Source organism: Choloepus didactylus, chromosome 17 (assembly GCF_015220235.1).
Source record: "Choloepus didactylus isolate mChoDid1 chromosome 17, mChoDid1.pri, whole genome shotgun sequence".
In the NCBI taxonomy this organism is placed as follows: Eukaryota; Metazoa; Chordata; class Mammalia; order Pilosa; family Megalonychidae; genus Choloepus; species Choloepus didactylus.
In genome coordinates, this window is record NC_051323.1 from 26,592,974 (window position 1) to 26,736,441 (window position 143,468).

Consider the following 143,468-nt stretch of genomic DNA (forward strand, 5'->3'; position numbering starts at 1 on the left):
TATTGAAATATATTTGGTGATTTATTGATATTTATTGAAGATCTATTATGAGCTAAGCCCTGGAGACACAAAAAAGGCGTAAATCCTCAAGAAGAATACATCCTGGTCGAAAGTGTAAGCACTTCCAGTAGGTAACCAGAAGTACTCATGCCAACAGGGCTGAGGCTCTCAAGTCATGTACGACTGGAAACTCACAGGAGACAGGGACCATTTCCCACTGGGGTGAAGTCAGGAGAGAATTCATGGAAAGAGAGGGGCAGGATTTGGAGAGGTGGAAGAAGGAGGTATAGGTCATGGCTAGATGCTGGGGAGGGTGGAAAAGTGTACATTCTTAAGACCTCCTCCATGGCAGGCACTTTCACAGGTGTGGCTTTAGTTAATCATCTCAAAAAAAGTGTAGGGCAATGATGACAATGAGGTCCCTGCCTTCAAGGGTATAAAGATTACACTTACAACAATTAGAAAACACACACTGGGTTGCTCTGCTGTGCCCTGGGCCTTGGGGGGCCTGATCTAGAAGCCCAGGGGACTGCGGGGCCGGACAAGGGATGCGATGGAGCCAGAGCCAGAGCTGTTGCTGCAGGAGGCTAGCGGGAGCTGGGCCAGAGGATGCAGGGTGTTGCAGGAGGCACAGAGGCAGATTGAAGAGAGTGCATCACAGCCAAGAGATGTCCTCAAACAGCATTTTAATGATTTAAAGGCAACTCTTGGGAAACTCCTGGGTGAGTGATTGATTGGTGACCGTTTTGCAAGAAGTAGACACCATTGAGCAGGATACCATTATGCAACCAGATGACTGCCAGAAGCTCAGAGCATGGAGTTAACATTACCAAAGACTTAGGCTGACAAGGTGAGATCATCATTCTTGGTGGCATATGAGAATAGAATGAGAAACTGTAGCATTTTACCAAAAAGGCTTCTCACATTCAGTTGGACAGCTTACCAGAAGTGCCTTTACTGGTTGGTTGATGTGCCTTGATAATTGGTTCAGTTGGATGACTCAATTCTTAACATAAAGATCACATTTTAAATCGTGGAAGAGTAGCATCTCACCCACCAGAACAGATAGAAGAACTAATAGAGAAACCTGGAGGCATCACAGTAGGATGGTATAAGGTTGGTGTAAGGTTGATGATGACTTTTCAACCCAAGATTACAGGTTCCAGTTCCATAAAAGTACGTTCAATCATTTTGAGGACATATATGTAGGCTCTGAAACTGAATTCATAGTATTGCACACAGACCCCAATGTTGACTCTCAGTTCAGAGTCTGTGCCCAAGGAGATGGCTGACAGGAGCGGAGTTCTTGGAGTGTCCCCCAGATAGGTCAATCCACACTGATACCTCATGGACAGCTGGCTTCAAGGGATAAAGTCTGAGCAGTCAAAGAAACATAGCTGAATCATCAGTGTTCTCTGTTCCAGTGCTCCTACTTATTTTTCTGGGCTGATATGAACATTCAAACTTGAAACAGCACGACAACCAGACAGAAGAGACAGTAGAGGAGTGTGTGCAGAAAACCATAACAGATATGACTCTTTGCAGTGAGATCAAGCAGTGTGCATTAGTTCCAATGGTGCAGTTTTGTAAAAGGAAAAAGAAATGACTCATCAGGTGCCTGCAGATACTTCTGAGTCCACTGTCACATTTGATGTTGAAGCTATGACTCTAGGAACCACCAATGAAGGCAGAAACTTCAAGCTTTGAGTAACTATTAGCTTGAATAATAAAGAAGTGGTTTTGTTGGTTACCTGATCAATCATGTGGTTCTCTTTGGTTGATCATTTTTCTATCCTGGATGGAAAGTGTTAATGTTTTAGATTTTTGTATGATAGGCTTTTTTTTTTTTAATGTAATTTTATTGAAATATATCACATACCATACAATCATTTGAAGTGTACAGTTCACAGTTTAATCATATAGTTGTGCATTCAACACCACAATCAATTTTTGAACATTTCCATTACTCCAAAAAATAAAAATGAAAATAAGAATAAAATAAAAGAGGACACTCAAAACCTCCTATACTCCCCTCCCCCCTCGTTTCCATTTTTTAAAAATTTTTAGATTGAAATATATTCATATACCATGCAATCATCCAAGGTGTAAAACAGTTGTTCACAGTGTCATCATATAGCTGTGCATCCATCACCACAGTCAATTTTTGAACATTACATTACTCCAAAAAATAAAAATGAGAATAAAAATAAAAGTAAAAAGAATACTCAAGAGGTTGCATACTCCCCACCTCCATATTACTCATTTACTTTTTTTTTTTTAAGTAAAAAAGAATACTGGGTGCTTTTTTTTTTTTTTTTTGCCTCTGTTTTTCTACTCATCCATCCATACACTGGATAAATGGATGACTGGCTTTTAACATTCCTGTTCTTAGCCCAGTTTAGTTGTAATTGATAAAAAAAAAAAAAAATAGTTGGATTCATCTCCCAGGCAATCAGAAATGAAAAATGTTTACCAAATTCATTTTGGAATATTTTAGCAATAAGATACTTGAATTTTATACACAAAACCATAATGCAACCTAGAACCCATGAATCTTGAAGACGATTGTATAAAAATGTAGCTTATCAGGGGTGACAATGTAATTGGGAAAGCCATATGGACCACACTCCCCTTTGTCCAGTGTATGGATGAATGAGTAGAAAAATGGGGGCAAAAAAAAAAAAAAGGCACCCAGTGTTCTTTTTTACTTTAATTGTTCTTTTTCATTTTATTTTTTTTAATTATTTTTGTGTGTGTGGTAATGAAAATGTTCAAAAATTAATTTTGGTGATGAATGCACAGCTATATAATGGTACTGTGAACAACTGAATGTACGCTTTGTATGACTGCCTGTATGTGAATGTATCTCAATAAAAGTGAATTAAAAAAAAAAGACCTTTCCAACAACAACAAAAAAAACAAAACCATAATGCAGCCAATTTTATTTTTAGCATACTGTCAATTGAAATAACACATCATAATAAAAATCAAATTGTTTGAAAATTGGTTACTAAAATAGAAAAAGTTAATATATTATTTTATTAGATCTCCATCTTTTAAGGATCCAAGGCCATGTAAAACTAGAATAAAACAACAGAAATAGATCAGACAAAAGCCAGAGTTCTGTAATATACATTTACTCATGTGCTCTCCACATGAAAATGTTGAATATTCTCTCCATGTCAGGTATTTTGTAAGCAGTGTTGACTTTAATCTTATATTCATTAATCTTTAAGTCCCCAAAGCATTATAATGTTTGCATTTTTAAAAATCCTGAGCAATTTCTACAGTAGTCAAAGTATTTTCTTTTGTTCTCCTTGCAATTCGATTCAAGATAGGCTAGTGGATTTTTACATGGTAAAACTACTTAAGGAAGGAGCATACACAACAGTGTTAGCCATTTCACAGGTATATAATATGTGCACGTGCATAACCAGCCTCAGTAATACGCATACCATTTGTAGCATATGATCTGCAGTTTAATGTCAATTTGATAAATGGTCTTTTAGTGGATCAAACAATAGCATACTTTTCCTATTTTTTGAAGGCTTAAATTTGTCTAAAATATTTATTTGACGAACTTAGCATGTAAAAATGATGGTCTTAACTTGCTGTACCAGCCTACAGATTTTTTTTTTTTTTTTTGAGACTGGAAATTATTTTATTATATATAATTTTTTTCAGATTTTTTAAATGTGAATTTTTGTGTAATTTTTACCAGTAGAAAAGTGTTTAGAAAAGCAAGTTTGATATTTTTGTAAGATAATTTATTTGGTGATTCAAATTCCCTGTTAGACAATCATGATAACGTTTTCCCCTTGCCTTTTAAGTAGTCTTTCACTTTGGTTAGTGATTGCTAAGAAGATGTGCTAGAATATAGATGCCTTGTCCATCTGTCTGAAATTAAAAAAAACTGAAAGTTAAAAAAATAAATTAGAAAACAATAGCTGTTAGGTAAGAAAATACTGGACTAAATGTAATCAAGCATGGCTCAGCTCTTCCTTGCTAGTGGATTTCCCGGTGAAATTAGGCTCTAATAACTGAGACCAAAAGCCCTCCTGATTGTGATAGGTGAGAGCTGGGTAAGATCAAGCTATTGGAGGTATGCTCTGGAATGGGTCCAGGTTCTCTAGCTGAGCCCTTTGTTACTGCAATCCCAGGGGAACCCAGGGTAGCTGAAACAGTTCTGAGACCTATTTAGGGAATTTTCAGTCTGTTTTTATTTAACACAGCTGTGACCCACTCTGCCTCCCCGCCAGGGGGTGAGGAGGTGGGGTGCTCAGCAGCATCCTGACCTCATAGGAATATTTCAAACTGGGAACAAATCCATGGGAGGCAGTCAGGGAAGTAGGCATTCAGATATAAGTTCTTTTCAGAGGATGGAGTCATGGATTTTGGTATCTATGGCAGGAATACCTTTTAGGCAATTCCTTCCTTAGCCCTTTTTCTTCCTGCTGACCATGCATGGATGGATAGGAGTTCCTTACCTGTCAGGCTTCAATGCATTGTTTTACTTTCCAGGAAGACGGACTTGGCTTTATTTTTGGTTGATGAAGAAGCAAACAGATTTTTGTAATCCTGGAGCTTACTAATATGGCAGTTCTCTCTTGGGGACCCAATCCATGAACATATGGGATTATCTATTAGATAGAAAGCACTGTGCTAAGTGCTAAGTTGGGAAGGGACACAGTTTAATAAAACATGGTTGTTACCTTCAAGTAGCTTGTAGCTTAGCTGGAAACATAAAACACATACATATAAAATTATAATTAATAGTATGCAAAGCTGTCCAATAGAACTTTCTGGGATGATGGAAAGGTTCTCTATGTTATGCCAGCAAATATGGCACCACTAGGCACACGCAGCTGTTGAGCACTTGGAATGTAGATAGTGAAACTAACCAAACTGAATTCTAAATTTAAATTTATTTAAATTTAAATAGCCATATGTGGCTCATGGCTACCAAATTAGTTCAATCTGAGGTATTACATGAGCACTAAAAATAAGACCTGGTGTAGATCTCTTATTAGATCTTAGAGACCTTATAGAAAGAAGAAGATTGCCTTCTTCAGGTTGATGTGGTCAGGGAAGTTTTCCAACAAATGGTGTGATTTGAGTTGGACCTTTAGGAATATGTAGGATTCTGACAGGAGAATAAGTAGAAGATAGTACTAATTTTTGGGAAGTCTTGCTTAAGGTGGAGAAGGGGACTCAATGGGAGGGATGTAGTATTGCAAGAGCCTGCACCGTCCATACTATCTTGTTTCAGAAGGAGTAGACCAAGGTAAAAGGGTGGTAGCTTTGTCTCTACAGTATCTTTTGCCCCTAAGGCAATAAGGGATCTTCTTTAGGTTAGAGGTTGGGGGAAGGACAAGTAGGAGTGGAGAATTAGCTTCACTTGTGCTGAAAGTACATAAATGTATGGGGTAAGGTTAGGTACGGGGAGGAGACTGGAGGAAGGAAGGGAGTGGTGGTGACTAGGATGTTCCAGAGTTCTGGAAACATTTTCCAACTTCACAATTTCCCCTGAAAGTGTTCACCACTTCTGCATACTATCCATGGATTAATGTGGTATTTTATAGTCACTGAAATAATGGGATGTTTTCTCGCACAATCATTGGACATCTTAAATCCAGTGTTCCATCTTCTATTTTTAGTGCCAGTCAGAAGGGGAACAATTTCTGGTAGTTCTAGTACTTCCAACACCCTGGTAACTCTTAACTCTGACCTCAGACCATCTGCACTGCCTCTCTTCTTCATCCTCCATTCCACTCTGATACGGAACAAAAGCAGTGGGTTCTCTGCATAACAGCCAGTCAGTGACACTGGGGTTTCAAAGAGAGAAAGAGTTTAATGCCCCCAAATCCGTCTCCCAAGTATAAGGTGTTCCAGGGTTTTTATAGATTCAAATAAGGGGGTTGGGGGAGAATATGGAGATCCAACCCTTACAATAGAAAGTACAAACAGCGTTGAGACTAGCTATAATAACCATTACAATAGAAAGTAGAAACAAGGGTGAGACTAGTTGAGTTTCAGTAACTTCAGTATTAACTTCTGCTTATTCTACACTATAGGAAGAAAAACATCTATATAATGATTCAGTAATAACTGTTAGGCAGTACTCCACCACCACCCTTAGAAATTCTGCAAGTCTGCGGTGAGCTACCACCCCCAGCCCTTAAGAATTCTGCAAGTTTGCCATAACGTTTAAAATTTTAGACTTTCCGGCTCCCAAGTCCCCGCTCTCAACCCAGCCAGTGGAAACCAGCCAGCTACCCTCCTTCCCCAAAGTAGCCACTGAGAAACTGCCAACCTAGACCTGCCAGCTCCCCGTCCCTGGACAAGACTTCCCGCCAACCATCCTATATAAGCCCTAGGGCTCCCCTCATTCAGAGCTGTCGCCATCTAAGGCTTCATCCCGCCTGTGCACCCTGCGCACAATAAAGCTCCTTTGATTGAGTTTTGGTCTCTTCTCTTCCCAATAACCATTTGTTAATTCTTAATTTCTCGGTTACGCTCCCCTGTTGTCTTCCCAGGCTGGTAGGTAAACCGGACATCTCTGGGTCATTGTTAGCGCTTCCCTCCTCCTCCTCCCCCACACCTTCGGGTTCCACTTGCTCCTCGCTGGAATCTCCCTTTCTTTCCTTTCTTGATACAATTGCCCTCTTTCCTAAATGAATATAATTACCTTTTAACTAATCTCCCTACTTCCAGCCCTCACATAGCTCCAGAATGCTCTTTCTAAAACAATGAGCTGATCACCTCACTTTTCTTCTGGAAACTTTTCTTAGCTCTCCCACTACTTATTGAATCAAATCTAAACTCCTTAGCGAGGCATTTGGGACTCCCATGATTTCACCTCAACCTAAATGTCCCCCACCTTATCTCCCACGGAACCTGTGATCACTATTCCTTTAACAGGTATATTTTCACATTTCCATGGTTTTACTTACACTCTCGTCACTCTGGGATAAATGGCCCCTATTACCCCATTTCTGCCAATGATCAAAATTTTATTCTTTTTCAAGGTCTAATTCAAATACCGCCTCCTTCATGAAGTGTCCCCAATTTTTGGAGTTGGAACTGTTTCCCTCCTCTGCATATCTACCGCTGTGGGAGCCCTGGCCAGGGCCTTCCCCAGGTGCCTTGAAGACTGCACACAGCAGCTTGTTTGACCTAGGACAGTTAAGGTTCGACCTACTCTCCTTGTAAAATCAGGCCTCAGGGGCGCTAAATGTAATGTATAGCTTGCCCCTCTCCTGAAACTACCTCTTCCCTGAAACTCCCTGTGATACTATTATCTACAAGATAATCTATAATCCTCCCCTCTTCCCTGTTGACAATAATCAATCCCTCCCTATATGTCACAAGACCCCTGCTCCTCTCATACCCATTTGAATGTCTTTGTCCTAACAATTATAAACCACTCCCTGGCACCCCCTGCTTTTGCAGAGTATCTTCATGCTGAGCTCTGAACCCACCCCCATTCCCAGCAGCTGACTTCCCACCCTGTAGGTAAGCCCCCAAAATAAAAGCTCACATCTTAGAACATGTCTGGTGCTTTCTTTAGTCCTTCAGCTGCAAAAGCCCTCTTGGGCCATGACAACCGCATAACATTTTTTGAATGTCAGGTTCAACACTGAGGTATTATTATTGTTATTATTATTTTTGAGGTACTATTATATGCAGCTAAATTCACCCTTTTTAGGTGTATGATTCTACGAGTTTTGCATATACAGTTGAACAACTAACCATTGTCAAAATCAAGATATAGAATATTTCCATGAAACCAGAAAGTTGCCTGTGTCCCTTTGTAAACAATTCCCTCCTCCATTTCTAGTTTTTGGCAATTACTGAACTGATTCTGTCCCTATTCACATCATATCTTTTTTTTTTTTTTTTTTTAAATTCAGTTTTATTGAAATACATTCACACACCGTACAATCATCCATGATATACAATCCACTGTCCACAGTATGATAACATAGTTATGCGTTCATCACCACAGTCTATCTCTGAACATTTTCCTTACATCAGAAAGAACCAGAACAAGAATAAAAAATAAAAGTGAAAAAAGAACACCCAAATCATCCCCCCATCCCACCCCATTTGTCCTTTAGTTTTTATCCCCATTTTTCTACTCATCCATACACTAGATAAAGGGGGTGTGATCCACAAGGTCTTCACAATCACACTGTCACCCCTTGTAATCTACATTATTATATAATTGTCTTCAGGAGTCCAGACTGCTGGGTTGGAGTTTGGTAGTTTCAGGTATTTACTTCTAGCTATTTCAATACATTAAAGCCTAAGAGGTGTTATCTATACAGTGCACAAGAATGTCCACCAGAGTGACCTCTCGACTCCATTTGGAATCTCTCAGCCACTGAAACCATTTCGTCTCATTTTGCATCCCCCTTTTGGTCAAGAAGATACTCTCAGTCCCACGATGCCGGGTCCACATTCATCCCCGGGAGTCATACTCTGCGTTGCCAGGGAGATTTACAACCCTGGGAATTGGGTCCCACGTAGGGGGGAGGGTAGCGAGTTCACCTGTCGAGATGGCTCAGTTAGAGAGAGAGAGGGCCACATCTGAGCAACAAAGAGGTACTCGGGGAGACTCTTAGGCACCATTACATACAACTTTAGACTTTCCTTTGTGGTAATGAGCTTCATAAGGGCAAGTCCCATGATTGAGGGCTCAACACATCAAACTGCCAGTCCCAATGTTTGTGACAACATACACTAGGGGATCAGCATCTTAAAGTTTAGAGATATCACATCATATCTTTTTAATCTATTTTTGTGTTTTCCCCTCTAGGCTTTGTTTGGCTTGTGTACACATCTCTCTACCCCTAGATTGTAAACTCCTTGAAGACAGAGGGCTGTAATCATTCATCTCTGATTCTTCATCATTCCAAGTACATGTTCCAAACACATTTATTTCGTGTCAGGTAATAAATATTTGATGAAAGAAAGAGAAAAAAAGAAAGAGAAGAAAAGGAAAAGGAAGGAAAGAAGAAAGAAAGGGAGAGGAAGAGAGCAAGAAAACAGCCCTAGGAGAGTTCTTTTAGACAATAGAGCAGCCAACAGGGCTCAATGCTAGTTTAATGAATTACTCTGAGTTTTCATCTGAATGATAAAAGAAGCTCTCCTAAACACATAAGCATGAAATGTATTAACAGCAAAGCTTTTTTTTTTTTTTTAATCTTCATTTTATTGAGATATATTCACATACCACGCAGTCATACAAAACAAATCGTACTTTCAATTGTTTACAGTACCATTACATAGTGGTACATTCATCACCCAAATCAATCCCTGACACCTTCATTAGCACACACACAAAAATAGCAAGAATAATAATTAGAGTGAAAAAGAGCAATTGAAGTAAAAAAGAACACTGGGTACCTTTGTCTGTTTCCTTCCCCTATTTTTCTACTCATGCATCCATAAACTAGACAAAGTGGAGTGTGGTCCTTATGGCTTTCCCAATCCCATTGTCACCCCTCATAAGCTACATTTTTATACAACTGTCTTCGAGATTCATGGGTTCTGCGTTGTAGTTTGATAGTTTCAGGTATCCACCACCAGCCACCCCAATTCTTTGGAACCTAAAAAGGGTTGTCTAAAGTGTGCGTAAGAGTGCCCACCAGAGTGACCTCTCGGCTCCTTTTGGAATCTCTCTGCCACTGAAGCTTATTTCATTTCCTTTCACATCCCCCTTTTGGTCAAGAAGATGTTCTCCGTCCCACGATGCCGGGTCTACATTCCTCCCCGGGAGTCATATTCCACGTTGCCAGGGAGATTCACTCCCCTGGGTGTCTGATCCCACGTAGGGGGGAGGGCAGTGATTTCATCTTTCAAGTTGGCTTAGCCAGAGAGAGAGGGCCACATCTGAGCAACAAAGAGGCATTCGGGAGGAGGCTCTTAGGCACAACCATAGGGAGGCCTAGCCTCTCCTTAACAGCAAAGCTTTTAAGCATAAGAATTTAGACACTTTAAGATTGGGAAGGAAATAACATAAAATGACCTGCAAGTTGCAGTGGGGGATAGGAAACACCCATCTATCACTCACAGGCTGCCTCTGATCTTGAGCATTAGACCATCACAACAAAGATAAGAGGCTTTTGTCCTTGGTATACAGCAGGCACACCTAAAACTTTCAGGGAAGTTAAGGAAAGGAGAAAGGTAATTAACATTCACTGAGTGTTCCCAAAGTCATTGAGCTATATGCTTTATATTCTGTATTTATTTACCCTCTTAGGTTAAAGCTATTCAGAGGTAATTCTTTTTGGAAAAGAAAATAGGGCAATTAAAGGAAGTTTGGGGGTATACCTTCAAAGAGAGAGACAGATTAGGAATTGTATTTTTGTCTCAGGCTGCATCCTTAAGTGATTTTCTGATTTTTTTATTCTATGAAATCTCCACAAATAGGAAGGATCATGGGCTGTTAAAAGTCCAGGGTAATGAACATGTTTTGGTATCTATCACTGACCCTGATAGGGTTCTTTTCCTGGGGAGGGGGTGTCTATGTTAATTTTAGAAGTCAACATTTTGTGAAGGAACTCTTGTGTACTGGTTGATGAGGTTGCCAACTAAGATGCATGGTGGAATTTGGAGTAAAAGGGTGTAGTTAGTAAATGGGTAGACATTAGAATTACCTTCTTTCCACATATTTAAAGTGATTTTGCAATCAGCCTCGGGAGATATTTCTCTCCATTCTTAGACCTAGTTGGAAGATAAACTTTGGACAACGTATTATACTATGCCCTTTGTAATTAAAGAACCCAAGATAATGCGTTAAAGTTTAGTGGAGATTTAAATTCCTGAGCTGATTAAAGAAAGCTGACCATAAAATTGTAAAAAATGTGTTAATATTACTCCTGGAGTTTCTAGGCATTATATAGTGACGAATTGCATGTTTCTAACACATTACTTTCCAATCTTGCAGAACGGCTCAGGGGTAAGTAACGACTAAAATTAAGAGTGGGGCCAGAGCAGTTAAGATCTTGTATTTTAGACTAAGGACTCTGGGCTGGGCCCCGTCCAAGCAATGAGGAGCCAGAGAAGGTTGTGGTATCTTGAAAGAAGTGCTGTTTCAGGAATATAAATCTGGCTGTGTGGGCAGGACGGACCGGGGAAGAGAGGAGTTAGGAGGCAGACAGTTCACTTGGAGGCTAGGGCTCAAGGCTGAGATGGTAAGAGCTGGAACAGGAATGGAAAGAAGTCAAGAAGTAAATTGGTAGTGCGTGCGGCCAACACTGGAGGAAGACCGGACCCAGGTGAGGTTGGGTGAGTGAGAAGAGAAGTGAAAGAACGGCTTCATGTTTTCCAGAGATCTGGTCCTCGGCAGAGGCCCCTTTACTTCCCTTCTGCCCTCAGGGCGGAGAAGCTCAAGTCTCACGCTGGTCAGGCCAGCAAAAGCCGCTCGGGAATCGGGATCTGCCAGGCGGGTGCTCCAGCCCGGCGTCCCTCCCCGCCTGTGCAGTCAGGCTGTCCCCCCGGGTTCTGACCCCTCCCTCCTTCTCTCTCGAGCGCTTGGTGTCCCCCCACCCCCATTCTCCATCGCCGGCCCGCACCGCTCTCTGCCCCTCTCCTCCCTCTCCCCTCCTCCTCACCGTGGGGCGCTGACTCGCCCGGCTGCCACGTCTCACTGATGACATCACCAGGGCCCCTCGTCCTTAGCCAATCCGCTAGGGGGAGTCCGAGCGAAGTCCTAGCCAGCGAGTCACCGTGGAGGGGGACAGGGAGGGGCGAAAGGGTGGAGAGGGAGACAGTGGGGAATGGGGCGGGAGACAACCCCTCAAGTACGCATGCACCAAGTTCGCAGGGCTTGGTGGGAAACGGAGTCCTGATGGCCGCGCTGCACAGTCGGCCCTCAGCGCCTACAGTCGCGGCTCGGGACTCTCTTTCCCGGCATGCCTGGCGGTGCGGCCGCCCTCTGGGCTGTATAAAGGCTCCTCCGTGGAAGGCTTTCCTATTTCCTGGTTCGCCGGCGGCCATTTTGGGTGGAAGCGATTGCTGAGTGGCGGCGTCTGCTGATTGTGTTCTAAGGGGACGGAGTCGGGGAAGACGTTTGCTCTCCCGGAACAGCCTATTTCAGTCCTTTCCTTCGATAACCCGTGGCGCGGAGAGTCAGGGCGGCGGCTGCGGCAGCAAGGGCGGCGGTGGCGGCGGCAGCAGCTGCAGTGACATGTCCAGCATGAATCCCGAATAGTGAGTTCAGGAGAGCACCGGTTGGCTGGGTCCTTGGGCCAGCTTGGGGAAGCTCAGAGGGGGCGAGGAGGGCTGGAAAGGGTGTGGAGGCATACGCCAGGGTGAGGTGAGGGTGATGGGCCGGGAGAGGTCTGCGGCCAGGAGTCCGGCTCCATTGTTTGACGACTAAGGGTCGGCCGGGGGGAGGGGGCGGGCCGGAGGGGTGAGCCTCTGGGGCGAGCCGCCGGGGCCTGGGTAGGCTCAAGATGCAGAACCGGAGTGCGGGGCCGGTGCAGAGGAAGGAAACCCGTGAGTTTTGAGGGCGGCTAGGGCGTTTGTAATTCGGGAGGTAGGGGAGTGGAAAGGGGCAGCTTTTCTTGGAAGCAGTGACTTTTTTAAGGAGGACTTGTTTTTAAGGGGAGGGGGTAGGGTGGGAGAGCTCTCTTAGAGGTCACTGTCAAGACCCAGCGCCCGCACTCTGCGGAGCTGTCAGTATCGCCAGGGTGGAAACCAGCTTTACTTGTAAATCCTGAGCTTGTTGGCGCTCTCTTCTTCCACCCTCCCCGCCAGGTTGCAGGTAATATGGATGTTTCTCAGGACTGCGTGGGATTGAGGAAAATGAGTAGATGGGGAGAAGTGGGTTAAAATTTGAATTCTGTTTCCTGGAAGAAGAGTTCAAGAACTCGCCGGGCCCATCGGCTTCCTAAAAAACCTGGGCATTTGTGAGATGATTTTTAGAGGACACTTAAGTCATTTTGTCTTCTATAGGTCAAAATACACACACACACACACACACACACACACACACGTAAACCACACACACACACACACACACGTAAACCACACACACACACACACACACACACACACACGTAAACCAAAAAGGAACCAAGATATGTTTTCCTGAAGTTACCAATTTAAAGGAAGCCTTTGCTGTCAAGTTGAAAGAGGAACGAATGGTACCTATAATAGATCTGTGGGTTTTGTATTACCTACTTGAATGCTGTAGATAGGGAATGAGGTTCCATGACGTGTCATGAAAAGTTAATGCATTTCTTTTTCTTGCTTACTCAAAAAGTCACCACAGCAGATGTGACACACCTGACACCTTTCCTGGGAACTGGTGTTCAGTTTCCTTGGGAAGACTTTCTTGAGCTCTCCTCAATGGCCCTTTAAAAAAATTCTGGGTGTGTGTGTGTGTGTGTGTGTAAATGAATAATTGGAGAAGATTTAATTGGTATTCCTCTCCAGTATCAAAAGTTTTTAGGGAGAAGAGAAATTTATTTGTCCAAAAAGTTGAGTCTGTCTGCTGCTTTGGTCAATTCCTGCAAAACATTTCCCCCTAAAACATCCACCCATCAGTTTAGCTGTCATGTGTGTGTCACATGGCTCTTGCAAAATGCATTCTGACTTCAGGTTTTGTAATACTGTGGTTTGTTACTGAAACCACCCCTTTTGTACTAAAAAGCATAGTATTTTATTAGAGTTTTAATACTTTTAAGAAGTTGCGGATAGTGTTCTTAGAGCAATGTTTGCTATGTTGGCAGTTTTTTCTTTATTTCTTTATCAAGTGCTCCAAGGACAAAGTCGGTTTTGCATAGTTGGACAAAGTTGGTTTTGCCTAGTCGTACAGAGTTGAACTTGAGGTTCCTAATCCTGGCAACAGTAGAGAACTTGGCTTTCCCACCTCATGGATGTTTGAAAACCTCTGCTGTTCAGAGTTTCTTATGTTTGCTAAATATATTTAGTGCTGTGAAAAGATCTTCTTGAACATTAGTTGAACAGAACCTTGACAAGCTGTTTAACCTCTTAATCGGTTTCTTTTGGTAAAATAGGATAATAGGAATTATTCCAATTTGGATAGTTGTGAGGTTCAATGTATGTAAAAGAATTTGAAAAACTGTAAGAACACCCTTTAGGTGGTGTACATCATTATCATTCTAGTAGTGTTTGGATTTAGGAATATAATCTTTTCCATCAAGTAGCTTATAATGGAATGTAGCAAATAGATTGCATATTTATGTCAAATATCAGTAGATATTACAAGCTCCAGATGTGTGGCATGGATTGGATTAAAAATATTTCAGAGGAGGGTGGAGGGAGGGTCATGGTTGGCTGATTTGGTTGAGGAAGACTGTAGAAAGGGACCTGTAAGGAAATTAGAAGCAGTTAGATTAGGTGAAAGCAGAAATGAGTGTGGAGAATTTTTCAAGGGGGAGAAGGAAGAATAGCTAATAAATGACAAGGAAAATATTTCTTAAATAAATATTGTCAAACCATCCTTTCTTTTGAGGACGCTAGATTAATGAACTCAACAGAATCAAACCAAAAATAAATCCTATTTCTACTTTTTCTCGTATGAAGTTTGTTGCCATAGTAAAAGTAATTAGAGAAAATTTGGAAAATAGAGAAAAGGAAAGAAATTATTAAAAGTTTTATCATCAAAATGCAAGTCCATTCTTTAATACCTTGTTATAAACTTTAAAATCTTAGGCTTTCTCTTAAACTTTTAATGAGTGAATATCCTTCTTGATTCCAAAATGTTGTCTTAATAGCTAACTGTATGCCAGGTACTACCAGAGTGAAAGAACAGTATTGTTAGCTAATGTTTAGAAGTACAGCCCAAGTGTTCCTTAATCTGTTTTGGTTTATCATCTATTAATTTATCTTCTTTTAGAAACTTGTAAAATCTGCTCCGTGGGTGAAGCTGAATTTGGTAAAGAAGATGGGCTTTTGACAAAAAAAAAAGTTTTTTTTTTTTCTTTTTCTTCAGAAAAAAGAGGGTTTTAGATTTTTGTTGGCATAAGATTGCCTGTTGGTAGCTTTATTAACTGAATGCTTTTACTTTATGATCTTTAAGTTGTAAGCTTTTGGGGGTGAGGAGAAGAAATGTATCAGTGATTACCTTTTAAGCTGCACCTTTGACTGCTTTCCATATTATTTGGTGATTTGGGAATGATGACAACCCAGGCTATCTTGACAATCGAAAAAAGGGTATTGACTGACTCATTTGAATTTTGACTACAAATAAAAACGAAAAGCAATGGGGAGTGTCATTTGAATGGTAGAAAAATCAAAGGGAAAGGATAAGAGCTTAATTTTTTTTTTCTGGAGATCTGAAGATTTTGATTTTCTGAGGGAGGTGGTGAAAGCACGCATTTGTTAAGAAATACTTAACATTATTCTTACACCAGAAACATTTTTCTTAGTCTACTAGCTTCTCAGCCCGTTATAGTATTTTTATTTTTTTTTTTAATTTCAAAAAAATCATTGTGGCTTCTTCATCTTTGAGGAATGTGTTAAGAATAAAGCCTGTGTACTTATCATGAATGTATCAGTTAACTACAGTAGGAAGAACTACTTGAATGAACTACGTAGTTCTTTAATGAAGACAAATTTTTAAATAATTTCCTTGCTTATGGCTTTTTTTTTCTTTAAAAGTACCATGACTCCAGAGTTTCAAGATTTAATCATTAAAATTTTGCTCTCCTCTTAGGTAGACTTAATCTATCTTTTAACTTAAACATTTGGAAATTAAAGTAGGATAACCTGGTGTGTTAACCATCTGATAAAATATAATTTCATTAATAAGTACAGTATATTACACCTGACTTTCATATAATTTTTATTAGAAAAGAAGCAGAAACCAATTGAAAGTTAAGTTGCCTTTTGTTAGTTGTCTTGATGTCTTTTTGGTGATGGTGGTGGTAATTCAAAAAAATTCAGAAAATTTCAAAGAAGAAAAATAACCAGTATTCTCACTATCTAGAATGTGACTTTTAATGTCTCTAGGGAATCAATGTCTGTACATCTTTGGATAATTTATGTTTCTAGGAGTGGTATAAAATCCCCACAAAAAGTCTCTTAACCGTGTTGTGTGAATGGGATGATATAAAGATAAGAACTGTGATTTTGCGTTTTAAAATTTCACTTTTTCATCATAACTAAATTAAAATGAGGGATGTTGACAGTTTCTTACCTATTCCAGCAAATTTTTAAAAAGTTATTTATTTATTTTGGTATAATGTCTTAAGGAAGGGCTTCAAAATCAAATGTTCTCTTGCCAGCTTGTAGTTGGCTTTTAAAGAGAAGTTTGCTGAGTAATTTTATTTTTTTGGATATTAAATCTTTATTCTGGAAGCAGTTTTTGTAATTTACCTTGGCACTAACATCTTATTTTCTTTACAGCCTATTAGCAGTCCTTTGATTGTGTTGTCTCCTTGGTAGCTTTTGACTGTACATATATATAGTGGTTTTACTTTTAGTAAAGAGTAGTTTCCTTTTGCAATGTTATCTACTCTTCTTGTCTCTCCTAACATAATAAGATGTTTAGGATTAAGTGACATGCTTTTTAAGGTTTTGAGGTTTTTAAAGATTTGCTAAATAACTGGCCTTGAGTGTTTTAAGATGAAAAACTGAAAGTGGGTGTAGGGGTGCCAGTGCATGAGATATATTAGATGTGTGGTTTATCAGCTTTTTACCACTCTTTGTCAAAAGTACATTTTGGAGTTTTAGTAAGAGATTTAGGCAAAATGCCCAGGTTTTTTTTCCTTCCAAGGAGAGGGAAGCAGTCAGGCTATTCCACTGTTTTCCTGTAAAAGGGCTGAGATTGCTGCTCTGATGTCTGGAATAGAACCTAGGTAAGAAAAACTAGATCTTGGTTTTTCTTTGGAACCACCCTGTGAGTGTTTTGAGTTTATAAAAGGGTAATGGTGGCATGGTATTTGGGGGGAAAAAAAACAATTCGGAGGAGCCTGAGAAAAAGCATTTTTGGATTGACTTAATAAACTTGAAGAAATAGGTAAGAAGGGGGAAGTAGGGAATGAAGTTTTCCTTGGAACTTCTGTGACTGATTGTCTCAGTTGGCCAGAACACCTTGCCTTATTCAGTCCCAAATTGTATTAGATTCTGGTGAGTGCTCTGTTCCATTCTTGTAGCATCCTAGTTCTGACAAGTAGTGTTGCATGTACATGCTTTTCCTCACAAGGGGGTCCACTCTTAATCTGTGCACCAGCCACTTGGCTAGGATCTTTACATAGGGTATTTTAAAGCAGGCTGCTTGTATAACAATAGTAATTAAACAGAAATGTTCTTTGTCCTTTTCACTCTGCTTATGTAGAATATTTTCCATTAACTTGAATTAGGACAGTTATTCTTAACCCACTTAGGGTCATGTATCCCTGGGAACATTTGATGAAACCTATGGACCTGCTCCTTATGTGCATACAATAATATTTTTCATAAAGTTGCACATGGTTGATACCCCCGGAGTCTGTGAAACTAAAGTTAAGAGTACTTGAGTGAGGTGACTGAAAACAGAAAAGAGAATGTTTACTACCACTCTTTCAAAACTTGGAAACCTGAGGTTGACATAATTTAACTGGCATTCTGCACTAATTTGAGTTTTAAAATGTGGGATTTGTTTGGGCATGCTTTTATTTTGATGACCTAGTCAGTGCTTTTCTTTCTTTTTTTTTTTTGTAGCTTACCTTTCTATGTCTCGTTAAGTTACTAAGGTATGAAACATTTCCAGATTCTTGAAACAGAGGCACTTTAAATTCACCAAACAGCATTCACGTGAAGAATAATAGAAAATCTCTGTAGTAACTTGACTACCTTAAAATTCACATGGACGTTAGGATAAATGACAAGCCTACTGTAATATAGTCACACTTAAATGTGAATAAGGTGGGACTTACAAAACTAGTTGAACAACTAAATTTATAAAAAGAACACTTTAAGCAACATTATGAAATATATAGTGTGGAAAATTATATGATACTTTATTTGTCGACTGGTGGCTAGCACCTGTCCTCATGAAAAATGGTTGGGTTCATCACTTACTAAAGCTAATGAGGCCTGAATTCCAAAGTAGGTTGTTTTTTCATCTTGTTCTTTTGAGCTGAGCTGATTCTCTACTAACACAAGTGTTCTAAATTAACTTAAGCAGTGACTCACATTTTGCTTTATTCTTGGTCAGATCCTATGTGCTAATTTGTAGATGGTTTGATTCATTCCCGATAGGTTTTGTATATAGGACTTAACACATATTTACTGACATTTTAATTTATCTGGGTATGTAAAATATAGCATTAAGGGAATGTGATATAATGAAAAGAACATAGCATTTGGAGTCAGAAAACCTAGTTCAAGTTCAGATTGCCACTACCTCGTCCAAGTTATTTATGCCCTTTGAGCTTATTTAATCTATAAAATGTGATTCATACCACCCAAGTTGTGAGTCTCAAGATTAAACTGTACAGTGCTATGCAGATGTTAATTGACCTGAGTATTGTAAGGGATGTTAGAATATGTGTAAATGGCAAGTGGTTTCAATTTTAGAGGTTTTCTCACACATTTAATCATCACACATTTATCTCTTCTTTCTCTAACTTAAAATTTTTTTCAATACAGATTTTTTGTTTTTGATACTCCAGTGGCTGTTGGTTGTGGTACTAATGTAAGCCAGGCAACTTTTCTTGGGACAAGGTTATAAAATATATAACCTGTATTTATAAAACATGGACTCTGCTCCCAGGTACTTACCAATTGGTTAAGAAGATGACTCATGATCAAACAAGTATAATCAGTATTAACAGCATTAGTGTGATACCTTTAAAGAATAGGATGATGGTGTAACAGATAGTGCAAAAGATTTGGAGAAGGAGCCTATGGTTTCTCTTATTAACAGAAAGTTTTAGTTGTGTTTTATTTAGATGGAGAGGAACAGAGCACTCTCCAGAACTCTGTGCTTGTTTTGGGGTGGGGTCAACAACTAATAGTTTGAGCCTCTGATCACCAGCCAGGAATTTTATGTATGCACATCATCTCCCTTAATCCTTTCCTTACAATAATTCTGTGAAGAAACAGTTTCCTAATTTTATAGACTAAGGAAACAGGCAGAGAAGAGTTAAATAGCTTGCCTAAGGGCAGTCAGAGTAAGTGGCAGAACTGGACTTTTAAGGGTCAGTGATTTCACAGTCTAATCATGCTGTTCCCACTTACTAGGTATGGCAAACTTCTAGGAGTTTTAAATTTAATGCAGTTAATTAGGCCACTTAGATTTTTGTGGTTGGTTTCTTTAAAAGTTCATGGTTGGAAAGGTTTTCTTTAAAATGTTGAGAACAGTTTTTGAGGTACATATTACATGTGGGCCTTTGACTTTCTCTTACATTTTGTTTGGGGATATTGTTTAAAGTTTTTCTAGGGTTGGAGTTAATTGTACCCATCATTAGTTTTTCTACTTCATTACTATTCTGGCATATACATAATATTAGTAGTGTCTCAGAAGTCATGGATAGCTTTCTATGAATAAAGCAGATGACTACCTTTCTTTTTCAGTAGAGGGCACACTTGCTGCAGTGTTACTTTGGTCATATTTTGCTAGGCTTTAGAAGTGATGGCTGGTGTGGTCATAGTAGTTAAAATGATTAGCTGGTAATTTTAAACTTTCACTTTAGGATATACTGGTACACTCCTGTGGTCCTCTGTCACCCATTATCTGAACAAAAGCTTTGGATAAATAGCTCCAAAGAAGGAAAAAAATAATAATTTTTACTTAATATGCTCCAGTAATAGGCCAGATGCTGAGCTAGCTGTTTTAGAGACATTATTTCTAATCCTGACAAGCGTAAGAGGTTGGTAGTAGGTAATAATAGAATCTTTTTACCGATGAGGAAATTGAGGTTCATGATGGTAAGTGAGTAACTTGCTCTGAGATCTTATAGCTGATGTGCCATGGGGCCTGCATTCAAATCAAGTCTTAGTAGCTCCAAAACCCATGCAGGCTTTGAGAGCTAAGGAGGTAGAGGACATTTACAACCCCTCGGCATATTTTTCAGCATATATTTGTTGCATATAGGTGTAAGGCATTCTATTCTTTTGCCATCTTGTGTCACTTCCTACAGCACTACCAAAGTTTCCCTCATTTTCAGAATTCTGGCTTTAAATTTGTCAAACACTGTTCTAAACAAAGCTAAAATGGAATGTGGAATGTGAATCTTTTCTCTATATAGCAAAGAAAAATGTAATTTTAGTGGACCAATATGGTCACAGGTTTTTAGTGTGTTTTTTTTTTTTTTTTTTAATCTCTTATGTCCCAGGATTCTTTAAGAACAAAGTTATGAGTGTTGGGGTTAAAATCAGAAGCACCATTGAACTTCACCTTCCTTCCAGCCAGTTTCCCCCAAAACTCCTTGTTTCCAGTGTCTTCCTTAGTTAATCCCAAAAGCAGTGGTTCAAACCCCAGGGTACCATTTCCCGAGCTTCTCTCTTTTCCTCTGCCTCTTGATTCTGGGAACATCAGGTACCTCAGTTTGAATGTGTGGGAGAACCCAGACTGGCCACCTGGACAGAGAGGAAGGTTTCACCCTCAGGGAAAGGGATGGAAGAGTACAGAGTACTGAAATGAGGACCCCGACATCCCTGGTGCCAGAGGAAAGGACACTAGGTACCCTGGGAAGAGAGATCCAGCATCCTCAAGTTTCTTGTTGTGAATAGTCGTTGCTTGATTGCTTGCCCTTCTGGCGTCAGTTACAGAACCACACTTGGACCATGTCCTTCTCCAGCCCAAGCTGCTGGGTAACATGGCTGATCTGCAGTTTGGGTTTTGGGCACTGCAGAAACATGTTCTCCAGGTTGCCTCTTGGTTTTCGATGCTGATCTTTTTCTCTTTCTGGCCTGCTGCTGAATGGTCACCATTTTGCATATCTCCTGAAGATTTTCATTGTCCTCAGCTTCATCAGGGGCTGCAGCTTATACATGTTCTTGAAACTCAGTTGCAGAACCTCAAGATGGCTTATGGTCATTTTGCTGAATACCTTCCCAAAGAGAACTCCCATGGGAGCCCCACATGGTGTACCCTAGGGTGATCCTCTTCTGCTTCAGGAGCTTGGCAGATTGCTCGAGTTCTTTCTGTAGATATTTGATGTCCTGGGACTCCTGGGACTTTGTTTCACCTTCTTGTCCAGCTTCACAGCTCCAGTGGGGCAGCGCAGGGCTCAGGGGAGGCCCCCTCGGAGTTGCTCTCAACTCTAGCCCCTGCCTTACCCTTGGGCTGAGGGGTCACCAGGCAGCCTTGGAGCACCAGTGCCATTCCACCCTGAGGCCCCCAGAACACTATCCCTCCACAGAACTCATACAGGGAAGGACATGGGAAATCTCCCATACCTCAGCCCCCAGCCTGATACCTGGCCCACCAGGGGGGCCTTGGAAGCTCAGCCAGGCTCAAGGGTCAACCTAGCCCGGCTCAGGCCTTCCTGGCCCTTTGCCTCCACTACTGGCGGAGGCGAGAAGATGAAGTCCAAAGCCAGGTGTCCTGCTATGGGGAAGGAAGGTGCCCCAAGCTGGGGGCCTGGTGGGATTCAGGCTCTCTGAAGGACTGCTTGGCACCTCTTTGCAGCCCAAATTTTGATTAATGATTTTAATAGCCAGAAGGCTATTCGAATAGTGTGTAGTTTAATATCTTGGTAATTTTCTGAGGTGTATTTGGCCACTATTGTTATATCATAATCATGATTTTGTTTTGATTTAACATAATGAGCTTAATTTTAAGGTGTTCTCAAGTATGCCATTTTATAAGAAGGTAAAATAACATTCCTGTCATACAAGTGAATTCATTCTAGATGAGAAAGAGAGAATTTAGTTTACCTTGAGCTTTTAAAATAGTAGACTTTTTTCTAAGATACTTAACAGCTGACATTAAGAAACTTGTATTTTGGGGGTACTGTTAGGATACAAGCAATCATAGGCTATATTCCTCCACTGTTTAACTTTTCTTTTCTTCCTTGGTATATGTTTCCAAAGGCAGAATGTTGAAAGTTGTATTAATGTCAGCCAACTTTCTCTTACAAACTATTCATTGGCATGTGAACCGTATCTGATAATTCAAGTTTTATTTCATAAAAGATGAAAAATGCTTATTCTCATTTAATACAGAAAAAACTGACTTAATATTCTTGTGGCTATGTTGGGAATGTGCCAATATTATCTGCTTACTGCCTTGACCTACTATATCTACTTATAAATCGTTTGTGTTAGGGCAGGTGTGCTGAACAAATTAAATTAATAAGGGTGTTAAGTCTTTGAATAAACCTTCTGTTTAAAATTTTTTCTCCCCTCAAGTAACTTTTTTTTTGATTATAAAAGTAACTCAGATTTACTGCAGACTCTTTAAAAAGTATAAGGAAGAAAATACCTATCATTTGTAATCCTGTAATTTAGAAGTATCTGTCCCGTTCCCCCCCAGGTTTAAAAAAAAAAAAAATGGGATTATACTAGACAAAGTATTCTGTAATCTTTGCACATAACAGTCTTTTCTCCTGAGGTTGCAGAATTCCCAGTAGCATTTGAGGTTTGGAAAATCTGATTCATCCCCTACTTCATATTTTATGCAGTTTGTATGAAAGGGAAAGCATTTTAGCTAAATACAGTCATGAACCTAAAATCTGTTTTAGTGATTTTTTACAGAATATCTCACAATAGTGACTTTTTTAGGGATAGAAAGGTATGTAAATAAAGCTCTGAACTTGGCTTGTAGGATGTATAGTTCATTTTTCCCTCATCTGTTAAGAAAAACACCATTCTAACACCTTAGCAAGAACCACATAACCAAATAGCCATTGTAGATCTTTCAACTTCACAAAAATTTGGTGAAATAAAGCTCATCGTCATTGAACTCGATTGCTTTTGTTTTACTGTCAAAATCTCCAGTATTGCCAATGTAGACAATGAGTTGATATACAGGATAAAATGATGGCAAAAATAATTTTTCACTTGTTACTGTCTTTCACACCTCACCATCCAGTTGTTAAAACCTACTGTTAATTTCCCTAAATCTATCCTTTCCCTCCAGCTTTAATCTAGGTCATTCTTCCTTAATTGGCACAGTTTTCTCACTGAATTATCTCCTCTTTATATTGAAATATAATGCCAGCTCATGTTCAAAAGATTTCAGAGATAAGAATACTTGTGCTTCAAAGCAACTTTTGCTTAACTTTTTACCAATTCCAGCATGATTTATGATTTATTGATTTAATATGAAAAACTGTAAAATATGTCTATGTTAAACTTGATGTATAAAAAATATCAAGATTTAGCTTTTTGAAGAAGTTGTTTGTCATATTTAGCTAATTTCCTCATGGTACGGTTTATTTTAACTTTATTTTCTGATAATTTTAGATTTACAGAAGGGTTGTAAAATACTACAGGGAGTTCCTATATATCCTTCACCAAGCTTCCCCTAATGTTAACATCTTACATATCACCGTACATTTATCAAAACTAAGAAATTAACACTGGCCCAACACTGTTAACTAAACTACAAACTATTCTGATTTTTCCAATGGATAAGTGCCCATTTTCTGTTTTAGAATACCATGTTCTGTATAGTCATGGTGTTGTATTATTCCTCTCCAAGCTGTGACATTTTCTTAGTCTTGTTTTTCATGAGCTTGACAATTTTGAAGAGCTCTGGTCAGGTGTTTTATAGAGTGTCCTTCAGTTTGAGTTTGTCTGATGTTTCCTCATGATTAGACTGGGGTTATAAGGATTTTGGGAAAGATACCACAGAGGTGACGTGTCCTACTCATCATATCAGAGTACATGATACCATAATGCCTTATTACTGGTGATTTTTACCTTGGTTTAGGTGGCACTTGCCAAGTCTCTTTACTGTGAAGTTACTGTATTTCCCTTTCCCTACTCAAAAGTCAGTCACTGAGATGCAGCCCACACTCAAAGGGAGGGAGGAGCGTCAAAGAATTTGTGTGCAGATGTTAAAACCATCACAGTAATAAATAAATACTTTGGGGGAGATACTTTGAGGCCATGCAAATATCCCATTTCTCCTTAAAGTTTCACCCAATGATTTACATTTATTGGTGGATCTTGCCTGCAACAATTATTCCTACTGGTGATTGTCTGTTTTCCTTATTTCTTCTACATTTATTATTTGGAATTCTGCAAGGAAGATTTGTCTCTTGTCTCATGTTTGTTTATTTAATCATTTATATCAGTATGGACTCATGAATATTTATTTTATTTTTTTGGGTATAATCCAGTGCATGTTGTTTATTTTGTGGCTAAAATTGTTTTGGCCTTGGCCACTTAAGGAACTTTTCAGATCGCCACCTGTGTCTTTTTAGCATACCATGCCTCCATATGTTTGTATTGCCCATAATATTAGTCAAAAGTGGTATTCATGCCAGTAAATTTCAGGTTGCCTGTAGGTACTTCCAGTAGTAATGGTAAACCCATTAAGTCCTAAAAATTACTTCTGATTTCTGATAACTCTCCTTGCCCCTCCCCCCATAGATTTCCTTTGGCTATATCTCACAATGAGTGAGGCCTGATTAAAAATGCAAAATTAAAATGGCCTTTGATCTCTTAGCACATGCTTTGTAAAAGGTACAATGCTAGATGCCAGATAAACAGATAAATAAGATTAGTTTTATCTTCAGACCCACACAGAATGTCAAACGTAAGAGTGGGAAAAGATAGACTCCAAACTCCTAAGGAGTAGAAAGCATCTAGTGTCATAGTATATTGGAAGTAGACAAAACTAGGGAAGTTCTGAATTGGTAACAATGGATGGGACATGTTAGAATAATCTAATTTAAGAGGGTAGTGATCATGATTGTAAATCTTTATAGATTTCTAAACTAGCATAATCCAGTTGTTCGCTTAAGTCAAATTATATTGTAGGTTGAGAACTCAGTGATCCAAAGAGAGTTACTAATTTGGGGGAATAAAGGATAAATAGATATAAAGTCTTATCATTTAAAAAAATTTTTTTGTAGAATATAACATATATACATAAAAGTGATAACTTTCCAAGTGCAATTTAACAAGTAGTGGGAGAGCAAATTTCAAAGAATGTTATGAGTTACATTTCCAGTCTTAGTTATTACCTTATTGTGAAATAATAACATATATGCCAAAAGGTAATATCCTTCAAAGTATGCTTTAACAATTAGTTATATAGGAAATTTCCAAAAATGTTATGAGTTGCAGTACCATAGTTTGTTATTTCCTTATTGTGAAATATATATACAAAATGGTGATAACTTTCAAATTACAATTTACCAAGTAGCTATAGAACAAATTTCAAAGGATGCTTTGGGTTACTGTTCCACCATTTCAATTCTTTCCTTCTAGCTAAGACTTCTTAAAGTCTTATCATTTGCTAACATTTTTTGGTGTTTCTCCCTTTGCTTATTCTTGGCTCTTTGTACCAAAATTCTGCTCTTGTGCTTTCTAATTCTAGGTTTGCATATTTTCTGTCTTATTTTAGGTTTGCATATTTTACTGTGCTCTGTTTTGTAAATTGTAATTGTAGAAAAATGCTTAAATGGTTTCATATCTCTGAGTATAAATGTAACATTTAGTATATTAACAGTTTAGAAATAAGCTACTCTGGTAGTAGGTAATTTAAAATGTCACAATGCAAGTAACATGCTATTGATTACACTATCCGGCTGTGTGTATTTGATAAGGGGAGTAAGTTTGTAGGGTTTGCCTTTGTCATTCTCCTCCATTTTACGTGTTGTCACGTTAGTAAAGCTGATGGCAAATCTGTGAAAGAACAAAGTAGTCTTTTTTTTTTTTTAATTCACATACCATACAGTCATCCATGGTATACAATCAACTGTTCACAGTATCACCATATAGTTGTGCATTCATCACCCCAGTCTATTTTTGAGCATTTTCCTTATACTAGAAAGAATAAAAATAAGAATAAAAAAATAAAAGCAAAAAAGAACACCCAAATCATCCCCCATCCCACCCTATTTTTCATTTAGTTTTTGTCCCCATCTTTTTTTTTATTTTTATTTTCTAATAAGACTAAATTCAATACCCTAGTAAAAACTTTGATTATAGGTATCCAACAGTATAAAAACTAAAAAACAGATTTGTAGATTTCTAATGTGTTAATACAAAGTGCATGACTACATACCTACAGTGTATCCTACAGGCAAAGAATGGTGGAAGGGTGAAAAGACTGTGGTTGAGGTCTAGTGATAAATAAATAAATACAGAAGTAGAGATGATCCATATTGTAGTATATTCTACCACCAGTACTGCAGTCAAGATGTACAAAAAATAAATAAAATTAAAAAAAACATTTCAAATATAACTCAGGAGGAAGATCGTAATGGCTGGGACTCTTGTAATACACCTCAAAGGCTGTGGGAGAGGCGACCCAACTCACTGTGTAGTTTGTGCATTTGGTGGCACGCAGCATGTAGGTTTTTCCAGAAGGAAGAAATACAGAATCTTAAGTTTAGAGTAAGAACTACAAAACTATAGGATGCCTATGAACAGTGGCTCACTCCTTGTTATTCATACTATCCAATTTTTAAAATCCAGTTTTAAAAATAAGCACTGAGTCATGTTATAAGAAGATAGGCAAAAATGTACCTCCTCTCATGAAAAGTGATATTTTTTTCCTGAAATTTTAGAAATGAGGCAATGAGAGTACTTCCTTTTGGACTCAAGTAAGAGGCTTTTGACAGAGATTTTAGAATTGAAGAGCTCCGTGTTCAGGATTTATTTATCATCTAACATGTCAATGTTCAGAAAGCCTGACTAAAAGAAGCCAAATCAAAACCAACCCACTCAGCATTAACACACACCTCTTTTCTTCCAGTAGAATTTTACTTTAAACATTGAAAAGAAAAAAAAAATTTAGTAGGTTAAAACAAGTCCAACAACCACTCTTTACAGATAAAACCTTCACAAAGGTCAACTGAGGTAATCCAGAGCTAAAACTGAATTGTGCAGATTTTTGATGAAGTCACCAAACAGTTCTATAACACAAACAAAAGTAAATTATATACACACTAGGCATGCTGTCTAAGAAATGTGCCCCAAGAAGCATTAACCTTTGTTTTATGCCATCTTGAAGATTTGCACACTTTATTTTTCAGACATTTTTAATAGTGTACGTTCTCTACCATGTGATACTGCTTTGGTACTGTTCATGTAAGATCGCTTATCCTGAAGCCTTGCCATTTCCGCAAGAGGATCTTTGATTTAGAAGTTTCATATAAATGAAAATCTTTATCAAATATTAATGTAAGGGGAGGTGACACAGAATGCAACATATACAGTCAAGTTACTTCTCTGTATATTTAGTAATTACTTTTTCCTTCAGGGTATTTCACCAGAAAGCTTAGTCTTTTCTGCTTAATATTTCATTAGTACAGGATTGAATCATCAGAACCTTGGCAAGACTTTAATATTTCAAAATTATAAATAGATACGTCTAGGAGCAAGTCTATATATTGAATTATGACAAATTTACTGTCATGAGGGAAAACAAGTGTAGCCAGCCATCTTAAAAAATGCCCCAACTGCTACTTCTCAGTATAGAAAATAATAAAACTGCATATGGTTTATCTCTTGTCCCCGGAAATTCCCCTAATTTCATTCATGAGAAGGGGATTTTTAAAAAAGACTTAAAGAGCACTTTACGGCCCCATTCAGCTTTCCTATGAAATACTCAGCATCTTAAATACTATATATACTTCTTTTTTTCTTTGAAGAATTTGTGAAACTGGGGAGGGGATAACCCATTCAAAACCATTCTAAAAATTGTCTTTTGGCAGAATAGCAAGTATCCAAATTAAGAATAGGAGGGTCACTTTGTTGTTCTGTTGTCTTTCCAAAAAAAATTTTTTTTGTTCCCCTTCTCCATAAACCTCAGTCACCACTCCTGAGTGGAGATGGGTAGAGGCTCTGGCCCCTGCACCTCTGGCTTCTCAGCAGTTGTTTTCTTATTGCTGCAGCAAGGCTTAAATAGATGTGTGTCAATGAGGACTTTACACAGATGGCCTTTACAGATAATCCCACAACATAATTTTCTGTCTTTTCCAGTATGTGAGATCTAAAAAGGAAAAGACTGGTGTTCTTTTAGAGTCAGAAGCGATCTCAGTGTCTGAGCCATCATCTGAGTGGTTACTATAACAAGGAGATGGGGCTGGGGAGGCCCTTGAGGTGGTACTGTGAGCATCAGAATCGTGATGTTTACTGATCTGGTTGCCTTTTTTTTTTTTTTTTTTTTTTTAAATAATCATTCAACATTTATTTAGCTCCTAGAATGAACTAGGGACACAAACATACAAGAAAATCATTCTGAAGAAACTCTCAGTCTTGAGAAAATAAAATGAATAAAGTTTAAATATTAAAATACGTGTTTTAAAAGAACATGGAATGTTATGCAATTGGAGAAGAGGGTACCTTAACACTATCTTTTTTTTTTTTTTTTTTTTTTTTTTTTTTTTTTTTTTTTTTTTTTTGCAACATTTCAGTGAACTTGTTCCTACTACATCCATCAGAAATTAACAGACCATAGTCATTTCTGGGCATCCCCAGAACGTTAAATAGCTTATCTGTTCTTCTTGGATTATTGTTCCCCCTTCCTTAATTGCTCTCTACTGCTAGTTCCCCTACATTCTACATTATAAACCATTTGTTTTACATTTTTCAAAGTTCACATTACTGGTAGCATATAATATTTCTCTTTTTGTGCCTGGCTTATTTCGCTCAGCATTATGTCTTCAAGGTTCATCCATGTCATATGTTTCACCAGATCGTTCCTTCTTACTGCCGCGTAGTATTCCATCGTGTGTATATACCACATTTTATTTATCCACTCATCTGTTGAAGGACATTTGGGTTGTTTCCATCTCTTGGCAATTGTGAATAATGCTGCTATGAACATTGGCGTGCAGATATCTGTTCGTGTCACTGCTTTCCGATCTTCCGGGTATATACCGAGAAGTGCAATCGCTGGATCGAATGGTAGCTCTATATCTAGTTTTCTAAGGAACTGCCAGACTGACTTCCAGAGTGGCTGAACCATTATACAGTCCCACCAACAATGAATAAGAGTTCCAATTTCTCCACATCCCCTCCAGCATTTGTAGTTTCCTGTTTGTTTAATGGCAGCCATTCTAACCGGTGTTAGATGGTATCTCATTGTGGTCTTAATTTGCATCTCTCTAATAGCTAGTGAAGCTGAACATTTTTTCATGTGTTTCTTGGCCATTTGTATTTCCTCTTCAGAGAACTGTCTTTTCATATCTTTTGCCCATTTTATAATTGGGCTGTCTGTACTATTGTCATTGAGTTGTAGGATTTCTTTGTATATGGAAGATATCAGTCTTTTGTCAGATACATGGTTTCCAAAAATTTTTTCCCATTGAGTTGGCTGCCTCTTTACCTTTTTGAGAAATTCCTTTGAGGTGCAGAAACTTCTAAGCTTGAGGAGTTCCCATTTATCTATTTTCTCTTTTGTTGCTTGTGCTTTTGGTGTAAAGTCTAGGAAGTGGCCGCCTAATACAAGGTCTTGAAGATGTTTTCCTACATTATCTTCTAGGAGTTTTATGGTACTTTCTTTTATATTGAGATCTTTGGTCCATTTTGAGTTAATTTTTGTGTAGGGGGTGAGGTAGGGGTCCTCTTTCATTCTTTTGGATATGGATATCCAACTCTCCCAGCCCCATTTGTTGAAAAGACCATTATGACTCAGTTCAGTGACTTTGGGGGCCTTATCAAAGATCAGTCGGCCATAGATCTGAGGGTCTATCTCCGAATTCTCAATTCGATTCCATTGATCTATATGTCTATCTTTGTGCCAGTACCATGCTGTTTTGGCAACTGTGGCTTTGTAATAAGCTTCAAAGTCAGGGAGTGTAAGTCCTCCCACTTCGTTTTTCTTTTTTAGAGTGTCTTTAGCAATTCGAGGCATCTTCCCTTTCCAAATAAATTTGATAACTAGCTTTTCCAAGTCTGCAAAGTAGGTTGTTGGAATTTTGATTGGGATTGCATTGAATCTGTAGATGAGTTTGGGTAGAATTGACATCTTAATGACATTTAGCCTTCCTATCCATGAACATGGAATATTTTTCCATCTTTTAAGGTCCCCTTCTATTTCTTTTAGTAGAGTTACGTAGTTTTCTTTGTATAGGTCTTTTACATCTTTGGTTAAGTTTATTCCTAGGTACTTGATTTTTTTAGTTGCTATTGAAAATGGTATCTTTTTCTTGAGTGTCTCTTCAGTTTGTTCATTTCTAGCATATAGAAACATTACTGACTTACGTGCATTAATCTTGTATCCCGCTACTTTGCTAAATTTGTTTATTCGCTCTAGTAGCTGTATCGTCGATTTCTCAGGGTTTTCTAGATATAAGATCATATCATCTGCAAACAATGACAGTTTTACTTCTTCTTTTCCAATTTGGATGCCTTTTATTTCTTTGTCTTGCCCGATTGCCCTTGCTAGCACTTCCAGCACAATGTTGAATAACAGTGGTGATAGCGGGCATCCTTGTCTTGTTCCTGATCTTAGAGGGAAGGCTTTCAGTCTCTCTCCATTGAGTACTATGCTGGCTGTGGGTTTTTCATATATGCTCTTTATCATGTTGAGGAAGTTTCCTTCAATTCCTACCTTTTGAAGTGTTTTTATCAAAAACGGATGTTGGATTTTGTCAAATGCTTTTTCAGCATCTATTGAGATGATCAATTGATTTTTCCCTTTTGACTTAATGTGTTGTAATACATTGATTGATTTTCTTATGTTGAACCATCCTGCATGCCTGGAATAAACCCCACTTGGTCATGGTGTATGATTTTTTTAATGTGTCTTTGGATTCGATTTGCAAGTATTTTGTTGAGGATTTTTGCATCTATATTCATTAGGGAGATTGGCCGGTAGTTTTCCTTTTTTGTAGCATCTTTGCCTGGTTTTGGTATTAGATTGATGTTAGCTTCATAAAATGAGTTAGGTAGTGTTCCATTTTCTTCAATGTTTTGAAAGAGTTTGAGTAAGATTGGTGTCAGTTCTTTCTGGAAAGTTTGGTAGAATTCCCCTGTGAAGCCATCTGGCCCTGGGCATTTATTTGTGGGAAGATTTTTGATGACTGATTGGATCTCTTTGCTTGTGATGGGTTGGTTGAGGTCTTCTATTTCTTCTCTGGTCAGTCTAGGTTGTTCATATGTTTCCAGGAAATTGTCCATTTCCTCTACATTATCCAGTTTGTTGCCATACAGTTGTTCATAGTATCCTCTTATAATTTTTTTAATTTCTTCAGGATCTGCAGTTATGTCACCTTTTTCATTCATTATTTTGTTTATATGGGTCTTCTCTCTTTTTGATTTTGTCAGTCTAGCTAGGGGCTTGTCAATCTTGTTGATCTTCTCAAAGAACCAACTTTTGGTGATATTTATCCTCTCTATTGTTTTTTTGTTCTCTATGTCATTTATTTCTGCTTTAATCCTTGTTATTTCTTTTCTTGTACTTGGTTTAGGATTGGTTTGCTGTTCATTTTCTAGCTTCTTCAGTTGATCCATTAGTTCTTTGATTTTGGCTCTTTCTTCCTTTTTAATATATGCGTTTAGTGCTATAAATTTCCCCCTCAGCACTGCTTTTGCTGCATCCCATAGGTTTTGGTATGTTGTGTTCTCATTTGCATTCGTCTCTATATATTTAGCAATTTCTCTTGCTATTTCTTCTTTAACCCACTGATTGTTTAGGAGTGTGTTGTTTAACCTCCAGGTATTTGTGAATTTTCTAAGTCTCTGATGGTTATTGACTTCTAATTGTATTCCATTGTGGTCAGAGAATGTGCTTTGAATAATTTCAATCTTTTTAAATTTATTGAGGCTTGTTTTATGTCCCAGCATATGATCTATTCTGGAGAAAGTTCCATGAGCACTAGAAAAGTATGTGTATCCTGGTGATTTGGGATGTAATGTCCTGTATATGTCTGTTAAATCTAATTCATTTATCAGATTGTTTAGGTTTTCAGTTTCCTTATTGGTCTTCTGTCTGGTTGATTTATCTATAGGAGAGAGTGATGTGTTGAAGTCTCCCACAATTATTGTGGAAACATCAATTGCTTCCTTTAGTTTTGCCAGTGTTTCTCTCATGTATTTTGTGGCACCTTGGTTGGGTGCATAGACATTTACGATTGTTATTTCTTCTTGCTGAATTGCCCCTTTTATTAGTACGTAGTGGCCTTCTTTGTCTCTCAAAACATCCCTGCATTTGAAGTCTATTTTATCTGAGATTAATATTGCTACACCTGCTTTCTTTTGGCTGTAGCTTGCATGATATATTTTTTTCCATCCTTTCACTTTCAGTTTCTTTGTGTCCCTGTGTCTAAGATGAGTCTCTTGTATGCAACATATTGATGGTTCATTTTTTTTGATCCATTCTGAGAATCTATATCTTTTAATTGGGGAGTTTAATCCATTTACATTCAACGTTATAACCGTGAAGGCATTTCTTGAATCAGCCATCTTATCCTTTGGTTTATGTTTGTCATATTTTTCCCCTCTGTCTATTAATATTCTTTATTGTACCCATACCGAATCTCTTTAGTACTGAACCTTTCTCCAAGTCTCTCTGTCCTGTCTTTGTTTCTCTGTCTGTAGGGCTCCCTTGAGTATCTCCAGTAGGGCAGGTCTCTTGTTAGCAAATTCTCTCAGCATTTGTTTGTCTGTGAGAAATTTAAGCTCTCCCTCAAATTTGAAGGACAGCTTTGCTGGATAAAGTATTCTTGGCTGGAAATTTTTCTCACTCAGAATTATAAATATATCGTGCCACTGCCTTCTTGCCTCCATGGTGGCTGCTGAGTAGTCACTACTTAGTCTTATGCTGTTTCCTTTGTATGTGGTGAATTGCTTTTCTCTTGCTGCTTTCAGAACTTGCTCCTTCTCTTCTGTGTTTGATAGTGTGATCAGTATATGTCTCGGAGTGGGTTTATTTGGATTTATTCTATTTGGAGTTCGCTGAGCATTTATGATTTGTGTATTTATGTTGTTTAGAAGATTTGGGAAGTTTTCCCCAACAATTTCTTTGAATACTCTTCCTAGACCTTTACCCTTTTCTTCCCCTTCTGGGACACCAATGAGTCTTATATTTGGACGTTTCATATTATCTATCATATCCCTGAGGTCCATTTCGATTTTTTCAATTTTTTTCCCCATTCTTTCTTTTATGCTTTCATTTTCCATTCTGTCATCTTCCAGGTCACTGATTCGTTGTTCAACTTCCTCTAGTCTTGTACTATGAGTGTCCAGAATCTTTTTAATTTGGTCAACAGTTTCTTTAATTTCCATAAGATCATCCATTTTTTTTATTTAGTCTTGCAATGTCTTCTTTATGCTCTTCTAGAGTCTTCTTGATTTCCTTTATCTCCCGTACTATGGTCTCATTGTTCACCTTTAGTTCTTTGAGTAGCTGCTCTAGGTGCTGTGTCTCTTCTGGTCTTTTGATTTGGGTGCTTGGGCTTGGGTTATCCATATCGTCTGGTTTTTTCATATGCTTTATAATTTTCTGTTGTTTTTGGCCTCTTGGCATTTGCTGAACTTGATAGGGTTCTTTTAGGATTTGTAGACCAATTGAAGTCCTTATCTCTAATTTATCAGATCTACAGCTTCGTGGAGTACACTTTATCTAACTAACCAGCAGGTGGCGTCCACTAGCCACCTGTTCTCCACAAGCCAGTTCTCCCCTGCTTAGCATTTTTGGTGAGTGGGGGAGTGAGTCTTGTGGGGTCCAGTTGGTGTACCAAGCTTGCGTGTGTAGTTGGTGTTGCCTGCCCTGTATATGGGGCGTGTTTCTGGGCAGTCAGGGAGGGGGGGGGTGGCTCTAACAATCAAATCTCCCTGGTGATCCTAGAGTTTTAAGGCTGCTGCAATAGTCTAATCCTTGAGTTCAGTCCTGCCACAGTTTGTCTCTGCCACTGACCCACAAGTCCTTGGTATTGGCGTATGGCTCCTGAGACTTGCAAGTGGGCCCCTCTTCCAGGCCGTGCACCCTGGGTCCTCTGTTGAGGGATGACTGTGGTATGTCACAGGTGAGTGCCGTCCCCCCAGGGCAGTTCTGGGCTGCTGGGCTGTGTAGGGAGGCTCCCAGTCTGCTGAAATGATGGCTGAATGGGGCTTTGTTAATTCACACTGCTCTACCTTCCCAACTCTGAGACAATCAGCTGAGGTTGCAGGGAAGGCTAATGTCCACGCCCAGTTTTGTGGTGTGTGCCTGTTATTTGAGGCACTTCCGTCACACTGGGTTGTCTGGGGCAGTTCTGGGCTATGGGGCTGGCGATGGGCAGGAGTGTTTCCTGTCCACCAGGATGATGGCTGTGACCGGACACCCCCTTTTCTTGGAAAGTTGTGGTGTTTAGTGAATTTTCTCAGCCACTGGATTATTGCGTTTTGTCTCAGAGCTCTCCTAGTTCTGCTCTTGACTTGACCTGCCCAAATAGCAAGTCTTTGAAGCTCTCTGTATTGGGCTTCTTAGAGTAATTGTTTTAGAAAAAGAAAAAAGGATTAAAAGAAAACAAAACAAAACAAAACAACAACAACAACAAAAAAGCGGGCCCTCCTCAGAGATCTAATGGGTTATTGAAATGCTAAGAGACAAAGCAACCAGGGCCATTACGGAAAGGTCCACAGGGCAGAGAGATCAGCTTTTCTTCGGGATTTGCATATGCGCCTCAGGGCCTGAGCTCCGCCCTTCCCCTTTCTGTGTTCACCAGAACTCCAAAAATCCTCCGCTTTTATTTTGGAGTTTTTCGTGTTGTTTTTTTTCTATGTCTGTCTCCTCTCTGCTGGGCTGGCTGCTCTCAGATTCTCTGGTGTCTGGTCTCAGTCTATCTATGGTTGGAGTTTGAATCAGTAGAATGAGTTTCCGATAAGGGCTGCCACTGCAGTTCTCCCTTCTCCTTCCTGGAGCTGACAGCCCCTCCTCCCCCGGGACTGAGCCTGGCAGGGAGGGGCGCGGGTCCCCTGGCTGCAAAAACTTACAGATTTCGCTGATCTCAGCAGTTCGACGTTTTCATGAGTGTTGTATGAAGTATGCCCAAAGTCAGATTGCTCTGTGGTGTCCAGTCCACGCAGTTCCTGGCTTTCTACCTACTTTCCTGGAGGAGTAACTAAAACATACAGCTCACCAGTCTGCCATCTTGCCTAGCCTCTCTTTTGTAGTAATGAGCTTCATAAGGGCAAGCCCCAAGATAGAGGACTCAGCACACCAAACTGTCAGTCCTTAATGTTTGAGAGAACATAAGCAATAACCCGGGTGAGGAAATCCAACACTTCTGCTTTTTCCCCAGCTCCTAAGGGGGGCCCTGCATATATATTTTTATTCTCTGTGTTGGGAAGTTTTTGATGACTGATTGCTTAACTTGTGATTGGTTTGTTAAAGTCTTCTGTTTTCTTCTTGAGTCAATGTAGGTTGTTCATGTGTTTCTAAGAAATTGTCCATTTCATCTAAGTTGTCTATAGTTTATTGGCAAACAGTTGTTCATAATATCCTCTTATGACCTTTTTTATTTCTTCAGGGTCCATGGTAATGCCCCCCCCCATTTCTGATTTTATTTGCATCTTTCTTTTTGTCTTTATGTATCTAGCTAAGGGTTTGTCAATTTTGTTGATCTTCTTAAGGAACCAACTTTTGATTTTATCGATTTTCTCTTTTTTTTTTTTAATTTTACTTTGAAATAAATTTAAACTTACAGGAACAGTCGCAAAAACAATACAAACCCCCATGCACAGAACTCCAGCATACCCTGACCTCCCTCTCCCAATACCCCAATCCACCAACTTTAACATCCTGTCACACCATTTCTTTCTTTCCCTCCCTCCCTCCCTCCCTCCCTATCATCCATCATCTATTATTCTGTCTTCTGAACATATGAGAGCAAGCTGCACACATCCTTGAACAAACAATAATTCACATATACATTTCCTATGTACAAGAACATTCTTTCGCAATCCCATTAAGTGCAGCTAAGAAGTTCAAGAAATTCAACATTGATACAAAGCTTACATTTTGTATTTCCTTTTTTTCTTTCTTTTGTCCCAACTGTGTCCCTTTGTGCCTCCTCTCCTCCATCCTCAGATCCCATCCAGGATCATCCTTGGCATTTAATTGTCATTATGTATTTAGACTGCCCTTTTTTTTTTTTCCTCCAATTGTGGAAACATATACAGCCTAAATCTTCTCATTCCAACCTCTCCCTAGCATTCCCTTAGTGGGATTAATCATATTTAGAATGTTGTAATGCTATCACCTTCCCACCATCCATTACTAGAAATTTCCCTTCACCCCAAACAGAAACCCTACACTCATTTCTTAACTCTGCATTGCCCCTTCCCCCACTTCTCGTAACCCATACTCTACTTTTCATCTCTATGGTCGTATTCTCTGATACTTTCTTTGTGTTTACCGTGGGGCTTAAATTTAACCCTCTTAAATGTATAACAATCTTGTTTTTCTTTGATACCAACTTTACTTCAATAGGACACGTAGACTATGTTCCTATACTCCTCCCTTCCCCCACCTTTATGTAGTTCTTGTCAAAAATTATGTATTTTACATTGAGTCCAAAACCACTGATTTATCATTACAGTTTGTGTATTTTAGATCCTGTATGAATTAAATAGTGGAGTTAAAATAAAAAATACAGTAGTATTGGTATTTATATTTACCATGTGATCTTTACTGGAAATCTTTGTTTCTTTATGTGGTTTCAGTCAATTGTTTATTGTCCCTTCCTTTCAGCCTGCTCAATTCCCTTTAGCATTTCTAATAGGACTGATCTACTGGTGATGAAGTCCCTCAGCTTTTGATTATCCAGGAATGTTTTCATCTCCCCCTCATTTTTAACCTCCCGTTGTTTGTGAATTTTCTAAGTCTCTGATGGTTATTGACTGCTATTTGTATTCCATTGTGGTCAGAGAATGTGCTTTGAATATATTCAATTGTTTTTGTTTTTTTTTTAATTTATTGAGGCTTGTTTTATGTCCCAGCATATGGTCTATTCTGGAGAACGATCTGTGGTCACTATAGAAGAATGTGTGTCCTGGTGATTTGGGATGTAATGTTCTGTATATGTCTGTTAAATTTCTCTGTCTCTCTCTCCTTTCTTTGTTTCTCTGTCAGTAGGGCTCTCTTTAGTATCTGAAGTAGGGCAGGTCTTTTATTAGCAAAATCTCACAGCATTTGTTTGTGAAAAATTTAAGCTCTCCCTCAAATTTGAAAGAGTTTTGCTGGATAAAGTATTCTTGGTTGGAAATTTTTCTCTCAGAATTTTAAATATGTCACGCCACTGCCTTCTCGCTTCCATGGTGGCCACTGAGTAGTCACTACTTAGTCTTCTGTTGTTTCCTTTGTATGTGGTGAATTGCTTTTCTCTTGCTGTTTTCAGAACTTGCTCCTTCTCCTCAGTATTTGGTCAGTCTGATCAGAATATGTCTTGGAGTGGGTTTATTTGGATTTATTCTATTTGGAGTTGGCTGGGCATTTATGCTTTGTGTATTTATATTGTGTAGAAGGTTTGGGAAGCTTTCCCCAACAATTTCTTTGAATACTCTTTCTAGACCTTTACCCTTCTCTTCCCCTTCTGGGACACCAGTGAGTCTTAAATTTGGACATTTTATTTTATCTATCATATCCCTGACATCCTTTTCGATTTTTTTCCCCATTTTTTCTTTTGTTCTTTTATTTTCCATTCTGTGGTCCTCGAGGACGCTGAGTCATTGTTCAGCTTCCTTTAATCTTGTATGATGAGTATCCAGAGTCTTTTTAATTTGGCCAACAGTTTCTTTTATTTCCGTAAGATCTTCTATTTTTTTAATTTACCCTTACAGTTTCTTCTTTATGCTATTTTAGGGTCTTCTTTATGTCCTACATATCCTGTGCCATGCTCTTCTTCATGTCCTCTATGTCCTGTGCCATGCTCTCGTTGTTTGACTTTAGTTCTTTGATTAATTGCGCCAAGTACTGTGTCTCTTCTGATCTTTTGATTTGGGTGTTTGGGTTTGGGTTCTCCGTATCATCTGGTTTTATCATGTGCTTTAAGATTTTCTGTTGTTTTTGGCCTCTTGGCATTTGCTTTACTTGGTAGGGTTTTTTCTGTATATAAAAAGTGCCAATCTCTAATTTGTCAGATCTATAGCTTGATGGTGTACACTTTCTCTAACTAGCCAGCAGATGGCATCCACAAGTCACCTATTCCCCTCAGGTCAGTTCTCCCCAACTTTGTCTTTGTGGTGTGTGGGGATCTGATTCTTGTGGGGTTCAATTGGTGCACTAAGTTTGGGTGTGTTGTTGGTGCTGTCTGCCCTGAATGTGGGGCCTGTGTCTGGGTGGTTAGGGAGGCAGGCCAGCTTTAATAATCAAACCTTCCAGGTGTTCCCGGCTGGAGATTTAAGGCTGTTGCAAGAGTCTAAGCCTTCATTTCAGTCTTGCCACAGATTGTCTCTGCCGCTGACCCACAAGTCCTTGGTATTGGCGTAGGGTCCCTGGTATTTCCGAGTGGGTCCCCCTTCCCAGTTGTGCTCTTCCAGGACCTCTGCTGAGGGAAGGCTGTGCCACGTCACAAGTGTGTGCCGGCCCTCCAGGGAAGCCCTCGGCCACCTGGCCGTGCAGGGGTGTTCCCAGCCTGCTGTAAAGATGGTTGAACGGGGTGTGTTAATTTCCTCCTTTTCGCACAGCTCTGCCTTCCCCGCTCTGGGACAGTTAGCTGTGGGTGTACTAAAGGCCACTGTCCACGGCTGATATTGTGGCGTGTGCCCGGTGCTGCGGGAAGTACTCCCCGTCGCATTGGGACCCGTGGCGTGGCTCTGGGCTGCAGCCCCGGCCCCGGGCAGGAGCATTCCCAGCCCACTGAGAGATAGCTGCAAGGGGCGTGGTTTCTTTCTCTTTTTGGCTCCCCTCTTCCCCCTGGCTCCAAGACAATCAGCAGCGGGCTATCCTCCACCCCAGACACCAAGACATTGGCACAGCATCCTGCCGTGCTTCACTGCGCGGTTCTCACCGTTGTAACTGCAGCCTCTCCCAGGATTGTTTTTTTTTCCTTTTTTTTTTTTTTTTAAAAGAACTAGTCCGTCTCCAAACGCCAACCCACAGTTTTCCCATACCGCAGCATGGCTGCTGGACTTTTAGCCAGCTCACTCAGTTGTTTCAGAATGCAGACTCCCGGTTTCACTAAAAGCACAGTCCCTGTGGATTTAGCAGACCATGTCCGGCTGGTGCATCACTGCAACTGGTGTTCTGGGTCACTTTCTGGCTTTTATCTAGTATTTTTTGCGGAGTTGTTTTTTTGCCCTGTTTCACCTAGCTGCCATCTTAGGTTCTCCTCTCTCTGTTGTTTTTTGGCTCTCCATTTCATTTATTTCTGCTCCAATCTTTATTATTTCTTTTGCTTGCTTTGGGGTTAGTTTGCTGCTCTTTCTCTCATTTATCCAGGTGTTCAGTTAGGTCTTTGATTTTAGTTCTTTCCTCCTTTTTAATGTAGGTGTTTAGGACTATAAATTTCCTTATCAGTACTGCCTTCGCTGCATCCCATAAGTTTTGATGCATTGTGTTCTCATTTTCATTGTCTTGAGGTATTTGCTGATTTCTTGGGCACTTTTCTCTTTGACCCAATGATTGTTTAAGGGTATATTGTTTAACCTCCATATATTTGCATAATTTTGTAATTTTGTGTGATTTTCCAGTTCTCAAGCCGTTATTGATTTCCAGCTTCATTTCATTATGATCAAAGAAAGTGCTTTGTATAATTTCAGTCATTTTAAATTTATTAAGACCTGTTTTGTGCCCTAGCGTGTGACCTATCCTGAAGAATGTTCCATGAGCATTTGAGAAGAATGTATATCCTGCTCTTTTGGGGTGCAGTATTCTAGATATGTCTGCTAAGTCGAATTCATTTAACATATTATTTAGTTCTCTGTTTCCTTATTGATCCTCTGTTTAGATGTTCTGTCTATTGGAGAGAGCGGTGTGTCAGAGTCTCCCCCTATTATTGCTCCCTTCAGTTTTGCCAGTGTTTGCCTTACATACTTTGGGGCACCTTGACGAAACTGTGAGCCATTTGTATACTTTGGATGGATTGTATGGTGTGTGACTAAATCTCAATAAAATAGCATTAAAGGGAAAAAAAAGTGACTATGTTAGTACCAACGCTGTGATTATTCTTTCTAACTGAAATGTAAATTCTTAGTGTGTTCTGCTTGCTAATGTTCATTGTTTAGCATTCTTAAGAACTTATTTGGACTGATTAAGGAGGAAGCAACCAATAAATACTAAAGTCAGTCAGCCATGTGTTTCTGCCTAATAGAAATTTTTTGGTATGAGGTAGTAATCATCCTATGCTTTGAGTCCCCATTCCTTGTTTAAAAGCTTTTTATTTCCTTTTGTGACCTTTGTTTATTTATATTTTTTTAAATGCAATTTTATTGAGATATATTCACATAACATACAATCGACTTTTATTTTTTACTGCTGACTAGGGCATTTTGGATTTTTTTTATTCTTTCCCTCAGATATAATTAGGGACAATGTATATACTGTGGTAACTTGGTAAAACCAGATATGTTTTAAGTAACCTAGGTAACAGTTGAATATTCACAAAGATAATCCATTTTAAAGTTTTACATCTTGCTTACATATAGATAATGATAATTATAATCTAAATTTAAATTGCCGGTGACACTTGGGTTTTACATTAAACAGGTAGCATTATTTGAAACTAAATTACAAGAAACAAAATCCAAAATTTTGTATGTCTTCTAAAAAAATAAATCTGTACATACTGGATTTTTTGTGCTTTAGAAATTGCTTAAAAACTCAGATAGAACTGGTCAGAGTCGGGAAGGATGACTGATTTATGAAGGATTCCTTTGGAGACAAGCTGTTGTCTTCAGGTATATGAAGGAATCCCTGTAGATGGTTTTTTAGTTAGTCCTGACAATGGTGGATGTACATAAACACAGCTCAGCTTCCAGTGTTCTCTGAAGAGTGCTTAATACAAGCTTAGATTGTTGGTAAAGCTCTATACTTACATAAATTGCCTTTGATTTTATGACATTTTTAGTTTAAAATATTTGTAATACTAGACTTTTAGAAGTGAAGTGATCCCCCTCCCCTTTTTTTTGAGGGGGGAATTCTGGGTGGATGCTGGGAAAGGATCACAAAAAGCCCCTTCCTTGGAGTATTGCTATGAAATAATAATTTGATCTTGGAATTTGGAGAAGAGATTTGTGTTTATTGGCAAAGACACTGTACTCAGATACTGCAGAGAAGAAGGATTTATGTAGCATGTGTCTTGGGCTTTCCAAGAATGCATATCAGTTATGTTCCCTTTCATTCTTTCCTTGGTAACGGAAGTTCACTGATCTCAGGGATCATGGATGGCAATGCCATTACTTTGTGTAATTCTGCCATGTTCAGTGATCCATCAAAAGGACTTCTGCTGACGGTTGCAGTTTTGGCTTCTGTTACACCATGCTTGAACTTTTCAGGAGCTGTAGTCTTCCACAAGTGAGCTGCTAGTCCCGGCTATATTTTTCTTGTTGTAGAACTTACAATGAAGTATACTTTTCATTAATGTAATTTCCTTTTTTTTTGTCTTTTTGCAGTGATTATTTATTCAAGTTACTTCTGATTGGCGACTCTGGGGTTGGAAAGTCTTGCCTCCTGCTTAGGTTTGCAGTAAGTTGAAATTGAAATGCCTCTAAAGAAATTCATGATGTATATGTTTTCTAGGTAGATTAAAGATTAAACGGTTTTATTCAGAATAAATCTTGCAGATGCTATATATTTAAAGTCTTTAAGTATACATCCACAGTGATATATTGGAGTCTTAAATAGAAAAAATGCTTAAAAGAAATCACACTTTTCAGTGTTAAGAAATTCAGTAAAGTGTAGTTACAAAGTCAAAGTGTCTAATACTTGGTAGTGGTCAAAGAGTGGTTCATTCCAACATAGTAGCAAGGTAAAGGGAAGATAGTTGGCCTGTGTTGAAAGTGACTTGATGAAAATGAATCTTCAAATAAAATTTCAGTAGAATAAAAAGAAAAAGCACGGCCTGGTATAAACTCTGTTGGATAGTGGCATAGTTTTTTATAAGCTCAAACTGAGAAACAGGTACATGGCATTCGACTGAATGAATGCAATCCATAATCTATTCATAGCTTCTCAGCTGCCTTCAAGTTTAACATTTTTCTTGTCACTGTCTAGATCAGTGGGTTTCAGAGTATGGACCAAAGACCCCTGAAAGTTCCTGAGTTCCTTTCAGGGGGTCTGTAAGGTCAAAACTTACCCTAATAACACTAATATTAGTATTTACTAAGCAAATATGTATTTAGTAATAATATTAAGACAAAAGACGTTTGCCTTTTTGATCATGTTGACATTTTCTCTGATGGTGCAAAAGTGTAAGGGTGGGTAAAACTGCTGCTGGCACGCTTAAGCACACATCATGGCAGTGCTAAGCCCCAAATTGTACTGATAGTCATTGTATTCTTCAGTACCATGCACTCACTGGGGAAAAAATATTTTCACTTAAGAATGTCCTTGATGAAACAGTAAAACTTACTAATGTTATTCAGTTTTTTATCATTGAATATTCTTTTTTTAAAAATATTCTATGTGAGGAAATGGGAAATACACATGGGAAGTGCTTTATTACATTCACTGCTTACTGGCACATGCTGATTGTCTCGAGGAAAAGAAAAGCACTTGTGCAGTTTGAGTAGCCAGCTGAACTAGCAGTTTTTTTCATGGAACACCTTTGTTTACTTGAAAGAACAACTGACAGACATGCTTTGCAGATTTGGTTATTTGGCATACATTTTCTCAGATGAACTGATGAGACTGTCACTTCAAGGAAGAAAGCTTGACAGCATTTTTTGTCTGTAATAGGTGATTTTCAAGTAAAAATTGGAATTTTCTAAAACCTATAACTCACCACTGTGAGCTTGACAGTTTGCCAAATACATTTGCGACTTTTGTGATGAATGAGTGGTGATAGTAATAAATACAATTTTTAAGATATGATAAAATGACGTGTCAGCTTTTGGGATGTTTGCTTTCTATTCAGAATGCAAGATTTTAATATAATGGATTATCTTAACCATTTTGAATACTTCAGGAAAAAAATATATATAAATAATAAAATCATTTTACTTTGATGTTATATCAGAGATCTTAAAATAACAAGTTTTGATGAGATGCGTAATTGAGTGGCATGTGTCAGCAATTGTAAAGTCTTTAAATTCTGAGGTCATGCATAGACTGAAAGTTCTACTTTAGCAGCATTGATTGGGGTTGAAGAAGTCATATTCTAAAGGTATCAATAATTGTTATTGTCAGCCGATTGTTAAAATCAGTCTGTTACCATATGGTGATTAAGTTATATGAGACACAGTTATTTTTAAGTGAAATGGTATTTGCATGGACTCATGCTCTTGTGTTCTTAGCTATGAGTTAGTTATACAAAGTGATTCAGAATATTTTTTGTGAAGCTGATATTTGAGTCATATGTAGAGTTTTAGGTTTTGAAATCTTACAGAATCCCAGATACATGTTTTAAATTGTGTAAGTGACTTCATACTAATATTATTCATGCTAATATTATTTGATTATGAACTTTAACAAAGAATATGTTTGTTAACTTTGGTGATAGCTTTTTGTCCATGTTTTTCTCCCAGCTATCTACATGTGGTGGAGTATTAGGCTGAAGTTGTGAAATTGCTTGCTTTTTTTAAATGATCAAAATCAGGACTTTTTTCTATGCAATTTTACTGCAGTATATTCACACACATACAGTCTGTCCAAAGTATGCAATCCATGGCTCACAGTATCATCACGTAGCTGTGCATTCATCACTACAATCAGTTTGAGAACGTTTTCATTCTCCAGAAGTAAAAATAAAAATTAAAAATAGAAAAGAAACCCCAAAAGATCCCATACTCCTTATCCCCCCCGTTGACCCCTAGTATTGAGGTGGTACATTTGTTACTGTTGATGAAAGCATATTAAGATAGTACTGTTAACTATAGTCCATAGTTTGCAATAGGTACATTCCCCCCCTCCCCCCATGTAACACTCTATTATTATCTTCTTGTAAAACTGTCTTATATTTGTTCTGGTTCATCATGGAAGTTGAAATTGCTTGTTTTTTTGTTTTTTGTTTTTTTTTTAAATTCAGTTTTATTGAAATATATTCACATACCATACAGTCATCCATGGTGTACAATCAGCTGTTCACAGTGCCATCATATAGTCATGCATTTGTCACCCAATCTATTTTTTAACATTTCCCTTACATCAGAAAGAATCAGAATAAGAATGAAAAATAAAAGTAAAAGAGAACACCCAAACCATCCCCCCCATCCCACCCTATTTTTCATTCATTTTTTGTCCCCATTTTTCTACTCATCCATCCATACACTGGATAAAGGGAATGTGATCCACAAGGTTTTCACAATCACACTGTCACCCCTTGTAAGCTACATTGTTATACAGTCGTCTTCAAGAGTCAAGGTAACTGGGTTGCAGTTTGATAGTTCCAGGTATTTACTTCTAGCTATTCCAATATAGTAAACCTAAGAGGTGCTATCTGTATAGTGCATAAGAATGTCCACCAGAATGACCTCTCGACTCCAATTGAAATCTCTCAGCCACTGAAGCTTTATTTCGTTTCATTTTGCATCCCCCTTTTGGTCAAGAAGATATTCTCAATCCCATGATGCCAGATCCAGATTCATCCCCAGGAGTCATATCCTGCTTTGCCAGGGAGATTTACACCCCTGGGAGTCAGGTCCCAAGTAGGGGGGAGGGCAGTGAGTTCCCCTGCTGAAGTGGCTTAGTTAGAGAGAGAGAGAGAGAGGGCCACATCTGAGCAACAGAGAGGTACTCGGGGAGACTCTTAGGCACAAATATAGGCACATTTGGCCTCTTCTTTGCAGTAACAAGCTTCATAAGGGCAAGTCCCAAGATATAGGGCTTGGCACATCAAACCACCAGTCCTCAGTTTGTGAGAACATCAGCGACAATCCAGGTGAGGAAGTCCACCTCTTCCGCATTTTCCCCCAGTTCCTCAGGAGGGTCCTGCAAATATGTTTTTATTTTCTGCCCAGATTACTTTGGGATGTGTCACTGTTTCACTCTAACCTATACAACAGACCTACCCTAGCTCACTTCCTATTCAAAGTTCCATGTAATTGTGGTGTTTGAACAAACTGACTGTAGAGTTATACTGTTTAGAAAAATATAGATCCTGCACCAAATAGACATCTCTTCCCTTGGTCTCACATGGAAGTTGAAGTTTTAAAACACAGTTGGTTTCAACCTATACCCTTTGGCCTGGTTTGCCCTAGTCTTACCCATATCTGCTTCATTCACATCACTAATTGAAGTCTGGGCTCTTTTTCAGTTCCCCCGCCACCCCAAACAGTTGCTGTATTTGCTAATACTGACATTCATACCTGCCGAGCTCTAGCTCTGACTTTCAGGTGTCACAGAGATACCCAAAGTTCCAGAGACCAATCAGGTTATACACTAAGGAATCAGCATCTCAAAGTTTGGAGATAGCCATTACAATTCAGCAATAGATTTGACTGCTGTAAGAGCTTACAATCTAGGGACCGTTACAATAATCATTTCCCTGTTAGACTGTGCTCTAAGATTCAATTCTGAGTTTACACATTGTAATTAGTCCATATTGGTGAGGCATTATAGTGTTTGCCTTTATTTCTGATGTACTTCACTCAAAATGCTGTGTACAGGATCCATTCAGCTCATTGCGTGTCTCACAGCTTTACTCCTTCTTGTAGTTGCTCAGTATTCCATTGTATCCATACACCACAGTTCACCATTCTGTTCCTCAAATGTATGTGCCCTTAGGCCATCTCCATCCATTGCAAATCATGAATACTGCCTCCATGAACAGTAGTGTGCAAATGTCCATTCATTTCTCTGCTCTCAGGTCTTCCAATTACATACCCCATAATGAGGCTGCAGGACCTTATGGTCCCACATACTTAGCTTTTTGTGGAACCAACACACTGACCTCCAGAAAGGCTACACTATTCTGCCTGTTCATCAACAGTAGATAGGTACATCCCTCTCTAAAGATGTACTGTGGGCTGTTGTCTGATAATTGTTCTCAACAGCTTCAGTTCTGCCCCTGCTGGGGGCTATTGTAATGCAAAAAGATAAGGAGTCAGGGAGGAGGGAGAAGGGACAAAAGGTGGGGGGGGGGGAGAAAAAAGGCTTTTTTGAAGCCTGGGAATGGGTGCCTGCTTTTATGTACCCCACCCTTCTCAGAGCCCAGCCCTTCTTTAACATCCCCAGCTCCAAAAATGTAATTGCTTACTTTTGAAGTTAGTCCAAGTAAAGTTTAAGGGAGTAGTTAGAAGTAAACAGGCTATGGAAGTTTTTATTATTATTATTATTTAAAGTAATATAGACTTGAGTGGATAGAATTTCAGAAAAAAGTTAAGTTAGAAATCACACATATTCAGTAAATATTTGAGGGAAAAGTAAGAGAGCATTCTCTCCATGACTCTATACCAAAATGATTTTCATTATATTAAAAATGAAAGCATAGAAGTGCTAGGAAAAAACGTGATTCTTTAATGTTGGTATATGAAAGTGCCTTCTAAAATAAAGTCAAGAATTGTTAAATTTGATTACATTCAGATTAATTTGTCAAACATAAAAACGTTACAAAACAGCATTAGCAAATATATATATGTGTGTGTGTATGGGAAAGGGTTGATATTCTTAAGTAAGTTGATATTCTTATGTAAAGTACACTTACACATCAGTTAGGAAAGAAAGTCCTAATGGAGATACGGGCAAAAACACGAGCAGACAGTTCGCAAAGGAAATGAAAATTGCCAGAAAACATGAAAGAATGTTCAGTTTTATTGTAGTTAAAGGACTTTAAAATTAGATATCACTCATCAGGTGGCAGAGATTAAAGTTAAGAAGAAATCCTAGTGTTAAATCAGCAATTCTAGGTAGATGGGAAGACTCTGGCATGTCTTGATGATTGTGGCTATAGCCTGAGGCGTTTGTGCGTCAAAAAAAATCTCTGAGATGCCCATTATTCTAAGTCAGAGGTCTTCAGAACTGTCTACACAGTAGAATTACCTGGGAATCTTTAAAAAAAAATGCTGATGCCTGGACTGATAGAGACAATTTGGCAAGAGCTATAATAAAAGTATAATAAACTTTGGGAACACAGAGGAATGAATCTTTTAACTATTATACAAGGAGTTGAAGTAGTTTGAAAAATTAGTATTGCCTGAGCTCCAAGTTGAAGAATGAATAAGAAATTGCCATGCTGACCCAGGGACCAGGGAGTAGAGAATGTGCAAGAAGAGGTACTGAGAGTTTTTGTCATAATGAGTAGTGTATGCAATGGCTCAGAGGTGTGGGAGAGTAAGGGTCATTTAGGGATCTATAAGAAATTAGTATTTCCAACTAGGCACTTAGCATTTTAAAAGTGATAAATAAAAGTTTATTACATTCTTTTTCTTCTCTGTCCACATTCTATAGTACCTGATACTAGGAACTGAGTTTTAAAATAAATAAATAACTTAAACAAGTGAATAATAACAGTGAAGGAAGCATTTTGTCAAATTGCATTCAAAGTCTTAAAAGTATATTGTTTTTAAAATGTATGTATATGCAGAGAAAGGAAGATTTTACTCCAGAATATTTAGTGTCCTCTAGGTGGTTGAAACAGCATGTGACTTTTTTCTATGTTCATGTGCTTTTTTTTATGGTTCTCAAATTTTCTTCATTGAGCAAGTGGTTAAAAAAAAAAAGTCAGTAAAATTTGTGGTTATAATATCATTGGAATTAAGTCATGCAAACATTCAAAATTGAGCCATTTATGATTTTTACATTGTTACATTCCAGCTAAAACACTGTGGGGAAGTCAGTATTCCTGATGACACAGAAGAAAATTTCATGTTTTAACCTTAGGAAAATTAAAAGCATTGTTCCACAGTTCCTTTTCTCTTTCTCAAGATAAGATTTTGTTTTTTGCAACCCAGTATTTACTCCATGTTTATTTTTCAGCTAGGTTGGGTTTAGGGGACAGAAAAGGAAAGGGCAAAAGTTCGTTAGAGTGAAGATGGCATTCTAGTCTTCCTTAGCTTCAAAGTTGTAGTAGAAAGGAGTCTTATTGTGTTCCATAGAATACTTTGATATAGGTTTGGTGATCATAAATTTGAGAAATGCTGTATCTTGTATTGTCTGGGGAGTCATAGTATTCTTTCCTTGATAAACACTGTAGGAATTAAATAATTTTAACTTAATCAAATATATTTGACTCAGAGGATGCTTTATTTAATATTTAAAATATCATCCCAAAATAATAATAATTCAAAAGGAAAATTTTTTTTTAAACAAAGCCATCTACCCCTGATAATTACTGTCAGATTATCTGGCTTTCCTTGCCATTAATTGTTTCTAGGCTTTAGCAATAGCAAATTACCAAAATTCTTTAATGTAATGTTGACATTTTACTTTGGTGTATTCATCATCCATTTTTGACCCTGTAGATTGCTTCAGAGTTTCAGTATAGCTCTTTTCTCTCTACAGGTAGATTCACTAGTTCTTCTTCCGGAACCTTATCTAAGTAATTATTTTCTATCTCCTGGGTAATTGGTTTAGAAGTGTTAATGAAAATTAATTATCAGGAAGACTGAGCTTAATTTTTTTTAAATGTAGATAATACTGTAATTTAAAGGATCAAATATTTTTATGATATACTATAAATATTCAGTTAAAATGACTTTCAACAGGTTCTTTTTTTATTATTAAATTCAGTTTTATTGAAATACATTCACGCACCATACAATCATCCATGATATACAATCCACTGTCCACAGTATGATAACATAGTTATGCGTTCATCACCACAATCTATCTCTGAACATTTTCCTTACATCAGAAAGAACCAGAACAAGAATAAAAAATAAAAGTAAAAAAAAAACTCCCAAATCATCCCCCCATCCCACTCCATTTGTCCTTTAGTTTTTATCCCCATTCCTCCACTCATCCATACACTAGATAAAGGGGGTGTGATCCACAAGGTCTTCACAATCACACTGTCACCGCTTGTAATCTACATTATTATATAATTGCCTTCAGGAGTCCAGACTGCTGGGTTGGAGTTTGGTAGTTTCAGGTATTTACTTCTAGCTATTCCAATACATTAAAGCCTAAGAGGTGTTATCTATATAGTGCATAAGAATGTCCACCAGAGTGATCTCTCGACTCCATTTGAAATCTCTCAGCCACTGAAACCATTTCGTCTCATTTTGCATCCCCCTTTTGGTCAAGAAGATACTCTCAGTCCCACGATGCCGGGTCCACATTCATCCCCGGGAGTCATATTCTGCATTGCCAGGGAGATTTACACCCCTAGGAGTCGGGTCCCATGTAGCGGGGAGGGCAGCGAGTTCACCTGTCGAGATGGCTCAGTTAGAGAGAGAGAGGGCCACATCTGAGCAACGAAGAGGTACTCAAGGGGAGACTCTTAGGCACCATTACATGCAAGTTTAGCCTCTCCTTTGCAGCAACGAGCTTCCTAAGGGCAAGTCCCATGATTGAGGGCTCAGCACATCAAACCGCCAGTCCCAGTGTTTGTGACATCAACACCAGTCCAGGTGAGGATGTCCAACACATCCCCACCTTCCCCCAGATCCTCGGGGCTGGGGAGGGGGAGGCTGTAAATATGTTTTTTATTATCTGCCCAAATTACTCTAGGATGTGTCACTATTTCACTCCAGCCTATACTGACATACCGTATCTCACTTCCTATTCAAAGTTCCATGCAATTGTGGTGTTTGAACAAATCGACTGTAGAGTTGTACTGTTTAGAAAATTTAGATCCTGTACCAAATAAATATCTATTCCCTTGGTCTTATATGAAAGTTGAAGTTTTAAAACACAGTCCGTTTCAACCTTTATCCTTTGGCTTGGCTTGCCCTGGTCTTAACCAGACCTGCTTCATTCATATCACTAATTGAAGTCTGGGCTCTTTTTCAGCTTTTTTTTTTTTTTTTTTTTTGACAGTGGCTGTGTGCACTAATACTGACATTCATATCTGCCGAGCTGTAGCTCTGAGTTTCAGGTGTCTCAGAGATATGCATTGTTCCAGAGACCAATCAGGTTATACACTAGGGGATCAGTATCTCAAAGTTTAGAGATAGGCCTTACAATTCAAGGATAGAGTTAACTGCTGTAAGATCTTACAATCTAGGGACTATTACAATTATTGTGTCCACGTTAGGCTATGTTCTAAGATTCAATTCTGAGTTTACACATTGTAGTTAGTCCATACTGGTGCATCATCCCTCTCACCATGTTTTCTCCAACACTTTTACTCCTATATATATATTTTCCTACAATTTTATAGAGTTATGTTCACATACCATACATTTATCCACAGTGTACAATCAGTTGTTCATGGTATCATCATAAAGTTGTACATTTATCACCACAATCAGCACTTGAACATACTGATTACTACAAGAAATTTTTTTTTTTTTCTTTTAGCAATAAGAAAAAACAAAAAGAAAAATAACATGTCATACAATACAATATACTACTAAGGACAGCAAATATCTTGAAATACTAATATATTTAACTGATTATATGTAAATCGTATACTATCATACTATTTTATCATAGAGATAAATAGTAGTAGATACTAAAGGTTAGTAAAAACGAAGAGAGAAAATTGAAAATTCAAATTCTTACATTTTTCCCTTGTAAGTACTGTTCCGTAACTTTTTTTGAGTTTGAAAACTGCCTCCTTAGCAGGGAGTGTAGTGTGCACAGGTGACTGCAGTCTCAAGGCCTTTTACTATCATACCATTGGATATCTAAAGCGTTGTCATAATATTTTGTCATAGCAGATTGAAGTAGTTTCTGTGGTCAGGATTTCTACTGAAATGGTTATAGGCCAGGTCACCAAGGCTAAATCTAAGCTTGTTTTTCTTGAGGTTGACATGTCTACCTACCTCTAGCTCCCTCTTTCTTATCATATTTTATAGTTTATTTTATAGTTTATTCTTTATAATTTTTTTGTGTTTGTTTTAATCCCATGTGTGTATCAGATTTCGCATTATCAAGACTGCTTATCAAGACTGCTACATTGGCTTCATCTGAGCCTTTTATTCCATCTCTTTGCTGGAGCATTGTAATGCAAGTCCCAAACATGTCATTTTCCACCTATATATTTCATTATGCATTTCTAAAAACAGTGTGGACATTTTCTTACAAAACTGTCAACCTACAAAATAAGTAAATTTCCCTGATTGTCTCAGAAGTGTCGTATTACAGTTGGTTTGAATCAGGATCCAGATATAGTCCACAAATTCCATTTGGTGGTTTTATTTAGTCTCTTAATCTAGAGCTTTTCTACTTCCCCCTTTTTATTTATGTGTTTTTCATGTCATTTATTTTTTTGCATATGCTGGGTCAGTTGTCCTGTAGATTGTCTGGCATTCCAGATTTGTCACTTTGCTTGCTTGTGGTGTCCTTAGACTTATTCCTTTATCCCATGTTTCTGTAACTGGAAGTAAGTTCTAGAGCTGTACTATCCATTTGGTAGCCACTAGCACCCACGTGGTTATTTAAATTTTAATTAATTAAAAATTGAATAAAATTACCTGTTCTTGTTAGCCACATTTCAAGTGATCAGTCAGTGGCGATAGTTGCCCAGCTTTGTGGATATATTAAAGACCACAGTGTTTTACACTTTATAATGGTGAATTTTATCTTATGGAATTATATTTCAACTAAAAATCATAAGTACTCAATAAAGCTGACTTCTTAAAAAAAAATCCCCAAGAACAAGAATGACATTGCTTTTTTGTGGTGAATAAATTGGGTGAGGGTGGGGAACAACAGTTTCTCTAATTAGCAGTTGGAAAAATGAATCATAACTATTTGAAAATATAAAACCTTTTCCTAAATGAGGTATGTAAAGAATTTACCAAGATATATTTGGAAAAAATAAAGAAGTTATTGAAAAAAGTCTTAAAAGAAGAAAAACCTGTTGTATTTCTGTAGTCTGTGTTTTGTAATCAGAACCCAGTGAATAGTGGAACAATGGCTGTTGTCAAAATGTTATGCTTTGAGCTTATAAATTTTGTAGATAAAAGTAAACATTTTCTTATTTACTATATTAACATGAATTTTAATCATTGATTTTTTTCTTCCTGTCAGGATGATACATACACAGAAAGCTACATCAGCACAATTGGTGTGGATTTCAAAATAAGAACTATAGAGTTAGATGGGAAAACAATCAAGCTTCAAATAGTAAGTGATTTTGGGGCTAGAAAATTTTTTGGAAATTAATTTGGTGTATTTGGAATGCAGTATTTGTATTTTTTAATGTTAAAATTGAATATAAAGTATCCAGTCATCTTATATCTCTGATTAAGTGGTAGAGTAAGAATTGTTTAAATTAAAAATTAATTTCTCTAAGTTTACTTTCCTCATTTAATTCAGAAAACAGAAATATGTGTAAGTTTTAAGTCAGACTTGGTTCTACACTGGAATTTTGGTCTAACATTGAAAGTGTTATTGGGCATTTTCTACGTGTCTTTTACTGTGTTCAGTATTGTGGAACATTAAAAGAAAAGGAGAGCTCCATATGTGACTTAATTGAAGAGAAAGTATTTACTTAGGTCTGTTGTACCTAAGTAAATAGTACACATAATAATGTACCAGCTCTGTAGAAACAAGAGTTTTATTGTTGAAAAGGAACTTAGCTTTTCTAACATATTCATTTTACTCCTCAGAAAATGGATGCTGAGTGATTTAATGACTTGCATAGAGTTAAGTAGCAGAGCCAAGTGACCCATAGCTCTTTGTCTACAGTATTTTGTGTCCCTATAATATAAGCCTCTAATCCACCCTTACATTCCCAGCTCCCAGTTAAAAATAGGTAATTGTAGCCATTCAAGAATGTCTCTTTAATATGGATCTGGATACTACCAGACTGGCCACGTTAATGGCCTTTAAAAAATAGGTATCTTGAGTTATCTTTTAGATTAGGTTATTAATAGTATAAAGTAACATAGAAAACCTGTTCTTTTCATGGAACGGGAAGAGTCTTGGATTTGGAGTCAGGAAATTTGGATTTGTTGTCCTAGTTCTGTGTTTACTAGTCAGAGAATCATAGGTTTAACTTTGAGTGTCTCGGTATCTTACCTTTAAAGCAGGTGTAATGATACCTGATTTACTAATTCATAAGGTAGTTCTGAGAATCAAATTTAGTAGCTCTAAATATGTGTACAATAATGTATGCAAAAGCCCATCGTAAACTGTTGGGCCGTATCCAAACATTACTAAATGATATAACATGCCCAGATGAATCACTGTTTGATAGGTTGCTATATTTTTAGTTGCTCTGTTTCTTTATGTGACTGAGGATGAAAAGAAGGTACATGACAAAGGAACATGGATTTTGATAGATGTGAACCCTTGATACTCCAAATTAGGACTTGCCAAGGATACAGTTATCAGAAATAGCTTGAAATAACTTTGAACCAGTGAATAGATTACTTTCTATGTTAATTTTTTACACAAGTGTCAACCTTATATTTGGCACCACAAAGAATACTTTAAAAAGATGTATCCAAACCTTTTATTTAAGTACTGATGTGAATTGACTGTTACGTGTAATCACTGGTCTTCATACAGTTTGGGTGTATATTTGTGAAGCATTCATATTTTGTAATATGTTACTTTCCTGTGACTGGATTTTATAGTTTTCCCTGTTCTGTTTTCATCTTTAATAGGAATTTCCTTTCCATACCTGGTGCCTCTTTTTGAATATTTTTGGGAAGCTTGCCATTTTTCAAAGTAGCTAGTTCCATTTATAAATGACTTTTGATTGTTCTTTATATTAATCTGAAGCCAGTTTCCTTTAATTTTTCTTTATTTCCTCTGCCTTTTGTAGCTGCCTGAATTATATTAATTCCTCTTCTTCTGCAGCCTATACTTACCAGAACCTTTCGTCTTCCTCTAAAGTCAGTCGTTCCTTTCTGGGAGCATGTTTTCAGAACCTTTTGCAATTTGGGTTACCCTTTTCCATTTTATGTGTCTTTTATTAAAGTGTGGTTCCTAAAATTGAATATGCGATAACAGGTATAGTCCGACAACATGAATGATATGAAATGATAAATCCTTTCTTGGATTCTCAATTTCTTTTTTTACCTTTGGACCTCAAGGGCTCATGCCCCTGGTCTCATCATTGATCCATTCATGGACATAAAAAAGCCTTAATTTGCATTTGCTGTTTCAGTAACCATATTATTTGCTTAGCGTGGTCTTAAGATTTGACTTCTGTGGGTCCCCCCCCCCCAAGTAAAAAAATTAGGGGTCTTATATTTCTGTCACTTATGTGTTTAAAATCTAAATGCAAGCCTTTACTTTCATCCCTTTACATTTCATCTTGCTTGACTTGAATTACCCTTCCATGTTTTCTAGGACTTTCAAAGTTTTGATTCTGTTGATCCATGTTTTTAATTACCTTTCCTTTCAGCTTTGCCTGTTTGTAAGTGTGATTTCTGGGTCTTTATCAAGGTTAGTGGTTACAAACATTCAGCAAGATAGGACAAATGTGGAGTCCAGTCACATACCATAGAAGACCTCTTTCTGTGATTGTTAGTTCATTCATGAAGATTTATGGGAATGCCTGCATTTCACCTGGCACTCAGATAGACTCAGGGTTACAAGGATAAAGTAAAAGGAGAATCCATTTCCTATAGAGACAAACATGGAAAAATCAATTACCCTGTAATTATGATGGGTAATGAGCATTATTTACAAAGGGGAATCCAGTTACAAAAGAAGGTACAGTTAGTACTATTGATACATAGAATCAGTAGTTTTCTGAGTGGCAAGGGGACATCAGAAATTTTGTTCGTTGGTTGCCTTTGCTTAGCTGTAATTCCTTGTTAACTTTTATTTTAAAAACATTTCTTTTGCTATCCTTGTGAAAAAGGGGTTGCTGGGCCAGGGAGGGATATTATATTGAGCAGCTTCTACTGTCAGGTACATTTTACATACATTAGTTCATTTTAAGTCTTTTTAGTGATTGTATGAGGTAGGTGGTATCTGGAATTTACTGATGAAGGAACAGTTAGGTGATGCTTAACCAGGAACCTGTATTTATAGTTTCTGAAGTCAGGCTGACTTGACCCCAAAGTTCACACTTCTCCCAAGATGATATCCTGAAAGATTCAAGGCTCCTTACTAATACAGTAGATCTAGATATTCTTCTGAGCTCTCAGGCTTTTGCACATAAAGGCCAATGATACTTGTGATGACTTGAACATTTTACCTTTTTAGCCTCATTTTTCTTTTTCCTGGAGTGTATTAAATTACCAGCATTTTGATATTTTACTCCTAAATACATGCATCTCTATTTTACTATGTAATTGCTATTATCACATCTAATAACACAATTGCCTTACTATCATCTAATGTCAATCTATATTCACATCTACCCCAAATTGTAAGTTGTTTTTAACAGATCCATGTTGAATGTTAGAAAAGGAAGTGGTTTCAATTCAGCACTCCTGAACCATTTGTTTTTTTTTTCCTTGTTCTTTTTAAATGCAATTTTATTGATATATGCACATGCCATAACAATCATCCAAAGTGTAAATCAGTTGTTCACAGTATCATCATATAGTTGTGCATTCATCGCCACAATTTTTGAACATTTTCATTATACAAAAAAATAAAAATGAAAAAATAAAAAGTAATAAACACCCAGAACATCTCATCCCCCCATTATTCATTTACTTTCTTTTTTAACTTTTTATTTTGAAATAATTTCAAGCTTACAAGATAGTTGCAAAAATAACTTAAAAAAACCCAGAGAGAATTCCATCTTACCCCCACGCAGATACCCAGATCCACTAACTTTTACCATTTTGCCACATTTGCCATATCATTCTACCATCCTATCTCTCAGTCATCCTATCGACTGTATATTTATTTCTCTGTTTCATAAACCTTTGGGAGTAGTAAGTCCATTCATTACCTTTTGAATCCTAAGAGCTAGCATTTATTGAGAAATTACTCTGCGCCAGACACTGATCTGAATACTTTATCTGTTTCTAAAACGAGGTAATCCTAGGAGATAGGTGTTATTTTTATTATTCCCAAGTTAACAGATACAAAAACTGATGTAGAGAGTCAATAAAATGCTCATGCCCCATAACAAACTCATAAGCAGCAGAGCCAGAGCACAAAGCCAAGTCTCTTTTTTGTATTCAATTTTATTAAGATGCATTCACATACCATACAATCATCCAAAGTGTATGATCAGTTGTTCACACTACCATTATATAGTTGTGCATTCATTACCAGAATCAATTTTTGAACGTTTTCTTTACCACAAAAAAAAAAGAAAGAATATTAAAGTACAAAAGAATACCCAAGACATCCCATCTCCTTCACCCCTCCCTATTATTCATTTATTTTTTGTCCCGATTTTTCTACTCATCTGTCCATATACTGAATAAAGGGAGTGTAAGCCACAAGGTTTTCACAATCACACGGTTACACAGTATAAGCTGTATAGTTATACAATTGTTTTCAAGAATCAAGGCTACTGGATTGGCAATTCAGCATTTTCAGGTATTTCCTTCTAACTACTGAAATACACTAAGAACTACAAAGGGATAGCTATATAATGCGTAAGAATAACCTCCAAAATGACCTCTTGACTCCATTTGAAATCTCTCAGCCACTGAAACTTTGTTTCATTTCTCTTCCCCCTTTTGGTCAAGAAGGCTTTCTCAATCCTACAATGCTGGGTCCAGACTCATCCCCGGGAGTCATGTCCCATGGAAGGTGGAGGTAGTGAGTTACAGGCCAAGTTGGCTTAGAGTCCACATCTGAGCAACAAAAGAGGTTCTCTGGGGGTTACTCTTAGGCACAATTATAAGTAGGCTTAGCCTCTCCTTTGTACTAACAGGCAAGCCCCATGATCATGGGCTCAGCCTCCTAAGTTGGTATTCCCCAATGCTTGCAAGAATATAAGGAATTCCCCAAGTGGGTAAATTTAATATTTCTACATATTCCCCCAGTCTCTCAACGGGGGGCTTTTCAAGTACTTTTTTAATTCTCTGCCTCACTTACTCTGGGATGTATCAGGGTTTCACACTAACATGTACAAACCAACCAGATCTCACTCCCTATTCAAGGTTCTATGTCATTAGGTTGTTTAAATAAGCTGGACAGACAGGTTAAGTTAGTGTGCTACAGAAAATATAGATTCTGCACCAAATAAACATCTCTTCCTTTGGTCTCACACAGAAGTTGAAGTTTTAAAACACTGTCAGTATCATCCTTTACCCTTTAGTCTGATTTACCTTAGTCCTAACCAAGTCCATTTTGGTTCATTTCTCTAATTGAAGTCTGATTGCTTTTTCTGAACCATTTAAAAAAATATTTTGCCATTTAAGAATTTAGTGGAATTCAATATCAAGTTTACAGTCAGACTCCAAAACATCACAATTTCGCGCCCCCCAAGCTGTTGCAACTTACTCTCTACTTGTCTAGGCTTCATATTTTATGATAACCATTTAAGCAAGTATTCAGTTATTTTCCTGCCTTTTACCACTATTTTTTTTTTCAGTATCTGTGAATAGGATAAGTAGCTATTATAATTAAACATTTTTTAAAAAGAGGCCATTGTCTAAGAACAATTTAAACAAAATTCTCATTCCCCCTTAAAACCAGTGCTTTTTAAATCTAAAATTTGAGTTTGCCACTTGGTATTTTTTAACATTTTTAACATTTGAGCGTAAACGTTGTGAATTGTGATAAATTGCTATTAAAATGAGTTGCATAAGCATATCTGGAATCCTCTTGCTTTCCTTGTTTTCTTTAGGGTTAAGGTAATGTCTGCGTGGGGTGGTTACAGTGCAGATTTGATGAGAATGTTCTCATATTAATTGAGGTGGTGAATGCACAACTCTGTGATTATACTGAGAACCACTGATTGTACATGTTGGGTGGATTGTATGGTGTGAATAAAATTAAAAAAAGAAAAAAGTGCTAATTTTGACTGGTAGCATTCATTTCTCTTCCCCCTTTTGGTCAAGAAGGCTTTCTCAATCCCACATTACCGAGGAGATTTACACTCCTGGGAGTCATGTCCCACGTAGGGAGGAGCGCAGCGAGTTTACCTGCAGAGTTGCCCTACTCTATTTTAATGGAATTGTTTAGATTTCTTGATACATTTGTCTTTTTGTTTTTTGTTTTTTTTAATTATAGTGGGACACAGCAGGCCAAGAAAGATTTCGAACAATCACCTCCAGTTATTACAGAGGAGCCCACGGCATCATAGTTGTGTATGATGTGACAGATCAGGTGAGTTCCAAGAGGAAATTGTATTACAATGACAAGCAGAAACTTACTGCTTGACAAAGAGTAGGTTATTCATATAGCAGAAAACTTTGTCCACCCCCAAATATAAATGAATCAAATAAAAAAAAATTTTTTGAAGCAGTCATCTTATTTTTTTAAAAACAGGTACATTATTCCACACCCTCCCCATCATTTGTTACAAATAATGGATTGATTAATCAGAATTTCCATATTATTTTCCTTTGGTACATAGACAGTTTAGTAATGGCTAATTCATGATGATGAAAGCTTTTGGTCTTAATTTGAAAGGTTTATTTATTCTAATGTCGAAGCTCTTAAAATCCCAAGTCAGTTTTCCTTGTCTAGTGTTAGTTTAGTGATCTTACTGTTAGGCTTTTCTTCAGAGCGCTAGGTGAAAACAAATGCCTATTGATACTCTGGTAGGAATTTTTTTTTGTAGGAAATGACTTTGATTATTTATGCAAGAGTTTGTATGCATTTGGGGTTTGTTTGGTTTATACTGCTGTGTTATTGGTGTCGAGAATTAAAAGGAATTTGTCTAGCTGTTACACTTGTTAAAATTTCTAAAAGTGAGATTAGGGGACTCTGGAGGATGTGGTTCAGCAATAAAGGATTTAATTTGAGTAGGGTGAGCCAAAGGAGGATTTTAAGGAGAGTATATATCTGTATCTATATCTGTATCTATATCTATATATATGAAGGTTAGCTGTTTGGAGAAGGCTGGGGAGCTTTATAGAAAACTGCAGTCTAAGACCATACTGTGCTTTTGATCAGAAAGTTAGCAAATTTCAGGGTCCGTTATTTTTTTCCTTTAGCAAATGTTAAATCGTACCTTGACAATGAAATCATAGCTAGTCAGGAGATAACTAGAAACACAGACACTTAGATTCATTACCATTAGAAGTACTGGGTGAAGTGTATCAGGGCAGGGGAAGGGATGCTAATATGAAAAAAAAATCAATTCATATTACCATTTAAATACTTGAAAAGTGAAATATTTCATCCCTTAAACATAACTACTGTGGAGAAGAAAACTAGCATCTTTATTTTGGACCCATTTATTTAATACCATCTTTTGACATCTCTAGCAATACCACGTACTTAGTAAGCTATCTTATTCATAAACCAAAATGTTATCAAATTTTAAAAACTAGGTTTTATATTGAATTTCAGTTGCACAATTCAGAACAATTGGATTTGCCTGAGTAGTAGTTGCATGTTGAGCTGTATTTCCCATTTTTTTCTTTTTTGTCTGTTAGGTCAGGAAAGATGCTTCTATGTGTCACTTGCTTCATTAGAACAGTTGTGTCCAGAACTGTATCATCTTACTGCAAAACGTCTGTCTTTTTTAGGAGTCCTTCAATAATGTTAAACAGTGGCTGCAGGAAATAGACCGTTATGCCAGTGAAAACGTCAACAAGTTGTTGGTAGGGAACAAATGTGATTTGACCACAAAGAAAGTAGTAGACTACACAACAGCAAAGGTATGATTAAAGTGTGATTTTCAAACCAGATTTGAAGATGTCGAATTGAGTATGGGCACGGTGTCATATAATAGCCATGACCATCTGAACATGAAAATTTGGATCCGGTTAACTTAATCTTTCCTCACTCCCCATTTCAGATGGTAGAAATGCAATAAGTGAAAAGGATTTTTCAATGTTGACTGTGCCTTATTATTCTCTTAGGAATTTGCTGATTCCCTTGGAATTCCATTTTTGGAAACCAGTGCTAAGAATGCAACAAATGTAGAACAGTCTTTCATGACGATGGCAGCTGAGATTAAAAAGCGAATGGGCCCTGGAGCAACAGCTGGTGGTGCAGAGAAGTCCAATGTTAAAATTCAGAGCACTCCAGTCAAGCAGTCAGGTGGAGGTTGCTGCTAAAATTTGCCTCCGTCCATTTCTCACAGCAATGAATTTGCAATCTGAACCCAAGTGAAAAAACAAAATTGCCTGAATTGTACTGTATGTAGCTGCACTACAACAGATTCTTACCGTCTCCACAAAGGTCAGAGATTGTAAATGGTCAATACTGACTTTTTTTTTATTCCCTTGACTCAAGACAGCTAACTTCATTTTCAGAACTGTTTTAAACCTTTGTGTGCTGGTTTATAAAATAATGTGTGTAATCCTTGTTGCTTTCCTGATACCAGACTGTTCCCCGTGGTTGGTTAGAATATATTTTGTTCTGATGTTTATATTGGCATGTTTAGCTGTCAGGTTTAGTCTTCTGAAGATGAAGTTCAGCCATTTTGTATCAAACAGCACAACTAGTGTCTGTCACTTTCCATGCATAAAGTTTAGTGAGATGTTATATGTAAGATCTGATTTGCTAGTTCTTCCTTGTAGAGTTATAAATGGAAAGAGTACACTATCTGATTAATAGTTTCTTCATACTCTGCATATAATTTGTGGCTGCAGAATATTGTAATTTGTTGCACACTATGTAACAAAACAACTGAAGATATGTTTAATAAATATTGTACTTATTGGAAGTAATACCAAACTGTATGGTGATAAGTATTGTTTTAATTCTTATGGTTAAAGGGAATTATCTATAGCCCTGCATTATACTCAGAACAGCCACTTGTGTATGCAGCCAGGGCATTGTAGACCTATCTTAGAAGAACATCTTATATGCTTCCCAGATAATAGACTTGATAAATGAGCTAAGGAAGCTTCTGTGCTGTGTAGGGATTCAACCAATCTTTCTTAGTGGTTCAGGGAGATGAAATTGTATGGAAACAAATACATTTACAGTGTATGCTGTCTAAGAGCCTGTTATCTCTGATTCTTCTCTGAAACCATTTGAAATGAAATGGCTCATTTTTCAACATTTCATTAATCCATCTGTGGTAGAGGTGAAAAGCAGCACACCATTCCTAACTGGTGAACACTTGTGCTAATATTGTTTCTTCCACGCTGAGTCAGATGTCAGCTATTCCATCCTCCACAGCTGTATAGTTTATGTTGGAGGAGAATTAAAACATTGAAGTAGCAAGCAGGAAATTCATTATCTGATTGCCCTAACTTTAGAAATTATATTCCTAAAAATTAAAACATGAATGCTGGGTGGGAATAATATTTTAAAAAATATATTTATTTCGGTGAAATTTTGCAGATGTAAAAATTTTGTCAAACAGGACCTTGAAGATATGTGGGTTGGTTTTTATTATGGAAAACAAAAATCTTTTGCTAACACTGGCATTTTAAGGTGAATAGAAGTCAAAGATTTTTTTCCGTGGGGTTTAAATAGCAGCCAAAACAATCTTCACACAGGGGATTGGGATGTGGCTGTTGGCAACACATTTTATGGTGGGGTCATTAATTCTATGATAAAATTAAAGCTTAAAAACAAGTCAAAAATTACAGGTTTCTTTATTTTTCACTAAACAGGCAATTGAAATACATGGTACAAAAATAAGTCATAAGATTATTGTAAATGAAATGAACAGAATAAATACTCAATTTAATTTTCCATCTATGATACTTTCACAATAAAATCATAGTTTACTTTGTATTATAGATGTGCTTGTTGGATCTATTCATCATATAAGGCAACTGACAAATTCCTGAAGGTACCAATGCTTATTTGGGTGAATATCTTTTAATGCTTCAAAAAATGTTTTTTAGAGTTCAGAAATTTTCTAAAAGAAGTTGAATGCCACAAAGCAAATGTTAGATGTGATGCTGTGCATTTCAGTTTTATATACAGAAGTTATTCAAACCTTCAGCTTATTCTTGGTGAACATTACATGAAATGTTACATAAATTTAAAGGCTAAGCATATTTACATAACTCTTAGTTTGTAAAATTCTAGTATTCTTCCCCTATGGCAGTCCATATTGGGACTTGAGCACAAGATGTGTCAACATCTTCACTATTTGCTTTTATGTATATGCTGGTAAATGCACTTTTGAAAAAAAAGATTCCCATTTCTACCCCCATTTTCAAGTATAAACATTTCAAGCTACTATGCGCTTTAACAGTCTGTTAATGTAATAATGAACTATTGGTTTTCATGTTTCAAATGCAAGTGGCTGCCATGAATTAGCTTACATAGTATTATTTATATAGCATAAAGTGTTATAAACTTAAGCAGTTGCAAACTCTGATAGCCATTCCAGTCTAAGCAGTAATTTCCTGTTCTGACCTTATACTGAAATTTCCCCCAGCACAAGTTACCATTCCAGCATATTTTACATTAACTCCTCTCTGTGTTCCTTCAAAACAGCCCAGTATTGACCTTCTGTCCCATGTACAGATAAGCTTGGCCATGGAGCTGCTACAAGAACCTGGTCTCCAAATTGCCAGTCCAGCTCTTAGAACTGCCACTTCCTGTGGACTTAAGTTCTATTAAATGTAAGGACTACTAAGAACTTTTACTACCAGGTAAATTTGGGATTTCATAACCTTTCAGTAAGCCATTGTTGTCCTGCCAGGCTTTTGCGGCAACATGATGCCCTGGCCAGCTACGCTACATGAAGCCAGCCCTGCAGTGTCTGCTCTTGGGAATGCTGTTGGCAGTATTTTACTAAGCTATAACAATTTCATCTTGCATTTTAAGGGCGGGAGTTCCTGAAGTTTTTAAAGTACTGCTAAAGATACAGTGGTGGTGATAGTCTTCACAGCCAGGTCCAGAGAGTTGGCACCTTATAGTCATACCTTATTTCAAAGGGGATGCACAAAATAATCTTAGGTAAGGTAGCACTTGCTCAGGAATCAGAGCACACCAAAATAAAATACTCTGAAAATTCCTGTCCAAGTTGATTTCAGTTTGACCAGTGTGTTTCTATATATAGGTTGTCATCTTGAATTTATATGTAACAAAGACTTTTTTTATGCCTATCAAATACAATAGCAAATAAATGGGTTTAACCCCCCAGAGCTATTCTGTAACATACTCAATGGAAAGACATGTTCCTGATTTAAAGCCATGTTAAAGAGAAAGCAAAAATAAATCAATTTAAGAACAGAGGCCATTAGACATTTCTGCCTTTTTAAACCAATCCTAGGTTTTTCAGAATATTTTACATAATTGATAATTATTTTCTAGGAAGGTGTGTTTAATCCACTTATGTATGGAACCAAGATTAATAAGGAGATTACAGAATCATAACAGTTTAATTCTGCTCATGCCCTTACACATACAGTGGTAAGCAATACCAAATTGGCAGAAGGCACTTAGAATACTGGATTTTACATGGCTGCTACTGAATTTTATATAGACATCTTCCCTTCTTAGCTAATGTTTAAATATTAGGATTTTATGGCTCATTTTCAATGACTATAAAGCACATAAAGTGACTATGAAGTAGAAAAGTTGTCACGTTTGAAAATAGGACTGTCATTCATATGGAGGTGGCTGTGGATAGTGTTTAGATTGTGTGTCTGTTCCCAAACCTGTAACCCTAACATTATTGTAAAGAAAGTAATTTTAAATCAAGAGATTTTGTCCTAAGGAGATATTAGCAGTCTGCTTATGAGAATAATTGCTCCAAACTCACCCTCTTTGGATTTAGGATGATTTGCTCATTTCTTTATAAACATAAAAGCTTCCTTTCTCAAGCATTCTACTCAAACGATAATTTGGAAGGGGTGGGCAAAAAGATCTTTTAAGTGTGAACAACTTTCCTTAAGACTTAGCCCACTGTGATACTAAATATTTAAGAAAAAAATGTGTTTTCTCTTTCCATTCGTGACCTTAAGAGAGCTATTTTTTTAAAAGTGCTTTTTCTTGCAGAATCTGTGGTTAGCAGCAGTAACTGATCATTTTGCTTTAAAAAGGTATAGGATTGATGCTTGAAATGGTTCTTCCTTTTTTTCTTTTCCTGCCAAGGAATTACATGTCCGCTCCCAAGCAACAAAGAATTCTCTTCTTGTCCTTCAATATTGACAGCCTTAGTTTCCGTAGCTGCCCAGGCTGTTTGAACCTACCCATTCCCTGACCAGCTGTCACCTTCCAAGGTGGGGGAGTAGGGATGGAGACATAAGTCCCTTAAGCTTGATAACGAGCTTCACAGCTCTGCTTAAGCTCTGTGATGGTTCTGTAAATCCCTGACATATTTTATTTTAATATATAGTTATGGAAAAAAAATACAAAGTTAGGCCAGGAAGGTGGAATCATAAACCTTGAACAGTGACAAAAGGTGTCATAATAACCCAAAGAAATTTGTAGAGGTTCTATTCATTTTTTACCCCTTTTCTTTTGCAGGCTGAAAGTTTTAAGCCTCTCTGGTCCAAAATTTTCAGAGGGATTCACCAACATGAGCGTCATTTTTTGAAAAGATCCAGGTTCCTGGGTGATCATTGACTTTTTTCAGTCTCTTTTGCCCTCATGTAGGTACCTGAAAGAGGAAGAAAAAAAAAAAAAAAACATTTGCTGCAAAGGAAGAAACGATAGCAGCAGCCATCTGTGTTCATTTTAGAACTAAGATGACTATTACTCAAACTGCTTTGAATCAATACAGGGACTCCCTACTCTTGACTGGATTTTATCCTTGACCTTCTTTTGTCTACAGTGAATTCGCAGCTGGAATATCGTCTGCGTGTTAAGTACTACAAATGTATAAGTTGCACTAATTGGTTTTCATTTTCTACTTTTCCAAGGCAACCTGGAAGGGAACGATATGGGGGAAATTTTCAGAAAAGCTTTGTGGGAGAGTTATCAGTAATTCTGGGTTTCTGTGAGTACTTGGCACTTGCTGTCAGGGTTGCTTGGAGGTGGGGTACCAAATAAATAGGATGAGATCATCTGCAGAATAGGGGCAGTCTAATTCAACCCCATACTGGAGAAGCACATGTGCAGAAATTAAAAGTAGCTACAGATATGTTTTGCTGCTGTTGTCCTTGGGTGGTGAGACGTGGTGGTGAAGAGAATGCCAAAAAAGTGGGAACACGGAGCACCCTAGTCCTCATCAAGCAGGGGTGAAACTGAGCAATGTAAAGCACTACAGTGAGCTGAAGGCTTGTCATGATAGGAAGACCCATAACCTTCTTCCTGGCAATAATGGCAACTCCTTTTTCTGTATGGGCATACCTCGCTTTATTGTGCTTCACAGAAACATTTTTTTTCCCTTCAAACTGAAGGTTTGTGGCAACCCCGCATCAAGCATGTGTATTGGTGCCATTTTTCCAACAGCATGTGCTCACTTCTTATCTCTGTGTCACATTTTAAGGTATGTACATTGTTTTTTTCAGATGTAATGTTATTGCCAACTTCATAGACTACAATATAGCATGAATATAACTTTTATATGCACTGGAAAACCAAAAACTTCGTGTGACTCACGTGTACTATGAGCTGTCTTCTCCTTGACTCATCTATTTCAAATAGCTATTAGCTGACTATTGGAGCAGAAGCTCTGGACCCTAATCAGCAGTAGGGTTTGGAGGGCAGATTTCCTTCTCTGGGTTGCTCTACTTACCAGATTAAAGCCCTTCACCTTTTAGTGCTCCTTTGCTGTCACTGGCTCATTGTCAAGGAGGATGGTACAGCCAGCCAGCATGTCCAGAGAGGCTAAGACAGAATCATACAGGCGATCTGCATGGCTCTCCAGCTCACCAGACTGCTTCGCAATTCTCCCAAGGACATCCTTTAAAACTGACACAAGTGTGGTTCAAAGCAATTAGGCGGTATTTTCAAAAGTACATACAAGAAATGTCTCTTTTTACACAAAATAGGAACATAGCAGTTGCTTCATAATGTCCACTTTAAAACAGTGACTTTCTAAGGACTTATGTCACATTGCAGGATTAAAGCTGAGAAAAGAATTCACCTGCTTCACCTTGGAAATTACACAGTACAAGGAACTGGCACGCAGACATGGTTCTCTGGTAACTGGTATTATCTGACTTTGGAGATAAAACAGTGCACACCAAGATCCTGTCAGGCTGAAGGCTTAAATGAAACAAAACAATAGGCCGAGATTGGCCCAGTTACCTCCCGTTGGCTGGGAGTTGTAATTTAGCATGTGCGGTCTGGTCATGTATTTGGGATGCCTGTGAGTCTTTTTTTTTTGTGGGTCCCAAATGAACAAACTTAAGAAAATTCTACCTAAGTAGGCTGAGACAAGGTTGTAGTGAAGCCAAGATTCACACCTACAGCTTTCAGTTAGAAATGTTCATTTGAGGGGGTGGGGAGTGGGTGGGTTGGCTAGGTCCAGAACACACAAGGCACAGCAAGCTTGTTTTCCTTCTCTTTTAAAAAGTTTATTTTGTTAAATACAAAGGCTGCCTTAGCTTCCTGGGCCTTTATCAGCTGTATTACCACGCTCTCTGGTTTCCTGCCACAGCTGTAACATGTGCTACAAAGGAAGTTGGAAAGGGGAAGCTGCATATTTGCAGACAATGCTGACTGGATAAGCAGAAGGGGAAGGAACACAGGCTGGCTATGTTGAGGTAAGCCACGTCAGTGCACTGTCGTCAGGACAAAGTGCTGTCTTGACAACTCATGAGTTGCAGGTGCATGCAACAGAGCTGGCCTGTGAGGGTGACTGAGCTGGGTTCTCCTCATGCTCATTCACCAGACCTTTGTGCAGTTCTTCTAAGTGTTCAGGGGACTCTGACTTTCTTGAACCTTTATTTTGAGATTAAGCTCCCTTTTACAATGTTTCGTCAGGCCAAGTAAAAGGGAAGCTGGGAATGAGAATGAAATAATCTTTTCCTAGTGAGTTTTTTGGATTTTAATATAATAAATGCACACAGGGACCAGATTTGGCTTAATGCCAATGGGTTCAAGTTCACTGATCCAGTAATATAAGGAATTTGTGTGTGAGGACAAATTATGTCCTTAAGTAACTAAAAAAAAATAGCGAGCACATGGAGGATTGTGGGACACTGGCAGAGTAGGAAGCTCCAGAATAACTATTAAACAGGCAGGAACTGTCTGAAACAACTATTTGAAAAGTCTGGAGTCCAGCAGAACACTGTATAATATCCAGGGAAGAGTGGGAGGAACAGGCTGGTAAGTTACAGTAAAGACTGTCTCCTCACAGCAGGGCTACCTACCATGGAGCATGGTCTCTGGCTGGCTCGCTGGTGACAGAAGGGGACACAAAAATCCACTTCCCCAAGATCAGGGTTGGGGATGGCCAATCACTGATCACAGCTTTTGATTAGCAACTTCAGATCACTGAGAGACTAGCTCTGAGGGCAGCCATTGTTTCAATCCACCCCAGACCAAGGCAGCCACAGAGACTTAAAAGATGCTGTGCCCCCTCAGAGCTGTAGGGGACAGGTGAAGGACTGCATATGTTGGGAACCTGAAAGCATAGCTTTGGGGAGCTGGGGAAGAAGCTCCTGACCCCCTTGCCAGGGCAGTTTGGAGTCAGTCTTTCTTTGCCTCCTTCATGAGTCCCTGGCCTTGTTCTGGCTAGGAAAGACTAACTTGGGAAGCTCATCTCTGGACTGCCACCACCGCCACCACCCCATCCCCCACCCCACTCCCCCCCAGGCCACTCTCCCCAGCAAATTTGCCCTCCAGGCAAAAGTAGCTTGAGAGGACAAGGAAAGCAGTGTAAGAAACTACTGAGATGGATGGCCTGGAGCAAAGGATTATCTTCTTTGAACACTAGGAAGAGAGATCAGTCTTCTAGGAAATATAGGAGGCACTGAAACTCCTGTCAACAGGGAAATTCAAAGTGACTAATACGCACAAGCCCAGGACAAGAAATAAGCCTAGAAAAGAAAGAGTATTCACCTTGGGAGAGCTTTACTGATTGACAGGACAGCTGACCCTCAAGATCACCAGCTGATTATAAAATCTAGACATCTCAGGGAATAAATCCGAGAGTCAACATTTTAAAATATTAAAATGTACAGTGTGCAACAGAGGAGTACAAGACAAAAAAAACAGGAATGATGACCCATCAAAAGGAAGAGGATAAAAGTCCAGAAAACCTCAACAAAGAAGTTGGGTACATGGACATACCAAAAAGTCTTAAAAATGCCCAAGGAGATGAAGGAAAAAACAGAGAAAGAGCAAAAAACAATTAATGAGCAATATGAGAATCTTGGAAATTTAAAAAAAGAACCAAACAACTAATGGAGTTGAAGACTAAAAAAAGAACCAAACAGAACTAGTGAAGTTGAAGACTACACTAACTGAAATGAAGAAATTGCAGGAGGTTTTTCAACTAGAAGATTGAAGATGTCAGAAGAAAGAATCAGTGAACTGGAAGACAAGACAATCAGAATGAGTCAGGCAGAGGAACAGAAAGAATACACACCAAATATACATTATAGGAATCTCAGAAGGTGAAGAAAGAAAGGGACAGAAGGAATAGTTAAATAGAGAACTTCCAAAATTTAGCAAATGTAAATATACATTCATATGTAAATATACACATCCAAGAAGCCCAGAGAAAACCAAATAGGGTAAACATGAAGAAAAACACACCCGGTCATATATTCATGAAACCAGCAAAGTCAAAAGACAGAGTTCTGAAAGCTGCAAGAGAAAAACAATGTGTCCCGTATAAGGGAGTGCCTGTTTCTCATCAGAAACCACGGAGGCAAGAAGGCAGAAATACTTCAAGTGCTGAAAGAAAACTATCACCAACCAAGAATTTTATATCCAGTGAGACTTTCTTTCCAAAAATGAGGGAGGGATTAAGACATTCCCAGATAAACAAGGCCTGCCATACAAGCAGTGCTAAAGGGAATTCTTCAGACTGAAAGAAAAGGATACTAAAGCAGCATAAAATCCTGTGGTAAAAATATTCGTTTGGTTAATAATAAATGCCAATACTATGGTATTTTTTGGTCTGTAGCTTCACTTCCTTCATGTGCTAAAAAGCAAATGCATAAAAAGTAATGATAACTCAAATTTTGGACATATAATGTACAAAGATACAATTGGTAACAAGTACCCCAAAAAGGTGGGAGAATGGAGGGATATAAGGGAAAGTGTATATTTATGCTATTGAAGTCAAGTTAGTATCAAACTAAATTTGATTGTTATATATTTAGGATATGAAGCTGTAACCCCATAGTAACCACAAAGAAAATATATGAAAAGTAGATCCAGATAGAAATGAGAAGGCATTCAATATGGTACAACACAAAAAATAAAATATAAAAGTAGGCATTAATGAAAGAATTGAAGGGCAAAAAGGGTATAAGACTTACAAAGGCTAAATACAGCAAATGGAAGAAAGTACTGCACTATCAGTAGTGACTTTAAATGTAAATAGATGAAAGTCTCCAGTCAAAAGGCAGAGATTGGCAGAATGGATAAAAATGCATGAGCCAACTATGACTGTCTGCAATACCTTAAAGTCAAAGATACAAGAAGGCTGAATGAAGCTCAGTAAGAAAATAAAAGACTCTGAACCAACTAGACCTACCAACCCTATATAGAACACTTCACCCAACAACAGCAGAATACACATTCTTCTCAAGTGCACATGGTCATCTCTCAGACAGACTATGCCTTAGGTCACAACATATGTCTCAATAAATTCAGAAATACTGAAATCATACAGTGTATTTTCTCCAACAGAATGAAGCTAGAAATCAGTAACAGAGTAAGAACTGGGAAATTAACAAATGTGGAAACTAAACAACATACTCTTAAACAACAAGTTAAAGGGGAAATTAGAAAATATGGAGGCAAATGAAAATACAACATACCAAAAGTTATGGAATGCAGCAAAGGCAATTCCGAGAGGGAAATTTATAGCCCTAAATGCTTACATTAAGAAAGAAGAAAGATTTCTTCTAACCTCAAAACTGGAGGAACTAGAAAAAGATGAGCAAAGCAAGCAGAAGGAAGGAAATAAGATTACAGCGGAGAGAAATGAAATGGAGGACAAAACAGTAGAATCAAACTGAAAGTTGTTTCATCTAAAACATCAATAAAATTAACAAACCTAGACTAAATGAAGAAAAAGAGGACACAAATAACTAAACTCAGATATGTAAAGGGGGATTCTATCCCTAAACTCGCTGAAATAAAAAAGGACTATTAACTGTATATGCCAATAAATTTGAGAACCTGGGTGAAACGGCCAAATTCTTTGAAACATACTATCTACACTGACTTAAGAAGAAACAGAAGATCTGAACAAATCAATAACTAACAAAAAGAACAAAAAAAAATTAAAAAAAGGCACCCAGTGTTCTTTTTTACTTTAATTGTTCTTTTTCACTTTTATTTTTATTCTTGTTATTTTTGTGTGTGGGGGTAATGAAATGTTCAAAAATTAATTTTGGTGATGAACACACAACTATATAATGGTGTTGTGAACTGAATGTACGCTTTGTATGGCTGTGTGGTATGAGAATATATCTCAATAAAAATGAATTAAAAAAAAAAAGAGAGTAATCCAAAACTAACCAACAAAGAGAAGCCCAGGACCTGATGACTTCACAGGGGAATTTTGGCAAACATTCCAAGAAGATTTACTACCAACCCTGCTCAGACTCATCCAAAATACTGAAGAAGAGGGAACAAATTCATTCTACAAGGCCAACATCACCCTCATACCAAAGCCAGATAAAAGTACCATAGGAAAATAAAATTACAGCCTACTATCTCTTATGAATACAGTGGCAAAAATCTTCCACAAAATACTAACAACCTGAATCCAACAATACATCAAAAGAATTAGGCACCATGATCAGGTGGGATCATGCAAGGGTGCTTCAACATAGGAAAATCAATAAATGTAAAATACATTTACAAAATGAAGGCATAAAACCACATGATCATCTCACCTGATGCAGAAAAGGAATTTGACAAAATCCAGCACCCCTTCTTGATAAAAATACTTTGTACTGGAATTTTTTGCCAGAATAGTTGGGCAAGAAAAAAAGGCACCCAAATTGGAAAGGAAGAAGAACAACTTTCCTTATTTGCAGATGCCATGATACTATATACAGAAAATCCCCTAAAATCCACAACAAAGCTTCTAGAGCTAATAAATGAATTCAGCAGCATGGTGGGGTATGAGATCAACACTCTATACATAAGCAATGATCAACTGGAGGAAGAAATCAAGAAAAAAATTCCATTCACAATAGCAAGTAAAAGAGTCAAATATCTAGGAATAAATCTAACCAAGAATGTAAAGAATTTATATAAAGAAAACCACAAAACATTGCTAAAAGAAATCAAAGACCTAAATAAATGGAAGGATATTCTGTGTTCATGGATTGGAGGACCAAATATCATTTAAGATGTCCATCTTTCTGAAAACAGTTTACAGATTCAATGCAATCTCAATCAAAATTCCACCAATCTTCTTTGCAGAAATGGAAAACCCAGTCATCAAATTTATATGGAAAGGTAAGGGGTCCCAAATAGCCAAAGTCATCTTGAAAAAGAATAATGAAGTTGGAGGACTCACATTTCCTGATCTTAAAACATACAGTGTAACAGTAATTAAAACAGCGTGATACAATTGATTGTACACTTTGGATCTTTGGATAGTTGCATGATATCTGAACAATCTCAATTAAAAAAAATAACATTTAAAAACAAAAAACAAAAAAAAACAGCATGATAGTGGCAACAAGAACAGACACATAGAATCGAATGGAGAGCTCAGAAGTCAACCCTCACATTGTTGGCCAGATGATTTTTGAGAAAGGGGTAAAGACCCCTCAATTGGGAAGGACTAGCCTCTATAATAAATGGTGCTGGGAAAACTGGATCTCCATTTGGAAAAAAAAACGGAGTTCTGAGGATCCCTCCCTCACACGTTACACAAAAATCAACTCAAAATGGCTCAAACACTTAAATATTATAAGACTATCAAACTTCTAGAAGAAAACAGGGAAGCATCTTCAGGAACTTGTGGTAGGTAGTGGTTCTAAGATTTTATACCCAAAGCATAAGCAACAAAAGCCACAATAGATAAATGGGACCTCAACAAAATGTGCAACTTTTGTGCCTCAAAGGACTTCATCGTGAAAGTAAGAGGACACCTACACAATGGGAGAAAATATATGGAAACCACATATGTGGTAAGAGTTTATTATCCAGAATATATAAGGAAATTCTTCCACTTAACAACAAAAAACTATCCCATTTTAAAATGGGCGAAAGACTTGAATAATCTCCCCAAAGAAGATAGACAAATGGCCAAAAAGCACATTAAATGATGCTTATCATTAGCCATCAGGGAATGCAAATCAAAACCACAGTGAGGTATCATTTCATCCCCACTAGGATGGCTATTAAAAACAAACAACAACAACAAACAGAAAATCACAAATACTGGAGAGGATGCAGAGAAACAGGAACACTCATCCACTGCTGGTGGGAATGTAAAATGGGGCAGCTGCTGTGGAAGGCAATTTGGCAGTTTCTCAGAAAGTCTATAGTATAGAATTACCATATGACCGGCCATTCCACTTCTAGGTTTATACCCCAAAGAATTGAAAGCAGGAACTTGGATAATTGCTTATCTATGTTCATAGAGGCATATTTCACAATTGCAAAAGGATGGAAGAAATCCAAGTGTCCATCACTTGGATAAACAGTATGTTGTATATACATACAATAGAACATTTGGCCATAAAAAATTATGATACATGAGACAACATGAATGAACCCTGAAGACATCAGGTTGAGTGAAATAGGCCAGACACAAAAGGACAAATATTGTATGATCTCACTGATATGAAATAATCAGAATAAGCAAACTCAAGTTAGAATCTAGAATATAGGTCAAAGTATGGAGTAGGGGTAGGGAATTAAGGCTTAAAATATACAGCATGCCTATTTGGAACAATGGAAATGCTCTGGTAATCAGTGGTGGTGATGGTAGCACAACATTGTGAACATAATTAACAGCACTGAAATAATGTATATCTGAATGTGGTTAAAAGGGGAAATATTAGGTTGTATATATGGTAATAGAATAAAAATTTTTTTAAATCCTCCATGAAACTGCACTTCACAGTGAACCCTAAGTTAAATCATGGACTAGTTAATTTATAAATTATAAATGTGCTTTCATTAAGTGTAACAAATGTGCCACAACAATGCAAAGTTGTTAATAACAGGGCAGTATACAGGAAGTTCATATTTTATGTATGTTTTGTAAACCCATAACCTCTATTTTAAAAAAAAGGTAGTGAATACCCAGCAGACTTTTGTTTCTAGCCCTTTGGTAGGAGGCTGGCATAGGGGTATTTTGGAAAGAGATGTAAGTAAATTTTGGCTTCACATCCCTAAGGATGTATTTGTAGCTGAGCAAGAAAACAATGCTCCAAGGAAACTGGTTAGGACTGCTGGCACTCTGGCTCTACTGTCTGACAGTGTGCTCCTGGAGAAGGAACAGAAGTGGACCTAGTTGGAGAGAGAAGGCATAAAGTGTGAGGAAATTTGAGGTTTTCACACAACAATCAAGTTCCTGGTTATCCCACGATGGCAGAGTGCAAGAACTTGAATACATGTCTGAAAACTACAGAAAGCCCAAATGTCTCTTATTTTGGCCTGTAAAATACCTCTAGACTACTTTTGAGAGAAGGGCACAATGAGATACTCATTACAGACTTAATTCTGATAAGTATTATTAAATTGATTCTTAAGAATCAATGGAGGTTAAAACACCTGTAGCTTTTGAAAGTACCACATTTACCTATGGCCCTTTTGAAAGTTTCCCGATTGATGAGCCCGTTTCCTTTTTTGTTTTGAGCCCCTCTCCCAGTCCCTGTGACTGCAGCATGGGGGCCATTAAACGCTGCATAATAAGTTTTTTGTTACTTGGGAGTGAAAACTGTCCATTTTCAGGGCTGTGATTAAATGGAGGGAAAAAAAAAAAGCCAGCTGCTTCAGCACAATGTGTGGTGGCACATGGAAACTGTTCAGTAAAATGCTGGTGTAATTTTAAGTATCAGAGGAGATTGGCATACTGAATTTCTGCCCCAACAAAAAATCAAAGAGCAAAAAAACCATAGTGCAAGAGAACACAGAGCTGAAACAAAGGCCTCAAGAGGGAGAAAACTGCAAAGGGCTCACGATGGATAATCATTTCCCTGTTCAAAACTTTCAGGGGTTCCCTGTCCATAGCAACCCCTCTGTCTCTTCATGGCCCTACACCAGTGGTTCTCAATCCTGGGAGTGTTTCTCTCAGGGGACGTTTGGCAATATCCGGAGACAATTTGAGTTGTCACAAATGGGGGTGTGGGGATGGAGAGGGTATTACTAAGAGCTGCTGCTGAACACCCTACAATGCACTGGACCCCCCCCCCCCCACAGCAAAGAATCATCTGGTCCGAAATATCAAAAGGTTGAGAAGTTCTGTTCACCACCTCCCCAGTGTGCAACTGCCCACCACCCTAGTAAGGAAAGCTCCACCCCTGCCTCCAGCACCAGTTTCCCATCCAGCTATACCAGGCTGTTTGCTTCCAATGTAAACCCCATTTCATTCCAAAACAGGAACTGAGGCATAATATAGATGGTGCTTTTTTAACACCTGTTTACAGAGTAATACAGAAAATCAGGTGCTCCTTTTGGGGTCCCATCAGTTCCTTATTTACTCTGGCATTCTCCTAGCTCATCCTCCATACCGTATACCCTCAGCAGGGACAACAATGAGTGCTAATCCTTTGCATCCTGCATGCTTGGATGTACTTTTTAACTCACAAGCATCTTAGAGGCACGGTTTCCTTCTTGTGTCATGGGTCCTTTTAACTCAGGGTCTGGGATTCTCAAAAATAAGAACCACATCATATCTGCTATTAAAAGTCTGTGACTTTTGCACTTTCCTAAATGACTGAGACTCCATTCTGCAAAATGGGCTCATACTGGGTTTACCACTGCCACAGTCCCCTTCATCAGTTCACTTCTTCCTTCACCAACTATTCCCTACAGTAGGCTGTTCTCAAATCCAAACAACAAAACTCTTTTCTGAAACAAATACTCCCCCAAAGAATAAGACAAACCAAATAACCAGAAAGGAGTTGAGCTTGAGATGGGGAGGTGGGGAACCCCAGCCCCACATGAAGGACAGCTGAATTGAAACCATGATTCCCTCCAAGAATGCCAGCAGGGAATATAAAAGCAGAAGGTGAATAGATAGTTCCTGCAGGCCAGACAGCTAATTTGTCATCAGGTTGCTTTTTTGGCTGCAACTGCCTCATTCATGTGTGGTTGCAGGGGAGGCTTGGAAGGGGCTCCTGCAACACTGGCTCCTTTCCAGTGACAGTGAGGGTTCCTGGCTCTGTGTCACTGGGCCTGCTGCAAAGATGGATTAAGCTCTGGCTTAATTCCAATACTTTAAGTGTCTCACCTGGGGTATTATCCAATAGGCACTGAAGAAGAATCTCCCCTTTCTGTAAGACACTCTCCGTCAGGAACTGGTGTTCGTCTATATCTTTTTTAAATTTCTTAAAGCACATCAGGAAAAGAAAAAAAAATCATTGTTACTACAGTTTTGTAAGAATAATTATTCAAAATGAATAATTTGGAAGATAAATCCCACTCACCCAGTCTTCAGAACTTCCCAATTAAATGGCATCAAATTTAATGTCAGCTTCTTTGAGACCAAGGCAAATAAATAGTGTCAGTTGTTTTTTCTGTTGACAGTCTTAGAACCTGTTTCCCTGGCAGAGCCTGGCTCACAAGCACCTTAGAGGCAGGGTTTCCTTCTGGTGTCAAGGGCCCCTTTAACTCAGGGTCTGGGATTCTCAAAAGTAAGAACCACATCATATCTACTATTAAACTGACTCCACCTCTGCCCTCACTCCACGACGTCCTACGGAATGAATGACTCCGAGGTCCTGGCATCGGGGGAGGCTGAATCCCTGAGCAGCTCATCTGTTTTCCCATGGGTACCAAGCCTTGCAGCTGACTTTTTTAATATTCCTTTTGCTGCTAAGAAGTGTAACGTTAAGTCCATGGCCCACCTTTAGTCCAGGGTGCAGAACTTGGTTTCCATTTGAGGTGATAATTTTCATCTTAGATTAACTATTTTCCTGTCTTCAGTTTTCCTTCACCCTGATACCTGTACTTCAGATTTTATTCTTTAGAACTACGTCCAGTTTATATGCTGCCTCAAACGCACTGAGTCATTAAGACAAAGTACAAATATATGAGAAAATGAATTAGAGTTAAACAGGTGGTTGGATATATCAGCTCAGATCCCAGCGATACTCACAAGGCAGGATGGTTGCCTCTGGCTGGTCTGGAAACTAAGGCAACTAAGGATGGTAGGAGGGATAACATGGAAGGAAGGGAGTTGTCTTAGTTGGCCGGCACTGTGCTCTGAGGGCCTTGGGCAGGGCGCCTGCTATGACAGGGCTGGGCTGCCCAGAAAGGCCAGGGCTAAGTCTAACAAGGGCAACTTCCTCCAGAGAATCCTGGCAGGGGGCCCTGCACACTTCAGCGCATGGAGGACTCCGGCCTCCGCCTTCTTCCTCCTGCTTGCTCCAGGCAAGGAACTCCCAGCACCCTCTCCACACAGACTGGAAACAGCACTCCTGCTAGGGCAGGATAGCTGGCTCCACGTGCCCAGGCCATGTCCTGCCCCTAGATTTTATTGGGCTCCCAAGGTGGTGGGAAACAAAAGCCCTCCCTCCAGGCAGGGTGTGGTCCAAGTGAGGCTGTGCATCAACAGCTCAGTCCTGGGTTCCACTTCCCTCACTCATGCAAATGTAAATCATGCTCTCTTCTGATGAAAATACATGGTCAGATTCATAGTTTGTAAAAATTCAAAGAACTTTCCCAGAAAACATCTTCTAGACTATCATCAGGATCAGACCACAAATACCTCCTCTGCTCTTTCTTCTAAGAGATTAGAAAGGGTTGGCCAACAGGACATGGTAGGAGACGGTAGTTCAGCAAGGTTACCATTATATGTAAGGTAACTGTAATTTATCACTCAAATCAGGAACGAAAGGAGGACCTATTAATAATTATGCCAGAATGTCAGGCAAAAACCAGGCAGTGATGTATGGCCACCCTAAACGTGCCACGGTAATCTAGGATCAGGTTAACCAGAACCCACAATGAAAGAGACATTTTAAAAATAACAGAACCTTGATGAAAAAGAGGCAAAAGATCACCTAGAAACAAAATAATGTCAGGTTTTTGTCTAAACACCAAATGTCCTGTGTATATTCTGGAATCAGTACAATTTCATCTTAAATCCTTAAATACCAGCACTGTCCAAAAGAACTCTTCGTGATGGAAATGTTCCAAATCTGCACTGTTCGCAGCAGTAGCCATGTGATGCTGGTGACAATCTGGAGCATCTGAAATGTTGCTATGGCTAGTTCAAGTGAAGAACTTAATCTTCAATTTTACTTAATTAGTTTAAATATCTTATGTGGCTAGTAGCTGCATAATGGACAGCGCAATTCTAAACTTACCAATCCCTGAGACATTTGAAGAACTGTTGCAAGTTACACTCAAGTACTTTTGATTGAAGATAAATATAATGTATTTTCTCCAAACTCTACTTGGCCTGGGAAATAATTCACATACTTTAGAAAATTTTTCAACATTAATTTGAAAAAGAGCCTCTGATGAGATTTCAGCTAAAACAGTTACTTGAGCCATAACACACCAAGCAAGTCAATTATTTGAGCTTTTACTTTGTAATCAAGTAGTTCAGCCACCATTCTCATGAGTGAACAAGCCAGGACCAGCTATTTACCCGGTAAAGCTGCAGAGAGGACTTGAGACTTGTAAGATTGGACTTGGATGGAATCAAGTGGTCGGTAGCATCTGCTACACTGTATAGCCAGCGAATCAGCTCTTCCAGCTGACAGCAAAATGTCTGCGTAGACAAATAAAAGAATGCATTTTATTTCTGATGTTTACATTCTCAAGAGCCTTAAAATATCAAGGGCTTCCAAGAAATGATACTGCACTTTTCTACAGCCCTCTCTCACTTGAGGCATTAGTTTTAGTCTCCTTTCTCCTCTGCTACCTGTCCCCACCTCCATGACTCCAGATTCCCGCCAGGCCAACATGAAAAAGACCCAATGTGGTTCCATCCCCCCTCAGCCCGGGGTGACACCAAAAATGGCAGCCCTGCATGTGAGAATGGAGCTGCTAAGAGAAATGCAGGAATGAGGGATCAGTCCAGAAGGGCATGCCTGCCACAGAAACCAGTTCTGTGGGGAAGGGGAATGTAAAATTGATGACTATAATCACGACGAACATGAACCCACAGCTGAAACCATATGAATTAAAAACGCTCACCCCAATTCTGCTCCCACCCTGCCCAGGGAGCTGGGCCCCTGAGCTCCACTGCCAGCTCCTCTCCATGGGAAGGCTGTAGGCCAAGGGCTTTATATCACAGCATCTCAATCTTTTTTCACAATAAAAGTATTTGATAACATCCGTCCAATCTGCTTCACAGGATAAACTAATCTACGTGACATCATGTGGAAGGTTAAAGACCTCTTGATTTGCTGGGAAAAGGCTGGGAACAGCGGCTCAGGGTCCAAAGCTTAGAGGGCCCTTCTGCCCTGCTGTGGTGTAAAAGCAGTGTCCCTGTGCTCACCCCAGAGGCTGCCATTGCCAGGTGAGGGGCAGCAGAGCGCTCAGTGCAGGGACAGCCACATTTCTGAACCTTCAGCATATGAGCCCTTGACATGAATTGGTTTTATCTGTACAACATCCATAACAGAAAGGGATGATCCACATTTTACAGATGAGTAAACCTAAGACAGGGCCAGAGTTGCAAAGACAGCAGCAGAGCCATGACTCAGATTCAGATCTGATGACAGCCCCATGCTACAGAGTATTATATTTCCAGATATTCATATGTGGTCCACAAAAAGGTGAAGTCTGGAAAATGGCACACTGATGTCCCTAACATTGGAAAGCCCTATCACTTTGGTATATTGAAGTCTCTGAGGGGCCCTGCAGCCCATGAGCCACTCACCTTTGTTTAGCCCAGCGTTTCCCAAACACATCCAAGCACAGAACCCTTTTTGTGCAGAATACCTGCTAATGTCCTCAAGGCCAATGGCACTGGGAAGCAGCCCTCCAGCTCCACGGACAGCCTGCCTGGGTCTGACTCCTGGATCTAGTTCTTGCTAAGTGTGTGTGGGGGGGCCTTTGGCAAGGTTTCTAACCTCTCTGTGCTTCTTTCTTCAACCATAAAAGAACAGTGGTATCTTTCTGGAAAAGGGTTGTGAGGATTAAAGGTAAGGAAGGGTAGAGTGCCACTACATAAAAAGTGCTTGCTCAATGTTAACAAATATTAAGATATTAGACAGGGAGAAGAGACAAGACACTGTTGTTCAAAGGCTCTTAAATGCTGAGTTTCTTTACCTTCACACATTGCACAAGTGATTCTGTTCTCAGCTCTCCTCCTTTCCTGGGAGGCTGCCCTTCAGCCTCTGGATCTGAGAATGCCAGTGGGTCCGACATGGCCTGGAAGGAGGAGCGTGCTCCCAACAGTCCTGAGTTGATGCCCAGGGCCCGGCCGCTCACCAGACTGCCTTCCCCTGCAGAGCCTCGGGCACGGACAAAGGAGCTCAACAAACAGTGGTTCTGGCCCACAGGGCCCCTGGGTCCTGAGAGTGAAGCCCCAGTGGGAAGCTGGCTTTCGGTACAGTCTGATGGGAGGGAGGCTGGCCCATCACTGTCTGACACTTCCACGGAGCTCTGCCCTCCGGCAGCCCCAGTGGGCAGAGTCACCAAGGTGGGAACAGAACCTAGATATGAAATCAAACTAGAAACCTGTGTCAGTCGCGAGGGCAGGGCAAGATACTCATCTTCACTTTCCACTTCGTCTTCTGACTTCCATCCAGACTTGGTGTGGTCAGGGTATGGAGCACTCTGGCTGGCCCCCTTCTCTTTCCCCGGCTTGAATGCGGGCCGCTCTCTGTCCAATGTTCTTAGCTTAGGAGAGCTCACCTCAAGGTGCCTGTCCATGGGTAGCTGGTCCTTCAAGCCCCTCTTGTCTGACTCTCTGTCTTCCCAAGCAGCATCCCTGCTACCTGGGGCTCTGGGGGTAGATGCCAGCTGTCTGCAAGATGCCAACGCCAAGCTGCCCTGCTTCTGAGACACTCCAGAGGGCCACCGTTTAAGGCTTGGCTCTTGAGGCCCAGAGAATGGCAGGGCAGTGGCCTCTGCTGGTGGGCAACTGTGGGAGACATTAGTGGGTGATTTTAGGGTGCTTGCTGGGGAGACAGAGAAGCTATCCAGATCTATACCAGAGTCTTGCAGGACTGGGTCAGCCAGCACATGGCTGTCAAGGTGCTTTGAGAGTTGAGACCTGGGCCTCAGTGGGTAAGTGTAATCAAGCAGGTCTTCATACTCTTTATTTGGGTTCCAGAGAGGGGAGTGGCGGTCAGGGGAAGGAGGCAGGGAATCTGGCAGCACGCAAGCCCAGTATTCGGCTTGGAAGGAGAGGTTCCTCCTGCCTGGCCCAGTAGTATCACCTGCAGAGAACACAGGCTGCTGCAGCCACTGGAGCCGAGGCCCAGGCCCCACCACAGTGGGAGGCGACTGGGGAACAACCAGCTCCAGTGAGGAATCCTTGGCAAGGGAGCAACTCCGAGGCTTCATCTTCTCTTGGTGGCCCAGGAAACTACTGACCCGGGATGAGGCAGAGACGCTGTCGCTGCAGCTGGAAAGCTGAGGAGCAGCAGCACCTGGGCTCACCGTGGACTTCCACCTTGATGGGAAAGAGAATCCTGAGGTGGGGAGCTGCTGGCTGAGGCCCAGTACCCATGATGACTCAGCTGGGGATGGGTCATCTGCAGTATCAGCATCATGTCCTAAGCGAAGAGCTGTAGTTCTGGAAACATTAAGTATCTGAGGTAGCTCCTCTGAGGCAGAAAGCTTAGTCTCTTCCAACTGTAATGATAAGAGGGACAAAAAGCACTGAGGTGAAAGTAATCATATTTCTTTCATTTTCTTTGGGGACCCAGAACACATTCAGGGAAGCTCCTGAAGTGAAGAGTCTGCTGCCCGAGGCGAGCAGTAGAGCATGTGCTGCTAGAGGCCTGTCTAGAGAACTGTCTTCCCCAAACCGACCCCCAGCCCCAAGCCTTTCAAACATCATTCCTCCATGGATCTAGTTTGTGAGGGAGCAGAACTGAAATAGCTCTGTCCTGCTGTAGCTGGAATACACTGTCTAACCTTTAGGAAGCATGTGCTGGGCAGACAAAACCCTTGATCATTCTGTCACTGAGGAGATACATCCAAACCTGGTCAGCATGCCATGCCCTGCTCAGCTCACAGGCCAGTGCGGTGAACACTGGCAAAATGAGTCATTCACCTCAGCTTCTGCACTTGGGATTTTTAATCTGCCCAATGAAGAACCCACCCTCTGGGGGAAACAGGCCAGAAGAGTGGTTAAGGGCATGGCTTTGGAATCAGACATACCTGACACGTCACACCCTAACTGCTGCTTTCCAGTTGTGACTCTGAGCCTCATTTCCTCACCTGTAAAGGGGAGATGGTAACAGAGCCTCCTCCTCAGGGCATGAAGATTAAATGAGCTTATGTGAGAAGAGCATATAGTAAGAGCTCAACAAACAACACGCATTTTAAGCACCAGACTCATATTCATGAAACTCAGCCCGTTTCTGTTTTTGCCTATTTGCTTCCTGTCCACTCACTCTCTGACTCACCAAATCTGACTCATTGGGGCCCAGAGCCTCCCACCACCCCTTGCCCCCGGCAGGTGGGGCCCAGCCTCTGTTCTCTCCCAGTCACGCTCAGAGCCTCCCACAGGATGGGCTCCACGGGACGGAACACACAGCAGCCAAGGCCACAAGGACATCTAGAAGATCAAAGAAATTCCCAGGAAAGGCCTTGGCAAGCAGAATACAGGAGGAGGAGGTCAGAGCCGGGAGGGACAGGCCATTCAGGTCACTCTCCCAATTATACTGAGGGCCAGAAAGGTCCAGTAACTTGCCTGAGGTCACAGAGCCTGGCAGGATTCCCTGCCCCGGGGGCTCCCACTAGGAGAGCCTTGCACTCAAGAAGGCCAAATATTCGACTTGCTCTCTGTACTGGGTTGAATATTGTTCCCAAAAATTCATGTCCACCTGGAACCTCGGAATACGGCCTTATTTGGCAATAGTCTTTACAGATGTAATTTGTTATGATGATGTCTTAGGGTGGGCCCTAAATCCAAAGACTGGAGTCCTTTTAAGAAGGGCATGTGAAGACATCGACATTGCACGGGACGAACTCTACGTGACGATGGAGGCAGACTGGAGTGATGTGTCTAGAAGCCAAAGAAGAACCCTCCCAGAGCCACTGAGGAGACCACGGCCCTGGTGACACCTTGAGTTTGGACTTCTAATCTCTTCAATTGTGACAGATTAAATGTCTGTTGTTTTAGTCACCGATCTGTGGTAGTTTGTTATGGCAGCCCTGGGAAACTAATACACCCAGGGGCAGCGCTGCCTGCCACAGGGTCTTCAAGGCACTGACAGGCGTCCCGGGTCCCCAGGAGATGCAACCCCAGATCCCTCAGGAGCCCCACAGCCCCAGCTCCTCCTTCCCCAAGTCTCAAGGCCTAACCTACAAGTCAGACACAGGCCAGGGCCCCCGTGCCCCGAGCTCCCTGGTCTAGCCCTTTGGACGGCAGGCTCTTGGCCACAGTGTTCCTGGTCCCCTAAAGGTCACTGGCCACACTCCTGAGGAACAGGAGATGCCATGGACAGAGCCCCTACTGGGCCCACGGCTCAGTTCTCCAATTGGGCCTGTAAAACAGAACTTATGACACCGTTTTTCACCTCCCACAATGGCTGGGAAAGCATGTGATGGTGAGAAAATGCTGGAACACACTCCCAGGGACGACACTGAGCACAGCCCTGCTTGCCTTGGTACCTACCAGGTTTCCCACGGAGTGCAAACGGTCTCCAGTGCCCATGCCGGCAGGAGGAAGCAAGCGGCCAGAGGCAGGCTGAGACCCACCAGCTACCGGCTCTCTCTTGGTGCTGGCCTGCGGTTGGGGGGCTCCAGAGGGGCTGCTGGGGTCAGCCCCACCCCAGCAGGCAGGGCCAGGTGGCCCCTCTGCCCCCCACACAGGAGAGGCAGGGCCCCCCTCGGCTTCCAGGCGTGGTGGCTGGTCCCCTCTTACTGGCTCCGGGGTGTACACCTCCGGCTCCCCGCAGCTCCACCTCCCACAGGACTGGGCCTTTGTGTCCGAGGCCTCCACCTCTGCCTTTTCTTCACCCAGGGCCATTGCGACGTCCCTCGGTCGGGGTCCTCTGAAGGCTTCAGCTCCCTAGGAAACGGGAGAGGAGAGGAGATTATAAATGTTCTGCAGCTGCACCAGGCAACCTTGCTTTTTAACGATCAAGGCAAATATTCTTTTGGCCAAAGAATAAAGGAAACAAACAATGGCTACTTCCTCAGCAGAAGACCAGGACTCTGCTTTTCTTTGGCTCCAGACCCTCCTAAGGGGACACAGAAGCACACAATTTTATTCTCTGCTTTAAAGTGGCTCACACGGTCCCCAGCAGCAAGCACCCAGGAGGCTCAATACAGGTCCAAACTGGAGTCCAGGCTTGGGTCCTTTCCTCCCGTCCCTTTGGTCCAACCCCACAGGGCACGACGTCCCAGCCTGGGCCCCCTGTGCCCAGCACTGCAGTGGTTCTGTTGTAGCAACGCCCAGTTGGCAGGTGGCTCAGGCCTGGGCCCGACAGTCCTGCCGTAGAGAACAGCAAGTCAGGGCAGCCCAGGGCATGGCTGAGCCCAAGAAGGATGCTTCCCAGGATGCCCAGCCGTGCCTGAGGAGGAGGCAGGACCCTCTGAAGCACAGAGTCCACACCCCAGGCTGAGGAGCAGGTGGAATTCTCGTTCCAAGAATGGCCAGTGACCAAAGAGAGAGATGAGGTACTCTCCTCGTGCGAGCGTGAGCTGAGGCAGCCCAGGCGGGGGACAGCAGCAATGCTCACACAGCGCGTGTACAGGTGCGAGCGTGGGGAGGGCGGTGGGCAGCCAGCAGGCAGGCAGGCGAGGGAGCCCCAGGTGGGCCACAGGGAGGGGAGAAGGAATGATTCAGAAGCTGGGATCTGAAAATAGGGCCATTCCAGCACAAAAAGCTTTGGGAACAACAGAGAGACCACCTCAGCCCAAATGCAACAGCAAAGGCTGCTGGCTGGGGATACCAGTGAGGTGTGGCCAGGGGCCGAAGGGAGTGAGAGCAGTTGTGGGAGGCTCTGGAGAGGAAGGCGAGGGAACTGGGGCCCTGGTGTTGGCGCCTGCCTGGAGTTCCAACCCCAAAGCTAAAACCTGGGCATAAATGGAAATAGCCTTGTTTCCTCAGAGACCAGGAGACCAAGTGGTAACAGGAAAAGGTGCAGGTGGCAGCCTAAGAAGGTGGAGGCGGCTGCTCACCCCGGCTCAGCTCACACTCTGGGAACCACAACCCGGTGGCTGGTGGGAGCACAGAATTTATAGAACCTGAGGCGGCCTCGCCCTGCCCCACTGGACACACAAGGCTCCAGACCCCGTCAGAGGTGACCCTAGAGTAGAGCAAGTACCCTCATTTAATTCTCACAACCACTGCTGAAGGGCAGGAGCTAGTCAGAAAAAACAACTTTTTTGTTTGAGCACGTAAGATACTGATATGGTTCAAATACAAAATGCATTAGATCTATAAGTCTCCCTCTTCCTTGCCCCCCTCTCCCCCCATTCCTCCACTAAAATGAGCCCCTGCATGCAAAGCAGTTGTGACAATGCCTGGCACGTGGCATGCAAGCTGCAAGTATCGGTGCAAGTTACTAGCATCATTATGGGGGAGTGGTAAAAAAAAAAACTCAGTGCAACAAGTCAGCTTACAACGAAGGAGCAAAGCAGTCAAACACGAGAACAAGCAGCCAATTTTCCATATAAAATCATGTAAAATATTTACTAGATACTCCTACACAAACAGGCAGACAATCTTAGTTTTTGTGTAGGCTTCCCGTCTCTTGATGCATATGCAGACAAACACAGATAGATTCTTGGCCTCCCCACTCTCTTCACATAAAGGTTTCTCAAGAAAACTGTACAGGACACACAGTTCAGAACCTTGCTTTTTTTTCCCCTTAATATATCTTAGAGATCTTTCCTTAGCAATACACAGAGCACTTCCTCTTTCTTTTTTCTCATGGCCTCAACCGTATTCCAGTGTAAGGTGCACTATAGTTAATCTGACCCTTATGAATGGATAATCTAGTTATTTCTGATCTTCTGCTATTACAGACAATGCTACATACTCATGTCACTTGCAGGTGTGCTAGTACCATCCACAGCACAAAGACCCAGAAGTAGAACTGCTGAAGCAAAGGGTATCTGTGCATTTAACTTTGATATATGTTGCCAGGTCACCCTCTATTGGGTGGCATCAATTTACACTCCCCCAGCCACATGCGAAAGTGCCAGTTTCCCCACAAGAGGCAGGAACTCTGGTCCTCATTTTACAGACATGGAAACTAAGGCTCAGAGAGATTGTCACTCCAGAACCCAAGTTCTTTATGCACTAACTAGGGAACAAGTTATCAGTCACATAAGTACACCAAGTAGACACTATTAGATGGACAGAGATGAGTGATCAAGCCCTGCAAGACATTTTCCACAGAGCCATATCCTCACCTTGTGGCACTTTTAAGAAACTGCATGTGAAGATGTTCCAAGCGAGTTGTGTTTTAACAACTATGGGAATAAGCCGGTCCTGTGAGCTAGATAAATTAGGTGAAGGCTGAATCCAGCTCACAGATCCCAATTTCTACTTCTTGCTCTCTCCCTCAAAACTCCCAAAAGCCAGAGCAGGGCTGTACTGGGTGACTGATTTCACTCTCCACTGACTAGAGTGTGTGGCCTTGAGATGGCGTCTTGAATAAAATGAGGCTGGGGCAAGAAAGGAATGCAAACAAACGTTTATCTGTTACCTCTGTCTTTGTATTTTTTTCATGAACAAAATATCTTAGAGATCTTTCCTTAGCAATACATAGAGCACTTCCTCTTTATTATTATTATTCCTCATTATTCAAAAAAAGATGTCCAGAGCCACAGACAAACAGGTGAGTGTTCGACCAGGAAAGCCGCAGGGGAACAGGCAGCTGGAGCCGCAGATGAACGGACCATGGTCAAGAGCCCCCGTGACAGGGACAGGCCATTGCAGCAGGCAGATGAGCGCGAAAGGGGGTAGCTTTCCACGCCCTGTGCAGCCATCTCTGCAGCTGGCTGGGAGACACATCTCCACAGTGCTAAGGGATTTGGCAAGCTTGCAACAGTGTCCACTCTACTGCCACGGAAGCCTGCGATGTGCACAGCCTAGTGGCAGGGGTGCCACACCTAAGTGCCAGGAACCCTCCCCTAATCCCAGGGACCTGTGGGCACCCCGTAGAGAGGGACTATGGGGCATCTGAACTGGAGGGGGAGACACGCAGGTCTGCAGCCACAGGGTATGCCACCGCAGCCCCGGGAAAAGGCTGGGATCACTGTCCTGGAGCAGTCTCCCTGCCAAACTGCGTAGTACATGCCCCCACCCACAGGGCTGGTGGCCCCCAATGCACATGGAAAACTGGTGCACTGATAGGACTTCCACATGGTTTGGACCCCCACTTAGGGCATAAAGGAAGTTGAGGAGAGCTGGCTTGAGGGTAAGAGGTGGCTTAGGAGCGCCATCTACTGATAGGTCAGGGAAAGTGCACTCCATCAAGCTGTAGCTCTGTCAAATTACAGGTAAATGTTCAAATAAGTATGCATATCCTAAAAGAACCCTATCAAGATAAGCAAATGCCAAGAGGCAAAAAAAAAGACAACAAAATTATAATGCATATGAAGAAACCAGAAGATATGGATAATCCAAATGCCCAAATGAAAAAGCCAGAGGAGATACAAAATTTGGAGCAATTAGTCAAAGAAGTACTCACAAACATCATTATCATGGCTCAGGATATAAAGGATATGAAGAAGACCCTAGAAGAGAATAAAGAAGAATTTGCAAGAGTAAATTAAAAAAAATAGCAGATTTTATGGAAATAAAGTATTCTGTTGATCAAATTAAAAAAGATTCTTGAGACACATAAGACCAGATTTGAAGAGGTAGAGGAAAGAATCAGCAAACTAAAAGATAGCATGATGGAAAGTGAAAGCACACACACAAAAAAACGAATGGTGAAAAAAATAAAAAAATTTGAAGTAGGGCTCAGGGAAATGATGGACAACAAGAAGCACACAAATGTAAGAATCATCGGCATTCCAGAAGGAGAAGAGAAGAGTATAGGACTAAGAAGAGTATTCCAGACGTTGTTGGGGAAAACTCACCAACCCTTCTAAAATGACATAAAAATGCAAATTATAGATGCCCAAAGAACTCCAAATAGAATAAATCCAAATAAACCCACTCTAAAACATATTCTGATCAGATTGTCATATGCTGAAGGAGAAAGTTCTGAAAGCAGCAAGAGAGAAGCGAATGACCACATACAAGGGAAACAACATAAGACTTAAGTAGTGACTACTCAGTGGCCACCATGGAGGTGAGAAGGCAGTGGCATGACATATGTAAAATTCTGAAAGAGAAAAACTGCCATCCAAGAATTCTTTATCCATCAAAGCTTTCCTTCAAATTTAAGAGAGAGCTTAAAATCTTCACAGAAAAACAAATGCTGAGAGAATTTGCTAATAAGAGACCTGCCCCACAAGAAATACTGAAGAGAGCTCTACCGGCTGAGAAAAAAAGGAGAAAGAGGTCTGGAGAAGGGCACAGAATTGAAGAGTTTTAGTAAGAGTACCTTAAAAGAAATAGAGAGGGAAAAAATACATCTGACAAATGAAAACCAAAGGATGAGATGGCTGAGATGGCTGATTAAAGAACTGCTTCACAGTAATAACACTGAATGTGAATGGATTAAACTCCCCGATTAAAATATATAGATTGGAAGAATGGATTAAAAAATATGAACCATCAATATGTGCTTACAAGAGATTCATCTTAGACCCAGAGACACAAAGATATTGCAAGTGAAAGGATGGAAATAATGCTCCATGCAAGCTAAAGCCAAAAGAAAGCAGGGGTAGCAATATTAATCTCAGATAAAATAGACTTTAAATGCAAGGATATCATAAGAGACAAAGAAGGACACTATACACTAAAAGGGACAATTCAACAAGAAGAAATAGCAATCATAAATGTCTATGCACCCAATCAAGGTGCTCCAAAGTACATGAGACAAACATTGGCAAAATTAAAGGAAGCAACAGATGTTTCCACAATAATTGTGGGAGACTTCAATACATCACTCTCTCCTATAGATAGATCAACCAGACACAGGACCAATAACGAAACTGAGAACCTAAACAATGTGATAAATGAATTAGACTTAACAGACATATATAGAGCATTACATCCCAAATCACCAGGATACACATTCTTCTCTAGTGCTCATGGAACTTTCTCAGGATAGATAATATATTGGGGCATAAAACAAGCCTCAAGAAATTTAAAAAGATTGACATTATTCAAAGCACATTTTCTGATCACAATGGAATACAACTAGAAGTCAATAACCATCAAAGATCTAAAACATTAACAAATATCTGGAGGTTAAACAACACACTCCTAAACAATCAGTGGGTGAAAGAAGAAATTGCAAGAGAAAGTGCTAAATATCTAGAGACGAATGAAAACGAGAACACAACATATTAAAACTCATGGGATACAGTGAAGGTGGTATTGAGAAGGAAATTTATAGCTCTAAAGCATATATTAAAAAGGAAGAAAGGCCTAAAATCAAAGAACTAAGGAACAACTGAAGAAGCTAGAAAATGAACAGCAAACTAATCCTAAACCTAGTAGATGAAAATAACAAAGATTAAAGCAGAAATAAATGATAGAGGACAACAAACAACAACAAAATAGAGAATCAATAAAACCAAAAATTGGTTGTTTGAGAATATCAACAAGATTGACAAGCCCTTAGCTAGACTGGCAAAATCAAAAAGAGAGAAGATGCAAATAAAATAATAAATGAGAGAGGGGACATTACTGCAAACCCTGAAGAAATTTTAAAAATCATAAGAGTATACTATGAACAACTGTATGCCAACAAACTAGATAATTTAGAGGAAATGGACAATTTCCTGGAAACACATGAACAATGTAGACTGACCAGAGAAGAAATAGAAGACCTCAACAAACCAATCACAAGCAAAGAGATCCAATCAATCATCAAAAAGCTTCCCACAAATAAAAGCCCAGGGCCAGATGGCTTCAAAGAGGAATTCTACCAAACTTTCCAAAGAGAACTGACACCAATCTTAAACTCTTTCAAAAATAAAAGAAAATGGGATACTACCCAACTCATTTTATGAAGCTGACATCACTCTAATACCAAAACCAGGTAAAGATGCTAAAAGAAAGGAAAACTACAGGCCACTCTCCCTCAGGAATATAGATGCAAAAATTCTCAACAAAATACTTGCAAATAGAATCCAAAGACCCATTAAAAAACTGAGATACCATGACCAAGTGGGGTTCATTCCAGGCATGCAAAGATAGTTCAACATAAGAAAATCAATGTAATACAAGACATTAAGAAACCATAAGGGAAAAATCAAATGATCATCTCAATAGATGCCGAAAAAGCATTCAACAAAATTCAGCATCCTTTTTAGATAAAAACACTTCAAAAGTTAGGAATTGAAGGAAACTTCCTCAATGTGATAAAGGGCATACATGAAAAACCCACAGCCAGCATAGTACTCAATGGTGAGAGGCTGAAAGCCTTCCCTCTAAGATCAGGAACAAGACAACTATTATTCAACATTGTCTTTGAAGTTCTAGCCAGAACAATTCGGCAAAACAAAGAAATAAAGGGCAACCAAACTGGAAAGGAAGAAGTAAAACTGTCATAATTTGCAGATGATATGATCGATATATGGAAAACCCTGAGAAATCAATGACACCACTACTTGAGCTAATAAACAAATTTAGCAAAGTGGCAGGATACAAGATTAATGCTCATAAGTCAGTGATGTTCCTATACACTAGAAATGACCTAACTGAAGAGACACTCAAGAAAAAGATTCTATTCTTAATAGCAACTAAAAAAATCAAGTACTTAGTAATAAACTTAACCAAGGATGTAAAGACCTATACACAGAAAATTACATAACTTTACTAAAAGAAACAGAAGGGGACCTAAAGAGATGGAAAAGCATTCCATGCTCATGGATAGGAAGGCTAAACGTCGTTAAGATGTCAATCCTACTGAAACACATCTACAGATTCAATGCAATTCCAATCAAAATTCCAACAACCTTCTTTGCAGACTTGGAAAAGCTAGTCATCAAATTTATTTGGAAGGGAAAGATGTCTCGAACTGCTAAAAACAGTCTAGGTTGTTTCCATGGAGCTGTGACCCACTCAACTGTAGGTGATAACTCTGATTAGATAATTTCCATGGAGGCATGGCCCCGCCCATTCAATATGGGCCTTGATTAGTTTACTAGAGCCATATATAAGACCTCAGACAGAAGGAGCTTGCTGCTGCAACTTACAGAGACATTTTGAAGATGGCCATTGGAAGCTGACACTGAAATTTTGGAGAAAACTATTTTGAAACCAGAACTCTGGAGCAGATGCCAGCCACATGACTTCTCAGCTAACAGAGGTTTTTCAGATGCCATTGGTCATCCTCCAGTGAAGGTACCTGATTATTGATGCCTTACCTTGGACACTTAATGGCCTTAAGACTGTAACTGTATAACCAAATAAACCCCCTTTATAAAAACCAATCCATTCCTGGTATTTTGCGTAACGGCAGCATTAGCAAACCAGAACGGGGGACTTAGATTTCCTGACTTTGAAGCTAACCATAAAGCCAGAGTAGTCAAAACGACATGGTATTGGCACAAAGACAGACATATTGATCAATGGAATCGAATTGAGAATTTGGACTCACAGATCTACAGTTGACTGATCTTTGATAAGTCCCCCAAGTCCACTGAACTGGTACGTAACAGTCTCTTCAACAAATGGGGTGGGGAAAACTAGATATCCATATCCAAAAGATTGAAAGAGGACCCCTACCTCACACCCTATACAAACATTAACTCAAAGTGGATCAAAGACCTCAATATAAGGGACAGTCCATAAAACTCCCAGAAGTTAATGTAGGGAAACATCTTCAAGACCTAGTATTAGGAGGTCACTTCTTAGACCTTACACCCAAAACACAAGCAATGAAAGAAAAAAAAAAAAAAAAAACTAGATAAATGGGAACTCCTTAAAGTTAAAAGCTCCTGTACCTCAAAGGAATTTGTCCAAAAGATGAAGAGGCAGTCAACTCAATGGGAAAAATATTTGGAAACCATGTATCTGATAAAACACTGATATCTTGCATATATAAAGAAATCATAGAACTCAATGACAATAGTACAAACAGCCCAATTATAAAATGGGCAAAAGACATGAAAAGACAGTTCTCTGAAGAAGACAAATGGCTAAAAAACACATGAAAAAATGTTCATCTTCACTAGCTATTAAGGAGGTGCAAATTAAGACAACAACAAGATACCATCTCACACCAATTAGAATGGCTGCCATTAAGCAAACAGGAAACTACAAATGCTGGAGAGGATGTGGAGAAATTGAAACTCTTATTCACTGTTGGTGGGACTGTTTAATAGTACAGCCACTCTGGAGGACAGTCTGGTGGTTCCTTAAAAAACTAGGTATCGAGTTACCCTTTGATCCAGCAATTTCACTTCTCGGTATATACCCAGAAGATCTGAAAGCAGTGACATGAACAGACATTTGCACACCGATATTCATAGTGGCACTGTTCACAGCTGCCAAGAGATGGAAACAATCCAAATGCCCTTCAACAGATGATGGATAAACAAAATGTGGTATATACACATGATGGAATACTACGTGGCAGTAAGAAGGAATAAGGATATGAAACATATGACGACATGGATGAACCTTGAAGACACGATGCTGAGTGAAATAAACCAGACACAAAAAGAGAGATAACGTATGTTACCACTAATGTGAACTCTGTGAAAAATGTAAAATAATTGTCTTCTATTGTAGAATGTAGGGGATCTTTAGATAGACAGCTACTAGTGAAGGGGGAATGATAATCTAATAAGAACAGATAAGATATTGAGAGTAATCTTAATGATATGGGAATGCTGAGGAATGTTAATTTTTTGTTAATTTTCTTGGAGTATAGAAGAAACATGTTGGAAGCAATGTAATTATTTTAGGTTATTTTTCTTATCCCTCTATTTTGTTTGTTTGAAATTTTTTTTTTTTAATTTTTTGGTAAAGTTAAAAAAAAAAAAAGACGTCCATTTATCCTGGGGGGCGGGGAGGCAGAGGGAGGAGTGGGGGTTCAACCAGAATTGTAGGCTATTCAGGAAACACCTGCAGGTAACTTCCAAGACGTATACATACAGACCTAACAATGTCACCAGAGGCCCTTCAGCAACCTGTTGCAAACACCAGGTAAAGAAGGTCTAGAATTTACCATTATTAACTTTCAGGGAAATGGTACTCAGAGAGAATACAGGTTATTATTTTCTCAGTTCTTTTATAATCTTATTTATTAACTGACCTGACAAATCATGTTTTCCCTCCTGTTCTACACAAGTTTATAATTAATTAAGAATGAGAACTAACACAAAGCACTGAAAGAACAAAAAAAAGTCCATGACAATGCATTCCAAATTGTATATAAAATACTAAAAAATGCAAAGAAAAGAAGATGCCAACTGGGATAGAGATAATCAGGGAAAAGGCCTCAAAGTAGATGACTGCTGAACAGAAACCATTTTTAAGACATGGATAATGTTGAAGAAAACATTGACCCAACCTAAGGCAAATACACAAATTTTGGCTTCTCAGGGCTCGACCTTGCCTGCGTTTTGCCAGGCAGTCATCTGTAATACTCCATGAAGGTCAGGTCCTCATTTACATAGGTTGCACATTTTACACATCATTCTCCCGGGAATGGGAGTGGGGAGTTAGCTTGGACACAGAAAGGAGTAAGACAGCTTACTCCTTTTCAAAACAACCCCCTGGACTGCTGAAAATGACCTGCTGTGTTGCACCAACACTGCCTCCCAGGTCATCAGCTCTAAACAACCTACTGCTCCCTGGGGGGCCTCCGTGCTCTCAGATCACAAACATAACCTTGTCCCCGAGGCAGGTAGCTGTGATGGGGCCCGGCCTCAGCCTGGCCTCCTCCCTAACAAGGAAGCCCCAAGAGGTGGGACCAAGTGAGAAGGGGCCCAGGACAGTGAGCAACGAATGGCTCTTCCACACGAGAACAGTCCTGTCCTTGTCCACACCAAGAGACAAGCCACATAAACTTCAGGATATTCTAGGGTCCACCTGGACTTTGCTATTAAAATTCTCCATTACTTTCCAGGACCTGCAGAGGCCGTATGATCTACCAGATATAATTAGGAGAGACGTAGGCTTGGCGTAGGCTTGGCTTACTCTTGCCGCACAGTAAAAATATGCTCACACATCATGTATATGGTATCACTAACTCTGTAAGCCTGGACATCTGACCCTTCTTGGATTCTGCCGCACCACTCTTGGGCAGTCCTGTCCCAGCTGCCAGGGCTGCATCCCACTCACTCTTGTCCAGGATGGAGAAAGGACAACTGGGCACAGGGGGAGTGGGGGAGGCTGAGGCTCCTCTCTTAACCAAACCATTTAAATATACCAATGATCAACTAGGAAGAGCAAATCTCTCCAGAACAGAAAAGGACTTTCCCCAGGATTCCTTAAATCATGAGCTCCCTTTGAAACAATTCAATTTATACCAACTTTGCCCAGTGAGCCTTGAAACCCCTGGTTGTTGTCATGGGAGGCCACAGGTATAAATGATAAATGCCCTGCACGCATGGAGGCAGAGCCAGACAAATAGGCTCTCAGTGCTGCCCTTTCTCTCAGAACATCAAACTGCCCACAAGGAAAGGGGTACACAGTAGGTGGTCAGACCCAGCAATGGCAGGGTGCTGGAAGGCTTCTGGGGGAACGAGATCTTCAGGAGAAAGGAGCTTAAAGGCCAAGACCCATCTAGCATGGGAGACAGCGTGAAAGGGGATAAAGACACGTGTGGGGGTGGCCAACAAAGGGGGCCGTCACAGGAGGCCTGGGCCTCCCTCAGACCCAGTGGGGGCCAGGGCAGCTCGGGCTGCAGGTTTGAGGCTGGTAGGCCAAAGGCAAAGAGCAACCACTGCTCACTGCCACCTCCCTGGCGGAGGAGGGCACTCCCCATGGAGCCCCTCAGTCCTCCAGACCTGCGCCCTTTCCCTGTGGGGCTTCTGCCCCCCTGCTTTGCAGGTGAAATCAGAGTTCAGTGAAAATGAAGGACAGACTCAAAGCTACTAAAAGGAGGAAGGGGAGAGGCAGAGCACGTGCCCCGTGGTTTAGCAATGGGATCCTTGGGCACCAGCGGCCCCTTTTCCCCCCAGGGCCGCTTCCCTAATTTTGTTTGGAGTCAGAAGAGGAAAAGAGCCACTGAGGCCCTCTGAATCAATGGCAGGGCGGGTGGGGGGACAGCCTGCTGGGCTGTCTGTCCTCTTGCCTTTCTACTCCCTGACTGACAAGGACCACCAGAGCCTCAGAGCAAGACCAGTCTTCTAGCTCACTGTGAAAGGTCTTCAGGGGTCTTTAAGAATACGCCGATGCCACACCTAAAAGGACGTGGTTGGGGTCCCAGGACCCCTGCTCCCCGGCCACCCTTCCCCACAACCTCTAAGTCCCCTGGCTTCTCGGCAGTTGTCCTAGTCCAAAAAAACTCGAAGTACAAGGATGCTGAGAACTGAGAATGTCAATCAATGGCGTCCTTTATTCCTACCAAAGAAAAAGCAGAAAAACAGCTTTCCCGTAACAAACAAAAATCATTCCTGCTGTCAGATGAAGCTGTGCCTGGCCCACACGGTTGCAGTTCCACAGGCAATTGCTTTTATTATATTGACGGTTTTCTGTGAAGTCATCAGGCTATACATATGAAGATTTGTCAGACTCTTATCCGTTTTCTCAAGAGAAAGAGACGCTTTTAAGAATGTCACTCCTGGTATCATCACCTCGTCTTTGAAGAACCTTATGGAGAGAAAAATTCTCTGGTCTCAGTTAAGAGAAACAGCTGTTTCTACCAAGCAGCCAGTTTGCTTTTACTTCTTAGGTACAGGTAAAACTGATCAAATTTCCTTTTTTGCTTTGGCTGCTAGGAAGCTCAGGGCCAAAGCTGCAGCAGTACTCTAGTAAAATGCATAGGCTAGAGAAGAGTTCATCTTTTCTAATACTTTTACTCTTGAATTCCTCTTAGTTTTCTTTCACCCTATCTGCCTCAAAAACTTTTTTTTTCTGGATAAAATATTTTATCATACATATGCTTTGCACTTTTTTCTCATCCAGTGTGTCGCTTGCCTTTTCATGCTCTTAGCATGATCTTTCGCCAAGACAAAAGTTTTTATTTATAACAAATTCTGATCTACCATTTCTTCTTCCATGGAGCATGGTTTTGATGTGTCTAAATTCACAAAGTTACAGAAATTATGCCCTATGTTTTTTTCTAGAAGTTTATTTTTTTGATGTTTTACATTTATCTATGTTCATTAATGACCTAAAACTGTTGTATGAATTACGAGCTCTGACATAATAATCTTTTTTTGGGCAAACAGTCATCTAATTTGCTGAAAAGATTATACTATTTCCCTTCTACTTCCTATTAAACATTGTCAAAAATCATTTGAGCTTCTGAGAAGATGGCAGAGTAGGTGAGGCAGAACTGGCTTCTCCTCCTCTGTGAAACTAACTAGAAAGGGGCTGGAGGACACAAGGGACAGTGGTTCCAGGGTGTGACTGGCCACAGAGGGTCCCCCACAGTATGTGGAGGAGACATCTGACAAAAACGTAGGAGAGATGGCAGCTGGAGGGATGTGCTGAGTTTGTTCCCCACCCAGGCCAGGCAAGGGAGTGAGCAGCAGCTCTCCACTACCATCCACCTACCTTGACAGCTTGCTGAGGGGTGATCCTCCACAGCCAGACAGTGGGAAACTCCTGTGAAGGAACCCAGTAGGCTACTGCTGCTCTCCACCCATGGAAGTCAGGGGGAGAGGGGGATCGCAACGGCAAGAGGCAGGGAAGGGAGAGGCGCCATACCGGTGATCAGGACCCCTCCCATACCCCAGAGAACCCCTGTGCAAGGCACTAGAGAACTGGGAGGCAGAGCCCACGTCCCACCTACAGGGTGCCCTTGATCAGGCTCCCTGCCTACCTGCTCAGGGCCCATGTTGCAGCTCCAGGACCACAATTCCCCAGAGCACACAGAGATCCGGTGCACTGATTGGTTCTCTACCCAGTTTGGACTCCACCCACTGCAAAAGAGAAGTCCAGGGAAGACCTACTTGAGAGTGGCACCAGCTGGTGGGTTAGGGAAACTGTGTTCCAGCAAACTGTGCCTCAAGAGAGTCACCTGCTGGTAGGATTCGGAAACGGCACTCCAGCAAACCAAATTATATATAAAGGCTCAATTAATTCTGCACTTCCCAAAATAACCCTATCAAGATAAGCAAATGCCCTGAAGCCAGCTGAAAATTACAAAGCACTTGAAGGATATAGAAGGGATGGACAAGCCAAATGAACAAATTAAAAAGCTGGAAGAGACACAAAATTTGGAGCAATTAATTAAAGAAGTACACACAAATATCAGTATTATGGCTCAGGATATAAAGGACATGAAGAAGAACCTAGAAGAACATAAAGAAGAATTTGCAAGAGTAAATAAAAAAATAGCAGATCTGGAAATAAGATACTGTTCATCAAATTAAAAATATTCTTGAGATAACGTAACACCAGATTTGAAGAAGTAGAGGAACAAATTAGCAACCTTGAAGATGGGGTGATGGAAAGTGAAAGTACAAAAGAAGGAATGGTGAAAAAAAAATTTGAAATGGACCTCAGGGAAATGATGGACAACATCAAGCACACAAATATAAGAATATTGGTGTTTCAGAAGGGGAAGAAAAGAGTAAAGGGCTAGAAAGAGTATTCAAAGAAAATGTTGGGGAAAACTTACCAAGCCTTCTAAATGACATAAATATGCAAATTAAAGATGCCCAACGAACTCTCCCCCCCAAAAAATAATAAATCCAAATAAAACTACTCTGCGACATATACTGATTAGTTTGCCAAATGCTGAAGAGAAGGAGATTTCTGAAAGCAGCAAGAGAGAAGCAATTCACCACATGCAAGGGAAATCACATAAGACTAGGTACTGACTACTCAGCAGCACCACAGAGGTGAGAAGGCAGTGGGATGACATATTTCAGATTCTAAAAGAGAAAAATTGCCAGCCAAGAATTCTTTATCCAGCAAAGCTCTCCTTCAAAATTGAGGGAGAGCTCAAAATTTTCACAAACACTGGGAGAATTTGTTAACAAGAGACCTGCCATGCAAAAAATACTAAAGGGAGCTCTACCAGCTGAGGAAAAAAGAATGGGAAGAAAGAGGTCTGGAGAAGAGTACGGAACTGAAGAGTTATTAGTAAGAGTAATTTAAAGAAAAAAAATAGAGAGAGAAAAATTGATCAAACAACTAAAAACTAAAGGATAAGATGGCTGGTTCAAGAACTCCCTTCACAGTAATAACTTTGAATTTGAATAGATTAAACTCTCCAAATTAAAAGATACAGTCTGGTAGAATGGACTAAAAAATACGACCCAGCAATATGCTGTTTACAAGAAACTCACTTTAGACCCTGTGACACAAAGAGACTGAAAGTGAAATGATGGGAAAAAAATTTTCCACGCAAACTGCAATCAACAGAAAGCTTGGGTAGCTATACTAATATCGGACAAAATAGACTTTAAATGCAAAGATGTCATAAGAGATAAAGAAGGACACTATATATTAATAAAAGGGACAATTCACCAAGAAGAAATAACAATTATAAATGTTTATGCACTCAATCAAGGACCTCCAAAATACATGAGACAAACAATGGCTAAACTGAAGGGAGCAACAGACATGTCTACAATAATAGTGGGAGACTTCATACATCACTCTCTTCTATAGATAGAACTATACAGAGGACCAATAAAGAAACTGAGAACCTAAACAATATGATAAATGAATTAGACTTAATCAACATATACAGATCGTTACATCCCAAAGTACCAGGATATACATTCTTCTCTAGTGCCCATGGAATGTTGTACAGGATAGATCATATGCTGGGGCACAAAACAAGTCTTAATAAATTTAAAAAGACTGAAATTATTCAAAACACATTCTCTGACCACAATGGAATGCAACTAGAAATCAACAACCACCAAAGAACCAGATCTTTCACAAATACATGGAGGATAAACAACACACTCCTAAACAACCAGTGCATCAAAGAAGAAACTGCAAGAGAAATTGGTAAATATCTAGAGAAGAATGAAAATGAGAACACAACATATCAAAACCTGTGGGATGCAAAGAAGGCAGTGCTGAGAGGGAAATTTATAGCTCTAAATGCATATATCAAAAAGCAAGAAAGAGCTAAAACTAAAGACTTAACTGAATAACTGAAGAGGCTAGAGAATGATCAGCAAACTAACCCGAACGCAAGTAGACAAAAGAAATAACAAAGATTGAAGCAGAAATAAATGAGCTGGAGAACAAAAAAATAGAATAAATAAAACCAAAAGTTGGTTCTTTGAGAAATCAACAAAATTGACAGATCCTTAGCTAGACTGACAAAGTAAAAAAGAGAGAGAAGACCCAAACAAACAGAATCAGTAATAAGAAGGGGAGAATTACTACAGGTCCCAAAGAAATAAAATAAAATCATAAGAGAATACTATGAACAACTGTATGCCAATAAGCTAGACAACTTAGAGGAAATGGACAATGTCCTGTGAAAACATGAACAACCCAGACGGACCCAAGAAGAAATAGAAGATCTCAACAGACCAATCACAAGCAAAGAGATCCAGTCAGTCATTAAAAATCTACCTACAAATAAAAGCCCAGGGCCAGATGGCTTCGCAGAGGAATTTTACCAAACTTTCCAAAAAGAATTGACACCATTCCTGCTCAAACTTTCAAAAAATTGAAGAAAAAGGAAAGCTACCTAACTCATTTTATGAAGCTAATATCACTGTGATACCAAAACCAGACAAAGACACTGCAAAAAAAAAAAAAAAAAGAAAATTATAGGACAAAGTCTCTAATGAATATAGACACAAAAATCCTAAACAATATACTTGCAAATAGAATCCAAAGGCACATTAAAAGAATTATACACCATGACCAAGTGGGGTTCATTCCAGGCATGCAAGGATGGTTCAACATAAGAAAATCAATGTATTACAACACATTAACAATTCGAAAGGGAAAAATCAAATGATCATCTCAATAGATGCTGAAAAAGCATTTGACAAAATCCAACATCTGTTTTTGATAAAAACACTTCAAAAGGTAGGAATTGAAGGAAACTTCCTCCATATGATAAAGAGCATATATGAAAAACCCACAGCCCGCATAGTACTCAATGGTGAGAGACTGAAAGCCTTCCCTCTAAGATCAGGAACAAGACAAGGATGCCCACTGTCACCAGTGTTATTCAACATTGTGCTGGAAGTGCTAGCCAGGGCAATCCGGCAAGACAAAGAAATAAAAGGCATCCAAATCGGAAAAGAAGTAAAACTGTCATTGTTTGCAGATGACATGATCTTATATTTGAAAAATCCTGAGAATAAGACCACAAAGCTACTTGAGCTAATAAACAAGTTCAGCAGAGTGGCAGACTATAAGATTAATGCACATAAGTCGGTAATGTTCCTGTACATTAGTAATGACCTAACTGAAGAGGCAATAAAAAAAAAATTCCATTCACAATAGCAACTAAAAAAATCAGGTACCTGGGAATAAACTTAACCAGGGATGTAAAAGACCTCTACCCAGAAAATTACAAAATTTTACTAAAAGAAATTTAAAAAAGACCTAAATAGGTGGGAAAACATTCCATGTTCATGGACAGGAAGACTAAATTTTAAGATGTCAATTCTACCCAAACTGATCTACAGATTCAACACAATCTCAGTCAAAATTTCAACAATCTACTTTGCAGACTTGGAGAAGCTAGTTATCAAATTTATTTGGAAGAAAAAGGGGCCTCAAATTGCCAAAAACATCCTAAAAAAGAAGAATGGAGTGGGAGGACTTACACTTCCAGTCTTTGAAGCCTACTATAAAGCTACTAGCAGTCAACACAGCACGATGTTGGCATAAAGATAGATACACTGATCAATGGAATAGAATTGAGAGCTTGGAAATAGACCCCCAGATACACGGTTGACTGATTTTTGATAAGGGCCCCCAAATCCACTGAACTGGGAAAGAACAGTCTGTTCAACAAATGGGGTGGGAGAACTAGATAACTATAACAAAAAGAATGAAAGAGGCTCCCTACCTCACACTCTATACAAAAATTAAATCAAAGTGGATCAAAGACCTCAATATAAGAAACAGTACCATAAAACTCCTAGAAGATAATGTAGGGAAACATCTTCAAGACCTAGTATTAGGAGGTCGCTTCTTAGACCTTATACCCAAAGCACAAGCAACAAAAGAAAAAATAGTTAAATGGGAGCTCCTCAAAATCAAAAGCTTCTGTACTTCAAAGGAATTTGTCAAAAAGGTGAAGAGGCAGCCAATGCAATGGGAAAAAATATTTGGAAACCATGTATCTGATAAGAGACTGATATCTTGCATATATAAAGAAATTCTACAAATCAACGACAATAGTACAAACAGCCCAATTATAAAATGGGCAAAAAAGATATGAAAAGACATTTCTCCAAAGAGGAAATATTCATGGCTAAAACACACATGAAAAAAAGTTCATCTACACTAGCTATTAGGGAGATGCAAATCAAGGCCACAATGAGACACTATCTCACACCTAAAAGAATAGCTGCCACCAGACAAACAAGAAGCTAAAAATGCTGGAGAGGATGTAGAGAAATTGGAACTCTTATTCATTATTGGTGGGACTGTATGATGGTAAGCCACTCTGGAAGAGTTTGGCAGTTTCTCAGAAAACTAGATATTGAATTACCCTATGATCCAGCAATTCCACTTCTCAGTATATAACCAGAAGATTTGAAAGCAGTGACATGAACAGACATTTGTACACCAATGTTCATAAGAGCATTATTCACAATTGCCAAGAGATGAAAATAATCCAAGTGTCCTTCAACAGATGGGTAGATAAACAAAATGTGGTATATACATACGATGGAATACTGTACAGCAGTAAGAAGCAACAAGGTCTTGAAACATATGGCAACATGGATGAACCCTGAAGACATCATTCTGTGTGAAATAACTCAGATGCAAAGGAGAGTTAACTGTATGTTACCACTTCTATGAACTATCTGAACAATGTAAAATCAATGTCATAAGAATACTGGGGACCTAGTGATAAAGGTAGCTAGTGAGGGGGAATGATAATCTAATATGTTCAAATATGTTAATGGTGGTGAATTCAAAGATATGGTAATGGATGGGGTGACAACTGTCTGTTAATTGGATTGTAAGTATCAGAGCTGTACTGAAGGCAATTAGAAATGAAGGGGGTTGTTTAAAGGCATGTTTCCCACAGATCAGCACCACAAATATAGACAGGTTCTTGTATGATATACCTCTAAGGTATGACAGTAGCACAGAAAGTTGACAAGAGAAGTGTACACAGGAAAAATCTACACACTGCATATAAGGGACTATAATTAATAGGAATACTATACTAGTATTACACAAATACTGGGACAAATAATTAAGGGCTGACGAGAGCTACAAGATGTTTTGGGTCATGAGAATTGTTTAAAATGGAGAGTAATAAGGACTGTACAGCTAAGCAATAACATGAGACATGACTGGATTATCGTGGATAGAACATATACTATGTGAACTCAGGAACCGCTACTTTGTATGTCAAGCCCTCGATATTGAGGCTGGCTTGGATGAAACTAATGGCTGTAAAGAGGCTAAGCTCACCTGTAATTATACCTAGGAGTTACCTCCAGAGAACCTCTTTTGTTGCTCAAATGTGGACTTTCTCTCTCTAAGTTTAACTCTGCAAATAAATTCATTAACCTCCCCCTCAACCCCGATGTAGGACAGGACCCCCAAGATGAATGAGCCTTCCTGGCAACATGGGACATGGATTCCAGGAATGAGCCTGATCCTGACATCGAGGGATTGAGAATGCCTTTTTGATCCAAAGGAGGAAAAGAAAGGCAAAACCGTAAGGTTTTAGTGGCTAACAGAATTCAAATAGTCAGGAGGTTGTCCTGGAGTTACTCCTAGATATGCCAAACGACCACAATATAAGCCCAAGTCACAGTAGTCCCGAAAACCTTAAAGAATCCCTAGACCCCTATCTGAGACTCTATAAAAGTTTCAGTCATTACGTTTATTTGTCAGAAACTTAATCCTTCAGAGTGCTTCTATGCCAGCTAAGTCCCCAAACCCAGACACAATAGCCTCTTCAAGAACATCAACTAGATATGTTCTCTTTGCTCATAAAGTTGACACCCCTTTTCAACATGAACAGGTTAGGGTGGGCTTAAAATATTCAGTAAACCATGTTGTAACCAGATGTGGTATCATCCAGGATTTGCTGTTCCATTTCTAGAGCACAGACAGAATAGGTTTAGCAAAATTCTTAATGGCCCTAGGATTTTCAGAATGGTAAACGAGTACTGGCTTCAACTTTAAGTCACCAGCGGCATGTTCTTTGAAGCTCTGAAGACAGACATTGACTTCTTTCTAGCTATGGAAGTCCTAGATGGAATCTTCTTCCAATACAAGGCTGTTTCATCTATGTTGAAAACGTGTTTGGTGTAGCCACCTTCATTATCCATTTTAGCTACATCTTCTGGATAATTTGATGCTTCACCTTGCATTTTTATGCTTTGGAAATAGCTTCTTTCCTTAAACCTCATGAACCAACCTCTACTAGCTTCAAACGTTTCTTCTGTAGCTTCCTCACCTGCTTCAGGTTTCACAAAATTGAAGAGAGTTAGGGCCTTGCTCTGGATTAGGCTTTGGCTTAAGGGAATGATGTGGCTGGTTTGATCTTCTATCCAACCCACCAAAACTTTCTCCATATCAGCAAAAGGTAGTTTTGCTTTCCTATCGTGTGTACACTCACTGGAGTAGTGCTGTTCATTTCCTTCAAGAACTTTTTCTTTGCGTTCACAATGTGGCTAACTGCCTGGCACAAGAGCCCAGCTTTCGGCCTATCTGGGCTTTCAACATGCCTTCCTCACTATCCTTAATCATTTCTAGCTTCTGATTTAAAGTGACAGACACGTGACGCTTCCTTTCAATTGAATACTCAGAGACCACTGTAGGTTCTTACTTGGCCTAATATAAACATACTTGCATCTCAGGGAATAAGGAGGCCCGAGGGGAGAGAGAGAGAGAGACGGGAGAAGGGCTGGTTGGTAGGGCAGTCTGAACACATTTAACATTTATCACTTAAGTTTGCCTTCTTATATGGGTGCAGTTCATGGTGCTCCAAAACAATTAAAATAGTAACATCAACAATCACTGATCACAGATTACCATAACAGATATAATAAAGAAAAAGTTTGAAATATTACAAGAATTACTAAAATATGACTCAGAGACATGAAGTGAGCAGATGCTGTTGGAAAAATGGCACCGATACACTTGCATGATACAAACCTTCAATTTGTGAAAAAAACAAACAAACCAAAAAAACCCCACAATATCTGCTAAGCGCCATAAAACAAAAGTACAATTAAATGAGGTATGCCTATCTTTGCCTTGGAGGTTCCAAATATTTAAAAGAATCTGACATGTCAGAGAGACCTCCGGCTGGGAGGAAATGTAAAGCCTAGAATGTCTGCTTCCTGTGACCAGGAAGTGGTACTGACTCAAAGAGAAGCTCACAAGGAAAACCTGGAAGTGAGGCAACATCCCCCAGGGGACACAGCTGCCCCCTTTAAGTCTCATAAACAGGCATAAAGCAGATAGAAGACTCTTTCCACTTTTCACAATGTTTGTGAGCAACTTTAAAGATAGGAGACAGTTTCTTCATCAGAGTAAATTTAAATTATAAGGAGAGAAGTCACTCAAGGACCATCTACAAGATCTGCCTCTCCCTAGCAGAACCAACGGTCCTAAAGACTTTTTGTCAGCCCCAGCAGGCTCCATCTGCTTTACTCCTCTGCTCTTACATAACTATTTCAATTAACATAACACATTAAAAGTGTATGAAATACTACTGTTAATACTTGGCCAAATTGCTATTTGCCACTTAATCTCTAGAGGGTGATAAGGCACTAAATGCATAAACAGATAATCTATGGAATACTTTTACTGTGAAGGGAAAATCAGGAAAGGCTTAAGAGATTTTTTTTTTTTTTAATCAAGAAACAGGTAAGGACCAAAAGGCAGAGAGACCCTGAAGGATCAAGTACTAGACAGATATTTAGTATTAATGAATGAATCTGTTCAAGTCCGTATATATTTATTTTTATCCTAACAACTGTTAACAGCTACTGAACATTTTTCTTGTTCCAGAAACTATGCTAAACATTTTATAACAGCAGTTTATTTTAATCTGCTGAACAAACCCACGCAATAGGTACTATTAGATGTCCCATTTTACAGACCAGGAAACCCAAGCACAGGGAGGGTAACATGGCAGAGCTGAAGTCTGATCTGACTTAAAGAACCTGGGCGCAGCTGCTTCCTTAACCTGTCAGAATAAATGGCCCAACAAAAGAACAAGAGTTTTTGTTTTGTAAAGTTTTGGCTACATTGCTGACTTTTTCTTTTGACTTCTTTCCTTCACTGAGTGCCTTCCATGTTCCAAACCCTGTGCTAAGGGGCTGGGGAAACCACAATACACTGCTATGTGTAAAAACAGAGGAGAATAGACAGTAACGCAAAGAGCAAGTAATTATTATTAGTTTAGGGGATGGCGATGGAAGAGAGCTTTCCAGAGGAGGTGAAATTAACTTCTTCCCAGCGGTGAAGAATTCACCCAGGTGGTGGGAAAGGGCACAGAGGAAGCAAAGATGAAAAGCGGTGCTTTGTACTTTTTTAAACCAAGCCCTAGACAAATTGATCCAATACACTTTGTAATGCACTTTAAACAAGAAGCATCCTTTATACCCTAGATCTACGAACTGTTGGGATATGAATGCACTTCCTTGGCGGTTCCCCTTCCCCCACGAGTTCCCAGTGAGGTCCAATCTGCCCTCTGGCAGTAGCAGATTTCCGCTCATTTTTATTACAAACAATACACCGAACCCAACCTAATAATCATAAAAGACCTGGAATAGGTTCTGGACATGCGCCTGTGCGCCCCTGAGAACTATTCTGGTGATGACAGTTGGAAAGGGTAGCCCTTCAAGGCAAAAAAGTGAGACATCTTGCTCTTTCCCCTCCGCATCTGGGGGCTGCCGCATTCAAGGCGATAAGAAAGCAAATTCGTCCTTATCCTTCCAGCGGGAATAACCCTCACCTGATGAGAAAGGGTCTCTGCGTCAGCCCTGATACGGGAGCACCCAAGACCCGGCGAGGGAGCAGAGTAAACAGGGCGCACCGGGGAAACTGATTCCCCCGGCGGCCAAGGCCGACAAGCTACAGCTGCTCCGACGCGAGGACGAGAGAACACACGCGCTCCCCGGCCGGCCCTCCCCGCGCACAGGCATTTTCAAGCCCGGCCTCCCGCCTCCAGGCCCCGACTCCCGGCAGCGACCCGCACACGCCGTTCCGCCTGCAAAATGGAGGCGAAGGCACGAGGCGCTCCCGCCCCCAGGAGGCCTTTGTGCCCTTCCCGGCGCAGGACGCGAGGCCCGGCGGCCCTGCACAGCCACGGGCCGGAGACACCGGAGGGCACAGGGGGCCGGGCCGCGCCCGCGGGCTTGGGGCTGTCTGGGGCCGTCGCCCCCACCTAGCGCCGCGGGCTCTGCGACACCTACGCCTTCGCGCCCGCCACCACCTACCGCGCCTCAGTCTCTCCAGACGTCCGGACACGACCCTACAGCGATGCTCGCGGGCCTGGTCGCCCCAGGCAGCGGCCCCGAGGCGGGGGTCCGAGGCGACTACAGGGCCCTCCCGCCCGCGCTCAGAGCACGGAGCGCGCGGGGCGGGGCCGAGCACCGGTCACACCCTCCAGGCCCGTCCACCTCTCGTCCGGCCCCCGCGCGGAGGGCGCTTTTGGAGCAGCGCAGCCAATCTCGACTCTCGGTCTAAAGCCTCGACCAATAAGCGGCCTGCGGCTGCAAGAAAAACCCACCCCTTGCGTTGTCTTAAGGGAGGCCGTGTGTACTGGTTGCGGGCCTCTCCTTTGGCGTTCCGGGGTCGGACGCGTTTCCTGGGAGCGGTGCGGGTTCATACGAGGGCGCGTCGATTTGCGGGAGGGGTGACGCGGCCTGGTGGGCAGTAGGGGACTCTCTCTCCTTTCAAGCCCACACTCCGAATCATTTATTCACGCCTGCATGTTTGCGCAGGGCCGCTGCCGAGGAGCGGTCCCACTTCTCACTGTGCGTCCTTTTACCTCCGTTTCTAAACAACCAGGCGGCCTGTGACCGAGTCCGAACAGGTGCAGTCGGTAGAAGCGCCGGAGGAGGGCCTGGTCCCCAGACCGGGTGGTTGGGAACAGCCTCATGGAGAAGATGGGACTTAAGCAGACCCGGAAAATACGGGAGTGGTGTGGATAAATGAGATCCGTGATGCACGTTCTCCGTGCACCCCAGCTGAGAGCCCTGGGATCCTAATGACAGCTCGTTAGCTTTTACTGCTCAGAGGAGTCCCGGGGCATAGAGGAGCTACCAACTGGCTGGGGTGGGAAGGAATGAAGTTGTAACCAATGTCAGACCCGCCTCTCCCTTCTGATGCTTTTTTTCTCCGCAGCCCTTGCAGCAATCTGGCTACCATTGGGTGCCACACAAGCTCATAAAACAGGTCTGTAAATGTCTGAACCCCAGCTATGGGCAGTGTACAAATTCTTTTTCATGAAGCACCTGAGCTCAAGGCAGTTTAGGGGATAGGACCTGTTGAGTTTTCCTGAACCTGCCCTGAAGTTACAGAGGTCACAAACTTTGGACAGCAAGAGCAGAAACTAGCCCATGGATGGTTTCGTTTGGACAGCATATCGGTTTTATTCTGTTTGCTTTTTTTTTTTTAAAGAATTTAAATGCCACAAGCACAATCTCTCCTTTTTAAGTAACAGCAAGGCACTTCACACATTTGCTACCTTCCTGACTTCTGAAGGCATTTGTGTTTATGATCTTTGATCTTCCCTAAATACTCAGAAGACCTAATCCGCCAGGCTGAGATTTGGGTCATTTCCTGCCAAGACACCCTGCTGGACAGAGAATGGGTCCAAATCCAAACAGGCAGCCAGGTCAGGCTGCGAACCAGGGCACCAGATCCAAGGGAAGGGACCGTGAAAGAAAAATCAAGTCCAAGTGAGTAAGGACTCAAAAAGCCAAGGAAGTCATGGATGGTAGAATTTGAAATAAGCAGATTATGAGCAAAGAGAATATGATTCTGAAGTCAGCAAGAGACCAGCACATGATACCAGCTGTCTGTCAAGTCCCAAATCAAATCCCACCACCTTCATCAAGCCCACTCTGACCTCCCCAATCAGATGGGCTCTCGCCCTCCTGTGAAGCCTGCAGCACTGTGTGTGTCCCTCTCCAACGGTCATTAGCATTTTCCTCCCTGTATGGTTTCCTCATCTATAAGAGAGGAGATGGAATGGGTGAGTCCCCAGTTTCCTTTCTGCTCTGGTGTTCTGTGATTCTGGGTTGCGAGCCTCTTTTGTTTTTGCCTGACAAGTGATTGCTCCTTTGAGGAATTGCCTGGAATCTCCTGGGTCAGGTGATTCTTAAGGCTACTACCTGCCCCTGGCCTCCCAGGGTGGATGGCAGCGGGAGGCAGGAGCCAGGCCCGACCAGCCGTGGTTTCCCTTCCTGTCTTAGTTTGCCAAGGCTGCTGTAACCAAGTGCCACAGATTAGTTGGCTTAAACAACAGAAATTCATGGTCTTATAATTCTGGAAGCTAGAAGACTAAATTTAGGTCTTGGCAGGGCCGTGCTTCCTCTTAAAGGAGAACTCCCGTTCTGTGCCTCTCCTTGTCTTCTGGTGGGTGGCCGGCAATCAGTGGTGTTCCTTGGCACACGGTGACGTAACTCAATCTCTGCCTCCATCAGATGACTGTCTGTCTCTCCTCTCTGTCTGTGTCCAAATTTCCTCTCCTTATAAGGACACCTGTCATGTTGGATTAGGACCCACCCTAAACCAGTTTGGCCTCAACTGGCATCTTCCGAGATCCCATTTACAAATAAGGTCACATTCACGGGACTGGAAGTTAGGAATGGAATATGTCTCTTTGGGGGACACAATCCAATCCATTTACACTTCCCTTGATTCTCCAAGGATGGGCCCATGACCCAATCCAAGATGGTCCATGTCATCGTCTGGGATTTTGGAGAATGAGGCTGGGAGAGAGAAGCTCTCTCCTTTAGTGTCTCTAAGCTTAGATGAGGCAAGCCTGGAGCTGCATATGATTATACTCCTTTCACTGGAAAAGCTGGAGAACCAGGCCTGGAAACAGTAGAAACCCAGGCAGATGAGGCAGCAAAGTACACACCGAACACCCCAGTGCTCCAGCTCTCTGATTAGGGCCTAGGCCTGCACTTTTGGAGCCACCATGAATTATTTTTCAGTGCTTCTGTGACATTCTGTCCTCACTAAAGATTCAAATCTAGGTTATGTGTCTGTGTTCTAACTACCAATGCTCAAGGAGGGCTTCTGGTTTCTATGGTGGGTTTTAATGGCCCCTTTAGCTTCTGCTGTGGGAGGAGGGGCCTGACCTCTTACCAAGACTCATAGAGTGGGGGGCTCTCCCCAAATAAGAATGTTCAGGGTAGCTAAAAGTAACCACCATAGTCCATCCTTTAGGATTCCCAACATCCACAGGCATCCTTCTTCCCATGCTTTCAAATTTAAATAAAAATACTCTGTCCAACATATGCAACCATCTCTCGTACAACAACAAAAAATGCACTCACTCTCACCCCAAAGAACAACTCCAAGTTTCATCAGTTATTGTATATAGCCCCAAGTCCAACATCTATATGTATATGATAGTCCCCTCTTCCTCTGGTTTTGTCATCATCAGTGTTGTAATGTGTACAACACTAAATTGTAAAGTTAACCAACACTTTAAATACAACAGTGAAGAGAAGGGAGATGAAAGAAAAAGACAACGGCTTAAAACTCTACATTTCTTTTTTGAAATTACCTATATGACTACTTGTTGAGATGTACATTGAGAGATGACACCTTTCTGTATGTGTGTTTTATTTTACAATAGTGGAAATGGCTGAAGTTGTGGAACTGTGACCCATGACATACTTTGAAATTTGCTCTCTACTTGTGAAATCATACTTTGACAGTTATCACTGTTATGTATATGCGTTAAAGTTCACAATAAAAAAAATAAAAAAAATAAAAACCCAAACAACTTTACATTTCTACATGATACAACAAATAAGGAAATACCAGGGGAGCTACAATCCTCACTTTTTGCATCTGGTAAGGAAGCTTTACTGGTATTTATGATTTCTCTTCTCTGCTACTCATTCCAGGTTCCTCTTACTTTCAAGCAGCCCCTCATCTAGCCAAAAGTCTTCACCAGGTGGGATGAACCGGATCTTTGTCCTTAAGGGTCTGCCTTGGTGGGCCTGCCTTACAGTGTGCAAGTGCCTTTCTATTACCTTGCGCCCCCTTGGTATTCACACCCATGTGTAACCCCATCCCTGGAGTGGGGGCTGGGTTCAGTGACTGCCTTCCAGCAAACAGTGTGCAGCAGAGATGATGTGATTTCACTTCTGAGATTGGGTTAAAAGAGGACTGTGGCTTCCATCTTGGATATTCTCTCTCCCTCACTTGCCCTGCTGAAGCTGGCTGCCGTGCTGTGAACCCCCTAGAGAAAAGGCCCATGTGGCAAGAAACAGGAGTCTCCACCCAAGAGCTAGGGAGAAACAGAGGCCCTCAGCCAATAGCCTGTGAGGAGCTGAATCCTGCCACCACCTGTGTTGGTGAGCTCGGAGGTGGAGCCTACCCAAGTTCAGGCTTTCATAAGAGACCACGGCTCACGCCTTGTTGGCAGCCCTGTGAGAGACCCAGGGCCAGAGGCACCCTGCTAATCTGTATCTGAATTCTTGACCCACAAAAGCTGTGAGATAAGAAATGGTTTGAGCTCCTAAGTTTTGGAGTAATTTGCTTTACAGCAATAGATGACTAATGCACTAAGTAAAGGGTATGTTCTTTGTACTGTCAACTTTTCTTGGATTTGCAATTTTGACACCACAGGGACAGTATGGCTAGCACACTGCCGTTGCCATTGCATACTAAATGCAGCCACTGCTGACACTGGATGCCACCGCAGTAAATTATGTCTCGACCAAATCAGAGTCTCTGATTCACCGGCAGGATCATCACGTGCCCAAGCCCCAGCTTCCAAGGTGTGGGGCCAGGGAGTACCCGTCTCTTTCAGCTTCCATAGTGGGAGCTGCCACCCTGGCTTCTGCTAAGACTCCTATTATGGGGGATTCCCCTCCAATAGGGCGGGTATTCAGACACCGGGTAGGCGAAACAGAGAGGGCGTGGAGAGAGAGTAGGGGGAGGAAAGGAAAAAACAAAGAACAGGAAAGAAAGGAGAGAAAAAGAGACAGCGAAAGAGGAAGGGGCAGGACAAAGCAGGAACATCGACTATACTTTATTCTACCCTTCTACTCCCCAGCTGCCCAGGAAGCTGACCTGCCATTGTAGGAGAGATTAACCCCAGAACAGAGAATTACTGATGACCTAATTTAAATTCTTGGAGACTCAATATGGTAGTGCAGCTACTCTCTTATCTCCATTTCTGCATTGACACTTCTGCCAGTACCACCCCCTTCTATCTGTATCACTTTAAAGTTCAAAGAGAGAGGACCTATTTTGGGCTGGTCTCTTTTTAATAGAGTGTGTTCCTGTCGGTCAGAGTTTTCTCTCCAGCTACTTCAGAAGGTCTAGATTGGTCAAAAGCTTGGATGCCCTTGGGACCAGGGCTCCCTCCAATCCATTCGTCTGCCTCTGGAGTGGTTCAGAACAGAGTACCTCTTAAGGAGCCCCTAAGTCAGGGACTTCGGCAGGCATGTTGAGGCTTCTGTAAGGGTACAGGGTAGAGGAAGGAACTTGTCTTGGCCGAGCCACTTCTGTCTCATTGACAGAAATAAGACTTGTGCAGAGGAAGCAGATGTGGGGTAAATACAATGAGACTGATTTGGGACATGAAGTGAAAGTGAGATATCCAGGTGATGCTGTCAGTTGGAGACACAGAATTGACATTCAGAAGGTAAGGCTGGGGATGAAGATGGGATGGTTGGCTGTGCCAGTTTGGATGTATTGTGTACCCCAGAACGCCATTAACTTTAATGCAGTCTTGTGGGGGAAGACGTATTAGTGTTGATTAGGTTGGAAACCTTTGATTGGGTGTTTCAATGGAGATGTGACTCAATTAACTGTGAGGGAAATGTTTGATTGGATAATTTCCATGGAGATATGGACCCCGCCCAATCAGGATGGCTCTTAATTGAATCACTGGAATCCTATATAAGAAGCTCAGACAGAAGGGGCTCACTGCTGCAACTTACGGAGACATTTTGAAGATGGCCATTGAAAGCCGGTGCTTTGGAGAATGCCATTTTGAAACACAACCTAGGAGTAAGCTGACACTAGCCATGTGCCTTCCCAGCTAACAGAGGTTTTCCAGATGCCAACGGCCTTTCTCCAGTGAAGGTACCCAACTGTTGATGTCTTACCTCAGACACTTTAAGGCCTTAAGACTTTAACTGTGTAATCAAATAAACCACCTTTATAAAAGCCAATCCATTTCTCATGTTTTGCATAATGGCAGCATTAGCAAAGTGGAACATTTGCCATATGGAATCAGACGTGATAGTTAATGCTGTAGACAGGAAAGAGATTTCCACAGGCGTGGAAGAGAGTTTAAAGCTGGAAAAACAAAAGACAGTTGCTGTAATAATATCTGTGCTTTCAACTATTTTCACCAGAACTTTGGCAATTTGCATCTGAAATAAGCTGGTGAAGTGAATGGGTTTTGCACACTTACGCTACCCAGATACATCATCATCTATGTGCAGCCCACAGACCTCATGCTTAACATTAAAATTTATGACATTGTCTGATCATGAAGCTCCTGGAGGTAGGATAATTTTTTGAGATACTCATGTGGGATTTCCCTCTGTGTTTCCCCCTTGCCTTGAGGAGGTGGCAGGCTTTGTGCTCACTTTCCTCAGGGGAGTTTTGTGGCAGGCTGAAAGCAGACATTGCCTGCAAAACACTTCCCTTCCTGGCTTTGTTCACAATTGTCTAAACCCACTGAGGTGATTTGAGTGTCCAGGAGGGACAGGAAGCAGGAAATGGCTCTGAGGGAAACCTGAGCAGGCAGTCGGGGGCGGTTTCCTCAGGCTAAGGGAGGGGGTTCTGGGGTCCAGCAACAGCCGGATCCTGTGCCCTGCTCCCTGACCTCACCCTGGGGACGTGGCCAGACCTCAGAGAGCAGTAGCCGTGGGGTTCCCAGCCTCACCAAAGATCCAGGTTTCCCAAGGGTGGCATGAAAGCTAGAGGGTCGTCAGACCGAGGGAGCCAGACCACCTGGGACACTGGGGGCCTTGGCAGTGACCAATGATGACCGATAACTACAGGGTTTCCTGAGATCCTGCCCAGGATAGCCTGAGGTAGAAATAATTTCTTGTCAGCTTGGGGTTTAAATTAAGTTGATTTAAAAAATTAATTCCATGATGGAATTTTTAAAAAGTTGTCAGGGATGGATATACTGTAGTGCATAAGTAATACCTGCCCTGACCATCTTTGTGTCTTTAGCTTTTTGCATTTACAGGATTTTCTTTTGAAGGTAAATTTACAGAAGAGGAATTACCGATTCAAAGGATATAGACATTTCAGGCTTCTGATACATACGGTTTAAATGCCATTTGACTGGTTGTGCCTTTCAGATTTGCATTTTTAAACTAGAAGCCTCTCTTCAGTGGGGTGGGAGGGAGGGAAGCACTGAAGACGGGTTAGGGTGCTGTTGCAATATTCCGTATGAGGTCTGAGGAGGGACCAAAGTAAGCTTATGGCAGCGAGTAAAGAAAAGAATCCAATCCAGAGTCATTTAGGAGGTGATATCCATAAACCATTTCCACATATAGGTGAAACCATAAAGGAGAGGGAACAATCGAGAACCCTTTATTAATTTCCAGCTTGAAAATCCGAGAAGGTAAAAATCCTGTTAAGAAAGCAAAAAGGCAGTCTACTCAATGGGAGAAAATATTTGGAAACCACTTATCTGATAAGAGTTTAAGATCCAGAATATATAGAGAAATCCTACAACTCAACAATACAAAGACAAATACCCTAATTTAAAAGTGGGCAAAAAGACCTGGGTGGCCACTTTTCCAAAGAAGAAATACAACTGGCTAAAAAGCACATAAAAGATTCTCAAAATCACTAGTTATTAGGGAAATGCAAATCAAAACCACAATGAGATATCATTTCACACCTACTAGAATGGCCAGTATCAAAAAAAAAAAAAAAAAAAAACACACACACACACAAAAACTACAGGTGTTGGAGAGGATATGGAGAACTAGGAACACTTATTCACTGCTGGTGGGAATGTAGAATGGTGCAGCTGCTGTGGAAGACAGTTGAGGGGTTCCTCAGGAAGCTAAATGACCCACAATCCCACTACTAGGTCTATACTCAGAAGAACTGAAAGCAGGGACACAGACAGGCATTTGCACACCAATGTTCATAGTGGCACTATTCACAATTGCCAAAAGACAGAAACAACTCAACTATCGATTCATCAGTTGATAAACAAAATGCAACATATGTGTACAATGAATATTATTCAGCTGTAAGAAGGAATGAAGTCCTGGAGCATGAGACAACATGGATGAACCCTGAGGACATTAAGTTGAGTGAAATAAATCAGACCCAAAAGGACAAATATTGTATTGTCTCACTAATATGAACTAATTATAATGAGCAAACTCTTGGAGTTAAAATCTAGAGTATAGGTTGTCAGGATTGATAGAAAGAGGGTAGAGAATGGGGAGCTGATGCTTAATTTGTACAGAATTTTTAATAAGGTTGGTTGTAAATGTTTAGAAATGGATAGAGGTGATGGCAGTACATTACTGTAAGGGTAACTAAATGTGCTGAATTATGAGTGTGATTATGATTGAAAGGGGAAGTTTAGGCTTGTGTTTGTCACTAGAAGGGAAGCTAGAGGATAAAACATGGGACTGCATCACATAGTGAACCCTGTTGTGGATGATGGCTGTGGTTAATTGTACAAATTTAAGAATGTCCTTACATGTACTGGAACAAATGTATGTCACTATTACAAGGTGTTGATAATAGAGTGGTATATTGGGAAAAACACAACTAATGCAAACTAACTATGGACTATATTTAACAGTAACATTGTATTATTCTTCTATCAGTTGTAACAAAAGGTACTATACCAAAGCTAAGCATCAATAATAGGGGGGTAAAAGAGGTTTCGGATTTTTCTTTTCTTTTTTTTTTTTTTTGAGCAATGAGAATGTTCTCAATTGATTGTGGTGGTGAATGCACAACTCTCTGATTATACCAAGAGTTGCTGATTGTACACTTTGGATGGAATATATGGTAAATGAATAAAATTGTTAAAAATAAAAAAAAGTTGACCAGAATTAGATAAATTTTCTTTTCCTCAACCTTCATACTCTAATATTTACTTTAGTGGAATTGGTCTTAGCATTATAGAACACTAACTATTCTACTATTGCCCATTCTAAGTTACGAGACTACAAAATAAAGATCAATTTATTTTTAAATCTCAGAAAAAATTGGTAGGCTTTATATTATTTTCAATGGCTAAAATAAACCAAACTTTTCCTGAAACTCGAATACAATATAAAGTAGTGTAGGAGCCCTGGGCCCAGGGCCTTCCCCAAGGGCCTTGAAGACTGTGCACACAGCGGCTTGCATGACCTAGGTCAGTTACCGTTTGACCTACTCTCCTTGTAAAATCAGGCCTCCAGCGCTAAATGTAATCTATAGCTTACCTCCCCTCAAAAACTCCCTAGGACATTATTATCTACAAGATAATCTATAATCCCCCCCTCTTCCCTGTTGACTACAATCGATCCCTCCCTATTTCACAGGACCCCTGCTCCCGCCTTATGCTCTCATACCCATTGGAGTGTTGAGCCCTTATAACCAGCTTGTTCAGCCCCCCAAAGGGCAGAATATCTTCAGGTTGAGCTCTGCACCAGCCGCCATTCAGGACAGCTCCTGAATCCAGGCACCGTGACCAACTTCCATTTCCTTGTAAGTAAGCCCTGAATAAAAGCTCATGTCTCAGAACGTGCCTGGTGTCTTCTTTAGTCCTTCAGCTGCAAAAGCCCCCTGGGCTGTGACAGTTAGCAACCACAACCAGGAGGATCAAATAGCCGCCAGCCCGGAGACTAAAGAAATCCCAGGCACCAAAAACATGAACTTGGAGAAGGGAAAGAGAAAGGGTTACTGGGGTGGCCTGCAATGTCTATGTGGGGAGGGGTGGCTACCCTCCTAGATGAATGGAATCTGCTGAAGGGGTATGGAAAAGTTTGTAACTCTCTGGCTGAACTAATAGCCCTCCTGCAGCAGGCCGCAGGACTAATAGGATTTCATGAGAAAAAGGAAAGCCACCAGGCTGCTGCAGCAGTAGCCAGGCCACTCTTGGAGGCTGTGCATGCAGCTACAGAAAAGGCCTTAACAGTCGATGCAGCAATCTGCCACTTAGAAGAAGAATTGAAGTTAGAAAGGGGTATGCAATTGGCCCAAACAGAATCGGAAGGCACTCTGGATAAAATTTTAGATATACTGGCAAGTCAGTACACTAGAATAACAGGCACAAGCTGCCCAAAGGGCAAGTTAGGCATACCCTAGCTTCCCCTGACTGGGACCCTAAAGTGTGGTACCCTGTTGATTCCTCATCAAAAGATAATAAGCCCCAGTCTGAGTGGGAAATTAAAACTGAGGAAAGTAAGCATGCACAGCTTCTGGTCCAACAACAGGTCAAGACAGAGCAAATTCAATGCCCTGATCCCCCAATGAAGAAAGACGGTGTGGCAGCTGCCACCGCCCTAGCAGCAGCTTCTAATCAAAAGGTGCCTCCCCCCAGATGTACTGTGGCAATATATCAGTATAAACTACCAGGGGGCCATCAAGCAATAACTGTCACCATCAAAGAATTAGAGAGAGTGGGAATTAGAATCCCCACTCACAGTCTATTTAATAGGACTGTCTGGCCAATGAAAAAACCTAATGGTGCCTGGCAAATGACAATTAATTATAGTGAACTTAATATAGTAACTCTTCCTTTGTTTGCAGCTGTGCCAAATATAGCTACCTTGCTGCAGAATATGAGTACTTGATTAAGCCAATTTCACTTTGTGTTAAGCCTTGCTAAAGCTTATTTTAGTATTTTAGATCCCTCCAGCCAGCCTGCATCCACCTTCATGTGGGAAAAACAACAATGGACATTTGCTGTGCTTCCACAAGGATACCTCCACAGTCCCACCATCTGCCATGGACTGGTAGCACAAGATTTAAAGAAATGGACACCTCCTAAAAATGTCACTATGTTTCACTACATTGATGATATCATGCTAACCATTTTCTTCCAGAACTAGAAACTGCCACAAGCAGCACAGTGGTGACCCACCTTGAAAGTTGAGGATGGACAATAAATCAAAGCCAATCACAAGGGTTTAGACACTGTGTCAAGTTCTTGGGTATTGTCTGGTTGGGTAAACCTAAGCTATTCCTTCAGCTGTCATTGATAAAATACAAAGTTGTCCCACACTGCATACTTCTAAACAATTAATAGCTTTTCTTGGTTTATTAGGTTATTGGAAACTTGATACTCTATTTAGTAAAATGTTTGTACACCCTAATTAGAAAAGGAAAAGTATGGGAATGGGATTTTCTATGGCAGGCTGTGTTTTAAAAAAGCTAGTGAAGTATTGCATAAGCACAGGCTTTAAGGAGGGTGGACCCCAGTATACCTTGTGAATTGGATGTGACCAGTGCCAATATTGGCTTTGGGTTGGGTGTGTGGCAAAGGTAACAGGCTAAGTGTGTACGTACTGGATTCTGGTCCCAACTATGGAAGGGCGCAGAACTCAGATATAGTGCTATGGAAAAGCAATTGTGCACAGCTTATAATGCTCTGTTACAAGTTGAAGGGCTAACTCAAAGGTGCCCAGTAACCTTACGGACCCATACAAGGGTGGATATGTGATAGTACAAACAAGCCCCATTCAGGGAGTGCTAAGCTGAGCACACTGATAAAGTGGAAAGCCTACCTCCTACAATGCAGTATTTTTAACACCCCTTTGACATGCAGAAATGCATGAAATTTTAGGACTGGTCTCTTATGTAGAAGAGCAGCATGCCCTACTTCCTGTTGATCCTCCCAAGGTGGCTCCTTCCAGGCCCACCATTGACGGATCAAGGAAGTATACCCGACTCTGCATGGTATACTGACAGATCAGCACATGGGTAACCTGCTACCTCGACGGCTGTGGCTGTCTAGCTCAGTACTGACACCATCTGGTGAGAGACTGGAAGTTCACAAAGCAGCCAGTGGACTGAGCTGCGGGCTGTGTGGATGGTCATTGTCAATGAACCAGGGGATTCTTTGACTGTACAGACATCTGGACTGCCTGCCACAAATGCAAGGTAACCATTTTTTTATGTCTCTGCCTATAACACCAATTCATTACCAGATATCATAGAAGCCGACACCTTGGCAAATACCTGCAGCCTAACACCACTGATGCATGAAGCAGCCGAATGGTTGCATTAGAAAACTGGGCACCGAGGGCACCAAACCCTGTGAAAGCTGGCACAGCAGTTTCAGCTTCCTATCACCCAACAAGAGCTAAGAGGGGTAGTGGATGCTTACCCCTCCTTTTCGCTGCGATGGCTCAAAATGCTTCCTCACTGACTTGGGCACATCAGCCGAAACCAGATCCCTGTCACCTGGTGGCATGTAAGCTATATTGACCCTCTTCCTCTGTCCAAAGGGGCAAAATATGCCTTCACCGCCGTAGATATGGCTACAGAACTGCTACTGGCCTTCCCCGTGGACAAGGCCAACTAACAGGCTACAACACGTAGCCTAGAAAAATTAAGTGCCTTCTTTGGGGTCCCCATGCATGTGGACAGTGATAGAGGGACCCCATTTACTGGGCAGCTAACCCAAGCCTGGGCTGCTGAACATGATGTCCTCTGGACATTCCACCTGCCCCACAACCCCACGCTGCAGGGTTGACTGAGAGAATGAATGGACTTTTAAAAGAACACTTGAAAAATGATAAAAATTCCCTACAGCAATGGATTCCCCTTCTGTATTCAACACTAACCAGTATCCACTCCAGGCCCAGGGCTGCTGCCCCTGCTCCTATCGAGATGGTAACTGCTGAGCCTATGCAGGCTTTGTGAATTCAGGTAAAGGGGCCAGGGACCTTACAACCACAGTGAGGTAATGATAACAATTTACTCTTGCCTGTGCCACAAACACTAGAAATTGGGGAAAATAAGGTCAATTGGCTCTGGTTCTGGCCCATGCAGCCACACTGGTTGAGAATCCTAAGCCCATAGGGTATTAGAATTACATATAATGCCAAAAGTTATTTGTATTACCAATCTGGGACCCCATCCCCCAGGGAACTGTATGCATAACTTTGTAAACACTCATTATGCCCCAAACTGACTGTAGATCTGACCTTGAAGGACTCCCTGCCAGTGCAGGGGGAGATTTAAAATCCCCTCACCTGAAATTCTATCTACTAATAAAAACTTAGCTTATTATATTGTTATGCCACCCATCCATCCATCCAGTTTAATGCCTACATGTGCCATTAATTCTTGTTAAAAATTGTATATTACTGTTTCAATAATGCCTTAACTAAAGTGTTTTAAGTATTTAGCATTATTCTAATACGTTTTAATTTTAATGGTTATTGTATGTTGTAGAATGTCTCCTTGAAAACAGTTTCCAAAATTATTTTGATAACTTAAGTATAAAAGGTATAAAGGATGTTTTTTTAATTATTAAAAGGAAAAAGAAAGTAGTTTGTCCTAAATGGTTTTTCAGAATAAAGAAAAAATGTAGGACAAAACCTGAATAGATACAGAAAGTTGCAGAAAGTTTGTGGAAAGGGAAATTTATTTCCATGGTCAAATTGGGGAAATGGTAAAAACTAGATATAGAATAAAGCAGACTGCCTGGTAGTTTTAGCTATTTAAGCCCCTGGTGTACTTGTGATTTAAATAATATTCAATGTTGTGTGTATATACCTGATAACTCAAAAAATGTCACATTAATTACATGCAAGATCATATACAAAATATTGAACATTTATCCAATGATCCTTTGTCCATATGGTTTAGTTCCATAACTTGGCCATGGCGCCACTTATTGTCCATATGTACTGGTTTACTTGTATTCATCTATTTACTCTATTGTTGTGGATTATGGATGCAATGTCTGTCCTGTGGTCAATGCAGATTTCTGTGTGGGGGTGGATTGTGGGAGCCACAGGCCAGGGCCTTCCCCAAGGGCCTTGAAGACTGCACACAACAGCTTGCGTGACCTAGGTCAGTTAAAGTTTGACCTACTCTCCTTGTAAAATCAGGCCTCCAGCCCTAAATGTAATCTATAACTTACCTCCTCTCTGAAACTCCCTGAGATACTATTATCTACAAGGTAATCTATAATCCTCCCCTCTTCCCTGTTGACTACAATTGATCCCTCCCTATGTCACAGGACCCCTGCTCCCACCTTATGCTCTCATACCCATTGGAGTGTTGAGCCCTTATAACCAGCTTGTTCAGCCCCCCAAAGGGCAGAATATCTTCAGGTTGAGCTCTGAACCTGCCGCCATTCAGAACAGCTCCTGAATCCAGGCACCGTGACCAACTTCCATTTCCTTGTAAGTAAGCCCTGAATAAAAGCTCATGTCTCAGAACGTGCCTGGTGTCCTCTTTAGTCCTTCAGCTGCAAAAGCCCCCTTGGGCCGAGACAAGTGGCTCTCCCTAAAGTAATAATTTTCATTTCAGTTTAAACTATATTCACCAGGCTGATCTCAGCTAACGAATTTTCCATCTATGGTGCCTAGCAACTTCTATACTATGCCTTTTAATTAAGAAGGCTTACAACCTCTAAAAGCCTGTAGAACAAACTGATTTTTCTTTTTTCTTGGTCACTAGTCCACATTTTAGATGCAGAAGTTAATATCTGTGAAAGTAGTAAAGCAGCATGGATTTAATGCATGTTCAATTTTGTCACCAGATGTACTGCTGGTAAATTGACTGTTTTCGCCTGAAAATTAGAAACTGAACCAAATTACCCACAAATCATTTAATAGCAGCATTTGAAAGGAACCAAGCACATGTGTTAACTTTAATTATTTCTTAGGATGATTGTATTTAATTGATGCCTATATCAAACTTAATACATCACCTCCTAGTTCCTGGAAACTGTTAAAATGTTCCTATACATGGCAAAAGGAAATTAAGGTTACAGATGGAAATAAGATTGCTAACCAACTGACCTTAAAATGGAGAGATTATCCTGGATTATCCAGGCAGACCTAATGTAATTGCAAGGGTTTTTTAAAAGTAGAAGTGGGAGACAGAAGGGAAGGTCGGAGTATGTGACATGAGAAGGACTCAACCTACCTTTTCGGGCTTTGATGATAGAAGAAGAGGGCGACAAACCAAGGAACGTGGATAGGCTCTAGAAGCTGGAAAAGGTGAGGAAACAGACTGCTTTGGAGCCTCCAGAAAGGAGAGAATTTAGCCCTGTGAGCACCTTGATTTTAGCCCAGTGAGATCCTGAACTATAGAACTGTAAAATAATACATTTGTGTTGTTTTGAACAAACAAACAAAAAAACTATCAAGAGGTAGTGAGCTCAGTGGAAAGAGCTTGTATTTTGGACCTCATCAGTACTAGTTCAAATCCCAACACCCTCCCTAATTTAGCTGTGTGGACTTGGGCAAGTTGCTGAGAGTCTCTGAGCCTACTTGCCCAGATTTCCTCATTCTTGAAATGGAAATAGTAATGAAACCGAGTATTGAGAATTAACAAATAACTGACAGCCTTGATGTATGCTAGCCTTCTGAAGTAGCTAGAGGCAAATATTGGTATGTTAGCCTTTTGAAGCAGCTAGAGGCAACTATCTGTAACTGTTAGTACTCACTTAACTCATTTCTTTGATGATGATGCTATGTTTGGTAACTGCATAATCTTTATCTTATAATTGGACAGTAACCAGTTAACTCATGCCTGGCCCCAGCTGTATATCTTTATTTTATCAGACATGCCCCAACCCGACTTCCTCAGTTGTTAATAACCCCTAATGGCTCACTTTGTTTAGCTTAGTCCCTTTCCTCGGTATCTTATGTTAATTAAGTGATTTACAGCTGTATAGCTCAGCCTCTTATTATCTTATGTGAATTGAACTATTTACAACTCTACTGTAACATACTACTGTAACATGTATTACCCCAGCCAGACTTTTTCAGTTCCTAAAAGGCCTATTTTGTTTAGCTCAGTCTCTTCACTTGTCATCTTATGTTAATTAAGCAATCCATAGCCCGGTTGTAACCTGTAACCCGATACTTACCCCAGCTGGCTTTTGTCAAGAGCAGCCTCTGGGGCCAGCTCTTACACACTTCCAATTGAACAAATCAATCAACATCCCAAGGTCACTATCTCCACCTCCTTTTGTTTGAATTTCATAAAAACCCAAAGTGTCTCCAATTTGGAATGGGGGCCGGATGGAGGGAGCTCTGACATTTTATCTCCTGTTCTCTTGCTAAGCAACACAACAAAGGCTCTTTCTTTGAGATCCCAGTGTCTCGGTCTTGATCACTGAGTGTATCAACCAGCTTACCTGGGTTTGTCCGGCAGCCTCCTGGGTTAGTGTAAGGATTATATGTGAACATATTTTTAAAGCACCTGGCCTGTTAAGACTTTGAAGAAATTAATGAGAGCAGATACTACTGATAGAAGAGGATGTACAGACTTGGAGGATAAAGGATATATTTGGTTGGAGATAAACAGTGCTTAAGATGTCTGCAGGAGATGCCATACAACAGACCATATCTTGGTATAATTTTTTTTTTTTTTTTTTTTTTTTTTTTTTTTAATCATCATTTTATTGAGATATATTCACATACTACGCAGTCATACAAAACAAATTGTACTTTCGATTGTTTACAGTACCATTACATAGTTGTACATTCATCACCTAAATCAATCCCTGACACCTTCATTAGCACACACACAAAAATAACAAGAATAATAATTAGAGTGAAAAAGAGCAATTGAAGTAAAAAAGAACACTAGGTACCTTTGTCTGTTTGTTTGCTTCCCCTACTTTTCTACACATCCATCCATAAACTAGACAAAGTGAAGTTTGGTCCTTATGGCATTCCCAATCCCACTGTCACCCCTCATAAGCTACATTTTTATACAACTGTCTTCGAGATTCATGGGTTCTGGGTTGTAGTTTAATAGTTTCAGGTATCCACCACCAGCTACCCCAATTCTTTAGAACCTAAAAAAGGTTGTCTAAAGTGTGCGTAAGAGTGCCCACCAGAGTGATCTCTCGGCTCGTTTTGGAATCTCTCTGCCACTGAAGCTTATTTCATTTCCTTTCACATCCCCCTTTTGGTCAAGAAGATGTTCTCTATCCCACGATGCCGGGTCTACATTCCTCCCCGGGAGTCATAATCCACGTTGCCAGGGAGATTCACTTCCCTGGGTGTCTGATCCCACGTAGGGGGGAGGGCAGTGATTTCACCTTTCAAGTTGGCTTAGCCAGAGAGAGAGGGCCACATCTGAGCAACAAAGAGGCATTCAGGAGGAGACTCTTAGGCACAAATACAGGGAGGCCTAGCCTCTCCTTTGCAGCAACCGTCTTCCCAAGGGTAAAACCTATGGTAGAGGGCTCAACCCATCAAACCACCAGTCCCCTATGTCTGTGGTCATGCCAGCAACCATGGAGGTGGGGCAGGCGAACACCCCTGCACTCTCCACAGGCTCCTCAAGGGGGCACTACATCTTTTTTTTTTTTTTTCCTTGTTTGTCTTTTTTCTTTCTTTTTTTTTTTTTTTAACTTTCCCTTCTTTTTTCAAATCAACTGTATGAAAAAAAAAGTTAAAAAGAAAACAAACATACAATAAAAGAACATTTCAAAGAGACCATAGCAAGGGAGTAAGAAAAAGACAACTAACCTAAGATAACTGCTTAACTTCCAACATGTTCCTACTTTACCCCAAGAAAGTTACATAATATAGCAACATTTCAGTGAACTTGTTCCTACTACATCCATCAGAAATTAACAGACCATAGTCATTTCTGGGCATCCCCAGAACGTTAAATAGCTTATCTGTTCTTCTTGGATTATTGTTTCCCCTTCCTTAATTGCTCTCTACTGCTAGTTCCCCTACATTCTACATTATAAACCATTTGTTTTACATTTTTCAAAGTTCACATTAGTGGTAGCATATAATATTTCTCTTTTTGTGCCTGGCTTATTTCGCTCAGCATTATGTCTTCAAGGTTCATCCATGTTGTCATATGTTTCACCAGATCGTTCCTTCTTACTGCTGCGTAGTATTCCATCGTGTGTATATACCACATTTTATTTATCCACTCATCTGTTGAAGGACATTTGGGTTGTTTCCATCTCTTGGCAATTGTGAATAGTGCTGCTATGAACATTGGCGTGCAGATATCTGTTCGTGTCACTGCTTTCCGATCTTCCGGGTATATACCGAGAAGTGCAATCGCTGGATCGAATGGTAGCTCTATATCTAGTTTTCTAAGGAACTGCCAGACTGACTTCCAGAGTGGCTGAACCATTATACAGTCCCACCAACAATGAATAAGAGTTCCAATTTCTCCACATCCCCTCCAGCATTTGTAGTTTCCTGTTTGTTTAATGGCAGCCATTCTAACCGGTGTTAGATGGTATCTCATTGTGGTCTTAATTTGCATCTCTCTAATAGCTAGTGAAGCTGAACATTTTTTCATGTGTTTCTTGGCCATTTGTATTTCCTCTTCAGAGAACTGTCTTTTCATATCTTTTGCCCATTTTATAATTGGGCTGTCTGTACTATTGTCATTGAGTTGTAGGATTTCTTTGTATATGCAAGATATCAGTCTTTTGTCAGATACATGGTTTCCAAAAATTTTTTCCCATTGAGTTGGCTGCCTCTTTACCTTTTTGAGAAATTCCTTTGAGGTGCAGAAACTTCTAAGCTTGAGGAGTTCCCATTTATCTATTTTCTCTTTTGTTGCTTGTGCTTTGGGTGTAAAGTCTAGGAAGTGGCCTCCTAATACAAGGTCTTGAAGATGTTTTCCTACATTATCTTCTAGGAGTTTTATGGTACTTTCTTTTATATTGAGATCTTTGGTCCATTTTGAGTTAATTTTTGTGTAGGGGGTGAGGTAGGGGTCCTCTTTCATTCTTTTGGATATGGATATCCAACTCTCCCAGCCCCATTTGTTGAAAAGACCATTATGGCTCAGTTCGGTGACTTTGGGGGCCTTATCAAAGATCAGTCGGCCATAGATCTGAGGGTCTATCTCTGAATTCTCAATTCGATTCCATATCTTGGTATACTTTTATTTTTGAAGAGACCTACAGGTGGGTCACAGTCCAGCTGTCCTTGGGGGTTGGGCATAGAGGGCAGTGGTGCTATCCCGTGCATGATCACCAGGTGGCGTCCGTTTTGTGGCAAAGACATTCTGAGGCTGTTGACAGACTTGAGGTGAGAGGGCCGTCTTCATCTGCAGAACATCCCCTGAGAATCTTCTCTGTGCTAGAACTTCCTTCCAGAAGCAACCTGACTTGACTTGAATGGCAGGGGAGTGCAGCTTGGTTGTAGAGCAGTCAGTTTTTCTTTACACCATCTGGCCAGGAAAGTTTTCCTTCCATGACAGTCACTGATACATTTAGTGAAGGCAGAGTGCCCAGGTATAGTCTGTAGTAGCAGGACCAGGTGCCAGAGTCAAGGGCAAAACTGCATTCCCTAAATGCTAGAAGTACCTTTCTATTTCTGCAAATGCACTTAGAAAAAAGGGGACATTTACCAGAACTCAAGAGATTTCTTGGGGCTTTGGACTAAAGCTCCAAATATATCCTTTATCCTCCAAGCTCCTCTCCGCTCCCTATTTTTTTAAAAAATGAGGACACTGACACATTTAAAACGGGGAAATCTGACTGAAGGCACTCTTTTCTGCAGAAGATGGTTGGGGGACAGTAAACCTCTCCTTTTTAATAGGAATTGTGCTGCTATCAGCATCATTAATCTAACTGTATGTGAACAAGCAGGATTTGTGAGTTATAATCCTAATGGCAACTTTAGTTTTGAATCCCATCACCCTTTTTGGGGTTTTGGTAATTCTTCCCCTTCGCCTAGCAAGCCCCATTATTTTTCCAGTTGCTTTAAGTAAAAAGAACTCATCACTTTAAATCATAAAAACAGGAGTTGGAAAGGGCCAGGAACATTTTACTTGACGGTACTATGGTAAGATGGCCTCATGCTCGCCAGGCCTGAGGGCGTTTAAGGTGGTTTCTCTCACAGGGTTCTCTCTTGAGAACCCTAACATTACTGGTTTTAGCTGAGTTTGCTTGACTCTGGAATCCCAATAGTTTCTTTGCTCCTTCTGCAGTCCCTAAGAATCCACATCAACCTCCTCCTTTCAGCTGAGAGCCCGTTCTCCTTTTGGATTGCATTTGTCCAAGGCAACCCCACTCTGGCTCCATCACTCTCCCTCTCTCTTTTGATGACTGCTCACATCAGGTCTCTGAGCTGTCCCCTCACTCTCCTTTCCTAAGAAACTGAGCTGCAGGCCCATCCCAGGGAAGCACAACTCTTCTTCGCGGTCTTTCCAAAGCAACTCATCAGCCCACCTCTTGTCCTCTGGATCTCCCGAGTGGGCCGTGACACTCACCCACTCTGCTCCCCTAACTGAAGGGGGCACATATCAAGCTCTGAGCGAAGCCCTTCTCACTTGGCTTGGGTGAAGGTGGGCACCACCTACCCCATCAGCCAGGGTCCAGGCAGGAGACAGGACCACATCACTTATGTTAACAGAGAGAATTTAACATAGAGAATTGTTAACTAGGCATTGAAAAATTGAAAAGGCAAATAGAGGACCAACTAAGTATCATGATGGTAACAACTGTGGAAACAACCACCACTCCCAGGGTTGGGAGAACAAAGAGAAGTAGTTGGAATCATGCAACTTAGAAGCTTGTTGGAGGGGTCCGCAGAGCTGAAAGTCTGAACATTGAGGAGGGGGTGCCGGCCAGCTCGTGCTGGGTTCCTGAGGGAGAGTGATTGGACTGGATCAGTGAGAGCTGGAGAAACTGCAAGCTGAAACCAACTTCTGCTCCCGGGACAAACTGCTGCTGCCAAGGAGAAGCAGCACTGCCGGGATGACGGTGATGGTTGCCGGAAGCAGATGGGAAGGAGAAAACCCTTTTCCTCCCCCAGCATGGCTGCCTCCCTCTAATGCCCTCTGTTGGCACAGCCTAAAAGGAGCAGCTGGCAAAGGAGAAATGTGATTTGCAGAGTCCCAGGCCCAGAACATGAAGTTAGTACAGAAGGGGGTGGGTAGTTGTCTGAAGCTGAGAGACCATCACTTATTGACTGGCACTTTTTTATTTCTCTATTTAAGAAATACTCCAAAAATCCTTCTCTCCTCATTTCCAATAACCCTGTGTACCCTCTGGGCAATTTGTCTAACAGATCTCAGCCATCTACTTTGGAAATCTTACAGGGAGATCTAACCCACAACTCCCCTTGGTATCCCAAATCTACTGTATCTTGGAGCCTCTTTGAAACTTCTAATTTAATACCTATAATAATAATAATAATAGCTAACATTTGATGGACATTTACTATGTACCAGCTAGGCTGTGATTTGCATATTAATAAATCTCCTTTAACTTTTATTAATTAGTATTTCTTATCAAATACTTTTATTAATATTCATTTACTTTTATTATTCCCATTTTACAGATAAGGAAACTAAGGTGCAGAGAGGTTAAGTAAGTTGCCTAAGGCCGCACAACTAGTTGATGATGGAGCCAAGATTTGGACCTAAGCAATCTGGCTCCATCACCTGCATTTTTCAACACCACATTGGACAGTTCTATTGCATGACTTGAGGTTATTGGTTTCTAGGGAAATAATTATATTGGAAAGAATGCATCAAAGACAGTCCCCAACTGCTTTCATTTATCTTGTATTTTGGTGGCCGCACCATTTCCTTCCATCCTGGGGGGAGGAGGCTGACTTGCTACTAGAGAGAAAGGGAATGTGAGATGGGGCCATGTCCGGAGCTGATATGCTGGCCTGTTAGGAGCACCCACTCACCCAGCTCCAGGAATAGCCTGCAGAGAACTGCTGACTGCCGCAGGGGATATTCGCCAGATGGGCAACCATTCCGTGCCTCTGTGGAGGATGCAATAAGTGCAAATGGCTTACTCAGCCTGGGCAGGAGAAGGACTCAGCAGGGTACAGGTCAGATTCCCAAGCCCCACAATCTAGCCCTGTAGGTGAGCCCTGTCTATCACTTTTCTCCAGCCTTGCAGTGACCGATTTCTTACACCCTCTTCAAGTCAATCATGATTACAGGTACCAATCCCCAAGTGCCCCCTGTCCCCATTAAGAGAGTAATAATTATAAGCACAAAAATTCAACTTTTCATGACTTATGATTGTCAATTGCATTAACTCCTAGTTCCTTGACCTGGAAGTTCTCGGGCCTCCATCCCATAGATCCAACTTCTCTTTCCAGTATCTTCTCCAAATATTTTCTACTTCGCTCCAGCTGACTGCTGATTCACTGACTTGTCTCCAAATAGTCCCCTCATTTCCCTGTCTTTGCTTTTGCTGATACTGTTCCCTATGTCTGGAAAGTCCTTTCCCACCTCTCCTTGTTGCAATCTCAATCATACATGAAGACTTATTACATCTGTGAGGGCTCTTATGTTTCAAGTGACACTCAAACAATAAAGGGAGCCTATCAGCTCATGTAACCGAGAAATAAAGAAGTATCCAGCTTCAGGTGATAGCTGATCCAGCTGAGCAGACAGCAACACAAGTGACCTGGTTTGGCTCCATTTCTTTATTCTGCCCTTTGCAGCATCAGCTTTGTCCTCAGAAACCAACGGCAGCTTCCTCTTCCCTCTCCTAACAGCGGTAGTTTTGATCCATATCTTCCTTTTGCCCCTTCAGAGCTCTCCATTTCTCTCCACCTTGTTCAGGGTCCTGGGAGGCTGACCTGTATCAATTACATTGATGGGTTCCCTTGATCTCTGCCTTCCACTTGGGTTTGGTCAGTGGGGAGTACTGGCAAGAGCCCAAAGGAGGGTTGGTTATTTATTTAAATTTGTATTGTGGTAACATTTATGAGGTATTTATTAGCCTTCCTTCTCCTGTGGGGGCACCTAACAGGTGACAGTCTCCACACAGCTCTCTGTGTCCAGCAACCACCTTCTGTAGACCCAGGGTGGAAGTAGCCCCAAGCTACTCTACTGTCCCCCAAGGTTTCCCTACATGCTGCTCACACCTTTGTAAATAGTTTGTTTATTAACTGCTCCTTAAGTTACCCAATCTGAGCTTGCCGACTGTCCCCTGCTGGGACCTTGGGTTATTAGAAGCAGGCTCTCCAGTCTCCTGGTCACAAAATGGTTGCAGCTGTCCCAAATCACACATCTTCCCTCCACACTGCTCAGGGGAGGAGAAAGGGTTTCTTCTGTAGGATTCAACAGAGGAGAGAGAAAGTTTCTTTTTGGCAAGTCTAGTAAATATCCGGATTCTCTTTGACCTCAACTGCATTAGGCATCCACCCCTGAACCAGTCACTGAGGTTGTGGTGGGGACGGTGGTGGTGGTGGTGAATGAAGTGGAGGAGGGGCTGGTGGTGGTGGGACGAACCAACCCACCCAAACTAAGAGACTTCCCTTGTACTGAGGGTGAGGTCATTTCTACCCAAACCACATGACTGAAATGGGCGAGGGGTGACTTCCTCCAACAAAACCTAGGAGCTCTTGATGGCAGGAGGAGGGAATGCAGTGCTGTCTCCTTTGAAGCCTGCCCTTAGCTCCCCAACTGGACATGATGCAGTAGCCAACCAGACAGGTGTGGTTCCTGCCCTCATGGAGCTTACAGTGCAGTAGGGGAGACGATTAAGTACACAGAATTGATTGTAAATGATGCTAAGTGCCAGGAAGGAAACAAATGAAGTGCTGAGAGAAGACATATATGGGTGACCTACTTTAGATGGCGGGGTCAGGGTGGGCTGATCTGAGGAGGTGACATTTAAGCCAGGACTGGAAAGATGAGAAGGAGCCAATGGGAGAAGAGAGTGGACAGGGAACTACTGGCACGCTGGTGTGCACAGGCTGGAGAACGGGTCCGTGCCAGCTGTGAGGAACCTTTGCAAGGCCAGTGTGGCTGGAGTGAGGTGGGCAGGGAGGAGAGCCCCCAAAGAGGCGACGAGACAGGTGGGCTTCCAGTCCAGGGTTTGGATTCCATTCTGGGTGCAGAGGAGTCACAGGAGGATTTTAAGCAGAGGTGAGACATGGTCTGATTATATTAAAGAATCAAATATAACTGGTTTTGTAGATTTGACTTTGGAGGATTGTAAATAATTTACTTGTTTATAAAATGACATTATAATTTTTTAAAGATACCCCCCAAAATAAAATAAAACAACTCAGTTTTGGGCATAACAGCACAGAGGCAAACTATTCTAAGTGACTCTAAATTTAGTGTATATCCCCGGTTAGGATATACCCTGAGGATGAAAAAGAAGTGCCCCCAAAAGTATTAAGATGTTTACAGCAATCTTACTTTCACTGGCAGAATTGATATTCTGAGGTTGTGTGTGTTTATTATGGCATGCCAAAGCAAAACAATATGCAGCATTGTAATTCTATCATTCCCACAGTCGATGAAAACCAGAATTCTGAGTGTGGGAGAAAGGAGATGTGGATATAAGATAGAAGACATTAATAAAAACCCCATAGTCCTGATTTTGAATGGGAACTATCAGCATGAATTCAAGATGTATTTCCTGGCTCTGTCCACGGGAACGGTCCAAGAACAATGACCAATCCTATAGCAATGAGCATCTCTAGCCTCCAGGTTGTGGTTTCAAATATCATTTCCCAATGCAAGGCACCAGGGGTCTTCAGAGAAATTGTTGGGTCCAGGTCTTAGGCAATAAATATATGAGACAAGCCTGGAAGACGTTGTCATGCCAGAAAGTAAAGAAACCTTCAAAGAGTGAGTAGGGTCATTGCCCAAAAGGAGTCAAATTGACAAGCCTCCCAAAGACCAAAGCTGGGATGGTTTCAGCAAGGATAACTATGAGTTAATAAGGTTACCAAAAAAGAAATTTATTGCTCCCTGTTCATGGGTGCTAGGAAACTAACTCATTATTTTGAAAACTATAAATTAAATGAAATCAAGCATCTATTCTGCTTTTCTCTATGAACTGTACCACTGGGTAACCAAACAATAGATGAAGGGCATTTTTCCTTTATTTAAGTGGTATAAGGAACGATGGAATTAGAATATCACCATTTTACAACCCCTAACATATTAAAGGATCTCAGTATTGTTCATCAACAGCTGTGACCTCTTAGAAAACAACCGGACATTAGCCTTCTGTCGGAAGACACACTATCACCCATGATGTAATCTTGCAAAAACATCAAACCTGAACTTGAACAAGCATCTAGTTCCACACAACCCAATTTACAAGAAATTCAGAAGACAGGAAAGAACACATTAAATGATGTCACCCTAAAACTGTAATCATCGAAGTCCAGACTGTGGGAAACTCTCCAGGTCTAATGCTCTGCTATATTCAACACATTAATTTTAATAAGCAGATAAAAAGAGGACCTTTTTATGAATTAAGAGACATGTCAATCAATTGTAGTGTGTGGACCTTATTTAGATCCTAATTCAATTAAGCTCTTTAAAAATTACAAATTTACGAGATAATTGGAACTTTGAAGTCTGCATACTTGATTATATTAAAGAATTATGTGTGTGTGTGTGTGTGTGTGTTTATGTATGTAATGGAATTGTCAGGAATTTTTTTAAGAAAGAGTCCTTACCTGCTAGAAATACATACCAAAATATTTATGGACAAAATTATTTGAAGCCTGAGATTTGCTCCAAAATTATACAGGAGGGAACATGGGTGGGTGTTGATGAAATAGGGTTAGACAGTGGGTGCTATTCTACTTACTTTTGTATGTATATTTTATTTCCATTACAAAAAAAATACTTTAAAAGGAAAGAGCACGAGGTAGCAAAAAAATTAAGTTAGCAGTTATCCCTCTATTCCCAACCCCATGTCTCTGGCATAACCCCTTAAAGTAAAAAGATCCAAAGACTAACAGCCTAATTGGCCAGTCAAGATTCAGGTTAAAAAAAAAAAAAAAAATCAGTTTTCAACAACTTCTGTAACAGAACTTTCCAGGCACATTTAAGATAACATTCTATTACTTTTTATGGAAATGAGATAGTCTGAATTTAGTTAATCTTTCAGTGACTAAAAATGACCCCTCTAAGTTGAATGCTAATTTTTTGATTAAGCATTTTCCTAAAATGTCTTATACCATTCCCTGCCATAGTAAATTGAGTTACTAAACACAACTTTATTTCTTTGTCATTTTATGACTCAGCATCATGATTATGAAACCCCACTGTCCAGCTTTGCGGGGTATTTAATTATCTGCTGATGTTAGTGTTAATTTGAAAAGTTCGAGAGTTCTGTTCTTTTCTAGATCGTTTTCTCCCTTCTTGCTGCAATCAGTATGTCTGCTTTCGCCACCTTGTCCCTTAATAATTTGCTCACTGCTATAACTTTTTTACCACAGCCTAACAGGGTGCCCTGTACACAGTAAGCACTCAATAGCCATTTACTGAATTGGATTAAACCTGGGAAGAATGGAAGGCAAACAATTAAGCTTGATAAATCTCTAACCTTAATTTTAGATACACTTGAGCTCCTGGTATAGTTTGAGAATTTATACCTGTGTTCCAAATGGTTAGGTTGCCAGGAGTTGGGCTGCTAATTAAACGGGGGTATTACTCTATTACATGTTAAAATGTATGTTTGCAGGCATGCATAATTACTACTGATTTGCACAGGAGGAAGAACAAAAGTTGACAAAGGAGCCCTATTCCAATTTCTATGATGAAGAATAGTCCTTGATTACCTTAAGTACAATCCCTACTTTCATTGCGGATACCAGCGTCTGAAAGGATTATCTGTGAAATTCAAAGCTACTTGAAATTGAAACATGTTTATAAAAGAAAGTGAAATATTTTGACTAAAACAAAGAATTAGGCAAATTGTATGGAAACAAAAAACAAACTGTAATCTTAATTTTTTTCCTACTAAAAAATTTGATCTTTCACTATGAGATACATCTTAAGCGTATGTTTAGTAAGCACTAATTATTACTTACTAAATATAGTTTTGCTCAGGCCTGAAAGCTTGGAGTCATCCCAGCCTCTTCAGTCTTACCTCCCATATACACTATCTCTAAAGCCTGTTGGTCCTACCTTCAAAATCTGTCTGTAACCAAGAAATTAGGATTTAAGTGCTGATTATGATTACTGAATCATTATATAGATGTTCCTTTTTACTTTCTGGTATATTAGAGTAGACAGAGGGAAATACCTGAAACCTGAACTGTAATCCAGCTGCCTTGATCTCTGGTAATGACTGCATAGCCTTCATCTTGTGCCCTTGTGATTGTAAAAGCCTTGTGACTGACCTTCGCTAGCACCCATTTATCCAGTTTTTTTGACTTTAAAATCTTATGATCACCGAAGACAGCCCTTAATGTTTATTAATGAAGGGTGTTGGGTCAGCCCAGAATGAATCCACCCCAAGTCCCAAGTTATCTTGGTAACTGAAGCTGTATCTAATCATAGTGGGGCTGCCTGACATGCACAGTAGTTTAGACTTTAACCTGCAAGTCACCTATACCTCATTATAATACTAAAAATCATGCCATCATCATATTAAGGCCACCGTTTTCTTACATACATTCTGTGACTAAGCAGGTAATCAATCTGTCCATGCTCGATAATTAGATCACCTCTAATTACATCATCTGGAGCCATTGGCTCATCATCCTAAAACCTGACCATCTTTTAATACTATGAAACTATCAGAATTTCTGCCGTTCAGAGAGACAGATTTTGAGCTGACAGGTCATCTCTTCTCCTGCTTCACGTCTAGCCATAAAACTCTTTCTCTCTCTGAAATCCCATTGTCTCAGGAATTGGTCATTTGAGCGCATCGGGCAGAGAATCCACCGCCTTGGTCTAGTAACATGTCCAGAATCAGCCGTTTCTCGACATCTCCCCTGCTATGCTGCAGTCCAGGTCACTGCTGCCCCTCTCCCAAGTTTGTCGTAGCTTCCTGTCTGGTCCCCTGCTTTCACTCTGGCCTCCACCACTGTCTGTCCTCTATCCAGCAGCTGGGGCGATTCTTTATAAAGTGACAGCTTTAACTCCCCACGTGGTACCCTCTGGTGGCTCCCATGAAACACACATCAACACAAGGGGCCCCTGCCTACCTCTTAGAGCTCGTCTCCTCCGCTCTCCCTCCTCTGCCACCCGGACCCAATCATGTAGGCCTGTTGCCCTTCCATCATGCAATGAATATTTGTTGAGTGAATGGAATACAGTTGCTGAATAGACTAATTGAATCTACAATGATTACAGTGATACAGGCTGTTACGCTAGCCCTGCTCAGGGAGATGCTCTTTTACTCCATCAGTGTAGACCTGTGGTTTGTGGACTTATGGGGGGGGGGGGCGTCTCAGAATCCCCTGGAGAGTTTGTTAAAACACAGTGGGCTGGGCCCCACCCCCCCGAGTTTCTAATAAGGTGGGTTTGAGGTGGGGCCTGAAAATTTGCATTTCTAGCAAGTTCCAAGGTAAGGCAGATGCTGCTGGTCAAGAACCACTGGCCTAAATATTCTAACCTGGGAGGCCAATTGACCATTCTGAGCAGAACTTTGGCCTGATGCCCCAATCTGCCTCTGGGTGAAAAAAATAATTGCAGAAATGTACGAGAGAACAAACCCTGGACCTCATAAATTGACACAACCACAGGGTGGCCCTCTAGATCCAGTAGTTACTCCATTCACCCCGAATTAAAACAGCTCTTGCTGTTGGGAAAAGTTCCAACATTTTTTTTTTTTTTTAAGTGAATTTAGCTGTAAGACCAGTAGTTTACTGTTCACAGCCAGCCAGCTGCCTCGCTGGGACGGCTGGGGTTTCCTCAGTGCTAATGTGCAACATGGGATTCTGTGCTGTGTTGAAAATCACTCCTGTCACTCAGATGGAAAGGAGTCAGGGGAAAGTAGATTTGTGAGAAGACATTACATCAGAAGACGAAAGGAGATGATTTCATCATAGTCAACGAGGAAGGAGCCCCACCTAGGACAAACGTTCACCTCTATGGAAGCCACGATCCCTGGCACACAGGAGACACTTCACAGTGCAAACCCCTCACTGCCACAGTACAAGAGAAGAGAACTTTTCCTTCCGCTTCCAGCTGCCCTTCCCAGCATCTTCACCTCATTCCCAGCCAGACAAGGGGGTCCGGGACCAGCAGGAGTGAGAGATGAGGATGGAGATAGAGAGCCTGGGTCCACCCTCCTGGGCTGCCACGCCTGGCGTGGGGCTGGTGCCTGAGGAGGAGGAGGGGCTGGGCTGGCAGCTGAAGGGCCGATGTGGTGAGTGCTGGGGAGCAGGAGGAGGGCACCCTACCTGTAGGTGGCCCCTCTTCTCCTCTCCACACCTGTTCTCCTGCTTTGCTTTCTTTGTAGAGTGAACTCTAATTTCATATATGATGGAGCCTGGAAAATGTGTCCAAGTAAGAAGGTGCCAAAGTTAAAAATAGCCTTGTATATTATAAGGAGGGCACCACTCCCAGAAACGTAGGAATGACTATAAAATTCCTAATGTTGCCTTTGCCGCTTAGGCATAGTCTTCTAGCAGTTGGAACATGCTCTTTACATGGGAATAGGCAGTTGACCTTATTCCCCAATGCAGGTCTCAATGAGGCTAAATTTCACTGCTTTGATATCACTGGTAATTTTCATCTGTTTCAATTTTATTAAATTTATGAGACCCATGTTTCTTATGACAAATAGCATTACTTGCATTTCTCTCTTTTCCACTCATTTGAGGAAAAAGGAATAAAGGCAAAAGTGCAATAAAATATTCAAATAGCTGTAAAGCAAATATTGCTAACAAAGATGGTGACTCCACCGAAACAGACCCGTTGAGAGGGTGTGGAGTGTTCTCTTGTCTACTGGCATCTACTGACTGACGAACAGAAGTCTGCATTTATCACATAACAGGCATTTAGGGGAATCAGGAGGATGCGTGCCGGATGCAGGAGCTGGGGCAGACCACGCACATTAGCCACCAAGGCCCATTCTCACTCCCTGCAGGAGCAGCTTCCTAAGCTATAAAGTCTGGAAAACTACAATTCCCATTTCCTGGCCCTCCTTGCAGCTCTCCCAAGTGGAGGTGCCTGTGTGAAACACAAAGGTGAGCCTGGGAAGGTGAAGTGAGCACTGTGGGATGCGGCTACATAGGGGACATCCAGCTGTAACAGATCTGGAGGTTCTGCTGCCTGGTTGGACTGTCAGCACCCAGCACCGTGCAGCGGCAGCGGTGGGATCTCTGTTGGGAGAGAGCTGTTAGAGCTCAGAGCTTCCAGCTGCAGTGCTCCCAGCTGTTAGCAACCCACTCTTTCCCTAATCCACCCCCCCAGAAATGCTGTAACACTTTTCTGCCCTTAGTGACTAGAGTGGGCTCTGTCGTCTGTGACTCAGCACCCTTACAGATAGAGTACTCAACCGAGAGCTTTGCCAGCACAGCCTCAAGGAGATATGTTTTCACATCATCCTCTTCAAATCCCCTGAAGATGTGACAAGTGTCCTGTCACACTTTCTGCTAGTTACTATTCAGTTTTGATGTCTGTCTCCCATGTGCTCTGATGCACATCATGTCAGAGGGTTTCCAGCATTTCCTACCTGACTGCTGATTTTTTACCCTCTGTTTCCTCATCCAGTTCTTTTAAGGTGTTCATTTTGACACCCAGCCTGACACCTGTTTGGCACTTTTGTAGCACCTCCAGTACTGTTACTTGCACTTTGACAGTAATCACTGTGACAACACAGACATCATGGAGAAGTAAACAGATTGACCTGCACCACTCAAAATGAAAAATCAAACAACAACAAAATACTAGTGTTCATTGATTCAGAGTCACAGTGCATTATGCCACATGACTTCTTACTGGCCAGGAGCATATGATAAAACTCGCTTTACTGGCTGATCAGTGTTGTAAAAAATCATTGTTAAATCTATTCTTCAGTACTGTAATTTGCACTACCAGCTTTGCACAGAACAATGCAAACATGGTATACTTTTATTGTACCAAAGGGCAGATGGAAGGAAAGTTGAATATAGGGAAGTTGAAAGCTGCCTGGAGATGCTTCCTGTAAATAACACTAACTGGCCAGTGAGAAAAGGCACTTGTGCTGAGAAGGGATGTAAAGGGGCTGGCTCAGTGGTTTGCAATCTTGCATCCATATCAGAATTACTTGAGCTGAAAATGCCAATGCCCAGGCCCAAACCTGGATCATTGAATCAGCCTCTTTGGGGGTGGGGCCCGGCATTTGTTAAAGCCCCAGTGATTCTAATGAGCCTCCTGGTTGCAAACCACTGGGAGAGACCTGTTTCTCCTGGTGAATGTGCTTGCCTCCTCTTTCTCATGGGAATCTTCCAAGGCTTTATGATGATGTAAACACTCAGCTTCTTTCACTAGTGAGTAGCACTTGTGACTGGAGGCCGGCGTCCCATTCAGAGACCAACTCTCCTGAGAGAATTCAGCAACTTCTGGATTAAATCCAACTTTGGAAACCTTTGATTCTTAATGGGGTAGTCAGCAAGATGAAAAATGTGGCTAGAGATGCTATAATTGTCCAAATGATACAAACCAGGGCTCCGTCACCCTCTTGGCAGAGTTCAAACAAGAGCAAATTCCTCTTCCATTGAGTTAATCCCTGGCCTCTTTAGTTAGGTGGGGAGAAGCTTTTGAGAAATTATCTAGAATGGAGTGCCCTAGCAAAGACCCTGCACCAGGAATGCCCACAGATGGTGACAGTTGTGGCTCTCAAACTTCCTCATATCCAAGCATCAGCTGGGAAGCTTGTTAAAATGCAGAATTCCTCGGTGCAGCCCCAGCCCTGCTGAACCAGCGTCTGCAGGTGATTCTCAGCCTCGGTCGGCTGCATGGTGTTTGCTGCAGTACCATCCACAGAATTTCTGATTATTTGGTTTGGGATACAGCCTGGGCCTGGGAATTTTCCAAAGCTCCCCAGAGAAGTGCAGCCAGAACTGGGAACCACTGGCAGGAGAAAGGTTACTTTTGACTTTTATTCCTACTCTCATTTCTTCTTGGAAAGTTGACCCTTCTGATTTTCTTTCAAATTCCATCAGTAGAGTAGTGGAGCAGAAGAGACTTGGAACCCACTGACCATGTACTCTAACCCACCCTGTTTACAGGTGAGGACACCAAGGCCAGGATGGTGAAGTGCCGGCCCTAGGGCAGATGGCGAGTGGAAGAGTCAGCCCCAGGATGCACGCCCTTTCATCATTCTGCCCCTCACCCTGCTGCCTGTAGCGACACAGGGAACTTTGGATGAAACGAAATGCTACAAAATATTAGAAATAAAGAGTGATAACAATATTATTCTGTCCTCTCAAAATATTAACACCCCTGCCCACCCCGCAACACACACAGATTTCTAACGTCATATTATTTTCCACGTTTACAAAGCATGCTTGGCTCCTAGGGGTAATTACACGTGTTCCCTGCAGGGAATAGATTTAGTGAAAGTGGATGTGCTCTTGTCCCTGACTTCCATTCCCAGGAGAAGACAGGGTTTCAGTGGTGATGGGATGGCTGAGCTTCCATGGAAGGATTTTAGCAGTTCACTGTTGTTTTTCTTTCCTAACTCTCCGTGAATATAAATACACCAGGTATCTTATGTGCACCAGGCTGCCTTTCAATGCCTACTTGTTAAGTGGAAATTGGTCAGGTGGAGGCTTCCTGGACAAGCAACTTCTCAGCTGGCAGTCTGTGGAGGAAAGGCCGGGATGTGATCACTTACCACCGTGGGGGGCTGCTGCTGAGGGCGCTGCTTCCCGGGGGCCGCGAGACCTGCAGGGTGACGAGTGTGTGAATACTCACCTGAGAGTCCACGATGCCTGCCCAGAGCTTCAGCCTTCCGCTTTGTAGAAGCGGGTTCATGACCAGTTTGTTGAGAATGAAACTGTTAAAGGAAATACCACTCACGTTTTTGAGATTAGGGCCACCTGTTCGTATTGCCCTAATGTCCTGGGATGCTTGTGTGGGCTTGATTCTTAATCTGCTTCTTATTCCTTCCTTCCAACTGTTCCACAGACATTTTTGAGTGTCTATCATGTCATAAATTGTGACATAACAGTTTCTGGATTAGGCCACCCCAGAGGGATCTGGGATCTCTTTTTGAGCCTGTGGGGAAGGGAGAAAGAGCTCCAGACCCTGGAACTATGTCAGGTAGCCCCTGCCTATGGAAAGAGAATATCTGTTTTGTAAATGGTACATTAAAAATTCAGCATAAATAAGTTTGTTGTCCCCTGATTTCGAAACTGGAAACAACTTTTCCAGCAATAAGCTCACTACCTAAAAGACTGGCTCAATTCTGACTAATATAATGAAGGGAACTTTAACCTTCTGAAAGGAGAAACCCCAAATCTGCAATCAGTTTATACATAACTGGATAACAGAAGACCCCACTTAAATCACGCATATGTCCAATCATCAAATGAAGAAAAAATTTAAATATAGATTTACCATGCTTCATAATGATAATGATAAGATTATCAAGACAAATGATAACATGGTTCTAAAAAATTGCTGACCAAAGAAGATTTACAAATGGCCAACAAGCACATGAAAAGATGCTCAACATCATTAGTCAACAGGAAAATGCAAATCAAAACCACAGTAAGGTACCACTTTACACCCACAAGGGTGGCTATAATAAAAAGGACAGATAATAACAAGAGTTGGTGGGAATGTGGAGAAATGGAACTCTCATACACAGCCGGTGGGATGTAAAATAGTCTGGCAGTTCCTCAAAAGGTTAAGCATAGAATTATCATATGACTCAGCAATTTTTCTCCTAGGTATTTACCTAAGAGAAATTAAGACATACATCCACACAAAAACTTGTACAGGAATGTTTATAGTAGCATTATTCATAATGCCAAAAGGTGGAGACAGACAACTGTTCACCAGCTGATGAATGGATAAACAAAATGTGCTATATCCACACAATGGAATATAATTTGACAATAAAAAGGAATGATGTTCTCGGACACTCTACAATGTGAATGACCCTTGAAAACATTATCCCAAGTGAAAGAAGCCAATCACAAAAGGCCATATATTGTACGATTCCATTTTCAGGAAGTGTCCAGAATAAACAAATCTATAAAGACAGAAAGTACATTAGTGGTTGCCTAGGACTGTGGGGGTTGAGGGGAAATGGGCAGTGACTGGAGGTTTCTTTTTGGCATGATGAAAATGTTCTAAAATTGGCTGACTCTGTGAATATACTAAAAAATATCGGATTATACACTTTAAAGTTATGGTATATGAATTATATCCTAATAAAGCCGTTATTTTTAAAAATTGCTGAAAACTACAGTTAAAATATAACCCATGAATAGTCCATGGTTTTTCCATGTGTGTCAGATTTTGTGCAGCTAGGTCAAAGAAAAAGTTGCCCCCAAATAAGGATAATATATTTTTAAATCCAAACAGAATTTATGGAAAACCAAATCTAAATATTGTCTAACACTTTGAGTTGAAAGTAGTTTAACTGTTTCCCAAGATGGGAACAATGACAATCCAGAGGAATTTCTATTCTGATTGCATGGTCTTATTTCTGTATCGCTACATAATAAATTATCCCTAAAACTCAGTAGTTTAAACAAAGATAAACATATCTTTATCTCGAACAGTTCCTATAGGCCCAGGGTTGGAGACTGGAGTAGCTGGGTGGCTCTGGCTCAAGGTCTTTCATGAGGTTGTAGGCAAGATACCAGTTGCAGCTACAGAACTGAAGAACTGATTGGACCTGGAGGACCTGCTTCCAAGATGGCTCACGCTCATGGCTGGCAAGTTGGTGCTGCCTCTTGGCAGGAGAACTCAGCTCCTCCCCACGAGAACTTCTTTTTAGAAAGACTTGAGTGCCTTCTCATCATGGCAGCTGGCTACTTCCAGAGTGAATGATCCATGAGTGAGCAAGACAGAAGCTGCAATGTCTTTTATTACCCTGCTCTGGAAGTCCTACGTCCTCATTTCCACAATATCCCATTGTATATCCAGACCAGGCCTTTTCAGTGTAGATGGGAACCAGTCAAGGCCATGAACCCTGGGAGGCAGGGATCACAGGGTCATCTTGGAGGCTGTGTACCACACACATCTTAGTATGTGCCTTAGTTTGTCTTCCAGCTAGTGAAAATTCCAACCAAACCTCGGGCCATCTTCCCTGTCCAGAACATTCATTATCCTACAATTGGGATGGCTGAGCTCTCTCCCTTTTTGAACATACTTCACAGTTTATACTTGACTTCCCAGCTTCCATCTAACCATACCATTGGCAAATGGATAAGCAGAGTGGGGAAATATTTCTTTTAGAGTAGGAGTTGACAAACTTCTTCCATAAAGGGCTATATAGTAAAGAATTTAGGCTTTGTGGGCTGAGAGGCAAAATCAAGGATATTAGGTAGGTACTTAGAGTATAACCAGAGAGAAAATTCCTGCCCCACCCTGCCTTGCCCCATTTGCCTGGGTTGGGCCCTCCCAGGTGGTGGATACACTTCATGCCCAGTTGCCATCAGCTGGGGACATTCTCAGGACAAAGAGTGACTGGCCTGAGGGGAAGGTGCCTAAAAAGCCAGGGGGAAGGGGTGGGGTTGGCTGGCACAGTCAGTTTTCCTCTCTGCCACTGTCACCTGGATCCTGACAGCTTGGGCAGCTGGCCACAGATGAGGGACTTCACCAAGTCATCAACTCCTGGACTGAGAGTCACTGCTCGGTCCCTGGCAATTGCCAACGGTGGAGTCCCCGATGTGCAGGTGGCAGCTAGGGCAGGCCCTGGGCAGAGGCAAGACCTGGCCACCTACCAGGGATGCTGGTGCTGGGAGTGGAGGAGGGCCAAGGGCCAGGGCTTTCATGACTTTCATGGGCTGCTGGCATGTTTGTCTCCATGGGCTCCTTCCTCCATAAAAAATATTTAAAATTAAATTTTATGACTATGTTGGTACAAAGAGGAATATAATCCAAGCTGAATTACATTTTCTCTTATGATTAAAAAAATTTTAACATTCTTACGGGCCCCTAAGAGTATTGTGGGTGTTTAGGCACTGTGTTTACTGTACTTCATGGCTAAGTCAGCCCGGACACTGGTGCAGGGGCTACCCCAGCTTGGTCTCTGCGGCTCACAGAGCTAGTCCACTGGAGTGGTGCCTATGGACCATACAAAAACTAGCAGCAGACTGGAATTGTTCCTGGACCACAGTTGGCTGACCTCTACTTCATAGCACCAAGGCTCAGTTAACTGAGAAAATTTTTGATGGGCCATAGGACACTCAGGAAAGGATATGGTCACCCAAAGTGACTGGTTACCACTATGGAATGTTAGATCTTAAAAAGCCAGGGGACTTAACGAATAACGTGAAGCCAACACCCATTTTACTATCACCCAGGTTAGGAAATAGAACGTTGCCGGCACTCCCAGAGGACCCTCTTGTCTCTCCTGTCCCCTCCCAATCACTACTGCCTCCCTCCCCATGAAGAAGGCACTTAAACTGACTTCTAGCCCTGTAGGTCAGTGTGGTTGGGTTTTGACCTTGTATGAATGGTACAGTACCTCATGTAGCAGTGTGATCTTTGGCATCTGGCCTCTTTGGGTTTTGACTATTGTTACCCTCGTGTTTCTGGAATGACTGAATGAAGGGGGCCACCACTCACGCCTTGGGCTGCCTTGTTGTTGTGAATTGGTTCTCTTGGAGGGGCTCGGCTGGAGGTGAGGATGGCGTCTGTGCTGCCCAGCCATCCAACCCATGGTGGTCTGAAGACTGAGGCACGTTGATGCTGCAAAGAAAGTGCACAGCACCAAATCCAGGTGCTCTGCTATGGAAATGCCAACAAACAGAAAAATCAACGCCTGGTGATGCTGGTTAAGGGGTTCCGTTGGATGACTACCCTATTGCCTCTGAGATTAATTCGACTCCATTTATTAAAAGGGGAAACAATCCACTTTTACAGGATAGGCATATTCAATATGCTTCATGTCCGAGAATGAGTCAAACCTTTTAACTGAAACACACGTCCAGAGTTCAGGGCTGCCACGCACAGCTGTGAAGGCTACACCCTGCCCAACTCCGGGGAGCATAGGCCACACAGAATAGAACACAAGGTGAACAGTGCCTCAGGATGCCGCACAGTCCGCGACCCCGACAATGTTAGCAGAATCCAGAGCACATTTTAATTTAGCTTGTGGTCTAGATACAGACTTCCATAGTTATACGTTTTTGGGCAAAAGGCTCTTCTAGTAAATTAAGTATTCTGGTAAATCCATTAACCAGATATCCTGTTTGCTTTCTTTTGGTCTAACCCAATAAGAAAATCTTTCTGAATATAGATGTGGGACAGCCTCAGATGACTCGATCTGTATTTGAT

The 143,468-nt window shown here is 40.8% G+C and overlaps 2 protein-coding genes and 2 pseudogenes across 2 annotated transcripts; 2 read left to right on the forward strand and 2 right to left on the reverse strand.

Annotated features, from left to right (window-relative positions):
- Positions 1–553: 553 nt before the first annotated feature.
- On the forward strand, positions 554–1,820 carry LOC119512685 (annotated as a pseudogene).
- A 10,170-nt stretch (positions 1,821–11,990) lies between these two features.
- Positions 11,991–61,977, forward strand: RAB1A (RAB1A, member RAS oncogene family). The gene is made up of 6 exons (XM_037807359.1): positions 11,991–12,219; positions 41,632–41,704; positions 52,256–52,351; positions 58,337–58,432; positions 59,803–59,934; positions 60,139–61,977. The coding sequence occupies exons 1-6, from the start codon at positions 12,197–12,199 to the stop codon at positions 60,334–60,336; spliced, it is 618 nt and encodes a 205-aa protein (XP_037663287.1). The 5' UTR covers positions 11,991–12,196; the 3' UTR covers positions 60,337–61,977.
- LOC119512750 lies at positions 20,509–27,210 on the reverse strand (annotated as a pseudogene).
- Positions 61,543–106,580, reverse strand: CEP68 (centrosomal protein 68). The gene is made up of 7 exons (XM_037807358.1): positions 106,397–106,580; positions 83,223–83,618; positions 79,697–81,229; positions 78,066–78,188; positions 75,699–75,795; positions 65,880–66,055; positions 61,543–64,799 (listed from the first exon to the last, which is right to left on the reverse strand). The coding sequence occupies exons 2-6, from the start codon at positions 83,574–83,576 to the stop codon at positions 65,901–65,903; spliced, it is 2,262 nt and encodes a 753-aa protein (XP_037663286.1). The 5' UTR covers positions 83,577–83,618; positions 106,397–106,580; the 3' UTR covers positions 61,543–64,799; positions 65,880–65,900.
- Positions 106,581–143,468: the final 36,888 nt, after the last annotated feature.

Bases quoted from the DNA above. Each gene is read 5' to 3' on its own strand.
- CEP68 (XM_037807358.1), bottom strand. From the start codon at position 83,576: ATGGCCCTGGGTGAAGAAAAGGCAGAGGTGGAGGCCTCGGACACAAAG. The intron at 75,796-78,065 runs GTAAATAGCTGG...ATGTGCTTTAAG, and splicing joins CCTCTCTGCAGCTTTACCGG to AAATTTAAAAAAGATATAGA. The intron at 66,056-75,698 runs GTGAGACACTTA...CACTTGTGTCAG, and splicing joins CCTATTGGATAATACCCCAG to TTTTAAAGGATGTCCTTGGG.
- RAB1A (XM_037807359.1), top strand. From the start codon at position 12,197: ATGTCCAGCATGAATCCCGAATA. The intron at 52,352-58,336 runs GTAAGTGATTTT...TTTTAATTATAG, and splicing joins AAACAATCAAGCTTCAAATA to TGGGACACAGCAGGCCAAGA. The intron at 59,935-60,138 runs GTATGATTAAAG...TTATTCTCTTAG, and splicing joins TAGACTACACAACAGCAAAG to GAATTTGCTGATTCCCTTGG.